This window comes from Diadema setosum, chromosome 15 (assembly GCF_964275005.1).
Source record: "Diadema setosum chromosome 15, eeDiaSeto1, whole genome shotgun sequence".
Lineage (NCBI taxonomy): Eukaryota > Metazoa > Echinodermata > Echinoidea > Diadematoida > Diadematidae > Diadema > Diadema setosum.
Window position 1 is genome coordinate 13,047,815 of NC_092699.1, and position 126,173 is coordinate 13,173,987.

At 37.8% G+C, this 126,173-nt stretch overlaps 5 protein-coding genes, 2 long non-coding RNA genes and 1 pseudogene across 10 annotated transcripts in view; 6 read left to right on the forward strand and 2 right to left on the reverse strand.

Annotated features, from left to right (window-relative positions):
* The window catches only part of LOC140239101 (N-terminal EF-hand calcium-binding protein 1-like), a 6,024-nt pseudogene extending 3,570 nt beyond the window's left edge, over positions 1-2,454 (forward strand).
* On the forward strand, positions 2,450-4,120 carry LOC140239060 (uncharacterized). The gene is made up of 3 exons (XR_011901949.1): positions 2,450-2,471; positions 3,161-3,194; positions 3,740-4,120. It is a non-coding gene; the product is annotated as an uncharacterized lncRNA (long non-coding RNA).
* Positions 4,121-41,337: 37,217 nt separating this feature from the next.
* On the forward strand, positions 41,338-43,766 carry LOC140238912 (uncharacterized). Its single transcript, XM_072318810.1, has 3 exons — positions 41,338-41,464; positions 41,981-42,094; positions 43,350-43,766. The coding sequence occupies exons 1-3, from the start codon at positions 41,360-41,362 to the stop codon at positions 43,764-43,766; spliced, it is 636 nt and encodes a 211-aa protein (XP_072174911.1). The 5' UTR covers positions 41,338-41,359.
* Positions 43,767-54,297: 10,531 nt separating this feature from the next.
* Positions 54,298-64,460, forward strand: LOC140238542 (E3 ubiquitin-protein ligase MIB2-like). The gene is made up of 8 exons (XM_072318445.1): positions 54,298-54,558; positions 56,208-56,394; positions 57,404-57,510; positions 58,610-58,786; positions 59,638-59,798; positions 61,891-61,995; positions 64,127-64,231; positions 64,446-64,460. Exons 1-8 carry the CDS (start codon positions 54,330-54,332, stop codon positions 64,458-64,460), a joined length of 1,086 nt encoding a protein of 361 aa, XP_072174546.1. The 5' UTR covers positions 54,298-54,329.
* Positions 64,461-68,061: 3,601 nt separating this feature from the next.
* LOC140238543 (NF-kappa-B inhibitor delta-like) lies at positions 68,062-76,831 on the forward strand. Its single transcript, XM_072318446.1, has 5 exons — positions 68,062-68,073; positions 68,615-68,766; positions 70,593-70,752; positions 74,157-74,307; positions 76,716-76,831. Exons 1-5 carry the CDS (start codon positions 68,062-68,064, stop codon positions 76,829-76,831), a joined length of 591 nt encoding a protein of 196 aa, XP_072174547.1.
* Positions 76,832-86,060: 9,229 nt separating this feature from the next.
* On the reverse strand, positions 86,061-118,981 carry LOC140238766 (crystallin J1A-like). Of its 3 annotated transcripts, none has more exons than XM_072318665.1 (8): positions 118,830-118,981; positions 94,135-94,237; positions 92,803-92,979; positions 92,054-92,245; positions 91,488-91,644; positions 90,791-90,984; positions 89,796-89,935; positions 86,061-88,166 (listed from the first exon to the last, which is right to left on the reverse strand). In XM_072318665.1, the coding sequence occupies exons 2-6, from the start codon at positions 94,205-94,207 to the stop codon at positions 90,792-90,794; spliced, it is 792 nt and encodes a 263-aa protein (XP_072174766.1). In that variant the 5' UTR covers positions 94,208-94,237; positions 118,830-118,981; the 3' UTR covers positions 86,061-88,166; positions 89,796-89,935; position 90,791. The 3 variants fall into 3 exon arrangements, with proteins under 3 accessions (XP_072174766.1, XP_072174765.1, XP_072174764.1); XM_072318664.1 differs by lacking the exon at positions 118,830-118,981 and adding an exon at positions 96,265-96,552; XM_072318663.1 differs by lacking the exon at positions 118,830-118,981 and adding an exon at positions 96,257-96,552.
* Positions 110,189-116,227, forward strand: LOC140238903 (uncharacterized). Of its 2 annotated transcripts, none has more exons than XR_011901932.1 (4): positions 110,189-110,384; positions 113,686-113,924; positions 114,220-114,399; positions 115,721-116,227. It is a non-coding gene; the product is annotated as an uncharacterized lncRNA (long non-coding RNA). The 2 variants fall into 2 exon arrangements; XR_011901933.1 differs by lacking the exon at positions 110,189-110,384 and adding an exon at positions 110,405-111,006.
* A 7,188-nt stretch (positions 118,982-126,169) lies between the features above and the next one.
* The window catches only part of LOC140238544 (uncharacterized), a 3,903-nt gene continuing 3,899 nt past the window's right edge, over positions 126,170-126,173 (reverse strand). The window contains exon 3 of the mRNA XM_072318447.1: positions 126,170-126,173. This exon is cut by the window's right edge and continues 318 nt beyond it. The gene's annotated coding sequence lies outside the window, so the exon portion shown is untranslated.

Consider the following 126,173-nt stretch of genomic DNA (forward strand, 5'->3'; position numbering starts at 1 on the left):
CAAAAGGTCAAGTAACAATATTTTTTTGTCTGTAACTTGGAAATTGTTCATGGTATCTTCATGGAACATAGCATATATACAAATGTACATGTACTGACTGACAATGATTATCTAGAGAATTTAGGGTTCATGGGGTCAAAGGTCAGGGGCCAAAGAAAAGGGCAACACTTCAACATTTTACTATTTCCCTCATATTTATGCAATGCCAGCGGGATTATTTTTTTTTTACACTTGGTGTATGCATGTATAACCTGATAGAGATTCTCTGGAAACTTTTTCTTTTCTTTTTTTTTTTGCCTTAAAGGTCAAAAGGTCAAAGATCAAGGGAAAGTGCTGAACTAACTTTTTCCTCCATATCTCAGAAGTGGCTCAAGGTATCTTGAAACTTTCTACATATTTATGCATGTTCTGCCTGACAGTGATTATCCTATGAATTTTACGGTCAAAGGCCAGATGAAAATGGTAACAATGTACTTTTCAATACAGAAATTGCACTTTTTCTCCATACCTTGAAAAGTACTCAATGCATAAACTTATGAATGGGCAAAGTCAAGTTAAAGTCCTTAAATCCCCAAATGCATGCTCTCCTATTCATCCAATTAAACTTAGGTCAAGGAAGGTGAATATTCAACACATTTGTGACAAACTTGTTATTTTAATATTTTGCCAATTGTGTGAAAATGTAATCACACATTGTCCACATGTACAGTAGACCTATTAGGAGAATCATGCATTATGGCGGAGGCATACCAGTCGCCTTAGCGACATTTCTAGTTCAGCATGCCACTTGAATTCAATGCATACAGTGCATACAATGTAAACAAGAACTTTTGCATGTACATGTATTTTGATTTTGTGACTCTTTGATCTCACAAAATTTGCAAAATTGGAATACACACGAAAATGTTTGGCTTAAAATGGTTCACTATTTTTGCTTCAATTGAGTTCTGCATGCCAAAAACGAAAGATTGTATACTTCATTCCGTTCAAAATAATTGTATGGTGGAATAATTATTCAAATATAGGCATTAAAGACTCTAAACAGTGTTTTCACGGAAGAATTAAAATGGGTTGATGCTTATTCTCCAACAAACGTTATTCATTCATCCATTTCATTCATTCATCTCATTTATTTTCACTTTCATTATTGGTTGACAAAATCTGTATTAAAAACACAAACAAACAAACAAAAATGCACTGTGTCAAATATGATAATGGAGAAATCATGAGAAGTACAACGTAGTCTTATTGAAAATGACCCCTTAATAACAAATATGATGTAAATATGTGTAATCATTTATAATCATTTGTAATTTGATTGAAACAAACATGAATACAAATTGTGATAAGATTATGTATTGATTTCTACTTTGCAAGAAATCAGTTGAAATTTGAATTATTGATGAAAACTTATCCCGTAATGACCAATTTGCATGGACACATTAATGATTATGCAAAAGTATGAAGTGAAGGATCTATGAAGATAGATTGCAACATATGATTTTGTTTGTTTGTTTGTTTCTCTGTGTTGGTAGGAGCATAGCTGCCTTGGACCCTGATAGCCCTATCCATCATCATGAGGTTTCCCAACCCACTCAATGCCATGCAGAGCCTTTGGATCAACGTCATCATGGAAGGACCACCTGCTCAAGGGTGAGCCACAATGTGCACACATCAGCAGGTCTGAGAGTATTCTGAAGGGGGAGGGCAATTATGCCGGCAGTGCAGTCATTATTCTGATTCAGTCTAATCAGGCCACTCTGCATAAAGATTCACAATCAATCAATCAGTCAATCAATCAATCAATCAATTAATCAATCAATCAATCAAATTTCTTCAAGCAAATATCTTTGAACCTCATTAAAGCTTTGGTTTCAAAATATTTCATTTTACCTTTTCATCGGCTAAAGCAGCATCTTAGTGAGTACCATTATAATTCTTCAGTCATGGGGAAAATAATTTTGTAAAAGTAAAAATCAATACCTCTCAAATCAGCAGTGTTTCGAAGTCTCATTTGTATGCCACTCTCCTTCTCTTTGTGACCCTTCTTATTGGAAAGTCTGGACGCCAACTATTTCTACTCTACACATTAATGTTGTTTCCAAAAATCCTTTCTGTCTATATAGCTACAGATTTTATTGTTAATTTGGAAGAAAGGACAAATATATGTTCATTCTTTAAAAAAAAGAAAGAAAGAGTGTGTATACATGTATTATCAAAGATGGATAATGAACAAATACTGACATGAAAAAAAAAATTGTGCATTCTGTAGTTCACATTACTGTATGATAATGTTTCATTCTCTCCCCACTCCTCTGTCCAGTCTCGGAGTGGAGCCATTGGACAAGGATGTAATAAGGAAGCCTCCTCGTTAGGTTCGTGACCCCATGATCACCAGACCTCTTCTTATTTATGTAGTCATGTCTGCCCTCATCATCGTCGTGGGGATCCTCTGGGTCTTCTGGAGAGAGGTTAGTGCTCCCTTTATTGTCCATGACTGTACACACATTTCTATTAATATTGGTCAAGTTCTTCCTTTACATAATTGTAATATTATGCCCTTGCTACATTGTGCCGAGTGATAACATTAGTGCATTTAGCAAGCTATCTTCTGTCAGATGCTTTGTCATGCGGATTGTAATATTAGATAATGATGCATGTATTGATTTGATTAGATTTATCCATTGTCTTTATAGATACTTGGCTGTGTATATTAGTACATGCAGTAGCAGCATTCATCTTCACATACAGTATGCAATGAATTGTTTTGCTCCATGAAGCCTTTTCAGAGTATAAGGACAAGCATGATACTATCTTGAGCTGGGATTTATCAACTTGTGCCTGTCAAGCAGTCCAGATGGCACTGTAATAATGACTGCTCCTCTCGATTAGATGCAATCCTGCCTCAGCCTTCTCTGTGTCAGACAAAGTCATAAAAAGACGTGTAGCATACATGTATGAATACAAGACCATACATACTGTCTGATGCACCACTGGTGATGAAATTACTCAATTGTGTACAGACTTTGTCAGTACGTTTCAACATAAAGTAATGAGTGATAATTTTGATAAGTAATGTTGTCAAACATGCAGATCATGCCTTGGTTAGCTGTCCTTCAAGATGTAACTGATGTTGGTTATCTACTTCCCACCACTACAGGAAATATTCCAGATGGAAGCACTGTCAGTATAAGGTAAGTGTGGCATGAACTTCCCTCCCCTTCTCCCATCCCACTGGTGTATTCGCACACTTTTGCCATGTTATTGTTGAAACCAAGGGCCGTCATTTAAATATCACAGGCTAATTGTTAATTGTACACATTGTAAAATTATTGCCCATTGTACGCTAATGTGTACAAATGTGTCCTTTAAAAGCAAAAAAATTGAATGAGTTAACTATGTGTAAAACATCTGTCATTATGATTGTACTTCTTCACAACTAAACCTCAGCACTTCTGTAGGATTTCTTGTATTCTGCTCTGCTTCATGTTTTGAGAAAATTAGAGGTTTCTTATACTTTTTTTCACTTTATAAGATATTTGTAGGAAAATAATGCTATATATTTGGTTTCACAGGCTGCTGACTGGATGGTATAATTGACTAATTTAATGTCTAATGCACTACAATGACTTCCATGTCTGTTTAATTAGAGGGGCAATCAGGCACAGTTTTACTCTTTTCCATAGAACTCCTTTTAATGACTTACTCTCGATTGACTGATTTTTGTTGCTCATTTCAGATATCTGTTTCTTGGTGATGCTGACTTCCTCTGTCTTAGTTGTGCCGGAGATTAAAAGTAGGGTCATCGGCGGTTGAGTCGGCGTCACATCATCAAGCAACTGTGTGATTTTGAACTTGTTTGACCTGACGATGGTCTCATTGATACTTGGCAGGAATCTTATGTGGTTTTGCAGTATTTCTGACGCATTCAATCTGTCAAAATCTTCATACATGTACTGGTGCACGGACATTTGTTTGGTTGGGTATACTCAGTGAAAGTCATTAATAAGTGAAGACTGTGTACAATTGTACCTGCTACCTGTATTTTAGGTGTAAAACTCATATTTAACGAAACCCCATTCGATAGAGAGGGTCTGTTGCATCCAAAAATTTGTTATATAACCAGTTTAAAAGCCGTCACGACATACCGGTCAGAAATTCCTGGGCTAAATCACCCAGCGCCACTGACAAATCGATTCTCTGAATAATACTAAATAAAATCTTCGAACCGGACTTATCAGTCGCCAACACGCTGTACTGCACGGCCATTTTCCGACACCAGGTGTTGTTGTTGTTGTTGTTGTTGTTTTTGATAATTCGCAAACCCGTATCGCGCCCTCTCTCAGTAAAAACGATGTATTTCCTTTTTTTTGTGTGTGAAAAGTTCAGGGTCGGGGGGTTTTCTAGGGTCGGGCGGGTTACGCCAATACAATGATTTTTTTTTTTTTTTGCCTCATGGAAGTGTTCCTGTTTGCACAAGGTTTTATATTGAAGTGTTTCTCATGGTTCTTATAATGGGCATTTACTTTAAACAATTATGACTGATAATGGTTTTTATTGATGATGAAGGTTGCCAGTATTGAGTAATGCATTCATATTTAGTTCATTTCTTGAATCTGTAGCATTTGATCTCATGTATTTGAAATTTTGCAATTGGTACATGAATACCAACTCTTTCATCTGCACTATTGCAGTCTTTCAGCAGTTACAGATTTGTATGATGATAAGATGACAAGAACATTTTAATGTGTAATGCTGCTTAAAGGGACAAAACAAATCATGCCCCTATGAAATTGAATTCAGGTTAGTTCTCTCCCTCCCCTTTCCCAAGTAAACATACAGATTTCATAGTTGTGATGACATTCTCTGTCAGAATCGTCTTTGATATATTTGCAAGTTTTATGGCACTGGTTACTCAGAGGAATACCAATACCAATGTCAACCCATCACTCCCAGTCAAGCCATTTTTTTTTTTTTTTTTTTTTTTTTTTTGGTTGATAGCTGATGATGTTAGGGGAAGGCGAAAGATTGATTATATGGCTCATTGCCAATCATTCCAATGTCTAATCCACTCAATGTGTTTATGTCACATCCTCAGTCATCATGACATCATAATAATGTTTGTATTATTTTTATGACAATATTACATCCCTATCACATCGCCAGCTCATTATCAACATGACATCCTCACATCATCATCATCATTAGATTATCATGACAGAATCCTGATAGCTGAATTACATTCATGAATGTGAACAGGAACCACACGGAGAACAGTGCAAAGATCACTAAAGTGGCTACCCTCTATGAATAAGACTAAATCATCATCATCATCGTCATTGTCATCAAGACATAATTCTTATACCTTTATAACATCATAGCATCATTCTCACATTATTGTGATATCATCACCAAACACTGTGACATCATCATGACACTAATGTGACATCACATCATTTTCCTATCATTCTTCATATTGTCCCTAAACCGTGACATCATCCTGCCATTAACCTTCCATTGCTTTCCTTTTACCCACTCCAATGAATAGCACTTTTAATGGGATAGAGATTTTATAGTCTATATGCAAGGGGTAAACCCATTTTATCCTCTTTATTATGAGCAGGTCTAGCTCTGTAAGAATATTGGATATCACCTTGCTCAGTACAAAAATATTGTCTGTGGTGTTTCCTCAGTATTCATGACTCTTTAAATTGCCAGAGGTTACAATGTACGTAAATATCTCGAAACACTGCACCATTTAACTTTGAATGAAATTTTATGATAGATTAATTTGATCACTGTGGTCCAATTGAAATGTACTTACATTGTTAGATTACATGATATGAGCTGAAGGACCCCTGACTGTAAACTATAAACTGCCATATGTAGATTGTTGAAAACAGTAAGATTTACAGTGGAAAGGCAGGATTTACATCCTGGTGTTGGGAAGAAAAATCCACATTCAGTTTTTCACATTGGCTGTGATAATGCTGGAAGAGCATAAACAGAATTGATAGTGTTTAGCTCTCAGTCTTCTAAAGTTCTAGTGGGTTTTCCTTAGTTCAAAAATGTGATTTAGTCCACATTGTGAACAAAGTTCCTTCATAGGTGTGTGAGTTTTTATTGTGTGTCTGTCTGTTTGTCAGTGTTGTTGAGTGTATATGAATCTTTCTTGCGGATTCAGAAATTATTCGTAAATGTACAAATTATCGTCTTATCAAGGAGGTACTAGTACCTCCTTGGTCTTATAAAGTTTTTATTTTTCAATTACTTAGCAATGTACAATCCATACAGGAGTGCCTCTCTTGATCATGTTTTGCAGCTTATCTGAGATTCTAATATTAAAGACTTCCTACAGCAAGTGTAATTTTGTGGTATCTCTAGACTGATGAATATCTGCATAGTTCTATTTGTCTCAGAGTTAATTTTAAAGGGATGTTGACTTCAATCCTGTTTACTTAAGTGATCAATGTGAAATAGTTTTGTTTATTGACAAAGTTGAACAAAGTTGCTTACAATATACACTGGAACTGGAAATACAAATGAAGTCAGTGACACGATGGGTGCATCTGTTTTACACTCCACATCTTTATTAAAGTTGTACATACAGAATAATATACTAGTATGTGGTAACAGTTCAGCATTGATGTTCATAAGGCCTTGTCTGTAGTCTTGACTTTCAGACCCACCTTATCTTTGACACAGTTGTAGTCTGTATCATGTTAACTCTGATTGTTTGTAGGTTGTTTTCACAGTGAAGTACACAGCAGGATCCTGTATAAACTATTGATGTGCAGTAGTCATACTCAGAGAATGGGACTTCATTGGATGATACAATACTTTACATTGATGATCTTTGTCCTGTAATGGCGGCTGACAGTAGACTGGTGTAAGCCAAGTTTTCATGTTAGCAAGAATTTTATTATGTGTTCAGTGCCTTCAAAGATCAGTGTACATGTACCACTTGCGAGTAAGAATCTTTATGTCTGGAGGTGCTTCAAGTCTGGCTTAACAGAGTTTCCTCTTAACCAATTGAGAACCAGTCGGAGTATACTAGGGCAGGTGTCTATGGGAAATGCTTGTTGTCGCAAAATCAGTCAGTCCTCATTGGGTTAAGGCTAACTTGTGTCGTAAGCAAATTTCTGCCCCCTCTGATTGAAACAGGTTTACAGTATACAGCATAATTTCAAAATTAACATTCATTAATTATTGTGAGACTGAAATGAAATGAATTCGAAAAATATAGAAAAAAAAAAGATATGTGACAAGGCATGTACATTTGTGCCAATTGCCTCATTTAGATTGTAGAAGATTGGAATTTGATTTCATGAATTTGAAAGATTGGAATTTGTGACACCTTGACTGTGGCATTAATCTGGCAATGCCAGAGAAGCTTCAACCACATGACATGTAAGAAATATGATTGAAGCTTGGAAGTTAAGGGATCTGTTTTTGATAGAAAAGAAAGATCCCTTCTGAAATGAATCAAACCTGCATTAATTACTTGCGACTTTTCAAAGTGTAATATTTCAAATATTGACTGGATGTGCCATGCCTACGAGCCCCCTACATGTTACATTGTAAGTGGATCAGTGTTGTAATTGTTGAAGTGCTTCAAGTCTTTTTTTGAAAAGGCACTATATACTGTAATTATTGGTTATCATATGTTATTATGTTTTATCTGTGAGTGTCTGATGAAGAAAATGTATGTTTCAATATCTCTCATGTTTCAACAGGAGAAATATGGGGGTTATTTCAGTGCAAATTGTAATCTGCGATGCAACTTTTACAACATAACAGTAAGCATACAAATTTTACCTGGTAATACATGTACTCAGTAATATTCAGATCTTACTCAGTAACATGAAATAACAATGCCATAATGTTAGAAATACTGCCTGCTGGCTCATCTGTGAAATAAGTTCAGCCTCTGAAATCTTGTTACTTCTGGCCATAAGTGGGCGATTCATGACAGGAAACAATTTATCCCCCAAAACTGTGTGGCCTACAGGTGACATCTCTTGGGTCTGTTGTGAATGGAAAATATGGACTGATAACAAAGGGACTGTACCCAAACTACTGTGAAAGCAGTGTGGTTCAGAGCTCTTTAGTAGGTTGTGTGGAATACATACAACAGCAGTGCAAGCTGTCTTGTTGAATAATGGCAAGCCAATTTGAATATACAGTGTTATTTACATAAACTTTGTATTTCTTTTATGTCCAGAATTGTTAATGACTGCAATTAAATTTCCATCTTGTGATTGGTATGGCACGAATATCTTTCCTTGTTAACTTGGCATACAAAGTGAAAGGAGTGATTGAATGCGTGAGTGGATGAATGATACACAAGATAAATTTATGACTGAAAAAGTGAGATAGTTACTACGTACATCATATAGCTGTGTACACAACTGAATGATGCCATCCCACAAACTAAGTTTTCTATATATATTGTAAGTTGTGCGACTGGAAACAACCAGTTCATTGTGAATGGGCAAATTAGTTTACTGCTGCTCAGAAGAGTACAGTACAAATGTATATGCTCCAGGTGAATGACTGCAAAATTAGAGGTTTTGGTGTTTGTTTGTTTTTTTCATACAAGATTCAGTGCAACATACTACTAGTACTCGAGGAATAATAACAGTGTTGAAAAGTATGGAGACCTATAAGTGAACAAACCATAAGAGCAATCAAATGAAAACACACACACACACACACCCTCACATAAAAGAAAAAAAAAAAAACTTGGCACATAATAGCATATATGTGTTCCTTTTCAATCCATGACTATGATTGTGATGAAATTAGTGTATCATCCTTGCAAGTTTTATAACATGGATTCTATATTTGTATCCAGTTTTATTCATTCTTTGATAACTGCTGCAAAAGTTCCAACACAAATGAAAATACAGTCAACCTTGCTTAAGCTGGCCTCGCATAAGTCAAATAATCACCCAAGTCAAAGGTCCTTTTCAAGTCTTCTTCTCTTTATACATTCTATTAATTTTAATCCCTCATTAGTTGAATTTTCTCTGATCGAAGCTATTTCTTCAGTCCAAATAGATTCAACATGGGCAAGGTTGACTGTAGTTCAATTCCTTCAACATATTCTACAAACATTTATTGACATTTTTATACTACATATGGAATATGTTTGCCGTAGTTCAATGGCACCTCTACTAACCACCACACAACACTTCTCCCATCTATTCAGACATGAAGTTTTTAATGACAATCTCCTAGAGTGCAAATATGGACTGCTCTTCGGGGAATTGTTGATATCATTACCACGAGGGATCTCGGCTCTCTGCTATGACCCAAGGAACCTTACAGGGGCACCGATAGCAACAACTGCCTTGAAGAAAAGCAGTTCATATCTGTACATACATGTATTATATAATGAAGAAAATTGTAGATGAAAATTTAGTAGGTTGATGGCAATAGCTCTTGGATAGCCAATTCACACATCTGCGCTGCCATTTCACGTGCATTGCAATCATATTGGATATTGGTCACCTCTCTCACTATTGAAGCCAAGTGCTTACCCTACATGTGCATATGAATGTGCTGCTACAAATCAAGAGGGCAGTTTAGTATAATATGGGTCAGTTTGGGTCCTGTGGGAACTCAGGGTTCGAAATTGGCGATGGTCCGCTGGCCACTTTGGCCACCCAAAATCACGTCGGACTAGCTAAAAATCATAAAATTCTGTAGTAACTAGTCCGTTTGGCTAGCCAAAATATTGCTTCAGTGTCAAAATTGATTCTAAGTAGTCCGCCTGGCTAGTTAAAAAAAAAAAAGTTAAGTGCGACCCCTGCTGTAATTGCTGACTGTATGCCCCAATTCTTAACCAATCAGACTTGAAGATTCATCAAATGAAGTATCTGGTTGTATAGTGATGAGGTATATAGCTGGTTGTATAGTGATGATGTGATGAAATACTAGTACTATATGTATTTGTATTGTGATGATGTAACCCCGGCGCGGGGCGCTGTAACCAGTAACGTGTTGGGGTCGCTGCTGCATGCGGTTACCGCTGATGTTGCTCTGCCACGACCACGACCTGATCCCGATCTCGCGCTCGCCAACTGGCAATGGCGGAGATTAAGCTGTGCTGAATCTTTTGCATAACGCCATGGCGGGATCATTAATTCCTACTCCCACTTTCAGAACAGTGGAAGCCCATGGCCCATGCGTGAAGTCTTGAGCTAGATCGACATCGAAATCGCGAAAGCTACCGCGCTCAAAACCCACCACTCGATCGAGCATCCCACCGCGGCGGCCAGCGGCTGCGCCGCGCCGATGACGGGCTAGCTAGCTGTAGTGTGCTATGCATGGTACACGTGCAGTGTATGCATGCGTACGTGTTGCGCTGCATGTAGACAAGTCGCATGGGCCAGCTTGGTACACAGCGAATATTGCGTACTCGTTTTGTCGAACGTATTTTGTCATGAAACGTATTTCAGCTCATGAAATGTATTTTCATGGAATGGTTTTTCGTTCATCGAATGATTTTTTTTTTTTTCGAAAGTATGGAAAGCCATGTATGTAAAACACTTTTTGTCAAATATATTTTGGGTCTAATATATTTTTGTTGAAATGAATATATTTTGTCGAATATATTTTCGTCAGATATTTTTGGTCAAATATATTTTGGGTCAAACATATTTTGTGTCAAATATATTTTTGGTGAAATAAATATTTTGTCGAATATATTTTTGGTCAAATATATTTTTGGTCAAATATAATTTTGGTCAAATATATTTTTGGTCAAATATAATTTTGGTCAAATATATTTTGGTGAAATATATATTTTGGTCAAACCTATATATTTTTTGTCAAATATATATTTTGTTTGAATACATTTTTGTCAAATACATATTTTATTGAATATATCTTTTATCAAATATATATTTTGTCGAATATATTTTTGTTGAATGAAATTTTACTTGATGAAATGGTTTTTTAGTTGGTGTCGAACATAAATATTTGATTCCCCTCTGGCGCGCCATACCACACATTATTAGAATCGCTTTGTTTTGGATATCTCAGTCATTTCAAAACCAATAAGTATTTTCATCAAATAAACTTTGAATTCCTCCTGAAATTACACGCTCTTTCATTTCATAAGAGGTTTTTCATTATCTCACAAAAAAGTTAAAAACTTTTGGTCTCAACCAAAACTATATGTTCCCTTTAAGTCACACTCATGTAAACTTGTGAGGGAATGACATCATCAACTCGTTTATTTGAGTATTCATAAGGACTGCTGAAGAAATGTTTTCCGGAAAAATGTGAAATTTCAAAAACGTCATTATCTTCCTTATTTTCTGCCCAATTTTTGTCATTTATATATATCATTCCGTAGGAATATTTTTCTCCTTCTTTTAGAGTTTATTCATTACTGGGGTGGATTTCTTCTTTAAGAGGGGATCGCTTTAACACATCCGTATTCCCTAAATCTCCGGTACATAGGGATACTTTTCACGCGACAAAAATGTGGTCGTCAGTCCCGAGAACTGTCACAAAAGAGGTGTATTTGAATTTTGACAAGGAGCTTCTTTCTCATACAAGGCCGGAATGTTTTCATCTATTTCGGTTTAGACTCCTTAAGATTTAAAAACAAGGGGATCATAAAATACCTTGAAACATTTTGAAAGACATTCCGAACACTGCATGTCATAAGAATCATGATTTTCAGTTTTATGAGGTTCCCCTGCTAAAAAAAAAAAAAAAAAAATAATAATAAAATAAGCTGACTCTCATGATGCGGAATTATGCGTCGTGCAATTCAATCTGTTTGCCTTGCCCGCAGGGTGCATATTCCCTCACGTAGAAATGCAACCAAGGTACCAATGAGGGGGCTGTTCCAAGGTGCAACGGTCAAGAGGAGTCGGTTCTGGCAAGGAGTGCAGGAGGATGGTAAGGAGAATCCTAAACGTTACGTATGTATGTAAAAGTAGCATTCTCTTTCGAGCAAGCCAGTCTCAAGTGTGTCCGTTTGATTTCGATTTCAATTCAGTTCAATTCAATAGTTTATTTATTTACATCATCAAAAAGAAAAGAAAAGAAAAAGTTGACATAATCCAAAGTGATACAATTGTTTTATTTTTCTTACACTCGTCTGATAAAGGATTTTTTTCAAATACAATGTAAAGTATATGCACGAATGATGTCATCAAAAAGAAACAATGCACTTTGCCATGGCAACAAAAATAGTAAATAATCACAATGATGGAAAACAGTGTTCCACTGAGAAGCCCAAGGTTGTAAGACGTGGAACACTGGAACAAAATAACATCAGCATTTCTATTTGTAATGCAGCAATATTAATTTCAGAAAAACATGGCATTGTGATTATGGAATAATTACATTATTTATGTAACAAATTGACATAATGATAATTATATTCTATAGATCAAATGGCAGAGCGTAAAAATAAAGTCCGTAGAAAAAAATGTATGATAAAAAATGGCAAATGTCAATCCATGGTTCAGTAACCTAACATGGCATGTTGCATAATATTATGAGGTTATCAAGCAGGTTACTACCCACGACACGAGAAAGCAGTATTAAGAACATAAGTGAGCCTGCACCACAAAACGAACAAAAAGTCGCCAGACATGGATTTTTAGTTAAGGTCAGATTCTGAAAGAACAGACTCTAAGCTTTAAAATGATGTATGACTCAATCCAAATGGACTCTCCTTACCTATCTAAATATTGGAAAGAAAATACACACCCTGGATAAGTGTCAACTGAGAAAAGAGGCTCTGAAGAACAAGGTTTATTCAAGCGTTTAATCTTTACGTAGACGCGCTAGCTGTGCGATGTGATGAATGGAACAAATAACAGGATGATAACCACCAGAGTAACAACAATGAAGGGATTAACAAATTAAGCTGAAATTGTGCATGCCTTATTAACACATTCTGTTGATGATAAATGCCAACTTTCAAAGCAGTAGGGTTATCCCTTCTAAAGATATTGGAGTTGAAAGTGATTAGCATGGACTGGGTTTTTAAGAAATGAAAAGAGGACTCTCTGAGAAACACCTAATCACACTATTTCACTAAAAAGTGTTCCAGAATAACTGCTAATAACCCAATTTTCTTTTCGTTTTATGATCCCAAACTTTAGTATGATGTAGAAGAAGACTTGCTCTTTCCAAAAAATATGAAAAAGTCAAGATTGGCAAGGTTGACCTATTTTACCTACATCTACAAAATCATTGCGTGCGACTTTTTGTTCGTTTTGTGATGCACGGTCACATAAGCTATCACTGGTAAGGAGGAGTTGTATGAGGTAGACAAAGGATGCCGTTGAAAGAAAGTGTGAAGGACTGTGATACCCTGGCCCTTATAAAGAATATTGTACTCTGCAGAGTTGGGTTGTCGAGAATTTCAAAAGTAACAAAACAATATAACAATGATAGCAATGATAAAGGAAAACATTCGACTTTAATGCTGAAGAATTGACAAATTAAACCTAAGCTCTTCAAACCTATATAATTAAACGTACATGTATTGATTCAAAGGCATAGTATAATATGTATGATTACTCTTTTTGATTGAATTCCAAAGTGCTGCGAGTTTTACTGAGTAACTTACTCATTATATCTGGACCATAATTGTGTAATATCTTACAAGTTTTAAAAAAACCAATTAAAGGTTATTCAGGTGTATACCAACTGTGGTAAGAACAGGTTGGATAAGAATGTTGGTATTTACGTGCTCCTTTGAAAACAAATCATTAGAGAAAAACGAGGAAGTCCATTCTCAGAAGAAGTAACCATGAATTTTGTAACTGTTTAAAGAGTATAGTATTAATATCAAAAGCTTTAAGAACCTTAACGTTGGGGTGTATTGTGTATTGTGTATAACTGTCGTTATTCTGCATCAGAAATTATCAGAATATTGATTGCAAGATTGATTTGGGGAGAATTGTGTAAGGATAAAATTCTGGCTGTAAAAACAAGATTTACATCGCTCTTATTGGCTAATACGTTAAAAATGTGTGGGTTCACTGTTATTCCTTTCATTGATAAATAACACCAAGGAATTTAGTAATATTGATGCTTTAATCTCTAATGACTTTTTCAAACCAGATTTAACATTTGGGTTCTCTATCATGTCAATATTTGAATATGCATGAACTGATTCATTTTTACTTGTATAATCCCAAGGACAACGTGATACATCTGAATCATTGTTGTTATATATATGTATATATATATATATGTATATATATATATATATATATATATATATATTCTCCTATAATGACAAGAACAGTGTCATTTTTTATCATAATGTTACAAAAGAAACTAAAGCTGGTTTAGCTTTATAATGTTATTGACATATAGTGTACAATGATAATGATTTGCATATGGATGCTTGGAGAATGTGTTACATCATTGAACTTCACATTTATCATAACTTCATCATTGAGCATCACATACGAAGGCAAACTGTTGCCATTTATTATATATATATATATATATATATATATATATATATATATCCCTCAACAATATATTCATTTTCACAACTGCAAAATTTATTACACATAATACACATATCAACAGCTTAACTTGTTGTTGTTGTTGTTGTTGTTATTCATTTTCTATCTGTGAAGATGGCTGGATAGCCCATATTCAGCTACACTAAGCTGGTCTTCCATGCATGGGGTCCAGTTGGATGTGGGGTGGGACCACTTCACCGGGTTAGACACCCTGCTCTTTGCGATGAATGAATGAAGCGGGATCTTTTACGTGCATGAGCTGTGACTCTCTCATTCACGGGACCTCCACTTTATGTCCTATCCGAGGGACTTCAATCCATGAATTGAATTTGCAATAACATCAACTCATTGGCTGACGATTAAGAAATTTTGTCAGATGCATTTATAAATTGCATATTCTGTTGAATATTTTCCAACAATGTTCTGTATGTGTTTTTTTTTTTTGTGACGGGGATGTACTCGCTTGTTTTGCAACGTTGATGCTATAGCTAAGTACATCAAGGGTGAAAGAGGATACCAACAGTCTCATATCAGAAAGAAACAGAGAGAAAAAAAAAACCCAAAATTGCTACATAATGGGGCACTGAAGAATACTTCGTATACGATTAAGATGACTGCAAGAGAAAGACCTGCGAAGAAACATTGTATAATATCATAACAAAATACCACAAAAAATGGTGTGATTTCCGATACGACCCCCCCCCGCCCTTTCTTTCTCTCTTCAACTCAATTTGAGTTTTGATTAATTTTGATTGCGATATATCATTTCCTTTGGTGGGTGATCTACGAAGACTTATGTAATCATAATGTCATGGTTTCTTGCGATAAAAATAAATAATGTAAATATATAAAAACATGTATTCCTACAATCCTATATAGTTGTTTGTTTGGTCTTTGAAAAACCACAGTAGCGGATACGAAAACACCTCCGTTATCGTTAGACTGAACATATCACCGATTATGACTATATTATGGCGTTGGATTCTGTTCTGATGCTTTAGGTATCAGTTAGTTTTTTAGTTTGCTTGTGTCGTTATTTTTTTCGGGAACGAGGCAATTTCAGACCGCATAACGTCATGTATATCAACAGCTGGTTTCTATTTATTGATATTCTGCCCTTTCGTCTGATTCTACGATGTTGGGTATTATAGGTCTAGGAGATATCGTCTGTGTCCATGGTTCTGGCGACGAAAGGATGGCTGAGGTTAGATGGAGGCAAAACAAGGGGATGTTCAAGTGCCAAATTGGCGGGAAAAGCATCCCAGAGTTGATTTGCACCGCGGATGGAGACAACCGCCATTACTACAAGGACCACCTGCCGGTCTTCGGTATTGCATCAGTGATTGTCTTCATGCTAATGTGATATAATCATCTCAAATGCAGATGTTGAAGTTATTACAAAACATAACCATAATAACACATTTTCAGTGTATATTTTGTCTCTTCATATCTTTGTGCAATGTGTACTAAAAAATGTTGCAAAAGAAATAATTCCACAGTGCAACACAGCACATGACAAATATAAGAAAACCAACATCCAGCGTTTGCAGTCAAAAACTGGCAAAAAACATATTTAGGCCAGAAATAGGTTTCAAATGTCGACATAAACAAAATGATAACGAGAAACAGCTTTCAAAAGTTGACATAAACAATTCATGACGAAATAAAGCATATAGGCCTACACCCGTGAACTGTACAAAACACGAGCACAACTATGGTTAGCTAACTCAAAACAAAACGAGTGATACATAAGGTCCACAGACTATAGAAGGTATACGTCCACAAGAAAAAAAAAAGTGTGTTTTTTTTTCTGGAAATGTCCGATATCTTTTTCCGTATATCATATGACGTATATATCATATTGATCCTTTTGAAAGAAATATCCCTAACGATAATGGTAACAATATGATTAATCAGCATATTCTAAAATATACCAGCCATTCAAAGAAGGAAAAAAAATACCTTGTTAGCTTCTCAGACGTCAGAACAGAGACCTAAATATATATATATTTTTGTGCATCTCTCTGTAAAGTAGGCCTAGTCTTAAAGATAAGATTGCACAGATTACCATCCCGTTGTGTCCTAGATGACGTGACTAGTCTCGATAGATGTCAAAGTTTCTGTAAGTACACCTAAATCTATCATTACCATCACACACCGTGATCAATGCAAAAGGAAAATAACTTGTTTTGTTTGGCTTTTTTTAATATCCGTCTTAACTATCAGGTGAAGGTGGATTCTCGCAAGAAGGAAACAACGGATCGAAACGAGCATCCAATTTGAAGGGAACGAAATTCGTTCCCGGAGATCGGGTTGCCATGACAGCCTCGCCGGACACACTGTCGAATATGGGTTTACCCAAAGAAAGCCAAAAGCACGTCAAAGAGGTGAGAACCCGAATTTGTGAAAAATCAAAGTCTTTCTATAACGATTCCCTTTCCGCCTGTTGTTGTATATTGTTCAATGGTATCGTTATTATCATTTGTTTAACACTGAACAAGCAGATGATTTTCCAGCATTGTCCCTCTCCACAGCTCATACAGAAGCAGGCATACAAACGCACACACACATGCATACACACATACTCTCTAAAAAAAAAATCGAGTGAAAATGTTCACTCTAAAAAGAGTGAATACAATAAAGAGTGAATTTCGAGTGAAAATTTTCACTCTAAAAAGAGTGAATACAATAAAGAGTGAATTTCGAGTGAAATTGGAGTGAATTTTGAGTGAAAATGCTCATTTTCACTCATTTTGGAGTGACGTCAGGGATCACTCCAAAATAAGTGAAAATGAGCATTTTCACTCAGGGAGGGATCACTCCAAAATAAGTGAAAATGAGCATTTTCACTCAAAATCCACTCCAATTTCACTCGAAATTCACTCTTTTTTGTATTCACTCTTTTTAGAGTGAAAATTTTCACTCGATTTTTTTTAGAGAGTACATACACCCCGGCCGCTGGATCTGTCGTTTGGTATATTCCGAGGACCTAACGTGTCTGCGTTGACTTCAATCCGATAACTTTCCACATGATCACGAACAAGTACAAAATATTCACAATTAAACATTCGTATGTACACATACGTGCCTATACAAAGCTCAAAGAAGTCATAAAAACCATAAAACCATAAGCAGTAATAAAGCGGAATGCGAAATCATATTGACTGCAATAAAATCAATGATAGACAATCAACAAAAAAAAAAAAAAAAAACTAGAAATGTCGCTATGGCGACTGATGCCTCCGCCACAATGCATGATTCTCCCAGTAGGTGTGTAGTACAAGGTCTTCACAATGTGTGATGACAGTTTCACATACATGAGTAACTGGCAAAATATTGAAATGACAGGTTTGTCAGAAATATCTTGAATGTTCACTTTCCTTGAACTGGGTTTGCTATAATTGTCTAAGAGTGCAGGTACACATATTTGGGGAATTGAGGATTTTTACTTGACTTCTGACCGACCCTTTTATAAGTTTGTGCATTGAGTAATAACCATTCTCAAGGTATGAAGAAAGAGTGTAATTACAGTACAAAATAGATTTTTGTTTTCGCATTTCAACCTGGCCTTTGACCTTTGACCTTCTGGCTGGAAATTTCCCAGAGAATGTGCATTAGGAAATGCATGTATATATTGGATTGGATTGGATTTGATTTATTTCTGCTTAATTCCGTTACATCAGATAGTATCATATATATGTCATTTATGACAAACAGTATATCGACACATAGTTTTTAGTACAATTATACAAGACAAATACAAACATACTAGCTTATGGAACTTAAACAGAAGGGTCTCCAAAATAAGCCGAGGCTTGACGGTATGGAGACTATATGCTTATACCTACTCTGAATAGAATAGGGAATAGAGAAAGAGAGAAATAGGGAAGGGTATAGGGGGAAAAGGGAAAATTACAGAGTGTATGGGTACCACTCCAACTACTTTACAATGATAGTTATGATGATAAATAAAATATGATGATATTAAAGTTAACACGTTCAGTTGCCATTGCCGGAGTAATGACCGAATATGCACTATGAAAATAATAATTTGTGAATACAAAATATCTTATACATATTGTTATCTGACATTGAACAAAATATATCGTGTTTGTTTTATGTACGCAGTAATGGTAAGGCACATCATACACATACATGCTCATATAATATGATGTACCTATCCTATACATACATATACATACTCATATTCATAATATGGATAGATGAATAAATCGATATGTGTATGCACACGTATATTAACATAAGTATTAAAACTAATAATGCAAGAATTGCATATATTAGTATATGAGGGAAATAGTAAAATTTTGAGGAGTTGACCTTGAACTTTGATCCCTGACTATTGACCCATGACCCCTAAGTTCCCTAGATAATCCCTGCCAGTCAGTACATGCGTATGTACCAAGTTCCATGAAAAATACATTGCCCCATTTGCGAGAAAAGTGAAATTGTAAAAAATTCACCTAACCTTTGACCTGCTTTTGACCTTTGACCTTATGACATGAAACTCTCTGGAAAATCTTTACGCAGTAGTACATGTCTACACTAAGTTTCAAGAAAATACCTTCGGGCATTGCATAGATATGGGGGAAATAGCAACATTTTTAGCGTTTAACCTTGACCTTTTAACCTTTGACCTCTTGCCTATGGCACTCAAATCTACTCAACTAATTGCCCCATCATACATCATCCTTGGACCAAGTTTGGTGAAAGCTGCTTCATCCAGTTTTGAGTCATCACGTAAACAGATAAATTTTAGGATTTGACCTTGATATTTGACCTTTGACCTCTGTCCGATTTCACTAAATAAACTGATCAAGTAATTGTCCCATCATACGTCATCCTCGGACAAGGTTTGGTGAAATTTACTCCATCCAGTCTTGAGTTATTGCGTAAACAAATACAGTTTCATGATTCAACCTTGACCTGTGACCTTTGGCCTTTAGCCGATTTCACCCAAAATCTAATCAAGTAATTGCCCCATCATACTCTATACTTGGACCAAGTTTGGTAAAATTCCAATCAGTATTACTCAAGTTATCGCGTAAACGAATGCGGACGTACGTACGTACGGACGGACAACCCGAAAACATAGTGCCTCCGGCACCACTTCGTGGCGGAGGCATAAAAAGAATGGTAGGCAATTAATCCAAATTTAACGTACAAGATGAAATCATTGAAAGTTGAACAGTAGTGATAAATTTCCTTATAACTAAGGCTTTATTGCGAAATTTTTACATGGTAGGTTTTGTGATATGAATGACCTACACATATGCATGAAGTGTAATATCTCGAACATTTTTAAATCACTGCTGCCAATGGTAAACAGTACATTTAACTTTCCGTTTGACAAAATGTGAAAAGAAAATGTACTATCCTTATCGATAATTACTTTCATCCTTATTTGCAATGAGCCTTCAATGAAAACTTTCAGGAGAATAGGGGCCTTGCTACAGACCCCAACAGTGAATTTTGTGGTATTTTTTTTTTGGCTCAAATCTGTGAGGAATATGTGTGATGACGTCATTGCGGGAAATTTGTAAAAGTTTTTACAAGTGTTCACAATCACTGTTATTCGGTTAAAATATGGGTAACTTTTAAAACTCTTTAAACCTTTTTTTTTTCTTAAAAAATTTCAATTCAGCTTTTTAAAAATCGTCGATTCCTCCTTTATCTGACTTTATAACTTCATGTTAGAGTCACCTTGAAATGGTATTGCATTTAAAGTTTGCAAAGTGTTGCAGGGGAGTAAGATGATAACCCAGAATATTAAGTATAGCACAAACACTCGGCCTCTTGATTGAAGTTTAATATTAAATGGGTCAGCCAAATACCGGTTAGTGATTGGCTAAACACAGTCAGGTGATGGAGGCGCATTGATTATGTTCGCCCGTGGGCAGAACATTTTTGTAATGTTCTCCCATGGGAAAACATTTTCACGTAACAAATAATGACAAACAATACCAAACCATTGAACGATCATATTTTTCACGCAGTCGATAGGATAAGTTAAATACCGGTTAGTGATTGGCTGAACACAGTCAGGTGATGGAGGCACATTGGTTATGTTCGCCCATGGGCAGAACATTTTTGTAATGTTCTCCCATGGGAAAACATTTTCACGTAACAAATGAAAAACGATACCAAACGATTGAACGATAAAAATCCCTCAAAATTTTTTTAATGATTTGAATAGTCTCTTTTTTAAGTTTATTTGGAATGGTGGTAGGGATAGAGTTCAAAGAAAATGTTTGTATAATAACTATATTCAATGTGGTCTTAAAATGATTGATCCATGGGCTTTTGCACTTGCTCAAAAAATGACATGGGTTAAATGTTTGTTAGATGAATATTATGAGTCTGTCTGGAAATCTATTGAATTATTGGCCCTAGAGAAATTTCATAGAGACCCCAAGATTCTTTGGAAAGCATATGCCCCAGAAACAATTTTGCGATCTTTGCAAAACTCACAAGTGGCTGAGTCATTACGTACTTGGTATATTTATAGAGAATATGCCACTTTAGAATCCTATGATTCTAAATTTTCTGAGATTGGGTCTTGTCAAGTGCTGTGGTTTAATAGATTGATTCGTTCAAAATCAAAAAAGTATTTCTATTATGAAACTTGGTACGAAAAAAATGTTTTGGGAATTTCCGACTTGTTGAACCCACCCCTCCCTGGACATAAATTATTTGAAGAATTGATCTTAGATTTTCATATTCCCCATACAGACAGAAGAAAATTCAATTTCTTATTAAGGAATATTCCTAATGGATGGTTGGACGATACTGCATTGAATAATTTAGATATTTGTGATTCTTTGGTTATTATTTTGAATGCCCAGAAAAAAGTACCCAGACATGCTTACAAAATATTAAATGTGCTACATGTCCCTGAGAAAAGATATGAATATTGGAAAAGTCCAATAACAGTCCCTGATGATATCATTTGGGATAATGTACACAAGATTAATTTTACTTGCACTATTGATACTAGGTTACGCTCTTTTTATTTTAAAGTTTTTCACAAATCCATAGCTTTGAATGCTTTTTTGTATAAAATTAAAAGGAAAGACTCACCAAACTGTACATTTTGTGGGAAAATGGAAGAGACTATGGTTCATTTGTTTTGCGATTGTGAGAAGGTTATACCAATTTGGAGATATGTAGTAAACATAATAGAAATCCACATTAATAATTTTAAGCTCTCCAATTTTGAAAAATTATTTGGTTTATTATCAGATCAGTTTTTAACATACCTTGTATTAGTTGTAAAATATTACCTTTATATTTGTAAATTTAGGAATGAAGTACCAACTGTTGATTTTTTTAAGAGTTTCATTAAGAAGCAAAAAGAAACAGAGTATTATTTAGCTAAGAAAAGAAATAAGCTTACTTTACATTTCAAAAAATGGAGATTTGATTTATGATATGTTTAAATGTTACTTTAAAATTGTTTCATAACCCTTGGATTAAGTTTATTTCATATTGTGTATTGGTATGCTGAATACTTGTCATTGTATTTTGCTCATTGGAATCTCCATGATCTGTCGCTGATACAAAGTACAACCATGTGTAGTACTACATTGTAGTTAGTGAATTTGCCGGCCCTCTTTCTGGCCTTTATGTTTTCTCCAGCTTTGTTGGCGCGCCTTGGACATGAACTAATTGCTCAATGGTTTTGGAATTTTTTTGGCTCTAATTTTTTTTTTTTTTTAAACAGTCTGTAATGTAATCTTTTCCTGTCAGGGATTTCCAGGTCTGATTTAGGCTTTATGTAGTGGTCTGAATTACAATGCTAAAGATGTCTCGAGATGAGTTGAGAATGTGTAGTTTTGAGGGATGATTAGATGAGTAAATTTTGATTGTGTAGGATAAGGTGTGACTTTTGTCGTTGAATAAGAGGGTATGGTCCTCTTTCAGACCTGGGGACCCCACTGGGGGAGCCATTCTCCCTGGGTGTGTTATGAGACGGGGGTCTTTGAGGAAGCTTTACCTTACTACTTATTGATGAATCATGGTGGTTCTCTTTTTATTTTATCTCTGAATTGCTCTTGTCACTTTTTCTTCTTTTTTTTCTTTTTCTCGTGTTTGCTGATTGATGATTATTTGTAAATATTGTGATTTTATGTGATTTCGAAATAAAACATATAAATAAAAAAAAAAAACGATTGAACGATCTTTTTTTTTTTTCACGCAGTCGATGGTCGATAGGATATAAGTCAAATACCGCGGTTAGTGATTGGCTAAACACTGTCACCTGATGGAGGCACATTGGTTATGTTCGCACATTCGCACATTGTTCGAACATTGTTTTGGAATGTTCTTCAATGGGAAAAACATTTTCACGTAGCAAATGACAATACCAAACGATTGAACGATCATATTTTACACGCAGTCGACAGGATGAATTTGAGTAACCCACATAATATAACAGATGATGATTTTTGTTGTCGGGAACATGTACCAAACGTTCCACCCTCATCATGGTTTGAAATGTTATTTCGGGAGGCTAATATAAGTACCTCAATAGCATTTCAAACCCTTCGGATGGAACATTCGGTATGTTCCCTCCCCCGCCAGTCATCTATATAATGTTGAGATTTAACGGGACGTATAGTGCAATATACACGACACTGTATTGTGTATAGGACATGAAAAAAGGGTGTCATCCGATTTTGTAATCATTGCATGGATATGATTCCTTTCCGGAAATCCGTGATGTAGGTCACTGGAAAAATTGGCTTCGTGCAGAGAACGACCCAATCCGATGCTCACGTGGCGTACCAAGACGGACAAGTGGAGATTCTTCCGGCAGCAATCTTGGAAAAGGTAGGTAAAAGCTCCGAGACCCCCCCCCCCCCCCCCCCTCCTTATTAATTTTCCTGCCCCACTACTCAGTCCATTCCATCCGCCAGCCTTCTTTCCGTTTCCGATCGGCGCTATACTGTTGTATAATATATATATATATATATATATATATATATATATACATAAGAAACATTCTATTTCCAGCCATAAGGGGAGATGCAGATGAGATTTTTTGGGAGAATTTTGATAAAAAGGATTAAGAAAAAATACAAATATTGCCTTTTGAAAAATTACGCATTATTATTGGCTCAATGCGAGATTGAACTTACAAGAGCACAAAAGGCATTTTACACCACTAAATCTTTTATGTTACACATGAGAAAATACACCTCTTCTTTTAGAATCAGATATACATCAATCCAATATATGAAACCATTCTTTCTTTGGCATCCCTGCCAATCTCCCCTTAATTGTATTGATGGTATAGTCCTCAATCTATACACACTATGCCATCTCGCTGCCCTACTGTGGAGTAGTCCTGAGGCCCTAGATCAATGATAAGGCTTTGAAAAAACATTATCAAAACCTTAAGGGGAATCCAAAATTTCCAGACGTTTATTCGCCCTGTGGGGGAATATACGTCTGAAAAGAAATATACCGTATGTCTCCCCCCCTCCCCTCAAAAAAAAAAAAAAAAAATTACAGCGGGGCCCTACGCAATGATATCCTTAAAGGTAATGATACAAATACAAATTCAGGGTATGAAACTATAACTCATTGCCCACATCTTACAGAAAACCCCATTCGATTTGCTTCAGTGGGGATTTCGAATGGGGATTTCTGAAAAATAGAGCTAAGACGTTATATTTTAAGACCCTGAAGTGGCATTGAAAAAAAAAAAAATCCATTGAGGGACATACTGCAGTATGTCCCTCAAAAATGACAATCAAATTTTCGAATTGATAACATCCAAAATGGCCGACCTGTCTAAGTGCTACTTCGGGACCTTAAAATATAACATCTTAGCTCTATTTTGCAGAAAACCTCATTCAATTTGGTTAAGCGGTCACAGAGAAATGGGGATTGTAATAAAGCATGTCATGAGTCTGATTCTTCCAAGTTTAGCACTTCGATGATTTTGTGTGTGAACAATAGACAGAACTTGGACAAAAGAGATTCCCGACATCCTCTACAAAATTCCTCATTTCTCTTTGACCACTGAAGCAAATCGAATGGGGTTTTCTGTAAGATGTGGGCAATGAGTTATAGTTTCAGACCCTGAATTTGTATTCAGATTGATTCACTATTTTTAAAGATATCATTGCGGGGGGTCCCGTTGTAATTTTTTTGGGACATACTGTATATGCGTGCGTTTGTATGTAGGTGTGTGTGCGTTCGTGCGTGCGTATGTACGTGTTCGTATCTTTCTTTGTGTCTGCACATTAAACATGACATAGTTATTGCAATGATTAATACTTTGTACTGTGCAGGTGCCGGATATCAAAAAAGGAGATAAAGTTCGCGTAAAGTCAGACAAGGCACTACTCAAGAGATTACTTCCGGGTCACGGTGGCTGGAATGACGACATGAAAAAGGTATTAGTATGGTTGTCTTTGTGATGTGGTTCTTTACATTGTTTCGGTAGTTTGTTTTGTTTTTTCTTAAAACGACAAAACATCGGTACACATTTCTTTTTTCCTTGTAATATTGATCACAATTTTGGATATGTATGTACTACGCAAAATGAGTAGACTTTCACGATGCAAATTGACTATACTTTAAGCGATATTTGCTGATTCTTCGTTACTGTTATCAAAGATCTTGCCTTACGAAGTCTCGTTGTTGACCTTCAGATTTTTATCACATAAAATGTGTTTCTTATGCTCTATCTTTTTGTAGCAATGAAATTTTGAGTGTCCTTAATATTTACGTGTTGCATCTTTTACAATTGAATATTGTTATCTTTTACAATATCATGTACAATAATATTGTTACTAAATAATTCAGATCATTTAATCTTATTTCCTGTTTGTTGCGTCCCTGCTTTCGGTCTTGTCCTTGACATAGTCTTTTTTAATTTTCTGATGATTTCGCCTGACGTCAGGTAATCAAAATTTTCATACATGGAGTCCCTGACGATTCTTAAGATGTTTTGTTGAAACTTACGTGATCCAAAGTTCCTTGAAATATTATGTACTCGTGAGAGCGTTATGTATATTACTTTATATTACTCTATATGGAAATAAAATCATTTTGAATTGAATTGAATTTGAATGTGAATATATAAATTTGCACATTTTACGGTCGTTTGATTTGAATCATTGAAAAAAAATCCACGTGTTAAGTATATAATGCGAAACACTATGACACACTATTTGAATCAATATTGAAAGCTCCCCCCCCCCACACACACACACACTAACAAGCAAAACGTACTTTCTCTATTCTCTCTCTTCCATCTTATTTTACTCTATATTATATTCCTGTATCTCTCTATCGATCTCTCAATCCATCTGTGTTGTCGCAACAATTAACTGAAACTCTTTCAAACCTCTACTCACCAAGGATCTTGGCAAATCTGCCAAAGTGATGAAGGTCAGTACAGACGGGGATATAATTGTGAGGACGAAGCAGCGACGATGGAACTTCCATCCATGTTGTCTCGAAGTCGTTCAGAAGAGCGCCTACACCAAGGATGACAGTGATGACGATGATGATACTTCGACTCTCAAAGGTATAATACAGTGGACTCCCGTAATAACGAAGTCATCGGGACCGGACTTTCTTCGTTATATCAACTTTTTGTAACGACCGAACAATGAATGAATAGTTAAAATACATAGAGCAGATAATTTTGCGGCCTGAATCTTTATTTCGTTGTAATCACAATTCATTATAAACGCGTTCGTTATAACGGGAGTGCACTATACTACCCATGCTGCTTGCTATAGTGCACTCCCGTTATAACAAACACGGTTTTAATGAAATTCAAGATACAACTTAGTGATATTCAAGGCTCCAACATTACCCGCTCTATATTTTCATTTATTGTTATTCGGTTATAACGCAATTTCTATATAACGAAAGAAAAATGTCGGTCCCGAGAACTTCGATAAAAACGGAAGTCCACTGTACTGATGAATTTTTCTAGGACAACTCATAAACCAGATTACGACTATCAGCTCTTATGTCTGCGTGTTAAAAGGCGTTCTTCTAATTGTGTATTGTACGTTTTTTGGGTTTTTTTTTGTGCTGGTAATGGAGGGGGGAGGAGAGGCTAATCCTCATAATCATCCTTCCTACTGCGACTCACAAAGTTACAGTACATAGTACTTTCTAATACGCTGTATCAAGGACTCATTCTGGGCGTCCTACAGTGTATCTTAAGCACATTTAATTACATGCATCTCCACTCGCCTGTTTCTTTCTCGTTTTCTTTCTTACTTGCTTTATGCACTGCCATTTATTGTGACTTCATATTCTTATATTATTTTATACAGTTGCATGGTGGTAAATAATTGAGTTGACAAAAAAAACCCACAATATATATATATATGTGTATGTGTGTGTGTGTATACAATATAAATATAATATATATGTATATATATATATATATATATAATCATAATGTATATATATATATATATATATATATATATGTATATATATACATAATATACATGTAATACGCTGTTTATACAAATACATACCGTACTGCCCCCCCCCCCCCCCCCAAGGAAAAACGCAGTATATACATCCAGCCCTATTTCTCAACAACCGAAATATTCACCATTTTATATTTTTGCCAAAGCGCCTGGAAAATAAATTTTTATACTCTTTTGAAAAATTCCTTCATTGTAGAATTTTAGTCTATCTAGCTACCAATTTTCCTGGAAAATATCATTTTGTGTTTTTGTTTTGTTTTTAAGTCATTGATGAAAATGTAGATACGTTGGGGAAACCCCATGCAATTGACTGATTTCCCCAAGGAAAAACGCAGTATGTACAATGGAACGAATTTCCCCAAGGAAAAACGCAGTATCTACAATGGAACGAATTTCCCCAAGGAAAAACGCAGTATCTACAGCAGTGTACAAGCTTTCATGATGCACCATCCTCAACCTTGGGCCCTGGGGGATGCATCCTCCAATCCCCCCCCCCCCCCCATTTATGCCCTGATTACAGAGCAGGCTTCATAACATTAACAAATAACAGATCGTTCTTGGAACGTTTTGCTTTTTCAGATTGCATCTCAAACCTAAAAAGTAAAACATTCCCAGACCGATCTAGCTGCAACGTTACGTGTAAGCTTGCCAGGGCTGTAATGTGATGCTATATGGCCTAGCCGCTAACTAGCATCTACATCTAGATCTGTACAGTCTAGGCTAGAGTATGTCTAGATCAAAATAAATTTAGATCGGACGTCTGGACCTAGATCGATCTAGACTAGTTTTCGTTTATTCTAGGCTGGCTATGTAGCAGGATACACTAGTCTACAGCCTCAGGCTATACATGCACGATACTGACAGAAAAAATAAAATAGCTTAGAAGGTTTAGTCTAAGCCCTACACGAGACAGGACTCTTTAATTAGAAAAGATACATCTAGGTCTAGATCGAAGTTACATCCGCTCTCTAGGCCTATTCCTTCTGGATTGAACCAATGTTTGTCATGTTATGTAAATTTGTAATGTAACTTTTTTTTTACTTTTTAGTTGTACGGAAGTGTAGCATGCAGCATAGGATCATGCATGCATTTTATACGCGACCCAATCTCATTAGGGTCTAGGGAACTAGATAAGAATTGAAATACAACTTATTCTTAACTGTCTCTATTTTGTCCATTTAGGCCAACTTATTTTTCACATAATCTATTGTCAGCTATTTAATTTTAAGACAGTACGGTAAGGAGTAGATAATTGAACAATGACACTTCACTAGCCTTAGTATTCTAAGTGGTTAAGTTTTAGTTTTAGACTTCTTACTTAGTTTTACAGGCCTGCCCTATAGTTAGGCCTATTCTAGTCCTACACTAGATCTTTCTTAAGACTTTCGGAATCCGGACCCGAAACTTTCGGATTCGGAGCCTGAGGAATTTTGACTAGGGTCTAGACGTTCTAGGCCTAACAAAGTTACTTCACAACAAGTTAATAATTATTGAAATAGTACGGAAGATGTTCATCATCGTGGTATATGAAAGATTCTTTAAAGCTTATCGTTTGTCACACGAAGCGGGGTAAACACAAGTGTACAATCATGCATTTGTGTTTACCTCGCTTCGTGTGACAAACTCGGTTAGTCTTAATCACACGCTGTGTTTTATATAAGGATCACGATCTCATCAAGATATTTACTAATCATTATTGGTTCGTTTAGATATTTTGAACATTATGTTTTATCATTGAGCAAGTATATCTTAAGAAAGTAATTTACGTTCAAATTACAGAACAACCGGCAAACTATTCACATATATAGATAACAGTGTCTGGTAATTAAGAGTAGCTATGCAGATACTGCGTTTTTCCTTGGGGAAAGTGCAAGTTAAGTGTAGATACTGCGTTTGGCAGTTACGGAAAAGTAGCTTTCCAAACATTTTTTTTTTTCAAAAATCTGAATATGTCATATGAACAAGGATTGCCCACTGACTATATTTATGCAAAAAAAAAAAAGGTGAAAATCGACAAAAATATCAGATACTGCGTTTTTCCTTGGGGGGGGGGGGGGGAAGCCTACCTCTGATGTTCAGAATTCCTCGAAACATGATGATAGATATCGAACTCATCCCGATTGTTCCCCTTAGGCCTGGGTGGGTCTCTTCTAAAGCTTCTGGCGGCCGCAGGTGGTGGCGAGAGTATGGCTCGAGATGCAAGTGCCCTAGAGAAGTTGCTAGAGCACTTGAAGGATTCTGACAGTGATAAGGGTGACTCCAGCGACTCAGACAGAGAGTCAAACCCGGGCGTCAAACGGTTCCACCTAGCAGCAGCAATTGGAAATGTTTCAAAGGTCACCCAAATGCTTAGCCAAGATCCTCATCTAGTAAGTGTCCATATTATAGACGTTGACATTGGGAATCATTGTAACATCACGTTCATGCTACAGAAATAAGATGCTACGGCTGTATGATAGGCCTAAGCTACTAAGGTTTAAAGTCGAACATATGAGAATTGTAAAAACGAATTCTCATCATATTACTGATTCCCCAATTTTTATCGTGTTGTAATGATTGTATGTTCATGTTTTTACTGCTTGCTCCAGCTATCATCCAAATATAAGAACCAGACAGCGCTCTTCGCAGCTATTGGCCACAACGAGCCAGAAGCTGTAAAGGCGCTAGTGGAGGCAGGAGCTGACGTCACACAACGGAGTGGCAAGATGAAGGGCACAGTTTTACATCATGCCACCGAAGGGTAATTATCTTTATAAATGTCGTAAGTTTACCTGGGACTATCTTCCTGGTCAGGCTCTTCTTATGAAGTTTTCTGAGCCAATCGGCACTCAAAAGTACAACAAGGGTTAAGGCATAATTTACCATTTGCATCAGATGAAACAAAAAGTCAGCAGTAGTGCTTCAAAATAGTTCTGAAATGTGAGTTAGGGATAAAAACAACCAATGTAAAATCTTGAACCAGCGTAATCGATGTGAACAATAGTTCCATTTTTTTTTCAGACTTAACCATCTACAGTTACGGTTTTACAAGAAACATAGTTATCTCCACATTTTTTAGGCTTTATTGTAAACATGTTATATGGTAGGATGTTCTGTGATAGAACTGACCTACACATATTCATCAAAAGTGAAATCTTTCCATGAAGAACATCTTTTAAATCACTGCTCCCAAAGGTAAACATGACCTTTAACCACAGCAGCTGAAAATATGACAACGAAAAATAAATAAACACAAATAACAACAAAGCGAAACAGTTTCTCCCTTGTTTAATCATACCGATGTATTGACAAAAAATATGCAGCTCGTATATCATACAAACAGTATGACTATCATTATTACGTCAGCGCTCATTTATAACCACTTTGCCACTTTAAAACCACTATGTTATCATTATCGTGTATCGTTTTGTTGTTAATAGGGGATTCGTGGATATCTTATCTTACTTACTGCCGCGGTGTGGTTCCATACTGAACGCAAAAGCAAACGAAGGGTTGACCCCTCTGCACGTGGCAACCTTGAGGCATCAAAACGAGTGCGGACAAGTTCTCCTCCATCACGGCTGCAGTCCAAACGAGAAGGTTAGTTCTGAAAGTTTATTTCATTTCATTTCATTTTCAGCATGTATTTCATTAGACGGTGGCCATTATCCTTGCATTTAAAAAAAAAAACATTGTACTTGTTATTCTGCAGACATGTATCATAGCATTTGACGGATAACAGTTGATACAGAGTGTAATAGGTTGCAGAAACAAAGAAAGCAACATTATCTAAATAATACACTGCTTGTACAGCGTGTCCCAGAAAAAATGAAACCGGGTTTCCATGAACTTTTTTACTATCGAAATCATGCATGTTCTTTATGAGATATACATCAATGGAAAGATAAACTTTTCTTCTTTCGTTTGATATACAACTTAACGTTCATCGTTCGTGCATGACTGAGTTAGAACAATGAACAGTGGTGCTACCAAATTGTCATTTGCACGCTTAAATGGTGACTCGAAGTGAAATTTTCAGACTTTTAACGTTACGTTTTCGAAAAACGAAGTTCGTAACCCAAATATTCAAATTTTCTTCTTTCATATGAGACCCTACGCGTCAAATGTGAATAACGCATGCTTGACAAAAATTTGCATGAAAACATGCTTACATTTCTACCGATTCTACGGATAGTCGAAAAACGAGCATTCAGCTCCCCCGACTAAGCATTAGACAATAGGCATGTGCACCATTGAATTCACACAAAACAACCGCGGTGCTACAGTGAGTGTTGTGTGTGTGTGGGGGGGGGGGGGGGTATTTACAGAGAATGCTGTATGAGACGGAAAGCCCTTTGTTGTCATTTATTTAGAATAAGCTATGAGATGTAACCAATAATTGAAGACTAATGTGAGGATTTTCAGGATGCACGTAGTCAAAGGGCTATGGGAAATCAACATTACAGCAAAGATACACATTATTTCACTGTTTTCATTCCTCTCTCCATTTCCCTCACATGTGGTTAGTCCTTCATCACTGACAGGGTTTTGAAGTTTTTGAAGGGGGAGGTGAATCATAAAGAGAGAGCACATCACTTTATTTATCACTGAGCTTGCGCTTCTAACATTTCAAAGGTACTAGTGCAAGGCAGATTTTTTTTTTTTTTTTTTTTGGGGGGGGGGGGGCTTGGACGGGTTTTTCGGTCCGTTACTCCCACCCCACCTTCCCAAACATTCCGCTGATGAACACCCTGTGCTCTGTAGTTAGCTGCATGGTCAGGCTAGCTCATGATCATGTGCTAATTAACGACCCTATTCACAAGCGAACAACTGTAACCGAACAACTGTAACAATCCGTTTTTAATACCCCTCCCTTCATGTAAGTGTAAATTCATTGAAGCATGAAGGCCATTATTATCTGCCAAGTTGTCGGGAAAGCAAACTGGCTCCGTATTTACTATCTATCGAATATCTGGGTAAAATGGAGCATATTTTCAAATTAAGTTTTCTCGAGCAGGCGTTGATTGGCTTTTGTCTCGCCCACCGGAGGTGAAGGCGAGACTAAGGGATCCAAATGGCGTCCGTCCGTCGTCCGTCGTCCGTCACAAATGTTAAAGTTTACCTGCAAGACTCTCTTATGATGCATAACTTGGCAACTGTTACAGCAATGGTAGCCACACTTGGGTGATAGAAGCACTAGGGGTATCTTCATGTTATGGTGTTGTCAGAGGTCATGTGATGATGTCAAAGGTCATTTGAGGTCATATATTAAAGAGTATGTGCAAGACTCTCTTTTCTACGTTAAAGTTTACCTGCAAGACTCTCTTTTGACAAATAACTTCACATAAGTTGCTTGGATTACAACCTAACTTGGGTCATAGATCCACTGGGGGTACCTTCATGTCATGGTGCTGTTGGAGGTCACAGGATAAGGTCAAAGGTCATTTGAGGTCATACGTTAAAGTTTACTAGCAAGACTCTCTTATAACACGTAACTTGACACACGTTGCTACAATGGCAATCAAACTTGGGTGATGGATGCACTGGGGGTATCTTCATGTTATGGTGCCGTAAGAGGTCACATGATAAGGTCAAAGGTCATTTGAGGTCATACGTTAAAGTTTATTTGCAAGACTCTCTTATCACACGTAACTCAGCACATGTTGCTACAATGGCAATCAAACTTGGGTGACGGTAGATGTCTCTTGGGAAGTTAAAGGTAGCCACAAGGTCAAAGGTGACAGACGGGGGTCAACGAACTTTTAGGGCCCAATGTTAAAGGGATTGTACAGTTTCGGTTAAGACCTAACTTCAGATTTCTAACATTTTTTGGTGAGATAATGAAAAACCTCTTATGAAATATGAAAGAGCATGTAATTTTATGAGGAATTCAACGTTTATTTGATGAAAATTGGTTTTGAAAAAGCTGAGATATCCAAAAAGAGCGATTCTAATAAAGTGTGGGACCCACACTTTGACACGATCGCTTTGTTTTACCTTGTTTTAGGATGTTTCCGTCATGCCAAACCCGATTTCCATCAAGTAAACTTTGAATTCCTCTTAAAATGGTATGCTCTGTACTATTTCATAAGTGTTTTCTTGGTATCTCGCAAAAAGTAAAAAGCCCAATTCTCACCTCCACCAAAACTGTACTATCCCTTTCAGTTTTTAGGGCGCATTTCGTTTATGGCTCATAACTTTTCATCCCTTTGTCCGTTTGTGACCAAACTTGGATAGAAGATGTCCCTTGGGGAGGTGAAGGTCGTCACTAGGTCAAAGGTCACAGACAGGGGTCAACAAACTTTTAGGGCCCAATGTTATTTTTAGGGCGCGTTTTGATTGTGGCTCATAACTTTTGATCCCTATGTCCGTTTGTGAACAAACTTGGACGGTAGATGTCCCTTTGGGAGTTAACGGTCATCAAAAGGTCAAAGGTCACAGAAAGGGGTCAACAAATTTTTAGGGCCCAACGTTAAGTTTTTATGGCGCATTTCGATTATGGCTCATTACTTTTGATCCCTTAGTCCGTTTGTGACCAAACTTGGATGGTAAATATCCCTTAGGGTGTTGAAGGTCACCACAAGGTCAAAGGTCATAAGCAGGTCAATTAACTTCTGGGATTATAAAAAATATTAATTCCTTGTACACAATTTGGCGATTGCCTTGTTTAAGCCTGAGATATCATATGAAAGGAAAAAGAATGGATATTAAGGCTATGATTTTATTTTTTTGGCAAAAGATTAGTACTGATAAAGTCTGAAAACTTCAAAGTCGCTATTTGTTCGTGCAAATGAAAATTTAGTAGCATTAGTGTCTATTGTTCTTAACTCAGTCATGCACGAATTTTGAACAATGAGTTGTGCATCAAATGAAAGAAGAAAAGTTTATCTTTCCATTGATGTATATCTCATAAAGAAATTGTATGATTTCGAGAGTAAAAAAGTGCATTGAAACCCGGTTTCGTTTTTTCTGGGACACGCTGTATTTATCACGAACAGTTCAGACAACACAAATCAAAACCATGCATCTTGCAATACACGTGAAGGCAAAATTAAGTGTAGAGTAGGCCTATACACGTCATAATGGTCGAGTCCCCCCCCCCCTTCTCACTGTCTCTCTCTCTCTCTCTCTTTCTGTATATTAATCACAACTCTAAATATCATTCGTCGACGAATTAATTGACTGCTATCCGAATACATAAAGAGCAATCAATGTTACCAAAAGATAAACGGACTGCAGAATCAATGGCCTTGTAGGTCAATAAACGATGCCATGAAAAACAAGAAAAAAAAAAGCAAAGACGATTAGATGTGATATCAGACATGTGAGACAATGTCAGATATGAAACTCTCTATTGGTATACCTATACGTTTGCTGGAGTCAAATGTTTTACTTACATACCAAGGTAAGAGACAAAGGACTGAAGGAAATGATATGGTTGCATACCTTCAATGTGACCTTTACATAGAAATAATAATCATGTGGTATATTGTGTAGGATTATAGCAAGGATACTGCTCAATATTAGTCGATTTTTTCTCCCCACTTCATCATAAGCTGGAAACCTTGTAAACGTATATTTATACGGCTGTTTGCAATACAGAATGTCGGATGATATATTTTGCATTGATCATTACATTATCATAAACATTATTGGTGTACCAAGTAAATATCATTGTGAATGAGTGGGATCTTACCGAAAATTTCTTCATGTAAGGAGCCATTTTTTTTCTTAGTTTTCTAAAAATCAATTGATTGTAAAATTGATACCATTTTCCAACATACATTTTAAGTTTTTGTTTGTTCCTTGCTTGGTTGGTCTATTAAATCGCATTAACTCGTAGCGCCAATGCTACGTACTTACTTTTTTTGTGATTAAGGAAGAAAAACGATGTTTCCGAGGTTATTCTTCATTTTTTCCCGCAAATTCAAACTACACTTCGTTTTACAAAGTTAAACTTTTGACTGCGACATAACGATTACATCGTTTGTATATTTCAAAAAAATTCGCGATGCCTTTTCTGCTATATAACTTTATTTTACTTCTCAAATTTTTTAGGACAAGAAGGGAAACACTCCTCTGCTTGCTGGGATGGAAAAACCACACGACGACCTTGAGTTCATGTTCGAGGCTGCCGACCTAGATGTCACCCTCACAAATAGGAAGGGGTTTAACGCACTTCACCAAGCCGTTTTCCACAACCGTCGCAAGTAAACATCCATACTCAATGTTTCACACATCCTGAGGATATTATTAGCTAATATATATATATATATATATATATATATATATGTATATATATATATATATATATATATATATATATATATATATATATTTGTTTATTTATTTATACAAGTTTACCCAAAATATTATTGCTGAGGTCATTAATTTTTTGTCATAAAAGTTAACGGTCTTATTAGCCAACATGATAAGAATGGAACATTTTGTATTACGTCCATGCGTTTACTGGAGTGTGTGGCTTTTTTAAAATCAAAGTGATATTACAAATATCTTATCACTTGAGAACCCAATATAAGGACACTCTTATTTCCTGAGCAAATTTGATAAAGTTGCCATCATCACATCGATGTTTACGCACGATGTTGTATGCATGCACCAATATAATTTCCACGTTTACAATATCTGCTAGTGTGTGAAGATATTTCTCGCAATCCTGCTTTTTTTACTTATTTGCATGTCCGTGAAACCAAAGTAAGCATCCCCACTCAAAGAAAATAAATAGAATAATGATAAAACAACTAACAATATTATATATTAATTCTTATTTTGTTACCACGGCTTATATTCGCCCGAAATTTTTGACGTTTTAAGAATATGGGGGAAACGGAAAATCAATGTCAACCGAGTTCCAACAAGTAGCTTCATTTTTATCATCATCGTCATTTTTCACCATCTACTGCAGAACGGCTGAACTGCTGTTGGACCGTTTTCCTACCCTGGGGCCTACCCTCGCAAGTTCCCAGGCTACCCTGCATATCGCAGCCATCAACAACTATGCTGAAATGCTGGAAATACTCTTGAAAGCTGTACGTAGGCAAAACGAGACGTTATCATTTAAACATCCTTGACACAAATATTATCACTACACGTCTGTAGTCCTCTTTTATTTTTGCAACTTCCACATACCATCTTCTGCTACATATTGTTTTCCATGTTTTATCATAGCTATACGTAAACGTAAAAAAAAAAAAAATCCCTGAAGGATCACGCCTTATTCGTTAATTTTCTATCGTGTTTTGAGTAATCTAGTTCCTTTATTTTTCATCTCTGTCAAAAAACACAATTCTATGTTATATTTCAAATATTTGCTGTCGGTGAATTGTGTAGTTTTTATTTCTTTTCTCTTTTGTTTTCTTTCATTTTTTACATTTTCTCTTACTCTTGCCTGCCAAATGCTGCATACTGCTCCTAAAAAGAAACGTTTATACTTCTGATGTATTTGTATACAAACAGACAGACTGACAGACAGATACATGTAGGTAGACAAGTATGAGTAAATAAAGACAGATATGAAGAGATTGCTTCCAAAAGGCGCTAAATTCATTGAAAAGTTATCGATTTAGCACCTTCTGGCAGTACAAGTTCTTCATATATACCTAAACATATACACAACTACAAATGTTCATAGAAACAGGTCTGATTGAATTGCAGGGATCTGTAAACATAGATGCCCTAAATGGAAACAAAGAGACTCCCCTGCATCTTGCCGTCCAAGAAGGTGGAAGTGAGTGTGTCGAGCTCCTGCTCGCTCGCGGAGCCAACATCAACGCGAAGAGCAGGAAGGGAGAAACGCCGCTACACATGGCAGCGCGGCTCGGCGACAATGACAAGAAAGCTAAGGATACCCCAACTTTGTCCGAAGTAAGTCGGTCTTCCAAGTATCAAGTCCATTGTGTGTATTGGCAGGGTTTGACATTACCCGTGGTTCGGTGGCATGTGTCACTATCAGCATTGATGTCGGGTCAAAAAATATCCAAAGAAAGATTACCTTTAAATGGTGCCATTGGGCAGCAAAGATTCATAATAAAGTTTAATAGTGTCCTTGCTTTTTTTTAAAGGACCAAAACAGTTCTTTTTCGAGTCCCTAACATTTCAAAATCAAAAGATTTTAATGGCCCAATCGGACCAATAGAGAAAAATATCAGTGTCGAGCCATGGTACAATGCAGCTGTAAAAAGCTTGTAAGTTTGTCAAGTTTCTATACCCTCCTCAGTGATTGCGACTATTATGGTAACGGTCGTCTATATCGTCAGTGTCGACATAACTCTTAATACACTCAACAATGCTCCTCATTTCACTCAAAATATGATGTATGTGTGTGTGTGTTTTCTTTTTTTCAAATCACGTCAATATGAATCTCTCATACGAGATTTGTTGCCGCTAGAGCGGTGAGGCAAGTCGTGCAACTCAAAGCAAGACGTCCTTCTGTGTGACGTGATGCACGGTGTGAGCAGAGTTCAAAGGTTGTGCTAATCTTTCATAAGTGACGTTGACCTTTCCCAGTCATTCCATGACACTAGCTAAACCCATCTTCGAATAAGCATTTTGACAGCACAGTTACAGTTCTCCAAATTTCTTGCTTGAAAAGTAAACAAATCATGATTTCCATTTTTTTTTTTTGCGAAATGTAGTTTCATTCTTTTTTTAAATTTCATTCTTGTGTCGTTGTCTTTCTTGTATGCAGTTGAAGGAGAAATTCAGCCAACACGGAGTTTCGTCCACAGCAGACGCCTTGCTCGTCCTTCTTGTCAATAATGGGGCCAAGGCGGACGAAAAAGATCGACGCAGCAAAACTCCGCTAGACTTCATCAAAAACGAGACCCTTAAGGACCTGATAGAGCGACTATCCCTTGGAAAGAGGTGAGAATAGCACCTGGCATTAAACGTCACATAAGTCTATTTAAAGGGAGCTTCAATAAGAAGATTTCTGTACGTCTAACAAACGAAATAGCAATTTCGGATGATAACAAGAATTCTGTGCAATTCTGACACTAAAATCTTTGTCCTCGATTAGCTGTGGTGAATTCTAGCTGGTTTATTTTGAAGGAGTAGCTAGTCCTGCTCCTATATTATATAAAAATCCGATGTTGGACAGTAGTGCTTTACTGCTTATAAAAGATTTGATTATTGAAGGGGTTTCTCTGCTAAACTGTTGTTGTCATTTGTGTTTCGCCGGTGACACAAGTGGTAGTATATCTACAAACAGAGCCTAATTCAAACCTATCAGCAGTAGCGCATGCTCTTTCCAGTCATTTTGGGTAGAAAGTGCTTGTTGAGTGTGCTGCAGTTGGGAATAGTCTTCTCTTTTTGAGGGAAAGAAAGTATATTTATTTCAAGCTCATGCATGTTCATGTATTATCTGCGCTCAAAAAGAAGTGAGCCAGAGCAGTGCACCAGCATATCCGTAATTCAGAGGCCTCCTTTTTGTTTTCTTTTAGAGAAAGAGATATCGCTGCAGAATACATTGTGCTGCCATTTCTTATTTTGATAAGGTTATAAACATTCACATTACCGGATTACAGGATTTCTGTCACGTAAGCACTTTTTTTTTTGTTATTTACTCTGCTACTTTGACACGTAAGCATTGAAATCGAAACAAATCAAGTACAGTTAAATCAACGTTTTTAATAATCGAGTTTTGGTTTTGGTACAAAGTTGACGATTTGATATGAGAATATCAAATACAAAACAAAGCAAAAAATAAACACATAACTTTTGGCCACACTGCTCTGGCTTCCGGGTTCGTGTCCCCCCTTTAGTAGTTGGTATAGCGCCAGCGTCGTGCCCGGTAGACCGCAGGTCGTCAGCGGGTGTGGCTCAGCAGGTGTGGCTCAGCTAGCGACGCTCGTCCCTCGTACCGGTAGTCGCCCCAGCATGACAGTCCTGCTCGCCGACGCTGATTTAAGCCCCGTACCGATGTGTTCTATGTGCTAACCAAAATGTTTCTCTGCCTGATATTCCCTAACATCAGTACTTATAAACAAACTACTGAAATCAATTGACATACGGCTCAGACAGAAATATGCATTAAAAATTCTCCTCTCAAAGCAAACTATTTCTACTTACTAAATCAAGACTTCCCTAGCACCTAATCACATTCCTGAATATCATTAACCTAACTTCACAGCCGGATGAGCTCGCCTGAGCCTAACATAATGATGTAATACGGCATAACTGAATCCAATGAACTAATTTTCTTTTATATATTATTGTCTGGGGTATCCTAACCAACAGAGGCGTCATTGACGTAACGAACTTGTACAAAATCAATGGATATATATAAACACTCGAGGCAAATATATTCCTTTTCTGACAATTTCAAAGCTGCAGTTATTTTTTTCCTTCAAGCCAACCTCACCGTAGACATCATAAGTATACCTGGTAATTATATGGGAGATCCGCAGAAAAAACCGGCTACTGTCAACTGGCAGTCGGCTACACCTTACAAGCACTTTGAAATTATTATTATTATTATCTTTTTTTTTGGGGGGGGGAATGAGCGTACACTGAAACGTGAAGAGAGGAAACTTTCTATATATGGGGAGAGTAGGCATAGGGATAGAGAGATGTTACTGATTTGATGTTCGTTTTGTTATGGTTCTTATTAAAGTCTGGTCCTGGAATCCGCACACGTAGAGAGAGTCGTGCACGATAGCGGAAAAGGCTTTGTCACGCATATTGCCGACATTGTCAATGGCGATGCACCTCAAGGCTTGCAAGGTAAGTTGGGTATTATAGCCCTGCTCTACATTGGATAAGACATCAGATTCTGACAGATTTACCGTTCAAATATCGATTCACCTCAGACATTCCTACAGGACATGCTCCACCCACATTTGCAACTTGAGTATTGAGCAAAGAAGGAGCAAAAATTACCATGGCGATTCCGATATGACCGCTCGGAAGAATACAGTTATACGAGTTAGTATATAATCCAATCCACTGTCACGTTATATGAGAGATTATGCCGCAGGAAAGAAACGGGCAACTGAAATAGCTGTACACAATTGCGTGTACAGATTATTGTGGGTCAGAATATGTCTTTGTTTAGCAAAGCCGGGAAGAAAGAGAGGCTTCCGAATATTTGCAACAAAAATAATAATATTGGTACAAATGCAGTCATTTTATTTTTTCTGGACCTGCAATTTGTAAATGCCAGTATGAGGACAAACCAATATCATAATCAAAATGTATAAACACAATTGCAGTTGTAAATAACTCAAAGATACTGCACTACAGCAGACCCCTGCAGTGTATTTGGATTGATATTTAATAAATATGGATATTTATGCATAGGTCTTGTTAATTGGACAATTTAATGGATTGAGTGCGATTTTTTTAGAAATGCCGTATATTGAGAGCGGTTCAACCCAATCCAGTTAACAGATTTCATGGTCGAAATTACCTTGGGAGAGCCATAGCTTACACTAGAATTTGGGTTTAACACTTTAATGACAGCGATGACTCTTCATGTTATATTATGCAGGCTTTGAGGGGGTGCATCGCGTAGAACCGGAAGAGATTCGACTGGAAGAGTTCATAGGTGAAGGAGCCTTCGGCAAGGTTCACCGTGCTGTGTGGAGGGGGACTCCGGTGGCAGTGAAAGTCCTGTCCACCAAGAAGAACCAAAAACATGATGTCGAAAGAGAGGTTTCGGTGCACAAGTGAGTTTTTTTTTTTTGCGTTGTTGTTGTTTTTGTTGTTTCTTTTTGACGAGTGAAACTTCGAACACGGGAAGTTGACATAAATAATCAGAGTGGCGAGAGACGGTTTCAAGAATGGGTGGAGGGGCTGTGTTGGGGAGTTCCCCAAGCATGGGGTTTCTATAACATTACTTACAGGAAGGAGTACAGTCTACTGGGTAACTATCTAGGTTCTAATTACTACCAATCTGTGCTGTTATATTATCCACTTGCTTTTAAAGCTGGACCAATCTTCAGGGGAAAATAGCAACAACAATCTTCTACTGTATTCGTTGTGTAAATATCCCACTATGAGATATTAACAGACAAAGGGTTGACCCCATAAAACCTACACTAACAAAATGACTATTAATGAAACAAAAATTATAAAAGACTGTAGTGTCAATCTTCGACATGCAAATTAATACAGTATGCGAAGAGGACAAAAATATTTGTGTTGTACCATCCGTACTGAAATGAATCAAGAATGACTTGCCATAGCCATGATAAGGCCAAGTTACAATGTGAGTGTGTGAACATATTTCAGTACGAGGTATTGTGATTGTGCCCTTTTTTATTGCCCTTTTGATAACCGCCATCACTAATTAAAATTTATTACTGTCTTAACAGGCGAACTCGACATCCTAACATCGTCCGCATGATGGCGCTCTCGTACAAAGACAAAGAGACGCTCTTAGTGATGCAGCTCGTTGAGGGCAGCAACTTGCAGGACTTGCTTTTCAGCGACAGCCACCAGCACAAGGTCTGCAATAACATTTATTCGCTTGCTTACTCGCATGTCCGCCACCTCCCCTTTTTTTCTTTTGCACCATACAAAGGGAATACATAAGGTGTCACCACTTTGGATTCACCCACCCCCCCCCCCCAAAAAAAAAAAAAAAAAAAAATTAAACCCCGGAAGAGCATAAGTAGCACTAAAAAAATAAAATAAAAAAAAAATAGATAGAGACTTTGAAGTGTTAGCGTGTCAAGGTTATGTTTTTGCGCTGAAGACATTTTTTTTTTTGGTTTTTTTTCTTTGTTTTGGTATTTGTTTTTTTTTTTGTTTTTTGCTTGTCAGCTTAAGAAACCCGGAACAAGAAAGGGAAGATAATGAGCTGAATGGCACCAAAGGTTGCGCTGAAGAATACATGTACTCTTTAAATAAAAGTGTTCTAAAGTTTTGACAGAATGTAGTTGATAATGACCTGCTGTTCCTATTTGTATTTCGTGATTCTCTATCGTTTAAAATCCGATCTTCTTTGCTTCTTCCTTTCAGATGTCACTCACGAAAGCTGAAAAGGTCCAGATAAGTCTTGAAATTCTTCAGTCCATTCGGTTCCTTCACGAATCCAAGATACTCCACCTCGATATCAAGCCCTCTAATATCATTGTAAGCAGCACTATATTTCTTTTTTCTTCTTATCTTATTTGTTTGTTTCAGTCTACTAATCATACGGATTGTGACCTCTTACAAAGTTTCCTTACATACACAACTTGTTCGGGAGTATACATTATTAAAAAAAAAACAATCAAAATATCCATTCTTTAAAGCTTGCAAACATGAAAAAAAAAAATGAAAGTGGTAATTTTTGCCACGGTTTGAATCTTTGATTATTGGTCCAGTAATAACTCTCGGTGTACGTGTGCACGCATGTGCATAAACACACATCATTATCATACAACATTTAGCAGTCTCACTAGGCATTTTCACATCAGCCCGATAAAAATCCAAGCTCGAGATATTTTTCGCGATTGCGAATTAGCGCGCTATTTCATTTCTTATTCACATCAGCCCGAAGAGAATTAGCCCAAATTTTTGTCGAGCTAATTCGAAAGCTGGGTATGTGCACACAGCATCAGTAATGTGTGTGCCCTCTCAAAAATTCCTCATGATTTGTGTGCAGTTTGCCTCGATCGATCGGGTCACACACGCTAGGCATGACGGGATGCATCGCCCTAATTTCTCGAGTCCTTTTCACAATAGGCGTTTTCACATCAGCCCGATGTTTCGAAATAGCGCGCTATTTTCTGACTTGGGAAGTTAAAAAATACCTCGAGCTTGGATTTTTATCGGGCTGATGTGAAAACGCCTAGTAGGCGTTTTCACATCAGCCCGATGTTTCGAAATAGCGCGCTATTTTCTGACGTGGAAAATTATAAATATCTCGAGCTTGGATTTTTATCGGGCTGATGTGAAAACGCTACTATCCCGCTATTTCAGAAATTTCCCGAGTTGGACTCGAAAAATTTTCTCGAGCAGAGCGATACAATTAGCGCGCTAATTTGTGTTCACATTATCAAATAGCGCGCTGATTCGTGATCGGGTTAATTTCCCAAGTCAGAAAATAGCGCGCTATTTCGAAACATCGGGCTGATGTGAAAACGCCTACTTTTTCCAAAATTTCGTTTCCTATATCAACCATAGACCTTCCAATCTCTCTGACTGAAAAGGGGGGATGATTTGTTTCAAAAGTAGGAAAGAAAGAGCAGTGTCCATAGCTGTGATAAAATCATCAAGAGAAATAGGAAACTTCTATTAAAACAAAGATGTGAATGGTCAAAATTCAGATTCTCTCCTCTAAATTCAGAATGGCACGGAGTTCTGCAATGACATTTTCTTTTGGTTTTCTCTCACTTTCTTACAGGTGGAGAAATTAAGCAAGAAGGCATACCTCTGCGATCTCGGGCTTGCACATATGAAGCCTCGCGACTCCCCGGAGGATTCCAAACCGGGCGTGCGCGGCACGATCTACTACATGCCGCCGGAGTGTCTCAAAGGCCGACGGGGACGGGACAAGGGGGAAAGCAAGATGACCTCGGCATGTGATATTTGGTCTCTAGGGTGCACCCTCCTGGAACTGTTCACGGAAAAGCCGCTGTGGGGCGACATGGATAGCCTACTAATGCTGGGCCGGCTCGTGGGCACCCATTCCATGCCTCCGCATCTGAGAAAAGCCGATTCCGACATCAAACGCATCCTGACGCCGTGCTTCGACGAGGACCCGAACGAGAGACCGTCAGCCGCTCAACTGATGAGCCGATTCCTGGAGCTTGGCTATTGAGGAGAGGTGGGCAACCGGCTTGGATGTTTGATACAATTCAGTACTTATGTCTCTTGGAGATGTATTCACTAAAGTCAACAAATTAAAATGTGAAACTGCCATTACCTTTGTTAGATACAGTGTAATTGCACTGCAAGTCGCACAAAAAACTGATTATGTAAATTTGTTTTTGTATGTTTTTACTTGTTTTTATGTTTGTTTGGTTTGGCTTGGTTTCCTTCTTATTCATCCATTTATCGCTATCCTATTGCAGAAGCAAAACGTAATTTTTGATGGAGCTGTAGCATATAATGGTATATAATGTATACATAGTCTGTATTATCAGATGTTAAGTCCACGTGACAATGATACGAGAACATACCCTTTTTGAAATGTTCAATATGGCAACCAGATCTTCCTTCATCGTCTAACATGTCCAAAAGGGATCTTTCTTATCGCAACTTTAAGTAATTTTAACTTTAACAATTCCCTCAATATATCAGGAGAATTTTCTTTTTTATGTATATAATGATACCACTCCGGCACAACTTGGCCTTTCATTTACGAAAATGAGTCTGATCGTCTACCAGTTTACGCAAAAGCCTCAAAAGGTCAAGCTCGTTTTACAATGCTTGGAAAAAAACAACAACAACAACGTTAGCCATTGCCAGCGCTGGAAGAAAGCAATTGCTATTTTTTTTTTTAATGCGTACAGCTCAATGTAGATGTTGCTATGTCTCTTGGAGATGTGACCACGGAGGTCCATATATGAAAGTGTCAAACTGCCGAATACTTGTGGCAGGTACAATGTGCAGTACAACTCACACGAATGTACAACTTGTTTTTGTTTTTGTTTTGATTGATTGTTTGTTTAGTTTGTTGTTGCAGAACTCAGTGGTCACATTCAATGGTGCTGTTCAACATATACACGGTATATGCACAAGAAAGAGTGAAAAATTATTTAATGTTTTTTTTTTTGTATGTACACGTTAGGCCGCAGCATTGAAAATATCATGGTTTAGACGACTGTTATTTACTACAGAAAAATAGTCAAAAAAGTGAGTTTGTTTTTACCTCAGCCTCAGCAATGTTAGACATAAGCTTTAATAGGAAATGATATCTTATTCAAACAAGTCTAGACTGTATACCTGTAATCCTTTTTGGTATCCACAGCTTACTTTCTGCTTAATTGTAATAATTTCTAGTTTCTATCTATATGGAAGAATAATTTTTACTGTAAAAGTGTATCCGTTGTGAAAATGATGTGGCATAAGAAAGGGAAATCGTTTCATTTATGATTTTTAAGGTAAAAATAAGGCAAATGCAGTATCATTTACTGCTTTTAAGAGGACATACAATGTGGATACTAATTTACAGATTATTTCCATTATGCCAAACAGTATGGGAAAGCAGGTTCTGAAAGAGGTATAAGTTTGATGGAAAAATTTTTTCAAACGCTATTATAGCAGATGCCTTAAGGTTGATTATTAAAAACAGTCAAGGGCATTTATGGTGCATTGCCGAAAATTAAGAGTATAACATTTATTATATTGAAGATGGCAGCAATTGATACAACACGAGGAGAAAAAACAAGGACAATCGTTTTCATTGGTCCCGTATTGATATGAGTACACCGGATGTTAATTTACGGTGTCTTCAGTTAAAAAATACTCAATATTCATGTTTTATACAAACATAACTTTTCATGCAGTTGTTTTGATTGAAAGATAAGAATGTTCGATTTTTAATGTGTATGCTGAAACTTAAATACTTCTTTTGAGAGAGTGTCAATACGTTGTTATATTATGGGCTGATGTAAAAGGAATGGATTAATGTTCATGCGGGCTTACAAATAACATTTACAACGGAAAATGAAACAGTGGTGTCTTTCCTTACTGTTTATATTATTCGGCTTTGAATTGTATCACTACGCGTGTATATAAGAAATAAAATTTATGATTGTAAAATAAGAATAATACCTCGTTTTCGTTTATGTAAAGATAGCATTAGGTAATACAGTACTCTCCGCGTAATCGGGTATCGCTTAAACGGGTACTCCGTTTAATTGGGTAGTAATGTCAAAATCAGTTCTAATGCACATTAAATTTACCTGATAAACGGGTTGCCTCTCCGCATAAATGGGTAAATAATCTTCTTCTAATCTAATTTCTACCCACATTTTTATCGCAGATATGACACTTTAAGAAATCATGAATGTCAAATTTTCCACGGCTAATGGCATTCTCTGCTTAAGCAAAGAAGACGATCATTTGGGGAGTGATTAAAAATGGAAACACATCACATGTACATGTACCAGTACCAACTTGCCACACGTAAACGAATATTACAAATGTAGCTGGCACTCACATTTGCATAGACAGACAGGAGTTGAACGCACTTGCGCTCCGAATGTGCCGTATACAAGCACGCGTGTTAAGCATACAGTGTATAGTGTTTGGTGCAGTGTACAATGCATGTACATACACGTTGTGTTTGTCCAAGGTGAATGAGACGTGTTCTTCTGTTAATCGGGTACTCCGCTTAATCGGGTAAGAAACGCTCTGCCCGAGCCTACCCGATTATGCGGAGAGTACTGTACTATAACCAGAAAAAATACTATAACCAGAAAAAGTTATTACAAGAAACAATTATAAGCTGCAAGTGTTAAAAAAAATGGGTATGTTTAGATACCAGTGTGTTTGTTGTTGTTGTTTTTTATACGTGTTTTATGATTGTTGGGGCCACGCGGTATTTCACTGCTTGCTTTCAAAGTGTTTTGCTTGAAAAGTATGATGTATTGTGCGTTTCGATGAATATAAATATGCGTTTGATGTAGAATAATCAAATCCCAGTGGAGGTAAAGTATACGCGGTCTCACGTCGGCATGGTCGGACAGCACGTTCATGTGAAAATGATACCAGAACGTACACATGATAATTTGTATGCATATTAAGATATCAAATAATTATGGTGTTGTAATCACATCTTCCCTATTGTCAGAAGACTTGTGTACATGTATCATTGTTGTGTATAATATGAGTAGGAGGATGGGCTGTCAACATACTGTTTGGGCGTATTATAATGGCAAATATAGGAGGGTTTGGTTGTTGTTTTACATTCCTTTTTTTTTATTCAAATTTTATTGTGAAAAAAAAAACAGAGAACAGTGTTGTTTTACATTCCTTTTTTTCATTCAAATTTTATTGTGAAAAAAAAAAAACCAGAGAACAGTGAAACCAAAGTGGTCAGAAAGAAAGAACATATAACAGATAATACTACTTTTCCTTCTCATTGTCACAAGGATCATTCCAACATCGGCTTACTGGGTTTCCTCTTTTTTTTATTTTTATTTTTTCGTTTCGAAATATAGTATGTTTACAGTCGCATTTTACACACTCTCCACATAGATAATGATTGAAGTAAAGAAGAACAAAAAGAAGAATCACAAGCCTGAAGAAGAAAAAAAAAAGGTGGAACTGTAAGAAACACTGTTTCAACGTAGTTTGAACAAATCAATTAGTTATAGGCGGTTGTATGTGTTTCATTTATTAATAGGACTATGGTTTTTACTATTCTCATATCAAGTTTGCATTAAGCATGTCTGCAATAAAATCCCCTGTGTTTCTTTTTAAAAGATACCTCAGTGTCCCTATAGGTACAAGGAATTACATTTTTTTTGAACAGTTGTCAACTGGTTGTATGTTTGTATGTTTGTCTTATCTTAAACACAGTTTTATGTAGAAATAAAGAAGGAAACAGGGTAATGCACAAACGCAATGTGTTCAAACTTCATGCCATCAAAGCTATGATGCCAACAACGGCTGCTGCTCTTTCATTTATCAGAACTTTACCTGGTAGAATGAATAAATCATAGCATGCATTATATATTCAGCCGTTGAAATCAAATATAAGTTATAGGTGTGTCAGGGATCGTCTGGCTCATATAATTATTCAAATGCACATGTTTACAGTTTAGCGCAGAGTACAGGCCTACTATACGTTGTATAGAAAATTTGTCCATTCAATGTGCGCGATTGCCGCGCAAGTCGAAATTTTACTTTCAATTCAATTCAATTCAATTCAATTCAATTTATTTTCATACTTCTCAATGAAGGAATGTACATCAAATATGATAAAAACATAGTGAATCATGATATCCGGCTGGGATGTACAGTATATTAATGTAAGCATGTAAAACATATAGCGGTCGATCATCGTACGCAGGTTCTATGTACATTGTATAACGCTAAAGAAATATGATGGAACCTACTTGAAAGCGAGCTTGTTAAGCGTAGGTCCCAAATTCTGAACAGAATGTAAAGATGAGGAGCACGGATGCAACGTCGGACCAAAATAAAGAGAAGCAAAAATGAAAGGCAAAAATACCTTTAAAATATACTTTAACTACAAAAAATACTTTAACTCAGTGTATTCTAAAACGTCTCAGTCCGTATGCACTAATCAATTACAATGAAACCTCCTTATAACTACACCGGAAAAAAATAATAACATGACAATCACCTCGTTATATTAGGTATCTCACCGTATCAGGGTACATTTATAACAGTTTGGGAGTGAGAGCTGTAAAATCACCTTGTAATATGCTTCGTTATATCCGACCTCTTTATAACGGTATATCTGGCATCCACTGTATTCTGTTATGCGTGACCTTTGTTCTTTCATGTCCCTAACCACGGCATCCGAGCCTTGGTTGTTTTTGTGCGCATCTACCACTGTCAAACAGTACTAATGTCATGTAAATTGTACATACTTTTCTACTGTCTGGGAGATGCAGGAACCGCTGTGGTTCCGTATTGAGACCCAGTGCAAACAATAGGGTTTGCTGTAGTCTTGCCTCCCAGACCCATTGTGTTTAGAAACTTTCAGATGCATTATTTCACTAATTAATGACCCATTTTCTCTGAAAGTTGGTGCAATGGACTCCTGAAATGTGTCTCTTTCACATATCAAAAATAATCTTGGGGGCAAAGATACACTTTAACACAGTGTATTCTGTCTAAAATGTCGTAGCCTGTCTGCACAAAGCAAGTACGGTGGAACCTACGACGAGACCTAAAAAACCATGACAATCACCTCGTTATACATGTGTTAGGTTTCTTAGACAGGGTACAATATATAACAGCTGTTGTTGTTGTGTTTTGTGATGGGACCTGTAAAATCACCTTGTTATTAGAAAAGGTTTGTTATATCCGACCTCTTTTTAACGAGCTGATATCCACTGTGTTCAATGTTATGCATGACCTTTGTTCTTTGATGTCCATGGAATAACCATGGCATCCTTGGTTCCTTTTTGTGCGCATCTATCAATGTCAAACAGCACTAAAGTCATGCAAATTGTACATACATTTTTCTACTTGGAGTACGTACATTGCACTATGGTTTCAATGTCAAACAGTACTATTATAATGTCATGCAAATTTCACATACATTTCTACTGTGATTACGTATGCTCTCAGTACTATTACATGTGAATTCGATTTCATTTTACGTCGTGTTTTAGATTCAGGTAAATAGAAACAATTACATTTTTGGCATATTCATGCATATTTCTGTCAATGAATGCTATTCTCCCACTGCCACATAAAGCTATCTACGTATCTATGTACTGTATATAAATTATAGGCACTAAACAGGCGTTACTTGCTGCGTGTTTCATTGAGAACCAGGGCCCTGTTTCACTTTCAAGGGAAATATATCGAAACATAATATAATGAACTGAAAGTTTGGACGTATATTGATCAGACCTAGTTGGGAAGGATACATTGGCATTCAAGATGTATTTTATGTACATACTGACAAAATGGGCGCTATAAAACAAATTGTTCCCAAATGACTTTTTAAGAGTTCTTTAACTTCTGAGGGCTGATTGATCCCAGAATTGTCCCCAAAATCAGATGAATCGAACTTTATAGGATCGATTTCTAGCTCAGTGAAACTGATTCCTGTTTTATCTCTCTCAATTCATCTTTGATGATTTTTTTGAATAATGTAGTCTACACGTTACAATGTACGGAACCATGCCCTTGTTTGTTATAATTTTATTGTCGTTATCATAATTCTTCAGCGTATAAAGACTGTCGTGGTCATGACATTTCGAGTAACTTATTACAAACTTCGATATCTCACATCATACACATTCGCACAAGTGAAGATGCTAGTAAAGTAAACAAAATATATTATCGTGTTACTGGTGTGTCCTCTTCTCTCTCTAAAAGAGTGAAGTGTGTGTTGTTGTTTTTATGCCTCCGTCACGAAGTGGTGCCGGAGGCATTATGTTTTCGGGTTGTCCGTTCCGTCCGCACGTCCGTACGTCCGCACGTCCGTCCGCTTTCGTTTACGCGATAACTTGAATTCTACCAAACTTGGTTTAAGTATAAAGTATGATGGGGCAATTAGTTGATTAGATTTTGGGTGAAATCCGCCAAAGGTCAAAGGTCAAGGTCAAATCATGAAATTGTATCTGTTTACGCGATAACTCAAGACTGGATCGAGCAAATTTCACCAAACTTTGTCGGAGGATGATGTATGATGGGACAATTACTTGATTAGTTTTTTAGTGAAATTTGACTGAGGTCAAAGGTCAAAGATCAAGGTCAAATCCTGAAATTTATCTGTTTACGTGATAACTCAAAACTGGGCGAAGCAGCTTTCACCAAACTTGGTCCAAGGATGATGTATGATGGGACAATTAGTTGAGTAGATTTTAGTGACATTGGCCAGAGGTCAAAGGTCAAAAGGTCAAGGTCAAATGCTAAAAATGTTGCTATTTCCCCAGTATCTATGCAATGCCCTAAGGTATTTTCTTGAAACTTGGTGTAGACATTTTTTGACTACTGCATAAAGATTCTCCAGAGAGAGTTTCATGTCTTAAGGTCAAAGGTCAAAAGGTCAAAGTTTAGGTGGAAATGTAATATCACTTTTCTCACAAATGGTTCAATGTATCTTCATGGAACTTGGTACATACGCATGTACTGACTGGCAGAGATTATCTAGGGAATTTAGGGGTCATAGGTCAATAGTCATGGGGTCAAAGGTTAAGGTCAACTCCTCAATATTTTATTATTTCCCTCATACACTAGTATATGAAATGCTTGCATTATTAGTTTTCAAACTTAATATATACATGCATTACTTAATGGAGATTCTCCAGGAAATTTCCAGCCAGAATGTCAAAGGTCAAAGGTTAAGGGTCAAGGTTAAGGTTTCAACGCCCCCCCCCCCACCAAAAAAACAAAAAATATATATATTTGTACTGTAATTACACTCTTTCTTCCTACCTTGGAAATTACTCAATGCATAAACTTATAAAAGGGTCTGTCAGAATTCAAGTAAAAATTCTCAATTCCCCAAATATGTGTACTTGCACTCTTCGACAATTATAGCAAACCCAGTTCAAGGAAAGTGAACATTCAAGTCTTTCTGACAAACCTGTCATATCAATATTTTGCCAGTTATGTGAAACTGTCATGGATCACACATTGTGAAGACATTGTACTATACGCCTATTGGGAGAATCATGCATTATGGCGGAGGCATCAGTCGCCATAGCGACATTTCTAGTTTTATTGATGCAGTGAGAATTATATTGAAATATACATAATAATGTGACCGCCCAGCTCAATCCCCACAAAAAGTAAGCAAAAACAAATTTCCACATTTTGCATAGCTTAAAAGAGGGTAACTTCTAAACTTTAGAAGACATACAAGACATATATAACTTATTCAATTTGGACCCTCCAAACGCTTAATACGACGTGCTGTTTGATAGAAAATGGAGAAAAGAGAATTTTGAGACTACAGTGGTTACTCATGCAGGCATGCTGTGCAGAAGTATCAATGAAAGTGAAAATGTATTTTATTTCCAGGTGAAAGTAGCACATTTCTTCTTCTTCTTCTTCAAAGAAAAAAAAGGTATATGGTCAATGAGAAGCTGCTAATACCTCGCTGTCGATTTTGTTTCAAGCTGTCAAATTTTGAGAGTAGGTAGAAAAAGGTTTACAGTCCGAGGTGAGATAAACTTTAAGAATTTCAGTCCGTCAACCCAAATGACATTATTCATAACCCGTGACTTTTTATAGGTTTTGAGCTGGGCGGTTTTGTATCATGGAATATTTTGCACAAAGTATTTGTCACTGATACCAAGAAAGCTTTGGAGTGAAAGAGTGCTGATAGAATGGTGATTGAATTCATTCAAATTAAAGTACATGCCAATCAGTATACATGTACCGTGTGTCTAACAAATCACTATATAAATGTATGTATATATATCTATCTATATATATATATATATACACTGTATATATATATATATATATATATATATATATATATATATATATATATATAATCGAAGTGTGTGTGTGTATATATATATAATTTATATAATTACATACTTGTATGTTCATCAATATTATTCAGGGCTCCATGGAAGACCACTATTTATTGGTGAATGGACTACCCTGACAAAAGATTAAAAATAAATAAATAAAATAAATTAATAAATAAATTATTACGATCTATACAGCTCGCATCACATGCAGTTGCGCTGCGTGTTTGCTGACATAATTATATTATAAAATAATGCACCGTAAGTTCATGTTCTCATCAACTAGATGATGCGACCCGTTAATGCAGATTATGTCAATCTCCAATAATAGTATCACAGCCGTAAATAAGAAGAAAAAAAAAATCATCTTGAACATTGTATTTATTGCACCCTAGCAATATACCATTTTATTTCAGACAACCTGACATCGGAACTGTAGTAATATAGGTATATACTAGATGAGGCATCAGCACATAATTTTTGGAGAAAGAGAAAATTGGCTAAAGAGTTTTCGTATGCAGCAGGGACCGCGGAACCATGGGGAGGTACAGACAAACACTGTTTGTTTGTACCTCCATGGCGGAACCAGGAAAGGGGACTGGACCTGCAACACCCCCCCCCCCCCCCCTAAAAAAAGTGAAACCAACTAAGACACTACAGTGCACTCCCGTTATAACGAAATGCTCGGGACGGGCAGTTTTCTTTCGTTATAACGAAATTTCGAAATTTCGTTATAACCGAACAAATACGATATATAACGAAAACAAAGAAACCACGCATATATCATCCCTGTTTGCTGAATACTCATACACTGGAAAGCTATGTGAAATAGGATGGGATTATTGTATTACAATATCAAACGCAAGTTCCTCTCAGAAACTGTGCGTGACACAAGGAGCGAACACACAGTGATGTGAAGCATTCGACCGTGCAGAGACGCTATAAATGCTTGTTCCGCTACGTATTTTCGAAAGCAATTCGCATTTCGTATAACGGAGCACATTTCTTTTGTTTTTCTTTGTCAGCGGCGCTCGGAAAAGCGAATTTTGTACCATAGACTATAATGGTGTTAATTTTGGGACCAGAAGTTTTACTAATTTCGTTATAACCGTGTTCGCTGTAACGGGAGTGCACTGTACAATAACGCACTGCGAAACAAACTGCAATCAAATATTATCAGGCACTAATCATGTCTGGATCCCGTTTTATAAAGCTGTTCGTAAAGTTGCATACGACTTTACGAACGACTTGAATTTAAAAAAAAATGACAAGCCAAGTATATTTCCTCATTATTGTTAATTTCAATGTTGAAATTTGTACAGATGATACTGATTATTCTCACATTTTAACACACGTTCTAGTTGAAAGTGTATTTTTGGCCCCAAAGCAGATCAAATATTGACATACAGCCATACTTTGTTGAAACGTAAGTAAAACAAAGTGGCCCACATACTGACACTTCATATAATGTCGTTCGGAAAGTCATGTGTAACTTTACAAACAAATTTATGAAACGGGGCTCTTGAACTCATTCCATTTTCCAATGATAAGGTTGCCGATTTCTGTTCTCTTTTTTTTTTAGCATGTTTGCATCACGTGTGATCATTTTTATCTCTTCTTTGCTTGGGTTCGTTCTTACTTATTCATTTGTGTGTGTGTGTGTGTGTGTGTGTGTGTGTGTGCGTGTTTTTGTGGGATATCTACGCATATAAGGCCTACGTATTATTACATACACCTTCAGGCAAACTAATTTATTTTGTGAAGGACACCCGCAGTCTAGTATACCAGTGTGCCTCTTAACTGCAAACAAGCGCAGTTTCTGTGTACGTCTAACGGGTGTGGGGATTCCCCGTTTGTCCCGCTTTGGCGCAACAGCTTACTGGTCTACTGGCGGGGATTCCCCGCTAGTCTCAATATCAGTGGGGTTTCCATGAGGCTGCGGAGATGCGTGGTGTGTGTTGCCAGTACTGCGGTGAGATTAGATGCACACCGCGGATAAGGTACGGACAGTCCTTGTTGTGTAGATGACAAGTTAGACAGCAGTTGTAGCACGTATAATTCCGCAGTTATCCGCGTATCGCTTGTTTGTTTTCCAGTCAAGAGTAATGCTTGTGTTGCAGGTCCAAGAAAGAGTAGACTCGATATTTTATTCTCTTTCGCTTGCAAAGTTATTTGTGCCAATTTGACCTCCGTAAAGAGGTTGGCATTCAGCGCTGTGGGTTTCTTTCGGGCATGATATGGCGGCAGTGGGAGTTGGTTCCCGCGTGGTACGCGGTCCGACCTGGGACTACGGTGATCAGGACGGGGGTGAAGGCGTCGTAGGCACCGTAGTAGAGATCGGGAAAGGCTGCTTTGAAGGTTGGGCGGTGGTCCAGTGGGACTACGGATCTCGCGCTCGCTATCGCATCGGACGCGACGACAATGTCAACGAGCACGATCTTCTTTTGCTGGACAGTGCCTGTGCAGGTAGGTGACTGTCTATAAAGTGCACATAGTATTTTGAATTTTACTTTTATCTTGATGCCAGTTCAGCGGTGAAGAGTTTCATATTAATTTTATGCTTTGAATGTTGTCGTTTTTTCTTTGTTTTGCTTTGTTTTCATCTGAGAGGGGAAGGGAGTAGAAATCAACGTTTCAAATCAGACTACTAGGCATATCTGAATCATATTAATCCGACAACAGATAAACAAAATTATATTATCATGTTACAACAGAAATAATATAGTTAATTGGAAAGTTCAGATTGAAAGTACGGCCTGGTCCTCTTAGCTCATGTTACGCGTAGACAGGGGTACTCACGCCATATTGGTTAATTTCTTATTTTGCCCGCGACTTTAAAGGAAACCAAAACCCAAAGAGCAATGTGGATTGAGTGAAAGCAGCAATATTTAATTGAACACATCAGTGAAAGTTCGAGGAAAATAAATTGGACAATCGATGCAAAAGTTGAGAATTTTTACAGCTTTGGTGTTGGAACCACTGGATGAGGAGACTACCTGAAATCATAATGTCATGTATGTACAACAATAATAGAGAACATACAAAGAGAATTCCTTTTAAAAAAAAAAATCATTTTCATGAAAATTACACATTCCAACGACTTCATTGATACTGACATGATTAAGTGTATAAGATAATTCCCTCTGCTTTCTGAAAACGGTTAGTCAAGTGCTCTTTCAGTACGCTAGAAAAGTGAAAGCATGCAGTGAATTTTCTTTTGTAGTTGTTGTTCAACATGAACTCTAGTAGTCTCCTGATCTAGTGGTTCCAACACCAAAACTTACAAATTCATAGACTTGCGTCGGTTGTCCGATTTCCACTAACATATCACTGATGTGTTTACTTTAACTAATGTTGCTGCTTTCACTCGATCCACATTGTTCTTTGGGTTTTGGTTTCCTTTAAAGGGAAGATAAACCCCAAGGACAGTGTGGATTGAGTGAAAGCAGCAACATTAGTAAAACACATTAGTGAAAGTTTGAAGAAAATCGGACAATCGATGCAAAAGTTATGAATTTTTAAAGTTTTGGTGTTGGAACCGCTGGATGAGGAGACTACTAGAGGTTATGACGTATGAGTGGACTACAATATCAAGAAAATATACAGAAAATACTACAAAAATCCATTTTTCATGAAAATTACAAATTCCATCAACTTGATATTGACATATGTTAAGGGTAGCAATTATTCCCCCTGCTTTCTGAAAGCGGTTGGTCCACTGCTCTTTCATAATTCTAGAAAAGTGAATTTTTGTTGAATATCCTTTATATTTTCTTTGTATTGTTGTCCACTCATACGTCATATCCTCTAGTAGTCTCCTCATCCAGCGGTTCCAACACCAAAACTTTAAAAATTCATAACTTTTGCATCGACTGTCCGATTTTTCTCAAACTTTCACTGATGTGTTCTACTAATGTTGCTGCTTTCACTCAATCCACATTGCTCTTTGGGTTTACCTTCCCTTTAATAAAACACTACTTGTATTCAAACTACATAAAAATACAAAGAAAGGGCAAAGAGGCCTATGATATTCCTGTGTGATTATACTGTAACAGGTTTCTTAATGCAACGTCATGAATAAAAGCGCCTACACTAAAATTGCTGTTTTATTCTAGGAGTCCAACATCGTGGCGTAACTTGTGATGGGAAGTGTACGCTAAGTCAAGTTGGCTACGTTACTGGGATACGATGGAAGTGCGCACAGTGCAGTGATTTCGACCTCTGCACCGAGTGCTACATGAACGACGAACACGTCGCCGACGGCCATACGTTCGTTCGCATCAACACAATGGGTTCACCCCCGTAAGTATCATCAACACAATGGGTTCACCCCTGTAAAGTATTTAAAGGGGCATTCAAGATGATTTGTCTGATTGTATACCATGGAGTACATAAATCAACACCTCTTTGTATAGCTTTGTGGAATTTATTGTGGTCCTTGAGCAGAGAAATTAATAATCTGAAAAACCCAAAACAAATTACACTGAACAAAGATGACATAGGAGCTTCACATATTTCAGAAACGTACCTATGTAATTCCACTGAAATACCTCGTGCTTAACAAGTTCACCTGTGTAAAATGTATGCATGCTTTCTCCTTTTGTTCTACTTCCTTGAACCCTATACTACTACATTCGTATAGTGAGGCTGCCAAGTCATCATATCCTTGCTCATTGCAATTTTTTATACATTTTGAAAACATTCATATTCCTCATCCCATGCAATCACTACAAATTCTGAAACTCGGCACCCAATATAACCAATTTATACTTGTTGCTATTATGTCAAAGTCTGAAAATCACCGATGAAGCTCCTTGGTATAATGCGCGCGTCTCTAAGATCGTCCAGGTTGATCTCAGTGTTGCCATAGCAAGGAGGAATCCTTGCTGGCCATTGTTAGAGGGGGGTCATAGACACGCATACGTGTTCCCCAGATCTCCAGTACAAATGGATACTTTTCGCGCGACGAAAATAGATGGTCTTTAGGCCCGAGAATTGTCACAAAGAGGGTGTATTTGAATTTTCACTTGGAAATTTCTTCTAAAAATAAGGGGGTGTTTTTATCTCTTTCTGTGTCGATTTCTGAGAAATTAAAAAGGGGGTTATAAAATACGTCGAAACATTTTGAAAAACATCCCGAGGACTACAGGAAGGGGTTTTTCGTTCGTGTTTTTTTGTTTTTTTGGTTTTTTTTTATTCCCCGATTAAAAAAAAAAAAATGTTAGCCAACTTTCCAAGCGATCATCTAGCTTGGCATGATGCGGAAAGATGATATGCGTCATACAGTTCGATTCGTTTACCTTGCCCGCAGGGTGCAGATTCCCTCACGTAGAAATGCAACCAAGGTACCAATGAGGGGGCTGTTCCAAGGTGCAACGGTCAAGAGGAGTCGCTTCTGGCAGGGAGAGAAGGAGGATGGTAAGAAGACTCATAACATTACGTAATAATCTAAAAGTAGCATTCTCTTTCGGGCAAGCCCCTCTCAAGTGTATGTCTGTTCAATGTCGATTTCTATCTTGCTATGCAACAACATTATCTTAATTTAAGAAAACAAGATGGTGTGATTGTGAAATAATTACATGATTTATGTGACAAATTGGCATAATGATAATAGTCTACATAGATTCATTGGCAGAGCAGAAAAAATAATAAAATCGGTAGAAAAAAATTGTACGATTAAAAAAAAATAAATCACAAATGCCTATTAATGGTTCAATAACCTATACATGGCATGTTGCATATGAGGTTATGATTCCCGATCCCCCTGCTCTTTCTTTCTATCTTCTACTCAATTTGAGTTCTTGTAACTGATAGCGACACATTCTTTCCGTTGGCGGGTGATACGAACATTTTTTTTTTTGTCATCATCATGTCATGTTTGCCTGCGATAAAACTAAATAATGTAATTAGAAATATTCCTAAAATAATATATTTTTTTTTCTTCAAAAACCACAGGAGCGGATACATGATTGAAAACACATCGTTATCGTTTGACTTAGCCTATCACCGATTATGACTATGCCTGCGCGGTGAATTCTATTCTGATGCTTCATTTTGCCGTTAATTCAGTTATTAGGTATCAGTTAGTTTGTTAATTTGCTTGTGTCGTAGTTTTTGCTCTTATTGTTTCGGGCACGAAGGCAATTCCAGACAACTCCAATAACGTCATGCATCAACAGCTGGTTTCCAGGAGATGGCAAATGGAACTCAAAGAAACATTCATTTTTTTTTCTCTGCCTTCTAAATGTCTTCTGCAGTATTTATACCTATTGGCATTCTGAGTGTGATTGATTATTCGGGTATGCCATTTCTAAATCGGTTGATATCTTTTCAGATCTTAAATGTTGTGAAGAAAGACATGTAAACTGAACTTACCAGGCTGTTACCCCCATGTGTCGCAAAAAAAACAACAACAACTAACAACAACATGCAGTTGTGTACTACGTCGCATCTTCATTTATTTTTTTTTTTCGATATTCTGCCCTTGCGTTTGATTCTGCGATGTTGGGTATTATAGGTCTAGGATATATCGTCTGTGTCCATGGTTCTGGCGACGAAAGGGTGGCTGAGGTTAGATGGAGACAAGACAAGGGGACGTTCAAGTGCCAAATTGGCGGGAAAAGCATCCCGGAGTTGATTTGCACCGCGGATGGAGACAACCGCCATTACTACAAGGACCACCTGCCGGTCTTTGGTATATCGCATCACTGATTGTCTTTATGCTAATGTGATTTTATCATCTCAAGTGCAGATAAAGAGTTGTTATTGGAAATAACCATGAAAACAGATTCTCAATGTATAATTAGTCTCTTCATATCTTTGTACAATGTGCACTAAACAAAATTATAGTTGCAAAAGAGTTACACATGTAATTCCATAATGCGGTCAAGTGCATCAGTCAAAGACTGTCAAACAACAACAACAACAACAAATTAATGGGCCCGAAACAGGTTTCAAATGTTGACACAAGAAAGTGATAGCGAAATAAAGCAATAGGCTTACACCCAAAATACGAGCACAACTATGGTTAGCTAACTCAAAACAAAACGAGTGACGCGTAAGGTCCACAGAGTATAGAAATTATACGCCCACAAGAAAAAAAAAAATGTTTTTTTTTTTTTTTTGCTGGAAACTTCCGATATCTTTTTCCGTATATCATATAACTTATCTATATCACATTGATCCTTTTGAAAGAAATTTCCCTTCACGATAATGGTAACAATGTGAATAATCAGCATGTTTTAAAATATATAGTGCATTCTAAGGAGAAAACAAATGCTTTGTCAGCTTCTCAGACTTCAGAACAGAGACGAAAAAATTGTATATATATTTTTATGCATCTCTCTGTAAAGTAGGCAAATTTGTAAAGATAAAATTGTACAGATTACCATCCCGTTGTGTTCTAGATGTGACTAGTCTCGATAGGTGTCAAAGTTTTTGTAAGTACACTGTACACCTGAATCTATAATTACCATCACACACCGTGATCAATGCAAAAGGAAAATACATTTTTTTTTTTTAATACATACTCGTCTTAACTATCAGGAGAAGGTGGATTCACCGAAGAAGGAAACAAAGGATCGAAACGAGCATCCAATTTGAAGGGAACGAAATTCGTTCCCGGAGATCGGGTTGCCATGACGGCCTCGCCGGACACACTGTCGAACATGGGCTTGTCCAAAGAAAGCCAAAAGCACGTCAAAGAGGTGAGAACACGAATTTCTGAAAAATCGAAGTCTTTGAAGCAATTTCCTTTCTGCCATTGTTATTGTTTAATTATTGTCCATTGGTATCGTTATCATTTGTTTAACAACACTGAACAAGCTGATGATTCTCTAGCAACGTCCCTCTCCACAGCTCACATAGAGCAGACACACACAAACACACACATACAAACACATACGAAGAGTTTGTTCGCAAAAACCGATAAGTCCATATTTGCCGAATAGAGATATTTGCGATTAAAGGTCAAGAAAAATAAAGAGAATAATAAGAAAGTTTTTGCTTCTTTCGACCATAACTTCAAAAATATACCTTTATATGTAGTGACCTATACCATTTAAAAGGTATTATTTTGTACTTTATGACAGGGACCGTACTTCAAAATCTTCAAATATGGACTTTCGGTTTTTGCAAACAAACTCTTCATACGCACACACATACATACATACAAACATACATCCCGACCGCTGGGACTGTCTTTATTTGTATATTCCGAGGACCTAGACGTGTCTGCATTGACTTCAATCCGATAACTTTCTACACGATCACGAACAAGTACAAAATATGGTAATTATGGTTTTATGGTAATTAAATGTTTGTATATTTCAACCAATGTTTTCTAGAAGTACTTTCATTAAGTATACTCGGAAGGTTATCTTCTGTTTCATTCATTATTCTAATAGTATATAACGCACACTGTAAACACTTTGTACATAAACCTGTACTTTGTAACATTAACATGACTTATTGTATATCCAAAGCACAGTTTATTTATTGTGCCCTTATAAATAATATATAATCAAATATGGTGTTTTCGTTATTCCACTTCGCCTGATCTTTGATATTATTTTGTCTGTAATCTGTAGGGGAACTTCATTTAACAAGCAGTGCTCCTAAGTAGTCCCCTCCACATTTGTACATTTTGTAATTTTATCTAAAAAATATCACGATATTTTGTATATATTATACTCTGATAGTTATGATATAATGACCACTATGTGTTCTACCCTGTATATTTATGAGATAATGTCCACTGTGCTGATGTGGAATATGAATGAATAAATTTCATTTCATCTCATTTCATTTCATTTCATTTCATTTCAATATTCACAATTAAAGATTCGTATGAATACATAACATGGACCTATACAAAACTCAAACGAGTCATAAAAACCATAAGCAGTATAAAGCGGAATGCCAAATCATGTTGGTTGCAATAAATTGTCGACAATCAAAAAATAAATAAATAAAAAAAGAAGAGTAGGCAGTTAATCAAAATTTAACGTAGAAGAAAAACAAAACATTGAAAGTTGGACAGTAGTGATATATTTCCTTATGATTAAGGCTTTATTGCGAAATGTTTACATGGTAGGATGTTTTGTGATTTTACAACTGACCTATATGCATCAAGTGTAATATCTCGAACATTTTTATATCATTGCTGGCAATGGTAAAGAGTAACTTTAACTTCACCATTTGACAAAATTTTGAAAGAAAAATGCATATCCTTATCGACAATTACTTAAGTATGCACTGAGCCTTCAATGAGAACTTTCAGGAGAACAGGGGCCTTGCTACAGACCCCAACAGTGACTTGCTCATCTATCTGTGAAGAATATGTGATGACGTCATTATTTCGGCAAATTTGCAAAAGTTTTTACAAGTGTTCACAATCCCTGTTATTATTTGGTTAAAATATGGACAACTTTTAGAACTCTTTGAACTTTTTTCTTTAAAATTTCATTTCTGCTGTTTATAAATCGTTAATCCCTTCTTTGCCTGACTCCACTTTATGTTAGGGTCACCTTGTGACCTTGATATATTGCACTTAAAGTTTGCATAACAAAATGCATAATGAGGCAGGAGAATAAAATGATCACACATGTTATCAAGTACGGCTGTATATGACACAAGCACTCAGTCTCTAGATTTAACGGAACGTTTAGTGCAAAATACACGACACTATACACTATGACTATTGTACACAGTGTATAGGCCATGAAAAAAAGGGCGGGTATCATTCGACTTTGTAATGATTGCATGGATATGATTCCTTTCCGGAAATCCGTAATGTAGGTCACTGGAAAAATTGGTTTCGTGCAAAGAACAACCCAAACCGATGCTCACGTGGCGTACCAAGACGGACAGGTGGAGATTCTTCCGGCAGCCATCTTGGAAAAGGTAGGTCAAAGCTCCGAGACCCCCTCCCCCTCTTTATATTAGTGTTCCTGCGCAAACACTCAGTCCATCCCACCCGCCAGCCTCCTTTCCGTTTCCGATCGGCGCTATACTGTTCTGATATACAAACCGTGGATGTCATGATAGGCATAAAGAACTATGGATTAATCTTTTATCAACAACAGCCTCAGTTATAGCTGGACAATGTTTGGAATGAGATGGTCAAATAGTGCTTATAGTACATGTATCTTCTCGCTTAATTCCCATTGAATAGTACCTTCCAAATATTAAAGAAGGCTATCACATAGACACACACACACACAATCACGTGTATGTATATATACATATATATATATATATATATATATATATATATATATATATACATACATACATATACGTGTATATTACTTTACTTGTTTCGGTGAAACCATTCATAAAAAAAGTAAGTAAAGACGTAACGATATTGATAACATATTATGCATACTTCACACTATAGGTACATTGGAAACTCTATAGGGTCATATAGAATACATGATTACACAATTTGGTATATATATATATATATATATATATATATAGGGATCCATCGACAGCAATGTCCGCCTCAAGTCTAATTTCTTTCACTATATGCTACCCACAGTGAGGCACCGCGTACGTTTGGGAAGGGAACTATCTCTTGCACTGCACTGTATATGTATATAAACGCTATTTCCAGCCATAAGGGGAAATGCGGAATTAATGATACTTTGGGGGAATTTTGATAAAAAGCATGGAAATATTTAGAAAAAAAGCAACTATTGCCCTTTTTGAAAAATTATGCATAAATACTCGCTCAATGCAGAATTGAACTGACAAGAGCGCAAAATGCATGTTATACCACTAAATTATATGTGTTAATGAGAAAATACACCTCAGACTTCTTTTAGAAAAAAAAAAAAAAAAACAGATATCGTACAACCATTTCTTGCATCCCTGCCAATCTCCCATAAATCGTATTGATGGTATAGTCCGCTATCTATACACACTACATGTATAACATCTCTGCCCTAGTGTGGAGTAGTCCTGAGGCCATAGATAAAAGATATTTTAAAAAATGATGAAAAAACGTTGTAAAACCTTGAAGGGAATCAAAATTTTCCCCTTTGGAACAAATTACCCTTAACCCTATTCTAACTGGGGGGGGGGGGGTCAAATTGACCCCCCCCCCCTCGACGTTTCGCGCCACGATTTCGCAACGCGCAAAGATTTTGCCGCGTCGTTTCACGACTTTTTTCATTGAAGTCTCCCGCATATTTTGAGACCAAATTTGCGATGTCCGGGTACACCGTTTTGAAGTTACATAATGTTTTGCATATGCATGTCAACCAAATAACAGCTCAAATTCATGATATCGTGTGCAAATCCAATGCAATTTTTTTTTTTTTTTTTGGTTAAATTGATATAAATTAGATTATTTCATCTTTTAACCATTGAAATTAATCAATTCTAGTGTAGATAAGCCTGAAAAAGTGCCTGCAACAAATTTTGGCAAAAAAACAATAGAAAACAAAAGGTCGAAAAAACAATAAAATACATAAGAAATTAACAAAACAATAAAAAACAAAAGAAATTGATTTCGATTGTGCTAATTTTTTTCAAGAAAATTGTTTGATGTGTCTTGAGGAATTCTGACACAAAAATTTAGCAATCTTCCAGTCTTTTTAATGGAGTTATAGGTGAAAATATGATTTCATGCACAAATTTGCATAATTAATTTATTAAAAATAGAAAGGCAATATTCTTCTATTGTATGACCATGTTATCTTGTAGTTTACATCCACCTCTATCTTCAGGCAAAATTTCGCGGCGATCCCACGATCGGCGGCCGAGATCTGAAGGGGGGCTCAAATTGACCCCCCCTCAGTAAAAACTTGGTCTCAAATAGCCCAGTTAGAATAGGGTTAAGATACCTCGTTTTCAGACGTAATATTCTCCCTATGGGAAAATATACTTCTTAAAAAGATATTTATAATATGTTTGTGTGTGTGAGTGTGCGATCGTGTGTTCGTATGTAAATGTGCCTATCTTTGTTTGTGTCTGCACATCAAACGTGACTTAGTTATAACCATGATTAATGCTTTGTACTGTGCAGGTGCCAGATATCAAAAAAGGAGACAAAGTTCGCGTCAAGTCAGACAAGGCATTACTCAAGAGATTACTTCCGGGTCACGGCGGCTGGAATGACGACATGAAAAAGGTATTAATGTGCTTGCACGTTTGCCTCTTTGCTTTGTTTCGGTATTATTTTTTTTTTTAAGAAGACGAAATAATAGACTTTTCCTTTTTGATACTATAAGATATTGATCACAATTTTGCATAATGATACTACGCAAAATGAGCAGACTTTCACGATGCAAATTGACTATTTGCTGATAAATTGTTACGATCATGAAAGATCTTGCCTTACGAAGTCCAGACGTTGGTGACCCTGAGATTTACATCACATAAAATGTGTTTGTTATGCTCTATCTTTTTGTAGCAATTAAATTCGGTGTGTGCTTATATCATGTATTTTCAGACTAAGTGTTTACGTGTTGAATCTTTTACAATATTTTAACATGCACATTTTGCGGTCTTTTCATTTTAATCATTGAAAAAAAAAATCTTTCACGTGTTTATGTATAATGCGAAACACGATGACACACCATTTAAATCAATATTGCAAGCTCCCCCCCCCATACACACACACAAGCACAAACACTAACGTACTTTCTCTATTCTCTCTCTTCCATCTCTAACTTTATATATTCCTGTATCTCTCTACCGATCTCTCTATCCATCTGTATATCCATCTAACTATCAACTCCTTCAAACCCCGACACCCCAAGGATCTTGGCAAATCTGCCAAAGTGATGAAGGTCGATACAGACGGGGATATAATTGTGAGGACGAAGCAGCGACGATGGAATTTCCATCCATGTTGTCTCGAAGTCGTCCAGAAGAGCGCCTACACCAAGGGTGACAGCGATGACGATGATGATACTTCGACTCTCAAAGGTATAATACACTGGATTCCCGTAATAATGTAGTCCTCATTTACGGGCCGACAGTTTTCTTCCGTTATATCAAAATTTCGTTATAACCGAACAACAAATAATCAATTAAAATACATAGAGCCGATAATGTTGCAGCCTGAATTTTTATTTCGTTGTAACCAGAATCTCATGTAACCGTGTTCGTTATAACGGGAGTGCACTGTACTAACCTGCTGCTGCTACAGTGCACTCCCGTTATAACGAACTCGGTAATAATGAAATTCAAGTTTCGAACTAAGTGAAAATGATGGCCCCAACATTACTCGCACTATATTTGTATTTATTGTTGTTCGGTTATATTATAGCAAAATTTCGATATAACGAAAGAAAACTGTCGGTCGAGTCCCGAGGACTTCGTTATGACGGAAGTCCACTGCACTACGTAATCATGATACTTCAATGTCAATATTTTGTTCTTTACCTTAAACACCAGGTATACCAACATTTACGAGAATATTACTGAGAAGCGTGGAAACCCCCTATATTATTTCCTTTTTCTAAGACAATAAATCATAAAACATTACAACTGCCAGTTGGGTGTGCGCTTTAACGCGTTCTTGCAATACCTTTTGTTTTTTGTGGTGCTGATGTGTGTGTTGGGGGGGGGGGGATGAGGCTAATCCTCATATTTCCTTCCTATTATCATCATGTACTGCAACCCACAACGTTGCAGTACGTATACTTTCTCATACTCTGTACCAAAGACTCATTTTGTGCGTCCCATCTCAAACACATAATTATGCTCCTGTCCACTCGAAACATAATGATAGATATCCTCCCACTTCTTCCCCTTAGGCCTGGGTGGGGACACTCTTCTGAAACTACTGGCGGCCGCAGGTGGAGGCGAGAGTGTCGGTGGAAGCGATCTCCATAAGCTACTGGAGAAGTTAGTGGCCTCTGACAGTGATAAGGGCGACTCCAGCGACTCGGACGGAGAGTTAGGGCCGGGCGTCAAACGGTTCCACTTAGCAGCAGCAATTGGAAATGTGTCAAAGGTCACCCAAATGCTTAGCCAAGACCCTCAGCTAGTAAGTGCCCCTTGTCACGTGGGTTTACTCAAATAAGGATAACTTCACACATGCCATGTACAGTTACCTCTCAAGGGTTATTTCCAATAAAGTTCAATTCACATACAAAGGATTGTTTGACCGGTCACTCCATTTCTATAGCAAACTCGTCCATTCAAATCTCTAAATTCCAAACATTAAACCAATGCAAAAGTCATTATCGAAATCTCACTTTTACTGTTTAAAAGTGCATCGCCCCTTTAGAGATTAAACACATGAGTTGACACTGTCTTAACCTCAAACCATTCCACTCGAGGTCACTGACCCAACCTCAATTATTCTCACAAAAAAAATCAAACTTAATTCACAAATTGACTTCCCTTTGCTTAAATTCCGTCTCATGTATACAGGTCATATGAGATGCTATTGCTGTACCAATTAAGTTTGGCTTTAACCCTGGTCCACAGCAAGTCCTGAGCTGACTTGACTCTGTGCGACCTCTCTGATTCTGAGTCAACCCAAATTTACCAAAATGTCCAGGTCCTAATCTCACCTGACATCTAAAACTCTATCTCTTCACGTCCACTATCTATATCGTGCCTACCCACCAGGGCTACCACAACTCAATTGACAGTCCTGAATTGACTTGTCCTGAAAATTTGCAAATTCTGGCTCAGAATCACTGCCACATCTTACTTCATAATCTCACTTAGGTCTTAAACCCAATCATCACACTTTAAAGCCACATTCTCCATTGATTTACCTGAAACAGACTTGACCTGAATACATTATGCATATTATGATTCAACTCAGTAATGACCAATGTTACATCTGGGAATTTCGGTAGTTCATACTTATGAACCACCAGAACGTTCCACCACAACCACAATCAATAGGTACAAAGCAGATATCTCTCAGTGTATTGAAGTGTATCTCCTCTCACTACGAGTCTTTGAAAGTTCGTCAGACTTTTGAAATACTTCTGCTCTCTTAAAATGCGAATGTGTATCGAATGCATACATCACCATGATCTGGCCTCTGTAAGTCTCTGGACGTGTCCACTAGTCTCGCTACTAACGATGTAACCACGCGACTCTCACTGCCAACGCGAGATGGCTATCGCGATAACTTGTCTGACCTCACATGCACGTTGTCTCAGCAATATGGAGACTCTAGGCCATGCAGTCCCAGCTTTTAAAAGTGCATCACCCAAACTCCAGTCCAGTCCGTAGTGCGACACGGAAACTTCTGTTCCGTCCTTGGTGCCATCTATAGTAATGATAGTCATAATTCCAAACACATTTCCTACCAGAATGCCTTATGGTTTTATCATTCACAATGAGATACACTTATGTAAAAATAAGCATTGCACTAATGGGCATTTGCAGTCCCCAAGCAATGGCATTCAATTTAAAAACCCACAATAGTACATCAAAATTTTATGACCAACCAATAAAATTATTCCTACCTCACATTTTCACATTTAAATCTGACATACAAAAAATGCACAGCAACATTACACTTATTCATACGTTCTACTGGCATGAGGTTTGTCCAAAAATATCAAATACTTCATCTGACCTTGTCAATGTAATGTGAATAACTGTAGTTACTGAAAAGCTGAACTCCAGTTTTCTCAATTTACTTTGTAATTACATAGTGCACTTCACAACAGTCTTCACCTTTCATATAAGACCTTTAATATTTGTCACTTGTAAATTCACTTATAAATTCGTTGTTTTTCACCTTAAACTCCATTGTTTCTAGTGAAGTACAAAGTCAAGATAAAACTCACCGATGGTGACGAAAAATTGCTCGAATACACCTTACAAACTGCAAAACCAGCTCCAACTCTGCTGGCAGGTTAGCAGCCTTCCTCAACTCAGTAGTTTACAGCTGCTTAAATTAAACTCTCAGACGAATTGCTGCGTGTTGCAAGGTAGACTGTACCGTGTGACAGCTCTGGAGAACTCTGTCCACTCAACATGGCAGCTAGGGTGTGTCTGACCCCTTCTAATACACTCCTCTACCTAGGTACAACCAAATGGCCAACTTCCAACCAGCCAAAACCAGTTCTCAATACACCTACATTACCAAGTCTCTATACTGTGTAGTGTGTACTTCACTACACTGACACACAAATTTCACTCATTATCATGTTAATTAGTTTCACCATCAATGGCACTACTCATACACAATACAAGTGTTCACTCCTAGTTGCAATCCAATACACATGTGTTTGACCTACTAATCTTATTACTTTATTAAAGATAGGCAAAACAGAGCAGTGTGAATTCCAAAATTGTCACTTTCATTGTGACACCCCTAGACGTTGACATTGGGAACTATTGTTACATCACATTCATGCTACAGAAATAAGATGCTATATTACGGCTGTATGATAGGCCGACTAAGTTAAGTCGAACATATGAGAGATGTATGATAATCGTAAGAAAAAGGAACTGTCACCGTAACTGAGTCCCCCATTTTAGTCCTGTTGTCATGATTGTTCGTTCATGTTTTTACTGCTTGCTCCAGCTCTCATCCAAATATAAGAACCAGACAGCGCTCTTCGCGGCTATTGGCCACAACGAGCCAGAAGTTGTAAAGGCGCTAGTGGAGGCAGGAGCTGACGTCACACAACGGAGCGACAAGATGAAGGGCACAGTTTTACATCATGCCACCGAAGGGTAATTACTTTTTATGTCGTAAGTACATTACCTGGGACCATGTTCCTGGTCAGGATCTGCTTTTGAAGATGGTCCCCTGCATTTCAAATTTCATACATTTCATAAATTATATACCTCATAGATTCCTCTCATCTGATTGGTTAAAAGTGGAGTCATGAAAATAGCTGATACCCTATCATACGCTCAACGGATTACATCTGCATTATTTGAACATAAATCGGAGAGGGCCAAGAGCAATGTGCATTTTTCTTTTTATCTGCCTCGCGACCAGACAGTAAGTTTGTGAACGCAATATATGACAACGCCGACTATTTCCAAGGTCATCCTTTTTCCGTTGTAGCAGTGGATAGTGCCCCCCCCCCCCCCTCCCGAGCTGACAGTCCGCGCACCTGTCCGTGCTGGACGCCCCCTCTCGGAGCAAACTGCCTGCCTTGTGAACACTCTTTGAAAGTAAAAAAAAAAATAATAATAATAATAAACGAAGAAATAAATATATATAAAATTAACATAAACTTATAATGTATACAAAAGGCATATTCAAAGTTGTATTTTACATGGAGAAGAGAGAAACTGGTAATATAGATTTAAAGCAGATTGAGAACGAGGTTGGTAATGACCAGACTACAGTACACTAAGATGTGGCGATCATCGTTGTTTGCTAAGCGATGAATTGGCTACACCCTGAGAGGAAACGGAAAAAGGCAAAAAAAAAACACCAAACAAACAAACAAACAACAAACAAAAAACAAAAAACAAACAAATAAGTACACGACAGAGGGTGGTGGTGGGGGGGGGGGCATTTGACGCATGCTGAACTCAGTTAACAAAGTACAGAAAAGAAGGATATTGGGGCGCATTCCACTGCTACACTGGCACGCTGAAGTTTCACATCATCGCAAGGGCGTAGGTAGTTACCTGGACGATTATCCGTCTCAGACGGACTCTTTCTGCTCCGGTAGGAAAAAAAAAAGGAAAAAGAGAGAGAAATAGAAAACACTGATAATTTAAGTGTTTGCGAACACAATGTTCACTAAATTGTCAACGTGTTTCCAACATAACTGTTTGGGCATGCATTTATGAAAGGGGTATAAGAAGTGACTGGCACCGTTCCTGATCGCCCCACAACCCTCCCCTCTCCCTTCCCCAATCCCCCCTCCTGACCTGTATACCGAGATCGCGCCTACGATGTTTTAGTAAACATAACCATCCTCTGTGTCATGGATTTTGGACAATGTGTTATACAACGCTATGGGGTTTTATGTGCCAATCGGCACATGAAAAAAAAACCCAGCACTTCAAAATGGTTCTGAAATGTGAGTTAGGGATACAAACAACTTGAACCAGTATAATCGATCTTAAGTATTGTTAAATATACAAATGTGAACAACAGTTGCAATAAAAAAAAAAAAATCCAGACTAAACCGTCTACAGTTATGGATTAATGAGAAACATAGTGATATCTCCATATATTTTAGGCTTTATTGCAAACATTTTATCTGGTAGGATGTTTTGTGATACAACTGACCTACACAATTATTATGCATCAAAAGTGATATCTTTCGGTGAAAAATATTTTTTAAATCACTGCTCCCAAAGGTAAACAGCAGCTGAAAATATGACAACGGAAAGTAAATAAACACAGATAACAACAAAGCAAAACAGTTTCTCTCTTGTTCAATCATACTGATGTATTAACAAGAATTATGCAGCTCGTATATCATACAAACAATATGACTATCATTATTACGTCAGCGCTCATTTATAACCGCTTTGCCACTTTATAACCACTATGTTATTATTATCGTACATCGTTTCATTGTTAATAGGGGATACGTGGATATCCTATCTTATTTACTGCCGCTGTGTGGTTCCATACTGAACGCAAAAGCAAACGAAGGGCTGACCCCTCTGCACGTGGCAACCTTGAGACATCAAAACGAGTGCGGACAAGTTCTCCTCCTTTACGGCTGTAGTCCAAACGAGAAGGTTAGTTCTGAAAGTTTCTTTCATTTCACTTAATTTTCAGCATGTATTTCATTAGACGGTGACCTGATGTAGTTGCATTAAAAAAAAACTAAAAAAAAAACAACCGAATGTTATTATGTAGACATACAGCCATAACATTTGGCGAATAACGGTTGATAATACTATGTAATAGGTTGCAAGAAGCAAAGAAAGCCACATTATCTAAATAATACACTGTGTATTTATTACAAAAAGTGCAGACAAGACAAAACAAAAACCATGCATCTTGCAATACACGTGAAGGCAAAATTAAGTACTATACTAAGTACATTATACTATACTAAGTACATTACTGAGTACTATATACTAAGTACTATACTAAGTACATTATGGTTAAGTCCCCACCCCTCCTCCCTCTCTCTCTCTCTCTTTCTGTATGTTAATCATAACGATAAATATCCTTCGGCGACAAATTTACAGCCATCCAAATCACATACAGAGCAATCAATTACAGTCAGTCCGCAGCACGTATGCTAATGAGCCAATCCGGCAAGATTTATTCAGCACTCTCGTTGACGATCTTATTGCGTTCCGAAGGTGTCTCTTGAGTGCGAGATTTTGCGAGAGTTTGACAGGGCTTTGGTTTTCACAGTGCAGCGACTTTTACATGCATTCATTATGGTTACAAGTCACGATAAGTTGTTCCCCAGACTTTGATTTTTATTTTGATACCAAATTTGCGTATAATATCGGTTCTTGTCATGACGTTATAATCAGTTGAATTTACGTAAATTTCACCTGCTTTTCACGGAAGATTTTGTTATCTAAAGTTCGTTTTTTGGTTCCTGACCGGATTGAGAAACCGTTGTTTCTGATTTTGGCTTTTTCGTAGAGAGGAAACTTAGATGCTCATCGTTATTATATTGGAGTCAAGGAGACGCAAGCATGATTTATACTAGTTTTTTCGTATTGAAATATCTGTAAAATTCACTCCTAAGCCGGAAGTATGCTCCACACAAAGTGTACAGTGGCGCGAAAGAGCTCTCTCATTGGGCAGCTACAGCGCTTGCATTCGCGCGCGCTGTACCAAGTTTCTAGCTTCTAGCTTCTGTCCGAAGCATAGAAAATCTACACGCGTGCCTATGCAAGCATGCGCTCTGCACGCACGTGGCATGCAACCGTAGCAGCGTAATGACGTAATGCAAGCGCTGAATGCAAGCGCTGTCCAATGAGAGAGCTTACTCTTGAGATTGCACGGTTTCAAGCTGACCAGCACTGACATCGATTACTGGTTCCTGACCGGATTAAGCAACAAATTGTCAAGATATTTACATGGATACAAAGGTTAAGAGAGGGGCTACCAAAAGACGAATAATGCATTTTCATTGAGACGCAAGGTGAATTTGGTATTCTTTTGACGTCTTGAACGTGTACTACACAAATTACTTTTTCATCATTTTTCAAGCTCAAATTACGCTATGATATTTTTCATTTACAATGATTTGAGTAACATGTGACGATAGCTTACATATTTTCCTTGGACTTGATACCAAATTTGTGAATATAAGGTGTATTTTTATTGCCGAAAACCCAAGGAAAAAATCCCCTTCCGCAGCTCATTACGTATGCAAGCCTAGAGCGGGCTTGCATACGAGTTGAATAAATACGAGCGAATTATCGGGTGCTGCGGTCTGACTGATTATCAAAAGATAAATGGACTGTAATCAATCGATGGCCTTGTAGCTCAATAAACGATGCCACAAAAAAAAAAAAAAAAAGCACGCAAAGGCGATTAGATGTGATACCAGATATGAAACTATCTATTGGTATAGATATACGTTTGCTGGAGTCACGTGTTTTACTATATCAAGGTAACAAACAAAGGACTGCGGAAAATACAGTTGCGTACCTTTACCCCCCCCCCCCCCAAAAAAAAAAAGTAATTATGTGGTATAACGTGTGGTATTATAGCAAGGATACCATGGATACTGCTCATATAAGTCGACATTTTCTCCCAACTTCTTCATAAGCTGGTAACATTGCAAACGTGTATTTATAGGGCTATTTGCAATACAGAATGTCGGATGATATATTTTGCTTTGATCATGACATCAATAATATTATTGTGAATGAGTATGATCTCACCGTAAAATTTCTTCCTGTAAGGAGCTATCTTTCACTGATGTTATTTTTTTTTCTTTGCTAAAAATCAATTGTTAATTGATGCCAATCTCCAACACACATTTTGTATTTTTGTTTGTTTGTTGGTTGGTTCGCCTAAATCGCATTAGCTCGCCGTGCCGATGCCACCAGTATACTGTTATGGCTTAGGAAGAAAAACGATGTTTCTAAAGTTATTCTTCAATTTTTCCGACACATTTAAAACGTGACTTGGTCTTAAAATCATTGCTATAATATAGGCCTGGATTTTCCACTTTGTGATTTCCGCAAAGTATTCATTCCAGACTTCGTATTAAGCTCTTTCAAAACAACGGCCTATCGTGTCGATTTCAAGAACAGGCCATACTGCTTGTCTATTATACGCGAGCGGAAGTAACTGTTGCGGCCGGGGTAATACCTTTCCTGTGCCAAAACACAAGGAAAGGCAAAAGCATACGTGAAATTAAAAGGAAATAGTCGTAACCTTCAGCTATGCAAGTTCATGGCTTTCAATTTCGGTACAGTACAACCCGCATAACCAGGTTTGATCTACACACAGCGTTTTGTACTCATTCTACCGGATAGTTATGTAGGTTGCTAAATAATGATATTTCCACATTCCCATTTAATCGTGTCGTTTCACACATTCCCATTATAGTAGTAGATTTTCGTAAAGCAGCATTCGAGAGCAAAAAAAAGTAATCATATAGATAGCAAACAAATTTAATAATATAGAAGATCAACAACAAAAAAAAAAAAATACAGCCGGTATAATCAATTATGATTCCCACAGATACCAAGTGTTCCAATCACCACGACACAGGTTCGTTAATGACGTTCACAGAAATGCTCAAGCACGTATTTTAAGTGTGTGTTGTTGGTTTTTTTTTTTTTTTTTTTGACATTGTTATGATTCAGCAATCATTATGTTTGTCCGTTTATGAAGTAAGCTGAATTATCACTGTCATGAAAATATTTGCAATTATAAAAAAAAAATGCTTCACCAAACTCTATACGAGGATTTTAGGACTTGTTTTTAATAAAGACTCGTACCTGAACAACATTCTTATCTTCTTATCATCAGAGCCAATGTGTTTTTATGATATTAGTACAAGAGTCAAGTAAATACACATTGTACATTGGACTGCGAACATAACGAGTACATTGGACTGCGAACATAACGATTACATCGTTTGTTTATATTTCAACAAAATTTGCGATGTCTTTTCTGCTATATAACTTTATTTTACTTCTCCAAATTTTAGGACAAGAAGGGAAACACTCCTCTGCTTGCTGGGATGGAAACACCACATGACGACCTCGAGTTCATGTTCGAGGCCACCGACCTTGATGTCACCTCCACAAATAAAAAGGGATTTATGCACTTCACCAAGCCGTTTTCCACAACCGTCGCAAGTAAACTTCCATAATCCATGTTTCACACATTCTGAGAACGTTATCATCCATATCTTTTTTTGACTGATTTACCCCCAATATCATTACTAAGGCCAGTATTTCGTTGCCATAATTATTCATAGATCATAGTCTTAAATGCCAACATGATGTTAGAATATTTTGTACCGCGTCCGTACGTCTAGTGTTTGGCTTTTTTTAATCAAGTGATAATAAATTCCAAATAAGTTGTCATCCGAGAAATACCGGGACATTCTTATTTCCTTGGCAAATTTTGATTAAACTGAAATTACTGCTTTGACATGTTACACGGAACGTTGAATGCATGCACCAATCTAAGTTCCACGTTCATATTGTCTGCCCGTATCTGGTGATATTTCTCGCATACCTTTAGTAACTTTATTTTTAGTTTGTTTGCTTGTCCATGAAACCGAAATATCCCCTATTAAAATAAACAAATAAAGCAACAAAACATATATTAACCTCTTTTTGTTTTTGTTTTTGTTTTTTTGTTACCACGATATGAATTCACCCGAATCGTTGACGTTTTGAAAAAATATGGAAAAACGAATAAATCAATATCAACCGAGTTTCAACAAATGGCTTCATTTTATCATCATTGTCATTTTTCATCATCTACTGCAGAACGGCTCAACTGCTGCTGGACCGTTTTCCTACCCTAGGCCTACCCTCGCAAGTTCCCAGTCTACCCTGCATATCGCAGCCATCAACAACTACGCTGAAATGCTGGAAATACTCTTGAAAGCTGTACGTAGGCAAAACGAGACGTTATCATTTCAACATCCTTGACACAAGTATTATCTCTATCAGTCTGTAGTCCTCTTTTATTTTTGCGACTTCCATACCATCTTCTGCTACATATAGTTTTTTCATGTTTTATAGCAACGTAAACGTAAAAAAAGAGAGAATTGCCTTAAATGGTCACGACTTATTCGTTCATTTTCTATCGTGTTTTGAGTAATTTAGTTGCTTTATTTTTCATCTCTGTCAAAAAACATTATTCCATGTTATATTTCAGGTATTTCCTGTCGGTGAATTTGGTAGTTTTTACTTCCTTTCTTTTTTTTTCTTTTTTTTTTAACAGTTTCTCTTACTCTTGTATATCAATTGCTGCATACTGCTCCTAACAAGAAACGTTTATACTTCTGATGTATTTGTATAGAAACAGACAGACAGACAGATAGGTAGACAAGATGGTAACAGTAAATAAAGACAGATATGAAGAGCTTGCTTCCAAAAGGCGCTAAATTCATTGAAAAATGATGGGGTTTAGCGCATTTGGAAGGAAGTTCTTCATACATAAACATAATACGCATATAGGCCTACAATTAATGTTCATAGAAACAGGTCTGATTGAATTGCAGGGATCTGTAAACATAGATGCCCTAAATGGAACCAAAGAGACTCCCCTGCATCTGGCGTCCAAGAAGGTGGAAGTGAGTGTGTCGAGCTCCTGCTCGCTCACGGTGCCAACATCAACGCGAAGAGCAGGAAGGGGAAACGCCGCTACACATGGCAGCGCGGCTCGGCGACACGGACAAGACGCCTAAGGATACCCCGACGTTGTCCGAAGTAAGTCGGTCTCCCAAGTATCGAGTCCATTGTGTGTATTGGCAGGGGTTTACATTACCCGTGGTCCGATGGCAGGTGTCACTTTCAAAATTGATGTCGGGTCAAAAATATCCAAAGAAAGATGATCTTTAGATGGTGCCATTGGGCAGCAAAGATTCATAATAAAGTTTAATGTCCCTTTTTAAAAACGGGCAAATACAGTTCTTTTTCTTAATGGCCCAATCGGACCAATAGAGAAAAATGTCAGTGTCGAGTCATGGTATATGGATGCACCTGTAAAAAGCTTAGTAGGTTTGTCATTTTGCGCAAGTTTCTACCCCCCCCCCCCCCCCCCCCAGTGATTGCGACGATATAGTTACGGTCGTCTATATCGTGAGTGTCGACATAACTCTTCATACACTCATCAATGCTCCTCAGTATACTCTAAATATATGCCTGTGTGTGTGTTTTTTTTTTCTTTTAAAATCACATTAATATTAACCTCTCATACGAGATTTGTTTCCGGTAGAGTGGTGAGGTAAGTCGTGCAACTCAAGCAAGACGTCCTTCGGTGTGGCGTGATGCACGGTGTGAGCAGAGTTCAAATGTTGTGCTAATCTTTCAAAAGTAACGTTGACCTTTCCCAGTCATCCCATTACACTACAGCTAAACCCATCTTCGAATAAGCATTTTGAAAGCACAGTTTCAGTTCTGCAAATCTCTTGCTTGAAAGCTGAACAAATTATGATATATTTTTAAGAAAATGTAGTTTCATTGTTTGTTTGTTTGTTTGTTTGTTTGTTTTTTCATTCTTGTGTCGTTGTCTTTCTTGCATGCAGTTGAAGGAGAGGTTCAGCCAACACGGAGTTTCGTCTACAGCAGACGCTTGCTCGTCCTTCTTGTCAATAATGGGCCAAGGCTGATGAAAAAGATCGACGCAGCAAAACTCCGCTAGACTTCATCAAAACGAGACCCTTAAGGACCTGATAGAGCGACTATACCTTGGAACGAGGTGAGAATAGCACCCAGCATGAAACGTCACAAATAAAGTCGAAGTGAGTTGCATGTAGAAGAATTCTGTCTATCACGAGGTAGTAAAATCCTCGCTTAGAATTTCGGATCTTTACAGGAATTCTGTGTTCTCGGTCAGTTGTGGTGAATTCTAGCTCCGTGGTACCTTTTGAAGGAGTATAGCTAGTCTTGCTCCTATATACAGTGTATAAATCCGATGTTGGACAGTAGTGCTTTACTGCTTATAAAAGATTTGATTATTGAAGGGGTTTCTCTGCTGAACTGTTGTTGTCATTTGTGTTTCGCCGGTGAGACAAGTGGTAGTATATCTGAAAACAGAGCCTAATTCAAACCTATCAGCAGTAGCACATGCTCTTTCCACTCATTTTGGGTAGAAAGTGCTTGTTGAGTGTGCTGCAGTTGGGAATAGTCTTCTCTTTTTGAGGGGAGAAAGTATATTCATTTCAAGCTCATGACATGTTCATGTATTATCTGCGCTCAAAAAGAAGTGAGCTAGAGCAGTGCAGCAAATCCGTAATTCAGAGGCCTCCTTTTTGTTTCTTTTGGGGAAAGAGATATCGCTGCGGAATACATTGTGCTGCTATTTCTTATTTTGATGAGATTATGAACATTCACATTACCGGTAGCTTACAGAAGATTTCAAAGCTGCAGTTATTTTTTTTTCTTCAATCCGACCTCACCGTAGACATCACAAGAATATATCTGGTAATTGTGAGATCCGCAGAAGAAACAGGCTACTGTCAACTGGCAGTCGGCTACACCTTACAAGCACTTTGAAATTATTTCTTTTTCTGGATGAGCGTACACTGAAACGTGAAAAGATGAAACTGTCTATATATGGGGAGAGTAGGCATAGAGATAGAGAGATGTTACTGGTTTGATGTTCGTTTGTTATGGTTCTCATTAAAGTCTGGTCCTGGAATCCACAAACGGAGAGAGAGTCATGCACAAGAGCGGAAAGGGCTTTGTCACGCATATTGCCGACATTGTCAATGGCGATGCACCTCAAGGCTTGCAAGGTATGTATGGGTATTATAGCCCTGCTCTACATTGGATAAGACATCAGATTCTGACAGATTTACGGTTCAAATATCGATTCATCTCAGACATTCCTACAGGACATGCTCCATCCACTTTTGCAACTTCAGAAATGAGCAAAGGAGCAAAAATTACCATGGCGATTCCGATATGAGCGCTCGGAAGAATACAGTAATAGTAAATAATCCAATCCACTGTCACGTTATGAGAGATTATGCCGCAGGAAAGAAACGGGCAACTGAAATAGCTGTACACAATTGCGTGTACAGATTATTGAGGGTCAGAATATGTCTTGGATTAGTAAAGCCGGGAAGAAAGAGAGGCTTCCGAATATTTGCAACAAAAATAATAATATTGGTACAAATGCAGTCATTTTATTATTTTTTTTTTCTGGACCTGCATTTGTAAATGCCAGTATGAGGACAAACCAACATCATAATCAGAATGTATATTAATTGCAGTTGTAAATAACCTAAAGTTACTACACTACAGCAGAACCCCGCAGTGTATTTGGATTGATATTCAGTTGCCACATCATGCATAGCTTTGTTAATTGGACAATTTAATGGATTGAGTGCGATTTTTAGAAATGCCGTATATTGAGAGCGGTTCGACCCAATCCAGTAAACAGATTTCATGGTGGAAATTACCTTGGAAGAGCCATAGCTAATACTAGAATATTGGTTTAACACTTTAATGACAGCGATGACTCTTCATGTTATATTATGCAGACTTTGAGGGCGTGCATCGCGTTGAACCGGGAGAGATCCGACTGGAAGAGTTCATCGGAGAAGGAGCCTTCGGAAAGGTTCACCGCGCTGTGTGGAGGGGGACTCCGGTGGCAGTGAAAGTCTTGTCCACTAAGAAGAACCAGAAACATGATGTCGAAAGAGAGGTTTCGGTGCACAAGTGAGAGACGAATTCGAAATAATTTGTTTTGGGATTGTTGTCGTTTTTGTTGTTTCTTTTTGAGAGTAAATCTCCGTACACGGGAAGTTCACATAAATAAGCAGAGAAATGGTTTCGGGAATGGGGGAGGGTTAGTTTTGGGGAAATCCCGCAGCTTGGGAATCTAGAACATTCCTTAGTTCTGATGAAGGAGCTATCGGGGTTCTAATTACAACTAATCTACTGCTATAACCACTTGCTCTTAATGCTTGGGTCAGTCTTCAGGGGCAAATAACAACAGCAATCTTCTACGGGTATTAATTACAACCTTAAGCTATTGGGGTTCTAATTACAACTAATCTACTGCTATAACCACTTGCTCTTAATGCTTGGGTCAGTCTTCAGGGGCAAATAACAACAGCAATCTTCTACGGGTATTAATTATAATGTCCCACTTAACCCTAACTAGGCCGGGCTATTCAGGTAGATCATAGAGCCAGGGGGGGGGGGGGGGGGGGGGGGGGGCCTCCCAGGCCTCCCACCCCTCTAGATCTCGGTCGTCGACCGCGCAATCGCAACAAAAATTGGCACACACATTGCCTACGATGTAATCTAAGGTACCACGAAGTTAAATTTTTACAAATTTATCATTTATGCTAAATTATGCTTATTTATGCATAATGATGCACGAAATCAGACAATTTGGTATAAATCACTAAATAGAGCTCGAAATGGGCACATTTTTGTGTAAATATTCTTTTTAGTGTCCTGAGCAAATATAAGAGAAAAAATTGCGGCATCAGAAAAAAATTCTTCAGTATTTTATTGTTTTTTGAATTTCTTATGTATTTCATTGTTTTTCGACTTAATGTTTTTCACTGTTTTTTCAATGAAACTTGTCAGCGACATTGTTCCGAACAAGAAAATATGCTATTAATTGATTTTAATCAATGAAACCCCAAATAATCATGCTTTTATGAAATTTGCCTGTATAAGCACAGTTTGGATTGAAATTGTACACAAATTCACGTTTTTGAGCAATTTTTGGTCTGACATGCACGTACATATTTATGCGCAACTTCGGAACCGCGCGCCCGGGCATCGCAAATTTGGTGTCAAAAGATGCGGGAGACTCAAAAGAAAAAAGTCATGAAACATCGCGGCGATAGCTTTTTGCGATACATCGCGCGGAACGTCGAGGGGGCGGGCCTCAGAGCCCCCCCCCCCCCCCCCCCCCCGGCCTAGTTAGGGTTAAGAGATGATAACAAAAAAAAGGGTTGACCCCATAAACCTACACTAACCAAATGACTATTAATGGAATAAAAACCATAAAAGACTGAAGTGCCAATCTTCGACATGCAAATTAATACAGTATGCGAAGAGGACGGAACATATTCGTGTTGCACCGACCGTACTGTAATGAATCAAAAATGACTTGCCACAGCCATGATAAGGCCAAGTCACAATGTGAGTGTGTGAACATAAATATTATGATATAATGTAATGTGATTGTGCCCTTTATTGTCCTGTTTATAGCCATTATCACTAACCAATCACTGTTTCAACAATAATTGTCAGGCGAACTCGACATCCTAACATCGTCCGCATGATGGCGCTCTCGTACAAAGACAAAGAAAGACAAAGAGACACTCTTAGTGATGCAGCTCGTTGAGGGCAGCAACTTGCAGGACTTGCTTTTCAGCGACAGCCACCAGCACAAGGTCTGCAATAACATTCATTCGCTTGCTTTCTTGATTGATTGGGTGTATTTTCGCAAGATTGACGCAGACTATATACGTAGCTATCCAATGATATAACCACTGTGTAATTTCATTCATCATCCGAATATCCGAATATTATACAGTAGGAGACAGCAAAATGGAGCAAACCAGTTAATACAGTTTGGCAAAAGGTACCGTACCGTACTGTACCGAGCTTAAAGTGGACCACTCGATGTGCTCCAAAAGCGTACCAAAGCGTACCAAACGTTCAAAAGCATGCGCGTATCATGCGCATACGTCACAATGCAAAGACATCATTCTCTTTGTTCGGGACAGGTGTAGTTGAAGCAACAGGTGAATGACATTCTAGCTACAAACAAGCGTGACCTTTTCTAAAAATAACTGGCGAGGTACGCTTTCTCCACAGAGCACTCGATCGCTCCAAAACTGACACAGTTCGGTACGGTACGCTTTGGTTCAGTTCGCTTTGGTTCTCGAACGCACCCCAAGACAAAGGCGGCGACTACTCCATTTTCGACGTTGAGGGCGTCAATATCCTGCGTAGCAAATTAGTATGAGCAGAGGGCCCAGAAGCCACACTATACATTAACACAGAATTACAGTGTTTGAAGTTTTGACAGAATGTAGTGGATATAATGACGTTGATAAAGACCAGTTCCTATTTTTATTTTGTTGTTCTCTCGTTTAAATAAGAGTTTCCCAATCCTATTTTCTTTCCTTCTTCCTTCCAGATGTCACTCACCAAAGCTGAAAAGGTCAGATAAGTCTCGAATTCTTCAGGCGATTCGGTTCCTTCACGAATCCAAGTACTCCACCTAGATATCAAGCCATCTAATATCATTGTAAGCAGCACTGTCATCTCCTTTTCTTCTTCAGTGTTTTGTTTGTTTCAATCTGCTAACGAATCATACAGATTGCAACTTCCGTATACAAACGCAACTTGTTCGGGAGCATACACAATATAACACACAAACAAAACAATCGTTCATTAAAGGGATCATACAGTTTTGGTTGAGACCTAATTTCAGGTTTCTAACATTTTTTGTGAAATAATGAGAAACCTCTTATGAAATATGAAAGAGCATGTAATTCTATGAGGAATTCAACGTTTATTTCATGAAAATTGGTTTTGAAATGGCTGAGATACCCAAAAAAGAGCGATTCTAATAAAGTGTGGAATCCACACTTCATTTCGATCGCTTTGTTTTACTCTCTTTTTGGATGTTTCAGTCATTCCAAACCCGATTTCCATAAAATAAACTTTGAATTGCTCTTAAAATGGTATGCTCTGTACTATATCATGAGTGTTTTCTTGGTATCTCGCAAAAAGTTGAAAGCCCAATTCTCATCTCCACCAATACTGTACCATCCCCTTACAGCTTGCAAACATAAAAAAAAAAACAATGAAAGTGATAATTATTGCCAAGTTTGAATCTTTGATTATTGATCCAGTAATAACTCTCAGTGTGCGTGTGTACCCATGTGAATAAACACAAATCAATATTATGCAAAATGTAGCAGTCTCACTTTTCCATAAATATCATGAGAATATCCAACAATTTCGTTTTCTGTACCATCCACAGACCTCCCAACCTTTCTGATTGAAAAACAGGGATGATTTGGCTAAAAAAGTAGAAAGAGCTAGCTTTAATTTGTCCAAAGCTGTGGTAGAATCATCAGGAGAAACAGGAAACTTCTATTGAAAGAAGAAGGAATAGTCAAACATTAAATTCTCTCCCTAAAATTCAGAATGGCTGGGAGTTCTGCAACCACATTTTCTTTTGGTCTTCTCTTACTTTCTTGCAGGTGGAGAAATCAAGCAAGAAAGCATACCTCTGCGATCTCGGGCTTGCACACATGAAGTCCCGTGACTCCCCGGAGGATTCCAAACCGGGCGTGCGCGGCACGACCTACTACATGCCGCCGGAGTGTCTCAAAGGCCGACGGGGACGGGACAAGGGGGAAAGCAAGATGACCTCGGCATGTGATATTTGGTCTCTCGGGTGCACCCTCCTCGAACTGTTCACGGAAAAGCCGCTGTGGGGCGACGGGGATAACCTCCTCCTACTGGGCCGGCTCGTGGGCACCCATTCCTGCCTCCGCATCTGAGAAAAGCCGATTCCGACATCAAACGCATCCTGGCGCCGTGCTTCGATGAGGACCCGAACGAGAGACCGTCAGCCGCTCAACTAATGAGTCGATTCCAGGAGCTTGGCTATTGAGGAGAGATGGGCAACTGGCTTGGATATTTGATGCAGTGTAGAATCTACTATATCTCTTGGAGATGTAGACCTATTGACTAAAGTTGACAAATTAAAATGACAAACTGCTGTTACTCTCATTAGATACTGTGCAATTGCAATAGAAGTACCACAAAAAGCTGATTTGTACAAAATCTTTTATTTTACAGTTCAGTTGCTATGTCTCTGGAGATGTATCCACTAAATTGACTGTGAACTGCCTTACTCGTGGTAGATACAGTGTAATTGCAGTACAAGTCACACAAAAAGCTGATTTTGGAAAAAAAATCTCCTTTTTTTTTGTTTTTACTTGTTTTTATGTTTTGGTTTGGTTTAGACTTCTTCTTATTTATCTATTCATTGCTATCCTATTGCAGAAGCAAAAGGCAATATTTAATGGAGCTGAAGCATATAATGGCATATAAGGTATACAAAAGTCTGCATTATCAGAAGTCAAGTCCACGTAACAATGATGCAAGAACATTTTTCTTGTATTTTGAAATGTCCTATATGGTAACCAGATCTTCCTTCATTGTTTAAAGGAATCGTGCATATTGCAATGTAAAGTCTAACAGTGGTATTGTAAACAAAATGTGCAATTGCAAATAGTTTGCCTGGCATTGTTTGTTTCGTCTTGTATTGTTTTGTTGTGTTTTTTTTTTTTTTTTTTTTTTGATATTAGTATTTTTATTTCATTGTGCAAAGAAACAAAAATCCCCCATTCATGACAGTAAAACCAGGTTCTGGGGAAGAAAGTGACACATAAAGCTATTCTTTCATTATCATTATTTTTATAATTATCATTATTATTATTATTATTACTGTTATTATTATTATTATTATTGTTGCTGTTATTGTATTATCATTGTTATTTTCAAATAAATATGTTTTGAAATGGTCTGTTCACAATCACACTCTGCATTTTTTTTTTTTTTTTTCAGAAGGTAATACTGTAGCAGGAAAAACATGAAGACAATATCGGAAGAGAAGAATGTACAGAAGAACTGAAAGTTTGCTTGGACTTTCTAACAAATTTGACTTTGTTAATAAGCAACAGTGCTGCATTTTTAAAGACAATGATACTACTCATTTCTATTCCAGTGTGGCCAAACTATAGGTGTACAGTAGAATCGAGTGCCGTCCACAAACATAACGTACAATATTTTCAGAGGTAGATTCTTTACTTTTTTCCTTTTTATGACAAGTTGCTTTTCTGAGCATGTAGATGTTACAAACAAGTCACATATTTATACAAAAGTTTTATTATCATTATTGTTGTTGGTATTACTATTATCGTTACTGTTCATCGTTATTATAATTATAAATATTACAGCAGTTTACAGCAGGTTTTGTGTGTGTGTATGTGTGTGTGTGTTTATATGGGGCTTAATGTAAAAATAAGGAAGTTGAAAATGTAATGCACAAATGTTAAGTGTTCAAACTGTATGATAGTACAGCTATGATGCAAACAAACAACGGCTGTACTCCTGTTTGGTAGAACTTCATCTGGTAGAATATTTGACTATGTAATATTTAAGTTGTAGGTGTGAAAGGGAATATTCAACACATAACTGAAATGCACATTGTATAATTACTGCGTAGCATAATGTTTGTATCTTACTGTGCGCGTGTGCCATACAAGTTGAACAATCATGTCTATCGTCACCTGTACGGACAGATCACGTACGGAGGGGGGCGGTTGTATAATATGAGGACACCTAAAAAGGAGGACAATCACATTCTCGATATCGGGTTTCCCTCTGTATAAGGGTCATGCTTCTACAATCAAGGTACATGTACAAACAATAGAAAGAAAAACAGTTTTGGTAAAATTATCTTGAGAGAAGAAAAGGTTGAGGTAACAATATCAATATCTGTCTTTTTTGAAATGCGGATTCACTGTATTCTTCTCATTATGACCTTTGTTCTTTGATGCCTGACCCTGGCATCCTTGATTGATGTTGTGTGCATGTAGGCCTATGCACAGTAGTGAAGTTAATGTAAATGCACACACGTTTTTTTGTTGCTATTCCATAATCATGTTTTCAATATTTGCCTGTACACTTTGATTCCGATGCAAATGCATAGATCTATGGCACATTCATGCACATCTCTGCCAATGAACGTAAATCTTCCACCGCCCATAAGGCCACTTGGGCACTATTTTATACACAAGTTATTATTTTTCTGAGTTTTTCATGGAGGGTCAGAATGGTCTATCCACATTTGTCTTTGTTTTAGGGTTTTGAGATGGGGAAAAATATAAACTGTATATATATTCAGGTTATACTGTACTTTGTAATGTCATCGACCATGCCCTACTGGATCGTTTGCTTGTTTTGATTTTGTACTGTTATCATATTGTTTTTTTTCAGCATGTCCTGGCTGGTCATAATATGAGTTCTCGTTGTAAACTTATGTGTATATCAAATATGACATTTGCTTGTGTGAAGGTGCTAAATTCAGAAAACAAAAGAGATTATGGTCCTTCTCTCTCTCTCTCTCTCCAAGAGTGCAGGTTGTTTTTGTTTTTGTTTTATGCAGTACGAAATACAATACATATACTGAAGTGTCATACAAATGTAAATGTGACTGCTCAGCTCAAACCCACATAAAGAGGCCTAAACAAATTCCCACATTTCTACATCACTTAAAGGATTAAGTTCTACATTTTAAAATGATACATAACTTCTTTAAACTGGACCATCTTGACTGACATAAGATGGAGTTAGGATGTAACGTTTAATAACAAATAGAGAAAACAGGATTTGAAGATAAGGTCACTCAGGCATGCTGTGCAGATGTACCAACGAAAATTATTATGCATTCTATTCCCAAGTGAAAAGCAGCACCTGTCTGAAGAGGTATTGTCAAGAACAAAACAAGAAGAAAAAAAAAATGCTAATCATCCATTGTCCATTTTGTTTTAAGCCACCAAATTTTGACAGAAGGTAAGGACAAGATACATCTCAAGACAAACTGAAAATTTCAGTATGTCAACCAAACTGACATATGTTGTCCCTTTACAGAGAATCCTAATATGCAACTTTGTGGGGTTTTAGCTGAATGGCCACATACATTGTACATGTATTATGGAATATGTTACACAAAGAATCTGTTACTGATAAGGAAACTTTGGTGTGCAAGAGTGTTGATGGAATAATGATCAAATTCATTCAGATTATGGCACATTCAAATTAGTGTATAATGTATCAAGAAAAAATAAACATGTACGGATTTATGTCTGCAATACATATCAGAACCCTATACGATTGTTGCATAAAGTAAATACACTGTACACTACCATATTGATTCTGTCTCGTGCCATTGCACATGGATACCATGTATTGCTGAAATTGAATTACAGTGGAAACTTGATATAAAGAGAGTACCTGATATAACAAACTAATTTCTCCAGTCCTGATTAATTTATTTCCCTTGTTGCACTGTTAATTGACAACTGATAACAAAATATCTGATATAAAGAACAAATTGTCTTGATCGGAAGGATCTCATTACACTAAATTTCCACTGTTATGGAAAGTACATACTGTAAAAGTGGATATCTTCGCACGACTAATTTTGTTTTTAATAGTTTTTAATTCCGTGGAATCATGACAATAAGTACAGGAACATATTGCAAGCAAAATTATTCATGTTCTTTTATTTCTGCGCTAGTTTCTGGTTGCGCGAAATGTGCGAAAATTTCAACACCGCAAAAATTTCCACTTTTACAGTAATACCTCAACCTCACATTGGAAGTTTCTCATACCTCTATTTTCTTTGGACTTACAAAGTATCATGCATTAAGAGCCATATATTGCAAAAGAAATTTATGCATACCAGCATACACTAAAATGATAGGAATGTTTACGGAAGACAACTCTTATCTTAGCACTTGAGCCACTGGAGTGGGCAAGTAGAAGATATTCATCTCATTGCTAGATGTTGCAAACGGGTCTAGGGCACTTACCCCCTGGGGAATTACCCCGGACCCTCCCCGTGGCCCTAATCTTAATCCTAATCCTGAACCTAAGCATAACCCTAACCCATACTCCTAATCCTAACCCTAACCCTAATCTTTACTCTATCCTTACCATTAAGCAGTATTTAGCCGGGGGATAATTGCAAACATAAGACTTTGCACATACTCATACATACTTCTAACACTCGTCCAAAAGCTCTGGATCCAGCTTCAGGGACACAATGGGTAGATAACTAGCATGTGATTGCATGGGACGTAATACTGTAGATGAAAACATTGCAGAGACACAAAGTGTCTCCTCAAGGTCATGTTTAATATTCAAAGTGACTATGAGCCTGCAATGTCTCCGAAAAGCTGGATATATCTACATTCTAGATCACATTTCTGTTCTTATTCTTATCATTATCTTTGTCATTATCACTTGGATCATTACTCTATAATTGTTATCAAGATAAATATCTATATATATATTTTTTTTATTTTTTTTTTTGCATAAACATGATTACTTGCAATAAACAGAGGTGAAAATGTTGCAAGTCAAAGAAAACAGGCACTTGAAAAAAAAAGAAAGTGAATAATATCAACAATATGTGAGTCAAATATTAACAACATTAAATCTTTCTCTATATTGCAGATAGATTTAACACTCCCTGTTATGACTAAAACGTGACATATTTTAACTTCAAAGCAAAGTCTTGAAAACAAAGTCAAGAAAGTAAATAATGCTATCTAATATACAACTTGGTACAAACAAGTATTCATATGCATGAAAGTTAATGGTCTCTACTTCAAATCAGCAACTCCCAGCCAATGGAATAGCAGTAAAAACAGTTTCCTTTCCAAGCTGTGCCATCCTGCCAGAGGTTTTGTACACAACACTTCATTAACACTGTGATACTGCTGGCCAATTGGGTGTGAATTGAAGATTTGTGTAGGACCATTACTGGATGAATGGTTAAGTCGTAATGTTGTGGAAAAGTGCTCACTTGTTGTTTTGTTTGTTTGTTTGTTTTATCAATACTGCTGTCTATATGCATTCAGATTCGAAATATTTTTGGTCTCCTCCATGACTGCAACAAGAACAGAATGAACAAAGAGAGAAACAAACAAACAGCAAGATAAAATATAACAACCTTCATTACTTCTGGTGAGCAGTCAAATCGTACAACAGCATTAGCCCATAGAATCTGTGACGGAAGGCATGGCCATGACGGTTGGACTCATGCATGATGTAAGGAGGTGTTTGTGAGTACACCCTCCCTACAGCTTCCCTCTCAGTTCAGCCAGCTGCTGACTCTCCCGGAGAGCTCTGGGATAGTTGATCGTCCTTGCACACCAGTCACTGGGAACGCTGTTCAAGCCATTCTGCATCAGTTGGAGAGAACATAGCAAAGAGAATTATCCCACTACTCCCTGATTTAGGGGAAACGGTCTGAATGCATCAACACAATGGTATTAACTTCATAAAGAAAAAGGGTTAAGTAAATGCATCATTGTACGGGTACATTTTGCAGCACAAAGTCTAATAACTTGATATTCATACAAGCCTACAACTTCCATGAAGCTCTCAATTCAAAGCTCACATTTCTGTGCAATAAGCTTCATATACAGTGGACCGCAATATCTCTATACAAAAATGTATTCACTTTACAGGCTTTAAAGGCATAATTTACCATTTGCAGATGAAACAAAAATCAAGCATTAGTGCTTCAAAATAGTTCTAACATGTGAGTTAGGGGTAGAAAAAAACAATGTAAAAATTTTAACCAGTATAATCAACGTTAAGTATTGTTAAATATACAAAATGTGAACAATAGTTATAATAAAAATGTTTCCAGACTAAGCCGTCTACAGTTATGGTTTAATGAGAAAAATAATGATATCTCCTTATATTTTAGGCTTTGTTGCAAAAATTTTATATGGTAGGATGTTTTGTGATACAACTGACCTACATTGTCATATGCATCAAATGTGATATCTTGAATAATAATTTTTAAATCACTGCTCCCAAAGGTAAACAGGACCTTCAAGTTTCATTTTTGTTACATTGTACATCAAATAATACTAAGCCATAATGCAGGGAAGGTACCCCCAAAATACAACAGTTCCTTCACAGCAACAAACATACATAGGATTTTTGAAACACTGAACAAATTTTAATACATTGTACATGCTTCTTCCCCTGAATATAAGCACATTATAGTTGTCAAGCATCTTATTACCTGGTACTCCATCTCAGCCATAATGTGCTAATGCACCAAGTTGTCTTGAGGATATAATATATGAAGAATTTTCAGAACAAATTTATTTCACCTTCCTACTGGAGTGTGGAGCGCTTGTACGCTTTCAATGAGTTTTTGTATCCCATCAACCCAAGCATTAGTCCCATGGGTCTTTTATTTTTCACTTGAAATATCAATATAAACAATTTGTCCTTTCCCCTACACTTTGCAGCCTTGGGGCTGTTAAAAGAGTACATGTATAAATCCCATGAGACCAGTACCTAAAAAAGCTACATACGTTTTCATCAAATGGGAAATTCATGATAATGGCAGGCTTTATAATAATGCAGATACATGTACCTGATACGCAACTTTGTGTAACATCCATGTGTGGGACAGTCACACCTGACAAACGTTAATGATTCCACTCCATTCCTTCATCGCAAAAGAGCAGGGTGCAAACCTCGGTGAAGTGGTATGCCCTAAGTACATACAGTCGACCTTGTCTATGTCAAATCTATTTGAACTGAAGAAATAGCTTCAACTTAGAGAACATTAGACTCACGAGGGATTAAAATCAATGCAAAAAAAGAAAAAAAGAAGAAGAGCAGGACATGAAAAGACCTTTGTCTTAGGTGATCATTTGACTTATGCGAGATCAACTTAAAGCAAGGTTAATTGTAGTTACCCTACGTAAGACCAACTAGTGGAGGTATAAATGCGGGCTATTCAGTCATCTTGTCGGATGGAAAATGGGAACACAAAAACTCACTCTGGCTGCTAGGCACGCTCCAATGAAAGCGGAGCGACTGGCGTTACAGCCCCCTGCACGCATAGTGGTGCGGATCCCCTCGACAAAGTCAGTACTGTTGAGGAGTCCGTGCACAGCGGACTGGAACGCCCCAGGCAAATCTGTCATTTTGATGAAACAAATAATAATCAGCATCAATACGAGCTCCTCTGTCACTTCTTACAGCTAATCAACACTCAAGTTGCATTCGCTTAAAATAAACATATTTTCATCATAGCTCTAAAACACGAGTCAGTGTAGGAAAAATAATTAATCGCCAGTCTTGACTGAATTATGTTTAAAGCTAATTAAAGGATATTTTTTTTAATAACTATTATGTTGGACATACAAAGCCTTCACTGTCATAAGATATTCACTAATCACTTACAGTTAATGGTGTGACAGAGATACCTATGATATCCTTTAGACTCGCTATATAACCATGGGATAAAGATGGGTAAAGAACAGATGACACTTCATTAAATTTTGGAAATTCAATTATTCATTTGCTGTTCTGAGTAAAGTGTTATTTTGTCTCGTTTGAGGTTTTCTTTTGTTTTTGTGTCACCTACTTATTTTGAAAGGCCTTCTAATAGAACTACTATTATACTACCATCACTTAACATTATCACCCTTGCCATAATTACTATTGCTCTCAGCATCTATACAAGTTATACCACATATTACTACATCTTCTTCTGCTATTACAATTCTTACAATAAGCTTTAAAGAGAAGTAAATGGTGGCTGAAGTTGAGGGGAACAAATGGTTGGAGTTCCTCTCTGCCACAAAGTACACAATATGCAAATTTGTTTTGGATGTGGTTCACTATGCATACTTTTTCACCCAGCTGACCACTGACCATTTTGCTACAGCTGTACTGTACCTAAAACAAGATTTTTCTCCATAATTTCATGGAGGTTACTTGTATGGTGATGGCATTTTGTTACTGAGGTGAGCCTCTCTCCTTCATTCACCTCAGTTGTTCTTGAACAGTTTGGTGGCTGCAGCAAAATGAGGGACAGACTCATTCTGCCTGACATTCTCCAGGAAACCAATGATGGCCCGGTCCAAGGAATGGGCGTTGGACCGCTGGGGATTTCGCAGCTCCTTCAACACCGACTCCACCGCGTTACCATCGCTGCCATGGAGTATGTAGTGCTCCATGATTCTTTAATTAACAGAGTTGGGAAGAAGGGAATAAACCAAGGCATGTAGGTCACTTAAAATGGCAACCATTGACTTTGGCACCAAGCATTTGAACAAGATGATGAGAGAGTTTTTCAACTGCTCGACAAGCATTTGATAAGTTTTATCACTAAGTTAGAGGACAAGTTCATGTGTGCTACATGTATGTCATGTTATCACCTTCACCAATGAAATCAAAGTCATGTTTCATCACACAATAAATGATAGGAATCTATGTATATGCAATTCACTGATTTTTACATGCTTGTTAACCTGTTAAAGACTAGTCCCAAGAATACTTGGGCAGGTGCCTATAGCAAAAGTGTGCTATAGGAAAATCATCTCTCCCCAGTGGTCTACAATGTAACAGTGTCAAAGAACATCTACACAAAACTGACCTTCAGACAAGGATAGTAAAAAAGAATCAAAAGCAACAGAAATAGACAGAAGTGACAGAAATTAGCTACTCATTATTGTGTGCAGTACCTGGCAGCAACCAGACTGTGCACAATGGCTTCATCAGCTGTCATGGTAACAGAGACAGCCTCCTCCACTTTGTCCAGCATCTCCGGTCTGCCTGCATAGAGGGCTGCTACAGGGACAACTTGGATGATGGCGTGCATATCCTTACTCCTCTCACTTCCTGAAAAAGAGAGAGAGTGTTTGAAGGGAAAAGGCTAAGAGAAAGGAACTTTACAGGTTACTATAGTAAATCATAAACATCTTCTTTTAGTGATAACACCTTTCCAGAACAACTTGATAAATTTAGCTTGATTTCTTATGCTGCTACTGCATTGTCTTTGTCTTTGCCTTGCATTATCATCAAATGACAGTTTTTAATTGAAATGAAGTTACACAAATCTACATATAGAGCGGGGTTAACTATCCATATAAACAATTTGGTTATTCCAGAACATTCATGCCCGTAGACTGTGAGACGATCTCTACTGGTTATTCCAGAACATTCCATGCCCGTAGACTGTGAGACAATCTCTACTGGTTATTCCAGAACATTCCATGCCTGTTTAGACTAAGAAAAAATCTCTACTGACCTGTTTCCTCCATGCCAGCTTCATATTTCTTCATGAAGTCCTTTATGACCTGGTTGCGCCACGCTGCCTGGATGGGGAAACCCTTGCGCACGCCAGACTTCATGACATATTTGGCATTCGCTGAATCCTCGTACTCGGTGTCTGGGCCAAAATATCGGTATTGCGTCTTTGCAAAGTCTTTGGTGTCTAGCCCTGTTGGATAAAGCATCAGTCAGAAATCTGTAAAACCAGATAGCTAGCAAAAAATGATCTCTTGGACATTCTGTTCTTTCAGATCTCTTCTTGTTTGATTCTTTCGATTTATTTTTTTATCCTGCCCTTGGTTCATATAACGGTATTTCATACATACATTATTCTTTAGAACTTGTGAATTGAAATACAGTGCACTCCCGTTATAACGAACACGGTTATAACGAAATTCCGGTTACAACGAAATAAAATTTAGGGCCGCAACATTATCAACTCTATGTATTTTTATTGTTTATTCATTCGGTTATAACGAAATTTCGTTACAACGAAAGAAAACTGCCGGTCCCGAGGACTTCGTTATAACGGGAGTCCACTGTATATTAATTTTTTCGCCAAAATCAAGAAGCTCTGGCCTAATTCAGCTTGGGAGATCCAATGAACTATATAGGAACTGCAATGTCTGCTAGGTATGCATGTTGGCTTGTCTTTAAACTATCCTCAGCAGCTTGCTTGCTTGAGACTACAATGTAGGGTTAAGAAGGTGAAAGAAGTCTGCTCACCTCCACACCTGACCAGTGATTCAAGAAGGGCCAGAGTCTGGTCCCCATAGCATGTGTTCTTGCCAGTCTCGATGCAGTAGAAGGGATTAGCCGATGGCACTCGAAACTCAGGATTCTCAGAGCGGCTCAGCACATCCTTCAGTTTGTTGAGATTGTAGATCCAATGGATAGGCTGAGCTGCATTCAGAGAAAAAGACACATGATCATGTTTGAACTTCTTCTTGCAAACAGCCAGCACTAATATAATTCATACAGTAATCAAAAAGGTAAGATGGAGAGTTTTCATTACACAATTGTTCTTCTGCAATCTATTTGATCCAAGCATTCTGCACAAACTGAAGGTAAAGTTAGACATGTGAGATTTTCCTTAAGAAAACAGTTCACATTACAATTATGTGTATTACTTTGGCCCAATACACTAAAATGTGTGAAACAATGAGTATTACAAGGGAATACACAGGATTACATAGGGTATCACCACTTTGGCCCCCCCCCCACTTTTTTTTTTTTTTACCCCAGAAGTGGCACTAGAAAGTGTGAGCGTGGTAAGGCCTTTTGTTTTTTGCGCTGAAGGCCTCTTTTTTTTTTTCTTTTTTTTTTTTGCTTGTTAGCTGATGAAACCCGGAAGTCCCCCCCCCCCCCCCCCACCCCCTCCCACTTTTGAAAACATGGTGCCAGCCATTTCGATAGCTTTTTGTGTACAACTGTACCTTGGTTATTTCTCTGGTAGCCGTGGCACAACAGTTGGCAAAAAAAAAAAAAAATGCATATTTACACTTATTTTCCCCATCAAATGCAATGTGAATACATACTCTCTCTCTCTCTCACACACACACTGTTTTTCCAGACTGTCTTCCTCTCCTTCCCTTTGGGTGCGTTCGAGCGCTCTCCTAAAGCAAACTGTACCGTACCGTACCCGCGCCAGAGGAGCATTCGAACGCTCCTAAAGTGTACCCTACCGTACTGTACCGAGCCAAAAGTGGACCACTTCCCAATGTGCTCCAAAAGCGTACCAAAGCGTACCAAAAGTTCGTTGTAAAGCATGCGCGTATTTATGCGCATACGTCACAATGCAAAGACATCATTCTCTTTGTTCGGGACAGCTGTAAGTAGGTCAAGCGCCAGGGGTGAATGACATTCTTGCTACAAACAAGCGTGACCTTTCTAAAAATAACTCGTGAGTACGCTTTCTCCACAGAGCGCTCGAACGCTCCAAAATTGGCATGGTATGGTACGGTACGCTTTAGTTCAGTTCGCTTTGGTTCGCTTTAGAGCGCTCGAACGCACCCTTTGACAATCCTTCCCCTTGATCCTCATCCAAAAGAGACTAACCGGCTGCATCTCCTACAAGAGCACCAACAATAGCTGCTATTGCCCTCTGGTTCACCACATCAGCTGCTGCCATGATGACTGATTACTGGCAGTATTGATCCATCTATTATGAAATATATAATATACATAACATGGGTTAAAAATTAATAACATTAGATCCTGGGTAGCTTGCAATTCCTTATACTTTGAGTTCATCACTTCTGATTGAGCTGCTGAGAACTACAACTTTTGAAGCATAACTAGGGGTTCAAGAAGATTGAATTAAATTTTGGTAATATCACATGACTTGATCAGCTGAGGGCTGCAGATTTGAAGACTGTATTACAGTAGTCCATGTTCTATCTGGCAAACCCATTCCAGAGCTTTCCAACTTCCGGGAATTTATGAAACAATGAATGCACTCATGATCATGGATTTTTTTTTCCCACTCAATCTCTCACTTTTACTTTGAAACACAGAGGCCAGTAAGATTGGGCAATCAAGGACTCATAGAGCTGCCTCATTCACAAGTCTGTCACTGACTGTGCAATAATCTCAGTTAGTTTTGCTTTTTTGTTTTTTCAGTCTGAACTGAAATCAAATTGTATCATTGAAACTAGCCTGTTCCCAAAGAAAAAGAGCCAAAAACTCCTTACAGATCAGAGTTTGTTTGCTTTTTCTACTTTTTCTCTCACAAACTCAGGGAGTTGACAGTCATTTCCAGAGCTCACCAGAGGTCAACGGTCGGGCTAAATTCCAATAAATAAAACCTTGGCAAAAAGACAAAAAAAAAAAATATATGACTTTGAAAAGATCATATGACGAAGCACATAACTTCACAGCATACACATCAAAAGATGCATCATGCCACTCAATTGGAGGGCAGAGAATCACATGGTAAGACTACATACAGTACTGCACTGTACACTTGTAGTACAGTATGTAGTACAGTTCTGTACTATGTATGGTTGGACCTACTACTTATCGACCGCCTAATGTTTATTTGCTTGATAAGAATATTTAACACTGAAATTCACGTAAAAAACTGGACCTACGTGATTGAGAAAATCCAGCACTATCAAATGCCGTTGTTCCCTTTCATTTGTTTCAGTGCAAAAATATCACCGTCGAACTTGCGTGGCCTCGTTTCAGCTCCCCGCGGTAAAGCTCCTTATTGAGATCGACCGCTGTTTTTGCATTGACAATGCACGCAAACCGAGTTGTATTGAACACCGTCTTGTACGAAGCTTTTTAGAAACTTCCATAGACATTACATTACGATTCGGTGAAAATATGCATTCGAAATTTTGTCCTTGATTAAAACCATCAATTAACAGTGAATTTTCGCGTTTTCCCACACCATCCTCATCAACGGTCAAAGCCAATCCATTTTTATGTGCTCTGTGCGCAGTGAAGTGTGTACTAAGCGCTCTGTGCGCCAATGTATACGCGGTTGGTTTCAAAAAGGGTGGTCGATATGTAGTAGGGCTACCATACACCAACAGCCCAACAGATTTACGTTTTGTACAGCTATAAACTACAACGTAGGGTGATTGACTGCCTTACTCGCCCTTAGCTACTGCCTCTACCACAATCAGAGACTCACTAACACTGAAATACAGTAGATCTAATCTCTTCTTTTGGTTTGATGTCAGTCAGCAAAACACACCAATGATTTTGCATTGAATTTGAATTAGGCCTAGAAGGTCTTTTTTTTTTTTTTTTTTAGTGAAACAAAAACCAATGTCACTAATATGTAATATGAGCGAGATGGCCAGGCTAATTCAGGTCAAATTGCATCTGGACAAAACAGGCTAATTTCAAAAAAAAATATAATAATAATAATAACAATAATAAATAAATAAAAATAAATAAAAAATAAATAACATACAGGCAAAACTTCCTTATGTCCCCCCTCCCCCACCCACACCCCACCTGCACTTGCCAACTCTGTGACTGTGAGTCGGTGCAGCATCCATGCATAAAACAGTAACGCTAAAGCGATCAGTGTTTGAGTGGTAAATTTATGCCAAAATTAGTTTAGTGAGCTGAGGAGGGGGAGACATATTTATCAGTAAATATGCCTAACTAAAACTAAAAGTTAAATTTACACATGAAAGATCAAAGCACTGACATTACCTACCTACCTACCACCAGCTAACGTAAAAGCTGCCGAACAAGCTCGCTTGCGAAGCTGTGAAGAGCGTGCCAACACCAGTTTGTTGTTGTGCTTGAGGGTACGGGTGTGGGTCCCTAGCTGGCTTCGCCTTGGGTCTTACTTGTGGGCATGCGAATATTTTTATTAGAGCTTCTAACTCAAAAATAAGTGTGCCGCAACCGACTCGACAGCTCAGGTCCAAGCAGATTCAGCTGGCTGTCAGAGCGTTGGCGACTACTTTATTGTGAGCCTGCCATTCACGCCACTACAGCCAACAAAAAGTCCCTATGAATTCGGCTAAGCCGCCTTGTCATGTTGATGTTGCATAACCAGTCAGACCGCAACGTCCTGAAAAGCCTTCGCATTTATCGTACGCGTATGCATGGACCTCGCGGACATGAATACGTAATGAGCTGGGAGACCACATTTTTAGAGTGTCTGTAAATCTAAACGACATTATCAATCTTCATGATTTATATATCGATAAAAAGCTGAAGAGTTGTACTTTGATGAAATTTGACCACTTGAAAGGTTATGACATATGAAATATACTGAACAAGGAAATTATAAAACACAAAATTTGCATATTTTCCATTCTTCTTAAGGGGTACACTAGACCGACGAAATTAAGGTGGACCAAAATGGAAGAGGTATAAAATGAAAGAGGAAATATCATTCTATGAAAACATAATGACTTTATGTGGACTGATCCTATGAACGGGTCAGGTTGGCGAATAAATCATTGCGTTGTACAGTTAATTTTTGACGAGATTTCAGTTTGCCGCGAATACGCGTTTCTGATTGGTTAATTCCCTCTGAGTGGCGAGTTGAACGCACCTCGCGGAATGACAGTAAACGTGTACTCTACATAACAGTAATACCCTGTGTGTAGATGACTGTGTAGGACCCTATGGTGTGTGTGTGTGTGCGCGCGCACAATGTGTGTATACGCGCTCAGGTTCAGGCAACTGCAGCAGCTGCTGGTGTAAGATCTCCACGTAAACAACAAGAACAACACTCCACTCTGATCGACGGCTCAACTTTGGCTTGTGCCGGCACAACTAGATAAGAGTAGAGTGCATTAATAAGTAGCATACAAATCAATAATACAAGATCTAGCACTATGTTTGCACACATGAGTTCTTTGGGGCTCTCTTTTTGGTATTAGAATAATTATTCCTTATTAATCCACTGTATACATCGCTGAGTAATTTATCTAATGATACCCTGGGAGCGTATGTATCTCAAATTACCACACTATGATTTTTACTCGACGAGACTTTCAATTTTTATTGTTTTCTAAGCGAGGGACCAATTCAGTTCTTAGTGTGCTGTTATAACAGGTATATCTAAAACGTTGACTATCATTCATGTGGTGATTCAACCTATGAACGGGTCGGGTTGGCAATAAATAGAAAGCCTTGTTCTAATTTGTCTCAGGGTCGTTTGGAAAATATCGATATAATGCAGAGATATGAATAATGATATCATAAGCTCATTTTGTATAATGTAAGCATTAAAAGGTGTGATTTATTTCAAATATTCACAAACCATGTCAATCGGTCACGGATAGTAGATCTTCATGTCGCCAATAAGTGAATCTCGTAGACCATGCACTTTGTCTCTGAATTATCTCGCAAAATCTCGGGTGCTGAGAAGGACATGCGCAAAAACCTGCGCGTACGATAAATTTTTGATTTGAGCTCATTAACAGCAGCGTTGCGGTCTGACTGTAACGTGAAATCCGATCCTCCGATTACATTTTGCGTACATATCGATTAAATTCGCTGTCGCTTGGTGGCGTTGTTGATCTGCGCTGCTCAGTGCTACGGCACCACAGAAAGAGTTCTGTGTACGGCACTGGCGCTGCGTGCTGCTGCTGGCAAGCGGAGTAAGGCCTTACACGGGTAAAAATCCCCATAGAGACGTGTGTTAAAATTCAAATTTCAAAAAATTCTGTAAAATAGCTGGGAGAAATGAGGTGTTTCATGTTCACTAACCTGAATAAGTGAGATATACCCTTTCATCCATCAAATTCTCAAGGCAGGTTCCTCAGCTCAAACTCTGTCCAAGGGTCCGCAAAGCCAGACTACGAGTTCTTGTCACTCAAAAATCACATATTATTTTCGGTACATGCAGCCAATGAATATAGTCCCCTCAAATTCCATCAGAAAAGCTTTCATCTTCCAACCAAAATGCAGTTTGTAGTGGAATTCATACTCAATATCTACAGCTATTCAGTTTTTTTTTTTTTGCCAAACTGCATCACTGATTTTTAATTAATGTTTCTCTTCATTTATTTTGGTACGAATTTGTGAAGGGGTCTGGGACATTCCATTTTATTTACAGGTATGAGCCCTAGAGGTCATATTTTTTTATTGAGTTTTTAACATCATAAATGTGTGTTTGATGACATTTGCCCCTACATCATATGAGAAATTACACACTGAAGGGTTAAATAGCTTCTCAAAGGGACCCTTTTTAAAATGATGCCCTTTGGGTTTTTGTGTTGTTGTTTTTTTTTTTAAATAAGATTTTGCAATATTGATTAGTTCTTCATTATAAGATGAATACATAGATGCAGGCAGTTATCCTTGACTAAGGGATTGTCATCATCACCTTATTGCCTACAAAGTACTTTGATTTATCAAACAGATTGACTTTATGTATTTTCAGCTGTTTCAGTGGTATCCATAACAAAGAAATACATTCAAATACAGCAATCATTCAAAGTTGTGTGGTACTAATCTAATGACTATTATGTACTAAGATCTCGTAGCTCAAGAACATAATAAGAAAGCAAATAATATTGTACTTAAAGGGACTGGGGAGGAGTGTTGGAACCCAAAATGCAAAAGTACTATTTCATGAAGTGAAACAGGCAAAAACAAGGGTCAATGCCTATGAAAGGACTAAGCAATGAAAAAGAATCGATGAAAAATACGGCATTATGAAGATATCTATGATTTTGTGAAGAGCGTTACATGTAACGCTTGTCAAAATCACAGGGGGTCGGCTTAGAGGCTCTCCGTTCAAGTGTTGTTTTTGCCTCCCTCTTTTGTCCGATTTTGGCACAGCGTTGATTTGTTGCCTTCTCCTCGGCGAAAAGCAAGCCCAAGATAGAGTGTACAGCTGTACATCGACGCGCCGCGATCGCGAGGCGAAACCCGGGTGCCTGTTCACTGGCTAGCGAGCGTTATCGGTGCATTTCCCGGCATCCGCCCGGCAGCTAGCTAGCACGGGTCAGCTCGAACTCTGCTGGCTGCGTATATAGGCCTACTTACCGTACCACTCCATCCACACAACAATGGAGCCGCAGGAGGAGAGCGAGAGATCTGTCTCCAAGAAGAGGAAGACCATGAAAACCACTGACAGAGTATGGAGATGGCGACAGAAAAATAAAATGAAGTCAATCCCAATTCCCCTCAAGACACTAGGGGCTGAACGACAGAGATGTCATTTCACTTCTGCTGGATCGGTAATGAATAGTTTGTGAAACTCGGAAGACTTCATTCAGTTCAGTGTGAGTAACAGTCAACTTCAGTTAGGACCTACAATGTTAGTGTATATTGCTGATAGAGATGTCACTTAGAGGATCTACACACACTATACTATTGTTATGAGTAGGCCTAGAATCTAGATTAGTAGTTTTGTTAGGTGTCCTATGCCCCACCCGGAAAGAGTTCCTTATGTCCCCCCCCCCCCCCCCCCGCCAACTTGCACAAAACAAACAAACTAGGCCTAGCATTCTCAGGGGCGGATCCAGGGAGGACCGCAACCGGCGCACGCCCCCCCTTTATTTTTTGTTGAAACAAAAGAAATAAAAAGAAAAAATGGGGGGAGGGGTGCGTGCGCCCCCCATTTAATTTTGTAAACGCGCCCCCTCTTTACGGAATTCCTGGATCCGCCTCTGATTCTACCGATAATAAACCAAATAAAGGTTATGCCATTTATGGGAAGACTTCCCATATTAAACCTTTATTTAGTCCACCATTAGCAAAAAAAAAAAAAAAAAAAAAAAAAAAACAACAACAACAACAGCAACCTATCGAACCATTATTTGTGCAAACTAGTGGGGGGGGGGGGGGGACATAAGGAACTCTTTCCCCACACCCTAACTTGTTTCTATTATGGTAAACTAAAAGATATATCACAATTTGCCTGAGATTTTACTCACATTTGAAGAAAGGCCACATGCAGATTCACAAAGCCAAAGGTGTACCGGAATTCAGAATGCGATTGAGGTAGTATGGTAGGTATCCTAGACCAATGTTCTACCATTCCTAGTCCGAGGCCCTTTTTCTCTGCCAATGTATTAAATAACTGGAATTTTTTTTTTCTGCGTAATGACATATCCCAAATTTGGCTCAACAGTTCTCCTTTTTGAAATGTGCTTCTGGCAATTGCACAAAATCGCTGTTCACATTAAGAAATGGCACGCTAAAGTGTTTTGCATGTAAATACGCGAATTCCTATTTTACCATATTCTGGATTATGTTGCCCTATTCTACCTTCATGTCAAATTATGGGTCTCAAAATTTCGAAATAAGAAAGTTACGACACTCATCAGAACTGCCGTTTGTTACAAATCGGCGATAGGCGAGAAATCCAATTTTACGAAACGACACTGAATGAGTGAAAGTGTCAGCGAAGAGCTGCGTAGAGTGATCATCTGGTCACTCTCGGTTTTTACAAATAGTTTGTGGAGAGTCAACCGTGTATATGTTGTCACGGCAGCTATGATCGCGGACCAAAAACGTGAATTCACATGTTTGGTAAGGTACCGAATTATTGTCTCCGGTTATGGCATTGCAAAAATGTTGATTGAAGTGTATCTATTGTGCGTATACATAAGTGGCTAATGGCGTATATGCATTGCAGCGCAGTTCACTCAGTCCCTAGTGTAGTGGTTAATGGTGTATGCTTTGTAACACAGTAGGTGCTAGTTGTTGAGAAAGGTCTGTCAGATATTATTGTGGCAAATGTGGGTATCTTTTGTAGGGCAACAGCCAGCATCACATTCAAGGACCATCCTGACTAGGCAGCTCAGTGAAGCCAGTGACATCCCCTCTCGTCAGTTGAGACCAGCCCTCCCAGCTACCGAGCTTGATGTCAGAAGCCAGTGAAATTCCCTCTCGTCAGTTTCGACCAGCTACCCAGCTCGGTGAAGCCAGTGACATCTCCTTTCATCAGTTGAAACCAGCCCTCCTAGACCTAGCTAACCAGCTTGATGAAGCCAGTGACCTTCCCTCTCGTCAGTTTCGACCAGCTATACCCAGCTTGGTGAAGCCAGTGATGTCCCCTCTCATCAGTCGAGACCAGCCCTCCCAGCTACCCAGCTTGATGAAGCCAGTGACATCCCCTCTTGCCCATTGAAACCAGCCCTTGCACTGGTACAAAAGGTTTGTACAAACTGTCTTTAATTACCTGGTACATTTTGTTTTAAGACACCTAGATCCAACAACTGTTTTGAACCTGCAAATGAAAATTAATGTTGATATTTAGTAAACAAAACATCAATAAATTGTTCGATTTAACTCTGTGTTCTCAAACGATGCTGTTATTATTCTTGCTGTAATAATTGATAACATTTTTTTTTTGAACCCATAGCTGTGGTAGTGGTTAATAAGATTATGGTTGTCTTGATCATTACTTTTAGGGTTACAAGTTAGATAGTTTGTACATTGCAGCCACATATAGGCCTCCTATATGATTGTATGTGGAATTACAGACCCCCAAATCCCATGTATGTGGCTGGATTTAAAGACATAGGCCCTATATGAGCTTGTATACATAGGGCCTACTTTGTAGATGCACAATGAGAGGCTGAGGTCATCCCGACGTCATGTGCAGTGTCAACTCATCAAAAATTTGGCTGGGGTCTGTAGGTCTTATTTTCCTTTTTGCTATTTAACTTCTACAGTAGACAGTCTATTTCTAACATATTTCATGGAGTTTTCTCTGTTGCATATATGTGAGCACTACAAGATAAAGCTACCTGGTAGACTCTACACTGAAATAAAAGGGATAGCAAGTTCTGTGACTAAATTTACAGAGTGGTGAAGAACTAATGCAACTATCGTAATTGTAAGTCAGTGTTAATGCCTTTCATTGTGTCTGATATACAGATGAACTCCTGTCCAGATGCCCCTGTGAAATGGAAAAGTTCGTGAATGCCGTTGCCTTCTCCAATTAGTTGTGGAGGAAAATGCTACTCTGAGGAAAGGACTTGGGTCAGATTGAAGTGGATCAAAACCTGGTGAGAGTGCTGACAGATATTGATTTTATCAGAGCCTGGGCAGATGTTAGAAGATAACAGGTTAGATGATGAAGACGTCCCTTTGGCATGCATATTTAGGAATTTTTATGTAAATATCATAAATAAAGTGGGCTACTAAGTATTTTCATTGGACTTTCAGCATCTAACATAATTACTTTCATCGGTACTAAACTTGTCATTGCTTGAATGTTAGTCATTAAAGAGAATATTTACTATGTGTAATACTGAATAGTTAATTGAGTCTATATGAGTAGTAAAATAATTTTTCATTGTAAATGTGTAGTAGTTACTATATCACCAACATTCAGTCATTAGATGAGAGATCAATAGAATGTGCTTGTTGGCCTCTATTGCAGTGGAACAGCTAGCATCACATCCAAGTGCCATCCCAGATATCCAGGTTGTTGAAGCCAGTGACACCCCCTCTCGCTAAATAAGACTGCCTCTTCTAGGCTACGCAGCTCAGCAAGACCTGTGACATCCATCTCGCCAGTGGAGACCAGCCCTCTCTACCACCAAACTCAGTGAAACCAGTGACATCCCCTCTCATTAATCAGAACCAGCCCTCCCAGCTACTTACATGTAGCTCCATGAAGCCAGTGACATCCCCTCTCATGTTCTTCTTTGTGGCTGGCAAATGTTTGAAAACTGAACTTGGATGACGTCAATATCATAATTATGTTGAGTGCATCCGAGTGATGGCAATGATAATAGCTCTGACACCAGCTCTTCCTATAGGCCTACTGTCAATTTATGCCTTCATTGTGTATAATAGCAAAAGACATGTTAGTAATGAAAAAGCTGCACCTTTGTACCAGGATTGTTGGGGATTCTGATAAATGCACATTGAACATGAATAACATCAATTCAAATCATAGACCTACATTCATGTGATGGCACTACTAACTGATATGACACTACATTCATATTTCTGAACTCTCTATTTCTGTCTTTTCTGTGAGGTAACAACAAACATGTTAGTACTCAAATGTGTGAATCAGAATGAAACATTGAATTGATTGCATAGAAAATTTGTTCTTGCCCCATGTGGCAAGTAAGGAATATAAATCCTGTAAACTCCTAAACTGCATGTGCTTAAATTGTTACTGGAAACTGAAAGGGCTGTAATAACCAGGCACAAAGTGTTTTGTCTTTTTATTTTTTCATTTGGTCTTTTTCCCCCCTGTGTTTCCCAGGTGTTTCAGTGGTGAAAAGCTACAATTACTCCGTTACAATAAAATATTGCATCAGTGTTTTAAAGTGAACTTAAGCAGGGCTGTCATGCACAGCAGTGTACATCACTGAAAGGGCCTTTCACAAATTTCATTATTGCTCTAATTGTTATTATTATTATTACTACAACTACTATTGTTGTTATTGCTAATGTTTTTATTACTATCATCATCTTCATAATGATTATTATCCTCATCATCATATATGTGATCACTGATATCATGCCATGTGTTACATTCAAGTGGCACAGCAGGTCCTACACAGTAGCATTGTCCATCAGCATTTTGGAAGACACTTTTCAGCACATAATTTTGTGATAACTCTATCAAATCACATTATTATGAGGACAATATTTTTGTGGTAAATGGAGTTTGTGCCCTTGTAATATTCATTGCATCTATATTTTATAGCCAAAAATAGGTATGAATTTTGATAAACAAATGTGTTGGAAGTACTTCAAACAAGATGTTCAGTTTTCATTCACATAGATATAAAAATACACATTGTACATTGTAATATACATTTGGTAGGTCCCTACATGATGTTCTACTGATATAATTGTATACGCTAAAACCCTAAACTGAATGTGTTTTGACAATGCAATATGTAGAAGGTCTCCACACTGAAATAGTATAGTGTTCTTTGTACTTGAAGTCATTAAACCATGTGACATTGATTCTTGGACCTTCACTTAATTTTTTTTTTCCCCTGCAAATGTGCAAGTTATTTGAAAGTGGTTGCATTTGTTAGGTTTTTTTAATTTACATGTTATATCATTGTTATCATAATTGTTCAATATGATAGGAGTATAATGTGTAGATGCCAAAATTGACTAATGACAGAATGCTGAACAGTGTTTTTTTTTTTTTTTTTTTTTCAAATTACTACCTTACCTGTGTAAATTGGCAATCTTTGCCATACAACTATTTCTATTATGACATTTCATATTTAAAAGATATAGGCCTACATGCAAGGCGTCAGCACAGATTTGTTATCTCTACATTGTATATCACATCACATTACTGTGAGAGCAGTTTCTACATGTAGCACATTTGCAATTAGAACCTGTGCTCATGATGCAACACCAAATGCAAATATTCATGCAAAGATAAAAGAAAATGTAAGGTCAGTGTACCCTGGTACACACAACTTCTAATGTAGGTCCCATGTACACATGCAATTCATATGTACACATGAAATTTGTATATTATGTATGCATGGTAGTATAATGTACAGTGTAAGTGTAGGGATTTACTTTGAACCATTTATTATAAGTGTATCCCCCTTCTGTTATAACAGGTACCACCCCTCTACACATAAATACGTCAACCCACACATACAGTAGTATTCACATTTACATTCATCCACGCATCCCACCTATCACAGACACACCACCATTATCACATGACATTTTCCACTCTTTCACTTCTCACCCATTGTTCCCTGTAATACTGAAATCATTCCTAAATCACCCACGCCTACACACCATTTACATATTATGAATATTTAGTTTTAACCTTTGTTTCCTTATTTGCATGTTTTGTTATGTTGATTTTGTGTATGAATATTTGTTACAACCCACATTTACATGTAAACCCATGCCAAATTATGTGTAGAATAAACTGGCTACAAGTTAGTTAGCCAAGGCACTCCTAAGTAACACGTGTGCTGCCCTAGTTTGCTTTAAGTGTGACGAGTGCTAGAGAGCTAAGCGAACCCGAGCCCTTACATAAGAAATGTGTTAGATTTTTATTCACTGAAATATCAGAACAAGATATTTATACCTGTGTAGGTCTAATTGTTAAGCATCAATTTACCACTGAGAAAAAAATGTGTTCTGATGATAAAAACCTAATCAGGGTTCTAGATAAAACTGAGTGAATGTTGTTGGCCTATGTGGAAATAATTGACTTGAACAGATTATTTCTTGTGTCTTTTCGCCTTGTAGGTGAACGAGACATATTGCATCATGCGTGGTTGCATTGCATGATGAATGAGAAAATGTGTAAGGTAGCCTCAGAAATTGCTGGATTAGTTATTAGACTATTACAGGTGTCACATTATTCAGTCTAGAAGACTGAAAATGATCTGATTCCCAACATTTTTGTGTGTATCTGTGAAATAATTCCAATTAACCCTATTCGTACAGAAAAAAAGGTAGGCCTAAGCCATACCAATGACCAATTTTCTAACCTATTCAGTGCATGTGTCAGTTGTGAAGAAAATCATCCACAATAAATGTTACAACTAAGTCACATTTGAAATTACGAATACATGACAAGTTGTACTGGTAATAAAAATGAACTATTGGTTAGATCCAATGCAAGTTTAGATATAACATGGTACCTGGTACTTCTCTAGCCTACTTGTGTTTCAAATCTTTGAAGAACTAAAAAAAAAAAAATAAAAAAATAAAAAAATGGGTTTGCCATGAAGATTGCATTTCTTGGCAATGTGCATGAAAAGTTTAAGATATGTATTGAATTACATGTACATGTAATAACACAACCCGTTTGTGTTTCGTGTAATTGTAATCAATAATTGAGATTTCGTTGATTTTTTTTTTTTTTTCTACGTAGCCCGACCAGCTCACCAGACGCCGTGCGAAGCACGGTAGCTACAACTGTAACTGCGTACTGGGCTGTGTCCTTACCCGGAAAAGTTTCTACGTACAGCTACAGGCACAGCCCAGTCGATCGCTGTATAAATAGCCCGGCGTCTGGTCGCCCATGTGAAAAAGTACTTCAAGTACTGCAGGAAATACTGCAGTATTATTGCAGTACTACTGCAGTACTCGTAGTACTTTTGAAGTACTTGCAGTAATCATAGTATATTTGCAGTACTTTTGAGGTAGTACTGCAGTACTTCTATGGTAGTACGGCAGTATTATAGCAGAACTACTGCAGTACTCGTAGTACTTTTGAGGTACTTGCAGTAATCATAGTATATTTGCAGTACTTTTGAGGTAGTACTGCAGTACTTCTATGGTAGTACGGCAGTAATTGCAGTACCTTCGAGGTACTTGCAGTACTCACGCTATTCTCATTGTAATTTTGCAGTACTTTTGAGGTAGTATTGCAGTACTTCTATGGTAGTACGGTAGTAATTGCAGTACCTTCGAGGTACTTGCAGTACTCACGCTATTCTCATTGTAATTTTGCAGTACTTTTGAGGTAGTACTGCAGTACTTCTATGGTAGTACGGCAGTAATCGCAGTACCTTCGAGGTACTTGCAGTACTCACGCCATTCTCGTTATTTTGCAGTACTTCTGAGGTGGTACTGTAGTACAGTACTTCTATGGTAGTATATATACGGCAGTAAATCGCAGTATACCTTACATCGAAATACTTGCAGTACTCATGCCATTCTCCTTTAAATTTTGTAGTGCTTTTTTTGAGGCAGCACAGTACATTGTAGTAGTATTGCAGTACTTGAGAGGTAGTTTTATTGATGATTCTTCTGCAGTTTATAAGTTGGAGTATACTGCAGTACTTTTGATTTTTTTTTTTTTTGAAGTGGCTTATTGTCGGTACTACTATTATAAGTAAATCTGCATTACTGTTTAAGTATAGCTATTGCAATAATAATTATGTAGAAGCTAAGTGATGCTCATGCATGTATTTATTTCTGCTATATAAAAAATCATACAATGGACTAAAACTCAAACCTCTTGGTAGTACCTGTGGTTAACGCTATTTTAACCTCAGACCAGATCTTTACTGACGGGGGCAATTTAACTTTCATATTTGAAAAAAAAAAGAAGAATTCACTATCTATTTTCAAATACTTAGAACAATTGCATCAACATGCCAAACCTTATTATACCGCATAGGAAATTAACTTATAATGTACAGTATTTTTAACCAAGCCCCATTCATATTTACCTGAATCTCAAATAGCAGAGTGGCGAAAAAAGTCGGGGTTGAAATGGATATTTTTCTTCCAAAATCTCTTCGAATATAATATAGCACGTTACATTCTTGAGAAACAGAGGCTTATATTATTATTATTAAAATCAGATTGCATAAAAATAAATGTGTTTAAGTTTTTCTAAACACCAGCGCAAATAAAGTAACATACATGCGTTGTTTACCGGACCTTGCGAGGCATTTTTACGCTGGTTTCGCGAGCGGGAATGGGATAATTTCATGAATCACATCGGCTGTAAATCTTATACAATTTATGATTGTAGCGCCCGAAAGGATTAAAATGCGTTTTGTACATCCGTTCTTGAAAAATAAGCGACAGGAATGAATGTAGAAGGTTGTGATTCTTTTTACATATCAGATCTGTTCCTAATAGACCATTCTGAAAGAAAGAAAATGTTCATTGTGAAATGCGTTGTTAAAAATTGTGGTTATATGAACAAACCCAGATTTATTCAAATTGTTAAATGCGTTAATTTCTTTTTCTGAACACCGACTAGGTAGCTTAACATACGTTATTCGACTATTTTTACGCTACTGTCCACCGGCGAGATCGCGATGATTAGAGTAACATAACATTATGTGTCGTTTATCGTAACTTGTGGGATTTTTTTTTCTTTTCTTTTTTTTTTTTTTACGCTGTTGGTGCCCAGCGGGAATGTGATAATTTCATAAATCATTTCGGCTGTCATCTCATACAATGTATTATCGTTGCACCCGAAGGGATTGAAGATGCGTTGTTCATTTTCTTCTGAAAATCCCTTCGCGTTTTGTACATCCCTTCTTGAAAAAATTAATATGCGACATGATTGAATTCAGAAAGTTGTGATCCATTTTACGCAAATCTGTTCTTCGTAGACCATTCTGAAAGAAAGAAACATATGCATTGTAAACTGCGTTGTTAAAATTGTGATAATAAACAAACCCAGATCTATTCAAATAGTTAAATGCGTGTGTTTCTCCTTCTGAACACCGATTAGGTATAGCTTAACATGCGTTATTCAACTATTTTACGCTATACTGTCATCCGGCGAGATCGCGATGATTTCAGAGTATACGTGCGACGTTTCTTCCTTAACTTGCGAGATTAGGTTATACGTTACGTTGTTGGTGCCCATGCAGCGGGAATGCGATGATTTCATGAATCATTTTGGCTGTATAATCTCATACAATATTATTATCGTTGCGCCCAGGATCAAAGATGCTTCTTTATCTTTTCCCGAAAATCCCTTCGCGTTGTATACATCCATTAAATTAAATATATATGCGACAGGATTGCGTTATTTAACATTTTTTTACGCTACTGTCAACCGGAGATATCGCAATTGTATTAATTATTTCAGCTATAATCATATATTCGTACAATATTTTTGCTAACCAGCAAAAGAGCTGGAAGTCGGGACTACAAATGTTACCTCCATTTTCTTATTTGGCACCATGACATAATCTGGTCTTGACTTCTATCCGTTCTCCGTTTCTTTTTCGCCAACACTGATTACTCGGGGCTTACAGCCAAACAAGATATAGGTCCCGTCATACTTCTCTTTAATCAACCCCATTTCGATTTCGATTTTGACCAGTTATCACTACATGTAATTATTGTGTTACACCATATTATATTTTGTGTTCCACACATTGTAAAAAAGGTTAAAGAACTGGTTTGATTTCTATTACAATGCTCATGAGAAGTATGGAAAATAAATGAATTGAATTGAATTGAAATGGAAAGGTAAATGTTGAGTTTTACACGCTTTCCAATTTTAATATTTGCCACGAGTGTCGCCTAACAAAAAGTTGGAGTGCGTTATTTTTTTTTGCTTGTTGCATTGTGGGCTGACCTATAAAATTACGCACACGAAATGATTATGTTTGATAATTAATAGTAGGGACATCTGATGGTATCTTATTGCATTTTTTTTTTAACCAAAGAAACATGGAACCGCGGTCTCTGCAAAATGGGAAAAACATGGGTGGTGTAAATTCGAAATTCCGTGTTTGAAAAGCGGCAAGTCTACGGTACCTCTTTCACCTTGCCTACTATTATGCTCATCCTAACAGAATTTTGTAAGCATGACTACCTCCGTGTCTCAGAATAACGTGGCACACAGGGGATTTCCACCATGGCACATAAAGAGTTGAAATCCGATCAAATTTCTTATGTTTTATTTTATCATGATGCGCCGACAACCGGATCTCCGATAGCCCCCCCCCCCCCCCCCCCCCCCATTCGTGTCTATTTTGTGGCGCCAATCGAGTGCACGTGTGATCGCCAGCCCGCGCGCACGCACATATTGCTTCTATGACCACTGAGTGGGGTTTACTCGTTTACTGTATAATCTTCTGTGGTTAATACATGTAGTAGCTACGCGCGCGTGCGTGCGAGCACACTCGCGATGCGAGTACAGTGTATTACGCAACGAGTCGAGTACCGCCGTTGAGTTGCATTTTCAAATTCTGTAAAACGTTACGCGTTCAAAGCAAAATGGCAGCGCAGAGAACGAGCCCTGTACCCGTGGCTGTGATGACAGCGTTGGAAAAGGTCCTGTGGTGGACTGGATATTAAGGACAATGCCCAATATTCACGTTGTTGTTCCCATGATGAAGTGACTGTAGTATAATGGGGCAGCGGAAAGTCTGCATCAACACATCAAGCAAAGCTGCTTGCAGCTAATGGTAAGTTACGTAGAACGTTGTCTACAACTGTATACCCTATGCATGTTGATTGTGTATGATTAATGAGGGTACCACCTACATTAACTGCGACCAGCAGCCCCAACGTACAGTGTTGGGGCTGCGCCGTTTTGGCCTCGATATTTTAATGTTGTACCAAACGGGTGCCGTTCCGGCGCTGTATTTCCTTAATTTTTCAACAAAAACTACTGGCAATACTTACATGGGTGGACTAAACCTAAATGATTCTTATCGGCGACTGTTTGATGCATTTCATTGCTTATGATGCAGAAAATGCTGTCTTATAAGGCAAATATCTTCAGCTCACCGATGCTCACTAAAACTCACAATCACTTGCACATGCGCACACAATGCATTCAGTGCAGTGCATTGACAGCTGTATTACTCGCTACATGATGCATATTCACCGTGCGATGATGCATTATTCATATCCTTTTGCGTCCGTAACGTTGACGTCATTGTTTACGCATGCGTAGATGCGTACTGATGGATAAACACGTTCAAAATAGCAGCAAGTCTCTCCACTAGGGCAGTCTGCCTACTAGAAAATGTGGAAAATTTTGCAGTTCCCAGATAAATTGGTGAGAAGGACTAAGCCAATGGGGTAATGTATATTTCATTTTTTATTGTCACTGTGTTTATGATAGAAATTTAGCTATGGTTTATTTGTGAAGTCGCCGTATATGTGGCAATAGGGAGTTGTTCGTGATTCTCACTTTCACGAAACCGAGGGGTAGCCGCCAGGACCCCGCCTTACGGCGGGGTCTCCGGGGCTACACCTACATGTATCGGTAATACATGATTACCCATGTATCGTCACCCTATTGGATTTGTATCTTTTTTATTCCAAAAATATATTACAAATTCGCCTAAATCTTACCTCAAATATGCCATAAATACTACAGTTTCGAATGTCGTGGCCGTCTTGTTGGTTTCAAATCTCCGTTTTAAAATAGCGCAATTTTAGTGCACGCAATCCCTTTTCTTCGCACAACGTTAGTTCTAGCGATCGGCACCCCTCCCTCCATAGGTAAAATACACGTCAATTTCACAGCCATGCGTCGTTACTGAGCGCATGTATAATGTGTAATTGAAACGTGTCTAGGGCTACTACTACTAGTTTGGTTTGTAAGTTTGTTTGTGAGTTTGATTTGCTTTTCTTCGTTTTTATTGTTTTCAGAGCTAATGACACTTACTGTAATCCCGCGCATACTTTTTCGTTCATACGCAAACAGCCATGATAAATACGCAGGGAGCCAGGGTGCCGATGTCAAGCAGGTACATGTACCCTGCCGATAGGTGGTACCCTTACCATAAGATATAATGTTAGAATCTATTTACATGTATGTTAAGTTCAGCCGGGGGAGTTTTCAGCCGCCTCTAGACTCTACAATCAACTTTGCATCATACCATTGCCCAGCTACACGCAGCCGCTGTAGAGACAGCGGCTGCACCTTTCCTTCGCAGACGTTGTCATTTTTCAGTGTGGTTGTGCGACTCCTTCATGAATATCTTTATTAATCGTGGAAAACTAAAATACAAGGAATTATCGTGATCTATGATCATTCAATAATCGGTAGGATCCTATGCGATTTTTTGTTTAATTACGTCAAAAACTCACCGAAATCTGTGGCTGAAATCAGGTCTGTAAACGTCCTTATTGCTTCACTCCTCATCTGCGTGTTATTATGAATGGCATTCACTCTCGTATACTACAACGTACAACGTAGGTAGTCGGAGAGGCGCCCTCTAGCTCTCCGACTACCCACGTTGTACATTGTAGTACAATACGAGAGTGAATGCCATTCAAATAACACGCAGATGAGGAGTGAAGCAATAAGGACGTTTACAGACCTGATTTCAGCCACAAATTTCGGTGAGTTTTTGACATAATTAAACAAAAAATCGCATACCGATTATTGAATGATTATCATAGATTACGATAATTCCTTGTATTTTAGTTTTCCATGATTAGTAAAGATATTCATGAAGGAGTCGCACAACCACACTGAAAAATGACAACGTCTGCGAAGGAATACAGGTGCAGCCGTGTCGCTTCGCGACAGCGGCTGCGTGTAGTTAACCTTTGCCCAGATATCCTGAATAGTAACCACCTATGTCACATCCATAGCCACAACTACTGACTGGGAACCTGGCTGTACTATTAGATCGCAGATGATTCGTGACAGCGCCTGCGTGTAGTTAACCTTTGCCCAGATATCCTGAATAGTAACCACCTATGTCACATCCATAGCCACAACTACTGACTGGGAACCTGGCTGTACTATTATATCGTTCAGACCTAAGTTGACCTTTTCCTCATTTTACTTTAAAAAATGAGAATTTGGACACAGAGGCTCAGAATTTGATTTTGCACTTCCTTAAGCGTGCAGCTACACAACTGTAATTTAAAGGAGACACGAGTACGTTTAGATTTTTAAGAGTAAGACATTCCTTGTCAAATTCCTTATGATTGTGACAAAAGTTCTTGTCAACTAAAGGCTAAAGCTCAGTCTAACCGTTAGGATACACCTCTTCACTCCATCACAAGCATTTTGCAAGTAACTTTCTGTGAGATTTGTGGGTTTAACCACTTGGCTGCGGACCACGTAATATCCTTGGCAACATTCCATTGTCTGTGTGCTGAGCATGTAATATAATATTACGTCTTCATATAATGTGTAATTTGAAGCCTCAGCGCTGTGCTACCCCTACCCCTACAGTTCAAACAGCACCTGAATGACATGATTGAATGTACGGGCAACAGGTGCCCCCCAAAATCAGTGATTTAGCTGAGATTTGTGAGGGTTTTGATTGGTCTCCAAGGTGAAAGTTTCTATAGAGTCTCAATTCAAAATGGCGACCTACAGTGGGAAGAAGGGTTTTGATGAATCTTTTGATGATAGTAAGTAAAGCTGCTCTTTGTGAAGGATTTGTGGAGGTATCGCAGATCAGGAGAGGATGATGCCTCACTATTTCATATTTCAAGCAATATAATCTTGGCCAATCTTTCCCCTTCTGGAAGGCATGTTTTGAGATACACATGCATTATTATGCATCAGCACCCAGGTGTTCAGTGTGCGTAATAGCCTGCAGCAGTCCAGTGGTTAATTGTTTCATCCATTGTGAAGCATTATTATTATTATTATTATTATTATTACTTATAGTGCGCTTTTCCCACAAGGCCCAAAGCGCTTACAATCAATTCAAAATATGCACGACAGTATATGCACGACAGTACGTCTTTAATCTTTTGAATGCTTTTCTTCATCTGCATTTTCAGATCAGAGGATGTTCACTCTCCATAGGCTTGAAGTATTGGAGAGGCTAGACCAACATGAGCGGGCGTACATTCAAATTGCAGAGCACCACCACAGCAGGTTGCTTTACCAGTAAACATGGAGATTGGTGAGCTGAGGAGACTACGATGCCACCATTACCCCCTCGAGAGTAAGGCAGCTTTCCAGGAGCTCGACAGCCTTCTAGCTTCTGGAGATTTCTTATGCTGGTAGAAAGATATTGGTGAGCAAAATACTAGTATTCAAAAGTGTTGCCTATATGTGTCATTTTTCTTTCCCTTGACCTCTGTCCTCTGTAATCTGTTGTTAGTTTTTAACCAAATCAATTCAATAACGGTGAACATAGTGTTTATATGAAATTACAGTAAATGTCACATAAAATGAGAAATGAGATTTGAATGTTTTTTTACATGTATAGATAAGTAAGGAATTAATCATTTGTCTTGTCAGCTGCTTGTTTACGTTTAGTAAATTCTCTTATTTTATTTAAGGATTTGATCTTTTCAACTCTTTTTCAGACATTCATCCTCAGAATCAGTGGATCCTAATGGCAGGCGGTGTGCGGCAACTCTCTGGAGAAGATTGTGGGTCATGAGATCAGAAAGACCTGCATGGCAACAACAGGTTGAGCATGAAGGGGACATCTTCGTTTGCAGATTTACAAGGTTGCCATGTTTTCGTCTCAAGTACTATTTTCAGTAAGTCAAGCCAAGCCCTCTTCAAAAACAGAACTACTTTCTTAGCTATTTTTTTTTTTAATTTCCACATTCAAAGTTTTTTTTTTTCCTTCGTTTTTATAGGATACAGAGCTCTATCATAAAGTTTTGGTTGAGACTTGGCTTAAGGTTTTTGTCATGTTTTTTTTTTTTGTGGGATAGTGAGAAACCTCTTGTAAAATACAACTGTATGAAAGACCATGTAGTTTCATGGGGATTTCAATTTTTTTTTTTTTTTTTTTTTTTTTTTTTTAAATGAAAATCAATTTTGAAATGGCTGGGATGTCCAAAACAGAGCAATCCTATTAGAGTGTGGAATCCAAATTTTATTACAATCTTTTAGTTGTACTTTTTGGATTTTGTAGCTATTCCATATCCGATTTCCATCAAATAAACTTTGAATTCCTTTTACCCCTAACCAGGCCAGGCCCTTTTTAGTGTTCTGTGGCCTGGGAGGGGTTGATTCAATTAACCCCCCCCCCCCCCCCCCCGAGATCTCAGCGTTTCATTGCACAATCGCTATGAAATTTGGCTTGTTCATTACCCGTGGTGTAATCTACCAAGTTATACAAAAAGAAATGGAAATTTTCGTCATACAGTATATGCATAAAATCATGCATTTTGCTCCCTATCAGATATTAAAGCTCCTAGAATCCTATTTTTTGGTGAAAACATTCTTTGTGGCATTTCTAACAATGAATTTGAACAAAAAAAAATAGTATCAAAATCAATTTCTTCAGTATTTTATTGTTGTATTAATTTCTGGGTAATCTTAGGTACATGTATTTTTTTGTTTTTTCGGCCTGTTGATTTATCATTTTTTTCCTGCAGAATTTATGTCAGAACTCATTTCAAGCATTATCATGGTAAAATTAATTAGTTTCAGCCCATGAAAGTGAAAATGATTAGATTGTGTTTTCTCTTCTTATTCCTAAAGACATAAATATCTTTATGAATAAGAAGAGAAAACTCAATTTGCATAGACTTTATACACAAAATCACGTTTTGAGCCATTTTCAGTCTGACAGGCATACATAAAACGTCATGCAGCGTCATGACAGTATCAAAAGATGTGCAAGACTTGAAAGTAAAAAGTCAGGGAACGATGCAGTCAAAAAATTTCATGTGGCGGAGTAGTCGCCAAAATGTGGAGGGGGGGGGGGAGGGGGTTGATTCAATATCTGGATACTTGGAATAAAATTTCCATGATGTTTCATTTTTTCAATCTTGAAATACATGTATGTATACACAGGTATGTACTGACAATTTAGCATTTCTTTTTCTATCATCTTTTCTACTGCAGACATGATACATTCGTATGCACAAGCAAAGGGATGCAAGATACCAGCGAGAAAGAGACCGCAAACTGGGCTTGCCACTGGATTTCCAACTCGCGTGATCATAAAGAAAACATGCAGACGAGGAGGAGGACAAAGAGTGTGCAAGAGGCTCTAGCTGGAAATTAAGAAAAAGATTGACTGTCGCCTTTGTGATTGTAGACTATCTATGGTGGGACATTTATCACATTCAGTGACATTTCTTCTCTTTTTTTTTTTTTAAATGAGGAGAATGTTGATTGTGTTTTCTTGAATGAATAGGAAAAGTGTCAGGATCAAGTCGGCTATGTACTACTACTTGGACTGTAAAATCAAACCAAGTATTGGAAATTTTTTCATGCATCATTTTTATTTATATGATCATCATTGAAAATACATATACAGTGTAATTCCTTATACATGTACTGTATCATGATATTGACTGAACATTACATTTTTTTTTTCTTGCATGCATTGTGAATATGTTCCTTCATTTGCTGGACTTTCCATAATAAATAGTTTAAATTTTATGCTACATCAAGTCTACTCATATTTAAGTTCTTTGTGTTCTCTACTCCTCTCAACTTAACTTCACATCAGGATTGCATGTTTTCGTAATACATGTACATCATATTGATCATTATTCCTGTCAGCATTTGAAGTGTCATCTCTTGTGCCAACAAACCGTTTCTGTAATGTATTACATAACAACTTACGGATATTTTTTTTCCAACAGCCTAGAAATGAAGCATATCATTCACCTGCTTCCTTCCACCGAGTTCCACAGACATGAATTCCCCTGGCTGTTGCTGGTTTGGGCAAGCCTTCAGTCATGCTTTGTGGTTGTAAGGTTCAATTTTGTGAAGAAAGCATGCATAAAATCTGACGAAATTGCAGAAGCGGTCTGTTGTAATTCATCTTCATACATTTACTGTATGTTGTTTGTTATTTCATTACTTTGCAAACATTCACATGAGAGAAATCTGTGTTTCCACCTTGGAAAACAAATTTCCCTTTCAACCTAGCTACACTTACACTGTAGAATATCTTCTAGATTACATGCCTGCCCTGACAAAACCAATGTGGGCCCCATGTGGTGTATATGGGGAAAATATGGAAGTAAATTGGCAAAGCCCATTTGGCCCATATGGGCCCCAGATGGGGTGTAGGCCTACCGGGAAAAACATACATGGGTCTCATATATACTCAGTACTTTAATTCTAGAAAAAAAAACAAAAAAAAAACATTGTATTATATTTTATTGATTGTTTATGTATGCTATGAAAGCGGATATAGATTGTCACTTGTTTATCGTTGTAATTGTACATGTATATTCATTTGCAGTAATGAAGTACAGGGTAACCCTTTTATAATGAGGTTGGTGGGACCACCATTTTTTCCTCGTTATAACCAGTACCTCATTGTAAACATATGCATACTGTATGTTTACTATTTCAATATTTGCAAATTCAGATGAGACCAATAAGATATCCTCGTTTCCCAGGTTTCCCTGTACTGGTACTACTGCAGTACCATTGTAGTACTACTGCAGTACTGGTACTACAGTACTACAGCAGTACCGGTACTGCAGTACCACTATTGGTAATGTAGTACTACTGCAGTACTACTGCAGTGCAGTACTACAGCAGTGCCGGTACTACTGAGTACTGCAGTACCATTACCATTACTGGTACTGAAGTACTACTGCAGTACTGGTACTGCAGTGGTACTGCAGTACTACTGCAGTACTGGTACTGCAGTACTGGTACTGCAGTACTGGTACTGCAGTACTACTGCAGTACTGGTACTACTGCAGTACTGGTACTGCAGTGGTACTGCAGTACTACTGCAGTGGTACTGCAGTACTACTGCAGTACTGGTACTGCAGTACTACTGCAGTACTGGTACTGCAGTGGTACTGCAGTATTGCAGTACATGGTACTGCAGTACTGGTACTGCAGTACTACTGCACTGCTGGTACTGCAGTAGTACTACAGTGGTACTGCAGTACATATACTGCTGTGTAGTACTGGTACTGCAGTAGGCCTACTGGTACTGCAGTACCAGTACTGCAGTACTACTGATGCAATGACTACTGCAGTACCAGTACTGCAGTACTACTAGTACTGCAAGTAAGAAGTGAGGTAGTACTGCAGTACTGGTACTGCAGTACTGCAGTACTGCAGTACTAGTACTGCAGTAAAGTGTCCAATTTACTACAGTACTTCTGCAGTACTAGTACTGCAGTACTGCCCCCCCACGGAAGAAAGCAGTAACTGCATAGCTGCTGAGCTGAGATAAATGCGATTTTGTGTTTTTTGCAGATTCTTTAAAAACACAGAAACATTCAAAAATAATTTTGTGGTATGATTATGCACCATACCTAGTTGTCTAACAGTACCTAGGAAAAAATGATGTTTCCGTTATTTTTTAAATGTTATTTAGGAAAATGCAGTTACTGCGGTGGCTCACCCTTGATTCTGGGTAGTTTCCCCACGGAAAAAAGCAGTAACTGCAGACGGCCAGGAGTCTGCTGTTTTCCCCATGGAAAAAAGCAGTAACTGCACATGCCACATGACCATAGGAGGAGAATTGTTACCACCACCAGGTTATAAAGTTCTTCTACTTTCTGGTTATTCTAGATCTATAAGATCTAGGACCTATCGCTAGGCCTAGACTAGGTCTTGTAGATTGAATGGCATTCTGTGTAAAAATAAGGTAGACACCTATGTACCCTAATTGAACTTTGGAGTGCCCGGCCTGGCCCCTGACACATGACCCTGGACTAGACAATAAAGTCAAGTCTCTTTGTCTTAGATCCTAGTCGAACTCTGACGTTACACTTAAGCTAGACTACAGATCTATGCCCAATGTTAGTGCTAGACCTAGATCTATTACGTTAGATTAGGCCTACTGACATTTTGTCTAACAGTAACTCTACACAGTTAACAATAGATTAGAATCTAGATCTACAACATCTCTGTAACTTTAGATCTGGTAGACCTATTTTAAACTTTAGGGCCTACATCTAACATTAGACTAACGTTAGTGCATTAATACTAGTGCTCATCTCCCTTCAATATATTTTCAGCTCACCTAGATTTTCTGGTTCTGGCCAAAGCCATGGCTACCATGACTTTTCCTCTGCAATTCATGATAGATTTACAGGCATGCCTGGACCGCAGAAACTGTGTGACAGCATGGTTAGCACTGGCATGATCACTCAAACTGTACCAGACCTGCAATACTGTGCATGCAAGTGATGACTGTGATGTGATGCAATGTTTAGCTAGTTACTGTATGCTGCAGAATTTATGCGCATGCAGCTGCTGCACGCGTATTCTGCACTCTGAGCGCGCTGAGTCTGCCAGGTTTGCTAGTCTCCAGAAAGAAGCTTTTTCTACAACTTGTCATATGATTCCCTGCGGGCAGAGTCAAGTTACTGGTGAAACAATCTTTTTATATCTACTCTCCTAAATTATGGGAGAAACTGCTGTTTACATTGTTAAAAAAAAAAAAAATAGTAGAAAAAATAAATGGTATTAGGGAAAAAAATATACAGGAAGGACTATACAGAGTCTGAATGATAAAGACTAAATTGTTAGTTACTGCTTTCTTCCGTGGGCTTTGTTAGTTACTGCTTTTTTCCGTGGGGAAACTTGCAAAGTTGAATCAACTGGATGCAGTTACTGCTTTTTGCAAAAGTGAAAAATTGTATTTTTGGTCACTTTCATTTTTCTTTTTGCAAAACTGACCTATTAACATTGGAGAGCATTGGGTAAACTATTCATTTTTGCAAAAAAGTAAACATTCATAAAAATGTCAGTTACTGCTTTTTTCCGTGGGGGGGCAGAGTACTACTGCAGTACGTGTACTGCAGTAGTACTGCAATACTTGTACTGCAGTACTACTGCAGTACTTTTTCACAAGGGCGGGCTACGTAGTACCGCGTTCACCTATCCCGCTTTCGGTACTCGTACTTCTCAATGAAGAATCTTGTAATGGAGTTTGATGGCTTTTAGGATACGTAGCCTACCGAGTCTTCCGACGATAGAACTATCTCTCATAGTATCTTGGAAGAAGGACATGTGAATCAGAATCGGAGGATCTAGGAGTCCTTTGATTTTAGGTTAGCGCTCTCATCAAATGAAAACACAACGCGAACTCATACACTCGTACACAGCATGCAAGATCGTACAGCTAGCTAGCTCTCGAGCTTGCACTGCTGCGAGTTATGGCAAGTGATGCGGCCAGCGCTCGCCGCCGCGCCCATAGGCACAGCCAGCCGTCAGAGCTAGCTTGCTCTAACTAACGTGCTCTAACTACTAGTACAGCTGTAGTTCCGCAGCTCACTCGGCATGTTGGCTTGATTTCGCTGTAAGTTGGCTTGATGTCCGCAGTCAACAAGCAGTATTCCGCAATTCAAATACGTATCGCCATCGTATCGAAGGAACTTTTTCCAGAAAAGTATGTTTTGTTTTTCGCTTTTTAAAACATTTGAGAAGATTTCGATATCCAAGATATTTTGACACATGTTAAGTTAAATATCTACCTTTCATTTTATACCCAAAACACCTTCTCTTTCGCATGTTTTGCACAACCGAACACTCCTCCCCAGGCCCTTTAAGCAGAGTTGGGGGGGGGGGGGGTAGAGGAGGGGTAGAGGGGGCAGGGGGAGGAGAGGGGGAAGGAGGGGAGGGGGAGGGAGGGATTTGACAGAATAGATCAACATAAACCAGCAGAACTTGTATGGGATGGATACTTCCCGTTGACTTTTGTACATGATGTAATTATTAATTAAATCTAAGAATATCACGTATTATACTCTGTATAGTTAAGATATAATGTTCACTATGTGTTATACCTCGTTATTTCAACTTTGTGTGCATTACATTTTTGTTTCTTTTTGCTGTAACCGTTCACATTACATTCAGGAGTTAACATACACACAAGTGCCCCCCCCCCCCTCCCACACACACACACACACACAGAACCACAGATACAGACACACACACAAGCAATCCGAGTATTAAAACACTGATACAAACAGACGTATACCGTCTCGCAAACGAAAATACTGACAAACGATTTCTAGGCAAACATGATTAAAGACAAAATTTAAGTGTAGAAGTGTCGCCTATTTAATGTCAAAGAATGGATAACATAATTATGTTTGATGTTTTCCAGGGTACAAAATTTAAACTTTGCTTCATGCATTATGATGCGAAAACCTGAAATGTGACACTGACATACTCTCTTGGGTTATGAATTTTGACTGTCGTTTATCCTTCAATCATTTTCGTTGGCAGTCTTGTTTTTCGAGTGTATTTTTAAAGCAAATGGTTAGAGAATAATGTGGAACGATACAGTTTAGGAGAGAAAGTAAAGATACAATGTATGTCGGCTTAAAGTTGGTTCGCCATCAAAATAAAGAATCGACAATATCTGACTAATTTGAATGAAAAATTCATGACATTGTGTGAACAAAGACGAATTTGATCTTCACATTCTGCGATCCGTCAGCGGGAGGGACGAATTTGAATGACAATTCACGATTCTGAATGCTATGTCTTCGAAAATGTTTGACGAAAAACGAATTACAATGACAATCATAGTTATTGACGAAATTGAAGTTAGGATTTGCGTTTCACCTGCTTCTCGGGACGAAATTGAATGATAAATCTTTGAAATTGAATGACAAAAGTGCGAAAATGGATGGGAAAACCTATAGTACAATGTAGTAAGAAAGCAAACTTTCAGCAGAGTTGGGGGTAGAGTAGGAGGTGGGGGGGGGGGGGCAGGGAGAGGGGAAGGAGGGGGAGGGAGGGATTTGACAGAATAGATCAACATAAACCAGCAAAACTTGTATGGGATGGATACTTTCCATTGACTTGTGTGCATTACATGCATACTCTTAGGGCTCTCACGGGTAAATAATTTCCCAGAGAGACGTGTGTTAAAATTCAAAATTCAAAAAATTCTCTAAAATAGCTGGGAGAAATGAGGTGTTTCATCTTCACTAACCTGGATAAGTGAGATAGACCCTTTCATCCATTACATTCCCAGGGTAGGTTCTTCAGCTCAAACTCTGTCCAAGGGTCTGCAAAGCCAGACTACGAGTTCTTTTCACTCAAAAAAAAAAAAAAAATCACCTATTTTCTATACATGCACCCAATGAAATATACAGTAGTCCCTTCAAATTCCATGAGAAAAGCTTTCATCTTCCAACCAAAATGCAGTTTGTAGAGGAATTCATACCCAATATCTGCAGCCATTCGGTTGTTTGCCAAATTGCATTACTGATTTTTAATTCATTTTTTTCTTCATTTATTTTGGTATCTTTGGTACGATTTTGTGAAGCCGTCTGGAACATTCCATTTTATTTTACATCTGTGAGCCCTACAACGTAATCCCAAGCAAAAAACAAAACAAAACATAAGATCAAAGTACATAGAGGAGATTAGTTTTGGAACTAGGATAGACTTACGACATCAAGAAATAAGCAGAAAGAATACAAATAGACAGCCAGCCGAAATCACTGTGCTTCCGGCAGCACTTTGTGGCAAAGTCATATAAAAGCTTATATCATTACATGATAATTGTCTACCGTTCAAAACCTTCTTAATGCAAAAAAAAAAATCCTCACTGGATTTTTTTTTTAAACCTCTCTTAACACTCTCTCTAACCACAAACACAGACACACACCATCACACACCGTCACACACACACACACACACACACACACACACACATTGACACGATGACACAAATTAACTTTGAAATATGCTTCAAATATTTGCAATTTTTTGCACTTCTGTATTGTACACACAAGTCAAACAGAGACTGGATGCAAATTTACAAGAGTAAAATCTCAAAAGAATTTATGTACAGCTTGTAATCAAAATCTGACTCATGAGGAGCAGGCTGATACATTGTGCAAATGTCAGTTAATTCCTGATTATGTGGGAAGAAAATTTCATTTTAAATAGTGATAATATCACATCACATCACCACATACCAGCCTTCCTCTAGAAGTAGCACACCTAACCTAAGTATCGAAAGAATCCATCAGTTTTTTTTTTTGGTTTTTATTAATTCTGTTAAGATCTTGGACATAGAGCATAATATCCAGATGGATTGACAGACATTATGGATGCTCTCTTTTTTTTTTTTTTTTGGTAGAATATTGTGATTAGGTACATCTTAGAGGTCCCTTTTCATTTTTTTAAAAAATCCTTTACACACTCTTCATGTTCAACTCTAATAACTTTTGAAAAAAAAAATAGAATGATGCTACTGCTTTGAAAGTTGGTATCACTTATGGACAGAATGTGCTAATAGAGCATGCACAATTTCAGCCTAATCTGATACATGTAATCCCTTTATTGCTGTTGTTATGGGCTAAGGTGGTTAACATCTTGTTGTTGTTTTTTCTTTTCATTGCGCAGCTAGCACAGCTTGGTCAAGATTAAGCGCTTGAATAGACCCTATACCACTGTACTTTGGAGCCTCTTTTCTCAGTTCACACTTTTCTAGAGTGTGTGCTTTCTTTCCAATATGTAGATAGGCGAGGACAATCCATTTGAATTGACTAACACTTGCACATCATTTTAAAGCTTAAAATGTGCTCTTTAAAAATTCATGTCTGGCGACTTTTTGTTGGTTTTCTGATGTAGGGTCACATATATAATAAGAGCACTTATTACATTAATACATGTAACTAGAAATGTCGCTACGGCGACTGGTGTGCCTCCGCCATAATGCATGGTTCTCCTAATAGGTCTATAGTACAATGTCTTGACAATGTGTGATGACAGTTTCACACAATTGGCAAAATATTAAAATGACAGGTTTGCCACAGATGTGCTGAATGTTCACTTTCCTAGAACTAGGTTCAATTGGATGAATGATTAAAACATCAGAGTGCAGGTATTTGGGGAACTGATGATTTTTACTTTTGACCCTTTTATAAGTTTATGCATTGAGTAATTTTCAAGGTATTGAGAAAAAGTATAATTTTCGTATCAAATGGTCAAATAGTATTATCTAAACCTGGCCTTTGACCTTTGACCTCACAGTTCCAAAGAGAATCACTGTTAGGTAGAACATGATAAATATGTAAGCTTCATGATGATACCTCGAGTTACTTTCGAGATATGGAGGAAAAAGTGCAATTTAGCACTTTTACTTGACCTTTGACCTTTTGACCTTTTGGCAAGAAACTTCCCACAGAATATATATTGGGTAATACATGCATACATCAAGTTTAAAAAAAATCCTTCAGGCATTGCATAAATATAAGGAAAGTAGTGATATTTTGAGGAGTTGACCTTGACCTTTGACCCCTGACCTTTGATCCATGACCCCCAACTTCTCTAGATAATCACTGCCCATCGGTACATGCATAAAAATATATACTAAGTTCCATTAAGATACCTTAAACCATTTGCGAGATATGGAGAAAAACATGAAATTTCAACCTTTTTTTTCACAAAATAACCTGTGACCTTTGACCTTTGACCCCGTGACCCTAAAATCGAAACAAAGTATTATTCCCCCCAGGATAAACCCTCATACCAAGTTTGATGTAAAACCACCACACGGTTCTTGAGGTATCGACAAAAACAAAACGGGACGTATGTACGGACGGACGGACGACCCGAAAACATAATGCCTCCAGCCACTTCGTTGGCGGAGGCATAAAAATAATAATAATAACAACACATACATACAGAAGTAAACTTGGACATCACATGATTTTCAGAAGTTTTCAGTTAATTGTAACGTTTCACACGCCTCATATACATTAATAGGTGAACAATGATACAATTAAGCGCAAGGCAGAAAACAAGGTGGATGACGGTAAAGTGTAGGCCCTACATTATTATAAAAGAAAAAGAGATCCCCACTGTTTCTGCAGACCTTGTTTTCAACTACATGTGTCAATAAAAGCAGAATCCTGGGTACGTGTTCCTCTCCCATCCCGTCAACCTTTGGTTATCTTTATTTATATATATGTGACCCGCTACAACAAAATGATCCTAAAGTCGGGCGAGGTCGATTATTTGAAAATTGCATGACACAATTCTCTAATCTTTCTGCTTTAAATTGAAATATAACACATCTTATAAAAATAATCGGCTGCGGAGATATCGATGTTTAAAAGAGAGCATGTCAAGACGTCTGGGAAATCACAGTTTCGAGAAAAGCGCCCTAAAAGTTCTCCTTGCGACGCAATCACGATCACTTGACACGCAGTCAGTATTCACCTACGGACAATAGAAGGTATGCCCTAGCAACCCCCGAAATGCTCATTCAAACACAGCGTCGGCGGTCTCCTCACCGACCAATCAGTGACCAGGATGCCAGGAGAAGCGGCTGGGCCGTCCCGGCATAGCGCACCCCGCCAGCACGCACCAGTCGATTGGGCAGTGTGCGAGCTTCACGCTTCGGTTAGCGGCAAGCGGCAAACTGACCAATGAGATCACGCTGGTCGTCGTTAGGGGCGGAGCCTTTGTGTGGTGCTCAATCCAAATGTTCGAACCAGTTTCTGCTACGTTGAAACGCCAAAAAACATGGCACAGAAAAACGCTATTTTTTGGTCTTTCCTTTCATCATTTTGCTTTAAAATTTCGACAGATGATAGAAGACATGTCAGACTCTAATGATATGTCAAATTCAGAAAATCGTAAGTTTTGACCAATTTTGATGCTCTGACTTCAAACTCGATTTTCACGGCTTCGACCGTGCGCGACTTTAGGACCATTTTGTTGTAGCGGGTCACATATATATATATATATACATATATAATGGTAACATTGAATTTGGTGGTTTCACATAAGTTTTTATAGGACAGCAACTTTTTCATAGTTTGCCAATGGGTGGAAGTACAGGACCGTCAGAGGTACGGAAGGATAAATATCACATTTTTATTTTCTTATGGAAATTCAAATAGATGTATAGCGGAATCCCATTATAACAAAATGCTTGGGACTGGCAGTTTTCTTTCGTTATATAAAAAATTCATTACAACCGAAAAAATAAACAATAAAGAACATAGAATTGATAATGTTCGCTCTGCATTTTTACTTCGTTGTAACCTGAATTTCGTTATAACCACGTTCATTATAACGGGAGTGCACTGTAGTATGACTTGATCTACATCCAATTCTGCCTCTCTACTTTGATAGTCTTCCTTTGTTTACAAACATTTTACTTTCCACCTGTTCAAAGAAACGCTGCATTTTGACATACAATGTCTATGTATAATGCATTTTACCTGCTCTGTTGAACCATAATGTCTGTAACGCTTTCTTGAAACCTCAAGTGATATCTGTTCATATTAGGTTTAGTTTTAGTTTTTGTCTTCTCGGTGACATCATTCAGACCAGTATTGTCTGCCTATTAAAGCCAAAAAGTGACATTGATCAGCAGATAAGA

What these genes read in the sequence shown, in the direction of transcription:
- LOC140238912 (XM_072318810.1), top strand. Translation starts at nt 41,360, where the DNA reads ATGATGGCGCTCTCGTACAAAGACAAAGAGACGCTCTTAGTGATGCAG. An exon ending in GCGACAGCCACCAGCACAAG is followed by an intron (nt 41,465 to 41,980) that starts GTCTGCAATAAC and finishes TCTTCCTTTCAG; the next exon opens with ATGTCACTCACGAAAGCTGA. An exon ending in TCAAGCCCTCTAATATCATT is followed by an intron (nt 42,095 to 43,349) that starts GTAAGCAGCACT and finishes ACTTTCTTACAG; the next exon opens with GTGGAGAAATTAAGCAAGAA.
- LOC140238542 (XM_072318445.1), top strand. Translation starts at nt 54,330, where the DNA reads ATGGCGGCAGTGGGAGTTGGTTCCCGCGTGGTACGCGGTCCGACCTGG. An exon ending in GCTGGACAGTGCCTGTGCAG is followed by an intron (nt 54,559 to 56,207) that starts GTAGGTGACTGT and finishes GTTTTATTCTAG; the next exon opens with GAGTCCAACATCGTGGCGTA. An exon ending in AACACAATGGGTTCACCCCC is followed by an intron (nt 56,395 to 57,403) that starts GTAAGTATCATC and finishes CCTTGCCCGCAG; the next exon opens with GGTGCAGATTCCCTCACGTA.
- LOC140238543 (XM_072318446.1), top strand. An exon ending in TTACATCATGCCACCGAAGG is followed by an intron (nt 68,767 to 70,592) that starts GTAATTACTTTT and finishes CATTGTTAATAG; the next exon opens with GGGATACGTGGATATCCTAT. An exon ending in GTTTTCCACAACCGTCGCAA is followed by an intron (nt 74,308 to 76,715) that starts GTAAACTTCCAT and finishes TCTTGCATGCAG; the next exon opens with TTGAAGGAGAGGTTCAGCCA.
- LOC140238766 (XM_072318665.1), bottom strand. Translation starts at nt 94,207, where the DNA reads ATGGCAGCAGCTGATGTGGTGAACCAGAGGGCAATAGCAGCTATTGTT. An exon ending in AGCTGGCATGGAGGAAACAG is followed by an intron (nt 91,645 to 92,053) that starts GTCAGTAGAGAT and finishes TCTCTTTTTCAG; the next exon opens with GAAGTGAGAGGAGTAAGGAT. An exon ending in CACAGTCTGGTTGCTGCCAG is followed by an intron (nt 90,985 to 91,487) that starts GTACTGCACACA and finishes TGTTAATTAAAG; the next exon opens with AATCATGGAGCACTACATAC.